Below are 113642 nucleotides of genomic sequence, written 5' to 3'. Positions count from 1 at the left end.
CGTCAAAGGTGGGACTTACTGCAGAAGACACAATATTCAGATGTAGACAGCGGTCCTTGTACCACATTTACAACAATACAGTGAATGATCTGAAGAGGGGCTGTCTGGAGCTCAAAAGCTTGTCTCTTTAACCAAGAGACGTTGCTCCAATAAAAGATCTTACCTCACCCACTTTGGCTTTCTTAGTCCTCTATTTATTTTTGATATGTGTGACCAGAGCCTGTTCTAAGGTTCCTCTATAATAAGTGGTCCTGTAGCATTTTAGAGACTAACTCACTTATTAGATCATGAGCTGTCATGGGTAAGACCCCCTACAGGAGGGCTGCTTGTTATTTGTGAAGCTATAGATTAAATGGCTACCCCTCTGAGAGCTATATCACTCAGGTATACTCGAACACTGCAATGGGGAAACATGGCCCCTCAGACCACCCTCATGCATCCCCAGTGTTCCAGAGTTTGTCTCTCTCACCAGCAGTTGCTCCAGTGAAAGATATTACCTCACCCACCTTGCCTCACTGTTGTTTTTTGGCCCTGTAGAGCTGTGTGGCCCCTCCTCCTAAAAGCTGCAGTCCACTTCCCTTTCAATTCAAAGAGTGGCATTCATGAACATTATTACTTACTGTGGACCCTGTGTCTCCATTATTTCATTGCCACCAAGAGCCTCATCCTGCTCTTTGAAGCCTGTGACAAAACTCCCATTGACATACTGGGAAAAGGCTTTTCTGTAATGCTCTTTTGGAGTAGCTGGTCATATGCTTATAAGCATGAGTGCCCAGCCAGGCTTCCAGCGTTAACAGTAAATGAGACATTTCAGCTTTGCTCTAACTGAGGTCTAGAACTCACTGTATTATCATCATCTTCAGGCTCAGTTGGTTCTATTATCTGTGGTGGCTTCTGGGGAAAGATAGCAGACATATTAAACTGCAAATCTTTGTTCCTCCAGAGTGAGGTCACTGAAACCTTTAAGTACCCACACAACTCTTGAACAAGAGCTTCTGCATTACTCTTTCCTTCCTGATTTGTTGAGCGAATGATCAAATCCCCCACTTCATCCCGTTTCTGCATCCTACTGCAAAATCTTTTTTGTAAGTGGCATCCCTGGGAGGTCTTAGATAGAATTCTGTAGGTTAACATCTATAAAAATAACACAATCAAACTCAGAGGGGTAGCCAAGTTAATCCATATCTTCAAAAAAAAAAAAAAAGGAAGTCCCATGGCATTTTACAGACTAACAGATATTTTGGAGCATAAGCTTTCATGGGCAAAGACCCACATCTAACGAAGCGGGTCTTTGCCCATGAAAGCTTTTGCTCCAAAATGTCTGTTAGTCTGTAAGGTGCCACGGGACTTCTTGGGTTTTTTTTGTTTTTTGGGGTTTTTTAACAATCAAACTCAGACCCTGTTAAATAAGAACACAATTCATTCAACCACTGAATATCTGCACACATTCCTGGGTGATCAAAATGCCCATTTGCATACTCTAAGCACCCTGTGATCTTCAGAACCCGTCTGTGCCAACTGGCAATGGGATTACAAGAATATCCTGAGACGTACATTCTGATTCACCAAAGACTATTATGTCAAGTCTTAAATGAGAGCCAAGGATATCCTGGTTGTTTACATTGTTGTGAAATGTGCATACAGTTACTATCTAAGGAGTTGTGTAGGTATATTGAGAATATGTTCCTAAAGTCTGTATGTAGTAAGGCACAGTTGACAAACCTCTTTCATATGATGAAAACCTATTTTCTCACCTATTTCAATGAAATTAATGGGAGGGTTGTGAAATCAACAGGGACGCAGCACACCAGAGAATAAGCTAAGAGGGTGAGTGGGTCATCTTAGAGAACATGAAAGGGCACGTAAGACGGCCTTGTACCCTGCACCTAGCAAGTAACTGGGCGGTGCAACAACATTCATGGAAACAGAATCACAGCCTGCCATGACTAGAAATGCCAAAAGGGCATTTGGATGAGGTACATTTTTTTTGCCAGGTTAGCCTGTTGGATACAGTCTCTAGAAATCATGTTATAAGTATACATGATTTATGTAGCCCTTTTGCTTCCCTTATCCGTTCCCATTGTCTCTTGTATCTTGAACCTTGATAAGAACTTCTTGTTGTTTTTACTATAAATATATCATAGTGCTGTGGTACTCAAGGAGCTCGTCCTGAGACAAATCGTTCAAACTGATGTGCACACAGTTTCCTTGGTGAGAGCAGACCTGGTGTCAGACAGAGTTCCCACCCTGTCCAGAAAAATTTTCTTATGTGCTCCAGTGTGGAGGTGATGTGTGACGTATCACCTTCCTACAGGTGCACATAACAAAATTCATGTTGTTGGACTGGGGCCAAGGGTTCCGAGTGTGGGAGGGGCTGAGGGCTGGGGCAGAGGTTTGGGGTGCAATGGCTCTGGCAGGGGGTACAGGCTCCGGGGTGCAGTTGGGCATGAGGCATTTACAATGCAGGAGTGGGGCTCCAAGTTTGGGAAGGGGCAATTGGCTGAGGGTTGATGTGCAGGTGCGGGTACAGGCTCTGGACTAGGGTGTGGTGTTTGGAGTGGGGCTGGGGATGAGGGCTTTAGGACACAAGAGGATGCTCAGGGCTGGCAGGGTCTCAAGGTGGGACAGGGATTTGGGACTGGAGGTTACCTGTGTGCTTTTCTGCTGAGGATGGCGAGAAGGGGCCCGTTTTCCCCAGCTTGGTGCTAGGGTCAGCAGGGAGTGAGCCCCTCCCACTGTCCCCAGAAGCTCAGTGCTGGGGCTGGTGGGGAGGGGCTCTTTCCCGCCACCTGTGGCAGCTTCAGGATTTCAGGCAAGAGATTGCTCCTTGCTGCAGATTTAAGCCCCTACGTGGGGCTTAATGGGAAGCCGTGTGGCTGCACAACTGAGGGGGAACTTTGGTGCTAGTGCAAGTATTTGGTGAAGAATGGGCTGGACACTATTGGGGAACACTTCAAAGGGGCTTGGGGTGCATCTCTAACCTGCAGGGCAAAGTAAGCCACATTGTTTGGATGCCAGGGATTTGACACCTGCTTAAGCACAAGTAATTCTACTGGCTGCTGGAAGAATAATAAGGTGATTGAGTCCTCAGTACACACATCTCCTAGAGCTGGAAGGGACCTTAGGAGGTCATCTAGTCTAGTCCCCTGCCCTCTTGGCAGGACCAAGCACCATCCCTAGCATCTATTTGCCCCAGTCCCTAAATGACCTCAAAGATTGAACTCACAACCCTGGTTTAGCAGGGCACTGCTCAAACCACTGAGCTATCCCTTTCAACTTTTACTACAGCTTGCTTCCTTGTACCTTCCAATGACCTTTTGGGTCTCTGGGCACCATATTCTCTCCGCAATGCACCATTTGGACCAGCTTGATCAGATAAATTTCTCTATATCAGGCATACATTCTTTCTAGTGATATCGCAGGAAAAGATATGACTAACTTGGAACCCACAACATTCCTAGAGAGTTACTAGACATCCTCCCCAGCACTTCCACTGAGTTGTAAAACAGGGTCTTTACCTGAGGGCAGTCTCCAATGAAACCTATCAGGTGAGATGGTAAAAAGGGCCTTTTTGACTTGCATTCCTAGATTCTACAGTGACACTGTTATTATCACCCAGTGGTACCCCCCACAGTTAGCTAAAATGTCAGCATTCTGCCCAGTGTAAAATTTCAGCTAGCTTGACTATAAGAGAGCATCTTTCAGTACAATGGACTCCATGGCATTCTGCTTCCTCCATGACTTTTGCCTGCAAGCCAATAATTTTTTAATTCTTTCACCTGCACACAAAATTACAGGTGTTGTCTGCTGAGCTGAATACAGAGCTTCCTCTGTATAACCTTAGGCTCATCACTTAAGTTTTCTGTGCCTCAGTTTTTCCATCTATAATATGAAGATGTTTGACCTGTTTCCAGGGTGTTGAAGACTGATTGTTTTTGTAAAAGGCTTTGAAAATGTGAAAGTGAAATGTACGCACCACTGTGTAGTGTGATTGACTCCAGAGTCAACATTCAACACATTAATTGACCAATAAGAAATGCTGGAATTTTGCTGAAGTCTACCACATTTGAGTGTCAGCTTTCAATGAACTCTAGTACCTCATGGCTAGTGGCCAGTGTGAACACAAGAGGCCTTCCTCTTCCTGGAAGCTGAATTCCAAAACAGCTCACAACTTGCGTGCAACTGATTTGTATGTAGTTCCATTAAAAGAGTTCAAGGAATTACAAAGTCCGTATTGTGTGACTATTTTCTCTGCCCATCGGGTGTTTTGACAATAGGGGAATAATGGCTAATGACATATGAAATTAAATAATGAGTCAAAAGCTTTGTCAAACTGTTCTATCACTCCTTCTCTTTCTATAAAACTGTCTTACAAAGTTTCCTTCTCAGTGACTATTCTGTAACTGTATATGTTTTTTCTGAAAGTTTCATAACGGGTATTTCTAGCTTCCTACTTCAGTTTATTTCCTGCATCAAGTTGTCCATCATTTCACTGCTGGAAAACTGTCTCTCTCAAACATCTTGATCATCAATCGGTACAGTCACAAATCCAAGGTCAGTGCCACCCCATGCCATACCATGGCCACTTGGAATTTCATAACAGTGAGGACTTCACTCAGATCTGCCACATGCAAAAGCACAGAGAGTTCCTACTTCCTGAGCTAAAGGAGCCTCTCCCCATGGATTTCACCAGTTGCACCAGCCTGGGCAAACGCAGGGGCTGTGGGCAGGAGGATGGCCACAAATAATCAAAGCAGGCTGAGGCACTTCCCTGGTTCCAGCCCTCTGCAGGCCAGGGTGGCAATAAAGTGTGGAGAAACCTCCTCAGCGCCCACTTGCTATCCCCCCCCCCCCAGCCTCCTCCTTCTCTCCTGGCCTTGCAGCCTCCCCCATCAGCTCCCTCCATTGGCCTCCTCTCTCATACCACTCCCTCAAACCTCCCTGGACCCCGCCCCTTCTCCCCCTCTGGCTCCCCGGGGAAGGAAGCACATGCTGAGAGCCCGTCCCTCCCTCCAGCCAGCCAGGCCCAGGCGCCTCTCACCTGCCACCTCCCTCCACCCCCGCAGCAGCCTCTTCTGGTTCCCATAGCAACTACCTCCTAACTCGTCCCGCCCTCCAGCCCCCGACTTCATTCATACCCAAGCAGCCCCACCTCCTCCTTTGTCACGTGACCAGGGCCCCCAGCGGCGTCCCCCACCCGGGCTTCCCGGGCCGCTTCCGGGTGGGTGCGGGGATCCTCCGCGCCGGTCCTGAGGCGGCCGCCAATATGGCGGCGCGCAGAGCCAGCAGTGCCTGAGGCCGGCTCCCGGCCTTTCCCCGGCCCGGCCATGGAGAGCGAGGAGGAGCAGCACATGACGACGCTGCTGTGCATGGGCTTCTCGGACGCGGCCGCCATCCGCAGGGCCCTGCGCCTGGCCAAGAATGACATCAACGAGGCCGTGGCGCTGCTCACCAACGAGCGGCCCGGCCTCCACTACGGCGGCTACGAGCCCATGGACAGCGGGCAGGGCCAGCCGGGGCAGGGCGGGCACGGCTCGCCGGCGGGCGGGCCGGGCTCCCGAGGAGGGGACAGCGGCGACGGCGGCGGCGGGAGCGGCGGCTTCGACCCACCTCCCGCGTACCATGAGGTGGTGGAGAGCGAGGTGAGGCGCGCGGGGTACGCGGCCCCTCACAGCTGCCCGCCGCGGGGAGCTGTCAGGCGGGGCCGCGCTGCGCAGCACCTAACGTAACGGGCCGGCCGGCTGATTCCCCGTGGGAAGGGGCCCCGCCCCGCCCCGCGCCGCCCCGCCCCGGGTGCCCGGCCTGGGACCCAAGGGTAGCTGGTCTCTTTCCACTCCTGCCTTGGCGTGGGGCCGCGGGGCAGCCGCTCTTTCTGCTCCCTGAGGGGCTGGCAGAAACTAGCCTGAGGCAATATGGTCGCCCCCAAAATGGAGCAGCTCTGCCCCGGCATGTGGTGTCAGTTTCAGCTGTCGGCGCAGTATCGCTTCCCCATGCCCGGCCAAGCCGTGCCCTGGAGTTCTCCTCCGGTGGGGTGCTTAGTGGAGAAAATGCGCCCTATTGATTCCGGTTTCTAGAAACTGGAGGGCTTGCCATTCACTGAGCTTCTTAGGAATGCAGTGTGATGTGGCTCAGCCAGGATTTTTTTCTTTGCCTCGTTGCATCAGCCAGGTGGCTGTGCACCTAAAGTGCTCAGTACTACTACTACTATGGCTGTTACTTATTATTTGGTTAAAAGAAGAAGAAAGTGATGTACCTGGCACAAAAAAAGTTGGGTTTATTACTGGGTGCTAAGCTAATACTGATAAAAGCAGTTGACATAAGAGTAAATGCTATTTTTAAAAGTGCCACAACTGAGATAAAAATGCCTTAAAATATTGACGTCCAAACTTTATACATTTATCTATATTTTAGAGTAGATTTGTGATAAAGACGTAAAAAAGTATTGTCTCTTCACACCTTTCCCTCTTCCTACTCTTTTGCTTTTTCTCTTCTCTCATCACTCTGTTGTCAGTAATGCCAGCTTCACATGCAAACATCTTCATGTCTCCTTTGCTACCTCACTTGTGTAGATGCCATCTCTGACCTTATCTTTGAAACCATTGCCCTTCGTTCCCTCAAATTTGGCTTCAAAACTCACCTTGTCCATGATGCTTTTTGGAAGGTGGATGAACGTAGAGAGATTGCTGGTGGTTACATGCATTCTTAAATGTTGCTGTTATATATGTGTATAAACAGCTACATATGTGCAAGCTGTTCTGCTTCACATAGGGCCTGATCCTGCAGATCTTAGGCATGTGAATAGTCCTTTTGAATTCAGTGGGTTAAATCGTCAGCAGATGAACTGTGAGGTACACTGGTAGATGATCTAGCCCAAGGGGTTATCTTACATGGATGACTTTAATGATGTGAAGATGTCTGCAGTATCAGAACCATGTAATGTTTGAATCAGCAAAGTTACAATGGATAAATCACAAACTTTTTTCTAGACTCTGCCTTGGAGGGACTGGTTAATAGTGGTATGATCCCTACATGTGTGATCTGTTGTCAGTAAGTTGTGTAGAGCAGCAAAAAGGCATAGTTAAGATGTTTAATTTCAAATAAATTTGCACAGTTACCCATAGGATAAGGTACTTCTTCAAGATGATGCTTGAGGGGACACCTTCTGTGGACAGGTTAAAAGTTTTATCTATGGTTAGAAATTAAATCTAAGATTATACTACACCTCTGAAAGGATAGAGGGGAAAATTCCTTTGTGGGTGTTTTGACATATGTACAGTGAACTTCATTTCCCTTTTATAGTAAAATATTTTCCTTTTAGTGGTAGCCTTATGGAAAAACAACACAATGTGACAGTTTGCAGAGGATGCAAGAGCATTTGGGAATATAGTTTCAGCAGTAGAATCTGCACAGATGTAAGGGTTCTTCCACCATGATAGATTTGATTACAAGACTGAGAACCTGATTTTTTTGTAGTATGAAGGAATTATTCACAAGACTAGCTTGAGGAACAAATTTTATTTTATTTATTTATTTTGCACTGTTACAGTTCTTGACTAATTCCAGTTTTTCCTCTTTAAGATATGAGCTGTGACCTGCTATTGTGGTTTTTTTTCTTTTTAAATTGTGACCTGAAGTGTTCTTGCATATACTTATATTAGGAGATTATTAAAATTGATTCACTCAGAAGCAGACCTTTAATATACACAGTTAACGAAAGGAGTGTGGGCCACTACATAGTGTTTGTTTGCAACAGCACAGGTTCTTTCTCTCACTAATGCCAGTTTATTATAAGCTAATACATTTTAAAATCCAGTTTTCATTTTACTTTTTTATATTTCTCATCTTGGACAATGAAAATCACTTTCATGTTCTTATTGCTGCAGTGTTCATGTTCAAACCCTGCAAGGGAATTTGTTGTGGGATTCAGGTTATGTTTTATAACAGCTTGTTTTTACAAAATAAAAAATTTGAGCACATCTTCCCCCCCCCCCATACTAATTTTAGGTGCCCCCTTTGTGCCTCAGATGAGTTGTGTCTGGGATACTTCTGGTAAGATTTTAAATAAGGTGTTCTTTTGAAAATCCATTAAACCTGCCAGAGAAATATTTCCGCAGTATTGGAACATTCCTAGAAACACCTATAAATTACACTTTTTGTGATTACTGGAGTTGCATATTAAGTAACTCATATTCAGTTTTTGATAAATAAGCAAGGTGATAGAATTTAGAAAATTCATATAATTCACTTGTGGATTATGATGCGTACCATTATGATGAATTATATTCTTGTGGAATACCCTACCCTGAGCTACTAAAAAGTTTGTTCAGCTATCATCCACTCCATTTATCTTTGAAACATGTCCTTACAGCCTATTGCTTGCTGTGTTATTTGCCTGTATGGACAAGAGTGTATTTAAAATTTAAGGCTTTTTAAAAAAAATTGATTGTGGGAGACTTTTCTGAGCTTTTAATTCCCCTTATTCTAGTGTGTTCTTTGGAGTCCCTTTTTTTGGGCTTGAGGCTTGCAGTGCATCTGTGTCTTGGTGGGGTCTGGGGTTGCAGGGTCTCCTCTGTTTGGAATTTATGGTAGCAATTAGGTAAAGCCACTTTTGAAAGACATGTTAAATCCTTTTTTATTTCAGAAGGTGTTTTTAGTATGATGCTCTTCTGTCATCAAGGTTTATTCTCTTGAGTTACGAATTATAAACTTTTATTCAATGACAAAAATGCCCAAGCTGTGTGTAAATAGCTATGCACATTAGTAAATGTGGTATAATTAATAATATCACTTGGGGTAGCCGTGTTAGTCTGTATCTGCAAAAACAAGAAGTCCTGTGGCACCTTTTAGGTTAACAGCTATTTTGGAGCACGAGCTTTCATGGGCAAAGACCTGCTTTGTCAGATGCATGAGTGGGGATTCCAGAGGCGGGTCTAAATGTACAGGCTCATGAGAAGGAGGGAGTCCCAGTCAAGAGGAAGGTCAGAGCTGACAGGGTCAATTCAGTCAGGGATGTGGCCGTTTAAGCATTGTGGAGGGTTTCAGTGAACAAAGCCCAAGAGTGTGCTCACCTTAAATGAATGGGTTAGACATTTATTTGGAGAGAAGAACTAAGGAACATTGTCATCCCTTGACAGTAGAGAGGATTATGGTTGTTACATCCTCCACTAAAATGATCAAAATAATTTTGCTATGAAGGCAGAAATTGATCTTAAAGGGAGAATTTGGTGCTTGCTCTGTTTATGTTCTGGTTATTGAGAGGAGAACTTAGAGGCCCAGGAGTTCATTATATAAATTAAACCCAGTGTTGTGACAGAGTAGGTACTTTGTGTGCTTTACCCATATTGGTTGACCATAACTGTTCTGTAATATTGCGTTAGTTTCATTTCCTAACTTTACAGTTAAAGTGAATCTGAAATCTTCTTAGTTTGTTTCAGGGGTTTTTTTAGTAGCGAGTGAGCACACCAGGAATATTTCTAATATGTGAACAGTTCACATACGAGAGGGGTTACTGCATTTTTCAGCTACTAATCTAATTATCAGCGATGGCAAGAAAACAAACTTTCAAGCTATTTTCTGATTTTTTTTTTTTTTTTTTTTTTTCCCTTGTTCCAGTCCTAAATCAGCATCATTGCAGACCAAGCTTTCGTCAGGATGAAGACATATACCTATTTTTGTAAATCTGATCATTAGCGTTTTCATGGTTCAGGTTGACCTGCCACATCAACCAACACTGTTTAAGACAACTAGAATTGCATTCAGAACTAGTGAACATTTTGTGGAACTGGTCCCAGACCAGTGGCCTTGAAATATAGTTTTAATTACTGAATAATGAACTTGAACAGTAGACAAGAGACTTCAGTACAGTCTGAGTCCTCTGTTTTGCTTCTGTTTTTCTGCCCATCCTCTTCTTCTGGAACTTTTTCCTGTCCCATTGGATATGTAGTAATGAGAGGTACAGAAGAGGACATAGATTTGAAGTTTCTTATTGCTAGCTGCTGATCTTACTGAACAAACCTGACTGGTGGTGGTGATCAAGCACTGTCCACTCCCTCTAACAGGGCTTCTGTTCTAACTTGTGGTGCTTGTGCAGTTAGGTGTAAATCTATATTCCCCATGCCCAGATTGTTGGCTGCACTGGAGCCCGTGCCCTGTAAATTATTTCCCTCCTACAGACCATCTGCAGCAACTCTAGAAACAGGTTTGCTGCTCCTTTTCTCCTCCCTCTTATCTTCTCCCCTGGCACTTGCATTGAATGTTGAGCTGGGCAGAGCTGAAGTCTCTGCCAACTGCTGACTTCAGGGGTACTGCAAAATGGGATCCTCCAGTTTGAGTATACAGAGCAGCCATCCGAATTCATGAGACTGGGCAACCCTTGAGATAGGAGAGCTAATATAAAGTCATAAGAACAGCCGTACTGGGTCAGACCAAAGGTTCATCTAGTCCAGTATCTTGTCTTCTGACAATGGCTAATGCTAGATGCCACAGAGGGAGTGAACAGAACAGGTAATCATTGAGTGAGCCATCTCCTGTCATCCATTTTCAGCCTCTGAGAAACTGAGATTAGGGACACCATTCCTACCTATTCTAGCTAATAAGTATTGCTAGACCTCATCTCCATGAATTTATCTAGGTGTTTTTTTTTAACCCTGTTAAAGTCCTGGTCCTCACAGCATCCTCTGACAAGGAGTTCCACAGGTTGACTCTGTGCTGTGTGAAGACGAATTTGCCTTTCTTTGTTTTAAACCTGCTAACTGTTCATTTCATTTGGTGACCCCTAGTTCTTATGGGGAACAAGTAAATAACTTTTCCTTATTCACTTTCTCTCCATTGGTCATGATTTTATAGGTATCTATCATATTCTCCCTCTCATCTCCACTTTTCTTAGCTGAAAATTCTTTTTAATCTTTCTTCATATGGCACCCATTCCATTCCCCTAATATTTTTGTTGCCCTTTTCTGAACCTTTTTGAATGCCAATATATCTTTTTTGAGAGGAGGTGACCACATCTGTGGGCAGTATTCAAGATGTGGATGTACCCTGGATATTTATAGAAGCAGTACGGTATTCTTCACGTTTTTTTTTCTCTGTCCATTTTTAATGATTCCAAACATTCTGTTTGCTTTTTTGACTGCTGCTGCACATTGCATGGATGTTTTCAGAGCACTATCCATGGTGATTCCAAAATCTCTTGAGTGGTTATAGCTAAATTAGTCCCCATCATTTTGTATTTATAGGTGGGATTATTTTTTCCAGTGTGCATTACTTTGCATTTAACAGCACTAAATTTCATATGATGTTTTGTGAGATCCTTTTGAAGCTCTTAACAGTCCGCTTTGTTCTTAACTATCTTGAGCAGTTTAACATCAGCAGATTTTGCTACCTCACTGTTTACACTTCCTACAAATCATTTATAAATATGTTGAACAGGATTGGTCCCAGTACAGACCTTTGTGGGAGACCACTATTTACCACTCTCCATTCTGAAAACTACCTGTTCCTACCCTTTGTTTTCTGTCCTGAAATGTATGAGCTATGAAAAGACATCAAGTTTTCTGTTTAGCAGGTACTTCTGGCATATAAAGCTGTTGAAAAATCACTGAACACACGAGTTCTAGTAATATTATTCAGCGTACATCTGCATATTTCTGCCGTTTCTGTTGAACTTCATGCTCACATTTTAAGAGGTGCCAGAAAATGTGCATGATAGAGTAAATGATAGTGCTGCTCTTTCTATTAAATCTTTTTCTACATTATCACTTACGTAAGTGGCACACAGTGCAGGAGTGCCATGCTTCTTATCTATGGGATATTTCAATACAGATCATTAGCTTGCAGATAGAATTTACATTTTACTATTGCTTGTTTTTTCCCTAAACAGAACTGTGATTGTCTAGAAAATTACATTAGATCAGTGTGTTTGTCTTATAAAAGTTAGCATTTTCTGTAATACAAAAGGGTAGAGCTTTGGGAATGCTATAGAACAGGCCTTAATCATGGTGTGAAAACATCCAGTAGCCCAGTGGTTCTCTGTTGGAGTACACATATTCCTGAGGGTACACAGAAGTCCTCCAGAGGATATTCAGCTCATCTAGTTTATTATTTCTTAATCTAGGGGTTGCAGGTTTAGGGGGTCAAAAGTGCAGGGCCAGCACCAGGGGCTTGGCAAGTAGAACAGTTGGACCCCATAGAGCTAAGTTACATGCTTCAACCCTACCACCAGTGCAGTCAAGCTTCGGACAAGGCTCACGAGTGAGTACAAGACTCATGTATCACTCTGAAATGTAAATACAATTTTTATATTCCAGTTGATTTGTAAGTATATGGTAAAAACGAGAGTGTGCAGCAATTTTTTAATATGTCTGATTTTGTAAGCAAGTACTTTTTAAGTAGCATGAAACTAGAGGTACATGACAAATCAGGCACTGAAAAGTGTACAGTAGTCTGGAAAGACTGAGAGCCACTGCACTACTGCTGAGCCATCCTGACACAGTAAATAGATTGTGTATGTCATGCTTGAGAAAACAGCAAAAAATTATAAATTCCTCTTTATCTGTAGACTGAAAGTTGAAGTCTTGATTTAAACTGAACTAACTCTTAACTAAATTTTATTGCAAATGGATTTGACATAATTATTAATTATAGGCAGTCTTGTTGGCATCATCATACCCATCTCACCAAAAAAAAGTCTAAATTCAGAGGTGCAAAAAAAATTTTTTTTTGAAAGTCTTCTAAAACATGATTAAGTAACACAGTAGGGTTTCAGTTGCTTCAAAAGGTCCTGCATGTATAAGGCGAATTGCTTTTGGGCCAGCTCTAAGTCAAGATTAAGCCTGTTAAAATAACAAAAATTGAATGCGTATCATTTATTTCAACCAGCATATGTGCTTATTTGGAAGGCATCTAGAATTCTTTCCACCACATTCTTTGACAAAAGTTGTTTTTTAAATTAATCTGTTTTCGTGAGGAGTATGAAGTGTTCACTCATACTGACTGTTATGGAAGCTGTTGCATGTACTTGAAACAAGGCTGTGAATGAATGATAAAGATGAACTTCCATTTCTTGTAACAGTAAATTGACACTATCTCGCTACAGAGTGGTATCAACGAGTAAAATATATACTTTGCTGTCATGAGATTGACTTACGCGTATTTTCGCTTGGAGGGAAGAAAGCAAGATAAGAAGTATTCTTGCCAAACATTCTACCTTAAATTTTAACACTCACTGGGCCATGTAGGAAAAATTCTTCTCCTTTATGGACCAGTATTGAGTGTATATAGTATGACAAAGCCTCTCCAATGAAAAATCGCATCATACTTAAAAGCAGAAGTACAATATCTTTTTCAGTTTGCTTGATTTGGCTCCTGTTGAATGTTCAGGATTCTGCTAGACCAAACTTTTTGGCATCACCCCGCCCCCCCTTTTGATTTTTGAGAAAACCACGCCGACTCACCTCTTCTTCACAACCATCCCAACCCCCTTTTAACAACAAATTCAATTCATAATTTAAAATAAACACAAATTGATATAAAAATGTTATTTAAAATTTAAAAATAAACACACACTTTTTTTCTTGGCCCCTTGTGGGTGCTTGGTGCAGCACCAGCTGCTGGAGCCCTTGCCAGCCACCAGAGCAGCCTGTGCCAGCTACCTGCCCAAGACCTGTGCTGCCAGAGCCACCCGCCTGAGCCACCAAGCCCCTCGCCACAGATGCCAGCTTCCCACTGGCTGACCACGTGAGCCCTGTGCTGCTGGGGCCAGCCATCTACCAGCTGCCACAGTCCAGTTGCCCAAGCCCCATGCTGCTGGGGCCAGCCAGCCGCTCGAGCCCCTCCACTTCCACAAACCCAGGCGCCACCAACTGCCGCTCTTACCCCACCCTCATCCCTGTCACCAGAGCTAGGCACCTCCAGCCCCCCATCTAACACCATCCTTCTCCCCCTCCCCTGTTGCCCCTCTCCCCCCAGCCCACACTCACTCACCTTTTCAGGAGGTAGCTAGCTCCATGTGGGTCTTCGCCAGCTGTCTGCTTTTTATAGCAGTTGCTCTGGGTCACCCATGTAAAATGGCAAGGTCTGAGAGCCCGAAGCAAAGACCAATTCTTTCTTCAGGTGTGGGGGAATGATGTGGGGGTCTGGGTTGCCTCATACCCCCCGCCCCCATGTGCTAGACCAGCTTCCCTTCATTCTTTACTACTGTTGCAAAGTGATGAAGTGTGGGAGGGAAGGGCTGAAAATGGAGCAGACCCACCAGTGTGCAGAGACCAGGTGCAGGGATTCTGCAGCTAAGAACAGGAAAGTTTTGGTAGGCAAGGCAGGCGAATGCTAGAAGCATGAGCAGAGAGCCCCCAAATTCTGCGTGCTACAATAAGAAACCGTGACCAGTGTTAAACTCCTGGAGTGTATTAGCAGCCATGCAGATTATAAGGGTTATAGTCTCTCTCTTGGTATTGTTGCTCCTTTAAATGGTTTCTGACAGTCATCTTTGAGACCTTCTTGTTAAAAGTATGACTAAAGATATTGTATGTCTCCTAATTATCCTTGACTCACTTTCAATATGCCCTCTCTTCTTGAATTTGTGAAGTCTGAGGTTTTGTTCTGCTTTATACCATTTTGTACAAGGATAGTCGTATTACCAGACTCATCCAAGCTAGTTTTTAAGGGTAGTTTTATGTTCTACGTGGAATTCCATCATTCTACCAAGATTCATCCTATGCTCTACTTCATGGAAAAGAGGCTTTTTAAGGAGAATGAGCCAGTAACCTTTGTGAATGCTGTACTAGAAACAGTTTTTCACTAGCTTTTCTGCATGCATCTCAGAACTGAGTTGCAGTAATAAGAGCGGGGAGAGTAGTTTCAGAGCTTACTTTTAAAGTGACTCTGGATTTATGGATTCTGTTCCTGACTCTGCCACAGATTTACTATGTGACTTGGGGCATAATTCTTTCCTGTAGTTTCCCTTTGTAAAATGTGAATAACAGTACATGACCACCTTATTGCACTTGAGCATTTCCATCTGATGAAGTGGATTTGCCCATGAAAGCTCATGACATAGTACATTTTTTAGTCTCTGAGATGCCCCAGGACTACTGCTTGTTTTGAGCATTAAAACATTTAAAGTGTTTTGACAGTCTTCCATAGAGGGAGCTGTATGCTTGCAAAGAATAATTGTATTGTTGTGTGCAATAAATCTTAGTCTTTAAACAAATGTGTTAAATTTAACCCCATGGTCTTTCAGTAAATTTCAGACAGTCCTGTGCCTTGTAAACACCAATTTTGATTTATAAAACATGAAGATCTTTACATGTTATTCTGAAGGTTTTTTACAATCAGAATTGGCCTTATAAGATAAGCAATTAAATAAAGCTTTGTGATGGATGCTGTTGTTAAATTTCTGCCTAGTGACATGGCAGCTATCATGTGGCATTGAAATTTTAATACATTTCCAGTTCTTTTGTACTTGTATTTCTAAAGACTACTGAGCCAGGTAGGGGACACTTTTCTCTGCTATGACTATTTAAAATTTTTAGTGCTTCTTTCAAAAATAACTTGATGTGCATTTCTCTATTTATGAACCTTGACAGGCCAAAAAAAAGAAAAGATAGGAGTACTGGGTAGGAATTAGACTCCGTTGCTAACACTGTATTAAATTCTAGCTTTGTATTTCAAAGGACTTGCAAATCCCTTGACATGCAATCTGTAGTGTACTGAAGTAGTTTTCACATAAAAATTAATGACATCATTATTTGACTGACTTGGGACATGTTATAAGGGTGATGTTTGCAGTCAGTGGACGTAGGAGGTCAGTTTTCTTTGTATATAAGAAGCTTCTCAGCTGGGCCGGAACTCTCTTTTGATATAACGTTTTCTGGCTGCATTTTTTGATCATCTTCCCAGCCTAAAGTGCTATTCTGGAGCAGCTGTTTAATAAGGAAGTGAAATACTAAAGGAAAATGAGGATAAAAACAAATTGCCAGTGTTAGAAGTTAATTCCAGTAGATCATTTGGCATGCTTTTGGGTTAACAAACAGTAGCTCTTTGTAGGAGGAGGGCTGGGAGGGCGAGGGAGTTGCTTTTCTCTTTTCTAACCCTTATTTTCAGCAGCACTTTAGTATGTTAAATTTGCCACAGGAATTGTTTTCAATACACACGTTTCTGCCGCACTATGAGCCAAATTCAGAGGAGTCTGAGGTACTGTGAATTTACCTTGCTGCTTCAGCTCCTTCACTTGCCTTATTTACAGAAATGGAGATTCCTTTGTACTTGCGCATGTTTAACCAATATGCCGTGTCCACCTCCTTACTTATTTAGTTTAAGGGAGCATAGCCTGATGTAGGCTGCAGGCTGTGGGGTAGGAGAAAAAGAATGATGTGACAAAGAGGTGGGGGCAGCTCACAGAAGGGCGTCTGAAGAAGAGTTAAAGTAATCCCCTAGTTCCCTGCTGTCTAAGTTTTGCCCTTAGACTTCTTTTGTGCTCCCAAATTAGTATGCATATTCTCTGTGGTGTCTGTAGATCTACTAATATTAGGGTACTTTGGACACTAAACATATAACAGCTGGGAATACTGAATGGTAACATTGCACCATTGCCCTAGAAACCAGGAATTACAGTTCCTGCAAGTAGTCTTATAAAATCTTAATTAAATTTAATATCTTGACTGGCTTTGGACTAAGAGGATTTCCTCTTATAAAGTGTATTTAGCAATTCAGTATCCATGCAGTGTACTGGTTTTGTTCATGTAGCTTGCAGTTTTGAGTGAAGGAAATGGGAAATCGAAGACACACCTATCTAGCTAATTATTAATAGTTATAAGGGATTGCAACAAAGAAGGTTAAGACCGCTGATAGTTTGGTAATGCCAGTCTGAAGCAGGCTCAGAGTGTGAGTCTTGCCCTGAATGTGTAAGCCAAGTTAGAGGTTTGATAGGAGCATGTGTAAAGAATCCCATTTAGCTTCGGTTAGATCGAGCTGACCTTAGGACTTGCTTATCTCTTGTGACCTGAAAAGCAATATTACAGTAAACCCTTGATTTAACAGACAAATGGGCTGGGGGAGGTGTGTGTGTCCAGTAATGTCGAAGGTCCCTTGTATCTGAATGGTTATACTGTATAATGATACACTGACCTTCCCAGCCCATCACTCACTCTCGTTCTCTGCCTCCCCTTCCCTTCACCCCTTCTACCCCATTCTTCCCTTCATATCTCCATCTTCCTCTCCCAATTACCAGGAGACAAACTGAATCCTGGTCTTGCTCCTTCCACCTCCTGCCTCAATCAGCGCTGCGGTGCCTCCAGCCCCCGGCTCTGAGCAGCCTGTGAGAACATAGAGCATGGCCAACCCCCAGCCTGCCAGAGGACAGCAGGGTCCATCACCGTGGCACTGAGCAACAGCCATTGCAGACAGCAGTCGCCAGGTGCTGACATACTCCACGCACACGAGGCTGGGGGAGGAGAACTCCTGCACCCCACCACACCCCTCCTCCCCCCCGCTTCTCTGGCCTCAGTGGCCTCCCCAGCCCTGGTGACCTCAGCAGCTCTGCTAGCTGATCCAACCCCAGTGGTGCCTCTGAATCTCTGGCATTTATTTGGGTGGGGGATGTGGGCCAGACAGCGTTCATTATTTCTGAAGTCCATTATATCAGGGTCCATTAAATTGAGGATTTACAGTACATCCTCATACTAAATTTTAATTGCTTTCCGTATTATGCTGCAATCCACACATGCATTTATGTGAAATAGCACAAATCTGAGCTAAACGAACAGGCTTTTTGTAGAAATTGGGTAAATGATCCAAATGTTTAAGTAGTCTAGGACTTTTTTGCTATCATTTTGTTAGCAGAACACCAGAAAGGTAGAAGCTTCCTGACTTTGCAAGTCGTAGCACTCCATAATTTTCATACATGAAGTGGTATCTTCCTATTTTACAAAGATTTATTAGCAAAATGATGTAGTGACTTCTTGCTAAAACTTACTCCAGTCATAGAACACTAGGACTGGAAAGGACCTCGAGAGATCGAGTCCAATACCCTGCCCTCGCAGCAGGACCAAGCACTGTCTAGACCATCCATGATAGATGTCTGCCTAACCTGCTCCAGTGATGGAGATTCCACAGCTTCTTTAGGCAATTTGTTCCAGTGTTTAACCACCCCTGCAGGAATTTTTTTCCTAATGTCCAACCTAAACTTCCCTTGCTGCAGTTTAAACCCATAGCTCTCTGTCCTGTCCTCGGAGGCGAAGGAGAAAAATTTTTCTCTGTCCTCCTTGTAAACCCTCTTTTAGGTACTTGAAAACCGCTACCATGTCCTCCTCTAACCACATATATAAGAAAAGTTTATTTAAATGTGGTGAAGTAGTATCAACTATTAAATCTAGATTGCAGTCAAAATAAAGGTGCCCTGTGTTGTGGCATGTATTTATTATTACTAACTGATAAAACTTCATGCATCAACATGGGCCTCTCTGTCACTAATTGCACTTAAGTTTTGCATAGTTTTTAGTTTTGATTCTCAAGTGCTTAGAAACAGATGTCAAGGTGCTATGATCAGTGTGGATTAGATGAATTTTGATAATGTTGAAAGCAGACCATTGGGAGCCAAAAAATCTTTGATTCTGTTCCCAGATCTGCGAGTGATTTGGGGGAAATCACCCATCCACTCTGCATCAGGGCATCCAGCTGTTTATAAAATGAATAGAATGTGAACATTCCATTGCACTTGATAAGGTAGACAGTGTTTTATGGTTTCAAATCACTCTATAAAATGCCAAGTGACTGGTGGTCTATTGATCTTTTTTTTTTTTTCTTTTTTAAATTCAGCTCTCAGCACGTTCTGTATAAAAGTTCCTAGACAAAGTCCATCTTCCTTTTTAAAGATGGATTTGTAAGTCTTAACCTGACTTCAAAACATACACACAGACTTGAAATTAAATGCTACCTTTTAAATGTGAAAATTCCTCTGGACAGCTAATTAGAAGAGGACTGCTGTGTCTTGATTTCGCTTTTCAGTCTTAGTCTATATCTAGACTGGGGGGTTTTGTCTACAAAACCCATGGAGCATTCAGATTCCCGAGGGTGTTCTGTGGACAGTAAGTCAACAATACAGCACTTTTATCAACAGCTGTACTTTATTTGCCACAAGAGAGAACTCTTCTGACAGAGATCTGTCGACAAAAAGCCAGTATGGATGTTCTGGGTGCCCTTCTGTCAACAGGGCTTCCGGCACACCAAGCAACCCTGTCTGCTGTGCTTCCAGTTGGCCATTTTACCGATTAGAGCAGCTGGGCAGTCTAGCCACTCTTTCGACCTACTTTGGAGGTGTGGACACGTTCTGTTGACAGAATTTTTGTCGCAAGATATCTTCCAACCTGAACTTCTGTTGACAAATTGCTCTAGTTTAGACCTAGCCTTAGGTTGACCAACATGAACCATAATGGGTCAGAGAGCAGAGATGAATGCTCCCTCTTTTTATGGGTGTCTGATGTAGTGCTTTATGCTGCCTTTTATCTCAGCATCTTGAAACATTTTGCAAATATTCATGAGTCCTGCCTCAGCACACTCCCGGTTTCCCTCTATTTGCGGGAGCTGGGAAACTGAGCCATGCTGTTGCGCAGGTCAGTTTCCTGGCTTCCGGAAGTGGTGGGCAGCTGGGAGCCAGGCACAGCAGAGCTGGTCAGTTTCTTGGCTCCCAAAAGCTGAGGGGAGCTGGGAGCCAGGCTGCCACGTGGTTCCCAGCTCCCCGCTACTCACAAATTCAACTTGCACTATTGCATGAAATGCATAAATGGAAATCGTGTAAGTCGGGGGTCTACTGTGTTGCCTTTGTATTGATGAAGAAACCTAAGAATCAGAACCAGGAAGCTTTAACTTTCTCATTGTCACTGAGCCATGCCTATGGAACAGCTGGAAGCAGTTTTCACGTTTTCTTGATCATGAGTGATTCCCTTCTGTCACATCTGATTCCCCACCCTAGCACTTCCAGTAATGGTTACTGCTAGCTGAATAAAACACTGCTAGACCCTCTCTCTGCAGTACCCAGAGCAGAAAAGTTTTCTTTATTTCAGTTCTCCCTAAAATCAACCAGTAGTTGCCACCACCAAGTTTCTCTAAGAAACTGAGGAGCCACTTGGTCAAAATCCTTTACAATAAAAGATTAAGAATGAACTGTTTGAACTTGAAACTCTCATCGATAATCAGGCATCCATGCAAGATCCCACAAAACGAGACTTTACCCATACTAGACAAGAAATCTATAAAATACACATCCACTCCCTACAAAAAAGAGAGGACAATAGACTATCTACATTACTTCGTACCTCAGGATACTACAACAACCACAGCTCAACAAACAATATTAACTTTTCCAGCTACAAACTCAGCCCAGCAGAAGTCTCTCTCTTATCCTGGAGTCTTTCTTTCTGCCCCACTTCCTCCACAAACTTAATATAATTCTATGGTGACCTTGAAGCTGCCTTTTGCCATCTACAGCTAAAGGAATTCTTCCAACACACCTGTGAACATAAGTCTGACTTGCTTGACCACACCCCCCACCAACACCAAAAGAAGAATTTTATGTAGACGCCCCCTGATGGCCACAGTGAAAGTCAGGATTTCTACATTCAGTGCTTCCACGAGTGTGCACAGACTCGCATTATACTCAAACAACACCAAATGAGACAATCTCAGCTGTGCTGAACGCTATGCTGCCCAGAGTCTTAAAAATAACCCAGACTTTGTAATCAAACCAGCTGACAAAGGGGGTACTGCTGTCATGAATAACTCAGACTATGAACAGGAGGCAGCCAGACAACTCTCCAACATTACATTTGACAGACCTCTCTCCTCTGATCCCATTTTGGAATTCCAAAATAAACTACACCATCTACTTAAGGAACTACCTCTTCTACTCAGGACCTTGTTCACTCAGACACATCATCTGAGCCCTGACCTGGATTATTCAATTTACTTCCCAAAATCCACAAACCTGTAAACTCAGGACACCCTATCATTTTGGGTATTGCACCCTTACTACTGAACTATGCAGCTATGTGGACTCCCTCCTCAAACCCTATACCACCAACACTTCCAGCTATCTCTGAGACACCACTGACTTCCTGAGGAAATGACAAAACAGCGGAAAACTTCCTGAGAGAACCATCCTTGCTACCATGGATGTAGAGGCTCTGTACACTAATATTCCACATTGAAGATGGATAAAAAGTGATCAGGAATACCATCCCTGACACTACTACAGCTAATCTGGTGTCTGACCTATGTAACTTTGCTCTTGCCCACAATTATTTCCAATTTGGGAACAATTTATACCTCCAGATTAGTGGCACTGCTATGGGCACCCGCATGGTCCCACAATATGCTAATATGTTTGTCTGACTTGGAATGATTCTTCAGCTCTTGTCTCCTGTTACTCCTCCTTTACCTATGATACATGGATGACATCTTTATGATTTGGACCCATGGTAAAGAGACTCTAGAAGAATTCCACAGAGACTTTAACAATCTGCACCCCACCATCAACTTATGCCTTGACTGCTCCACATGAGACATTTCCTGGACACTACAGTTCAAATCACCGTTAGCTTGATCAATACCACTTTACTGAAAACCCACTGACCTCTACCCTTACCTGCACGCTTCTAGCTTCCATGCTGCACACACGACACGATCTATTGTTTACAGTCAAGCGCTCAGATATAGTTGCATGTGGTCTGATTTTGCTGATGGAGATCAAAAACTATATACAAGATCTCTACCAAACATTCATAAACCTGAATTACCCACTGGGAGAAGTTTTTTAAAAAAGATGGGGCCAGATGAATACGCAGAAACCAACTACTCCAAGATAGGCCCCAAAATGCTAATAACAGGACACCACTTGTCATTACCTACAGCCCCCCAACTCAAACCACTGCAACGCATCATTAAAGACATACAACTGATCCTAAATCATGGTGCCACACTCCAGAAGGCCCTAGGTGACAGGCCTGTTCTTTTCTATACACAACCTCCCAGCCTTATGAGGATTCTCACTAGTAACCATAGGCTGTACCACAATAATACTAATCCTGGAACTTTTCCTTGCAACAAACACCGTTACCCACTTTGTGCAATATATATTCTGGAGATACCATCACTGGACCTAACCACATTAGTTACAGAATCACGGGCACATTCTCCTGTTCCTCAACTAACATCATATGTGCCAAAAATGCCCACACACCATGTGTATAGGACAGACTGCAAACACTCTTTGACAAAGAACGGACATCAGAAATATCCAAATGTGGTGGGGGGAGGGTCGGGGGAAACATGAATTGAAGCAGAACCAGGATTTTCCCCTGGATTAGATTCTTGGTTATGTGAGAGAACAAAAAGAACAAATAACCAACTCAGGCGTAATTTCCAACCCCGCCCCCCCGCCAAAAATAAAATAAAATGAAAACAATACACCTTACGTGACTTTACTTTTCTCTACTCTCACATTCTGATGAGCCCAGGGGATCTGTTCTGGAAGAGCTCCTTTTTTCCCTGCCTTTGTCCCTGGAGAGATCCCAGTCTCTTCTCTGTCATTTGTTTTTGTTTTGCTCTTAAACAAAAGAGATGCTGTGGTGATTGTTTTAGGGGTGAATTTTTCTGCTACCTCCTATTTGCTCTTTTCCACTTTCCCCCAAACTCCCTCTCTGAGGGCAGGTTACCATATCCCATTCCTAGTTCTCCAGGTAAGTTGAGGCTTTCCTTTGCAGCTCCCATTCATAACACCTTCACATTATAAAAACCAGAGATTTCTTTGGAGGGACTATTCAGACTTTCGGGTTGACTAGCTTGTATTTATCCCAAATTCTGTCCCCACCCCCAAGTTGGTTACTGAAAGAAATGTGACTCGTTTGTTTTTATATTATAATTTAAGTCTTAAAGTAAAATAACTGATTAATTTTAAGTTGCTATTAATATTAATTACACTAAGAATAAAGTGTTCCATTTGTTAAATCCAAATTAAATTAACAAATCGAATCTTAAATTAATCTTTGTATACGATTAGTGTTAAATTATCCATTTAATAACAAAATTATTTCATACTTTTAAACTCTAAGGGGGAGCCAAGGAAGGTGGCTGTTCGTCTGATTATAAATTACCAGAGAAGTTTGCCAAAGTTACTTGAACCTATTCTTGGGTCTTAGGAAACAGAGTAACATTGAGCCACTGTCTTAAACTTTTGAACCGCAAGCTTGAAGCCAGTTGAAGCTTCCTTTTAGGGCTTGTCTGCACAGTAAGTTACTGCATAAGACTGGATGTGACTGCAGCTCACCAGCTTGCTGTGTAGCAGTGTTCCATGTGGACACAGCAACACCATAGGATGTTACTGAGCAGCATTCTGTATAGACTCACACCATGCAGCAACTTGCTATGCAGACAAGCTCTTCATGTGGTAGCCCCTTTCTTCTGCAGTACATGTTGTTTATAATAACGAATGTTGCTCCAGAATCTGTATGAGCAGAAATTTAACTTCTTAATCACTAGAAATTACCGCTGACAGTGTCACGGTTTCTAAATGCAGAACACCCTTTTAATTATGACTTTCAGATAACAGTGGGGGCTATTTAAATCTGGGCATCTTCTTTCTGACTTTCTGGTTTGGTTTTTGGGTGCTCATGTGCATATGCAGAGCCATACTTTTGGGATACTACTAATAAAAAAAAAATAAAAAGCTGGCAGATATCCCATGTCATTAAAATAAATACAGAAAAACGACAAAGATACAGATGGGGAAATTTCTGAGGCAACTTGTCCTGTAAACTCTGCATTGGGGGTGGGGGGAGAGAGAGAGAGGAGTCCTCCAGGAATACTCAGTCATGTCTGAGGTCTCCATCCATTGTCTGTATAGTCAGATTCTTTTCTTTCTTTTTTTAAGTTTTAGTTGAATTTGAATTTAGTATCCCATGATGATACTTACAAGACGTAGCGGTGTATTTGTAGGGGAGTTAGTGTTTTTTCAGGTGTGTTGTAAGATACAAAATTGATTCCTTTGTAGTAAAAACTATTTGAAAAAGACAATAGCGGGTGTGATGTTTTACTATTAAGTGAAAATTGGCTTTGACTTGCAAATGCAGAGACGACTTCCTAAAGACTGGCATAGGCTAGACAATTCTTATAAAGTTGCTCTTTTGTCTTGAACACTAAAATTACTAATTGCTAACTTTTTGAGGCACAGCTTTAACTGAAGAAAAACTCAGCTATCTTTTCTCCAATCAAAGGACTGTAACAAGGGATGCTTTCCCTTTTCCTAAGTGATGGCTTAGGTTATTAAGCTAACCTTCTCGTCACCCATTTATCATCACCATTTCCTTATGTAAATGGAATTCCATGCCCTGTATTGTCAATGCAGGCAAGTGCCTGATGCCCTCAGTTATACAGTGGATTGCTCTTGGAATTGTATTTAACATCTCCTCTCTCACTTCCTTAGTGGTACCTGCTGAAGTGGTCACCTTCTGTTGTACAGTTTTCCATCTCTCTCACAGGGGTGGGTAACTTTTTTCTCTGACACAGGAAAAAGTCAATTGCAAGCCATTCACCTGCCCAAAGGGGTGTGGAGCTTAGGGCTTCCTTGTAGCAGGACTACAGCCCTATGAGAGGAGAGTGGTTTGGAGGGTTCTGCAGGCAGGATTGAAATTAGGTAGTGGCCAAGATGCAGCCCTTGAGATGTCTCAAGGGTAGGAAGCATGAAAGGTTGGAACTGCTTAAGAATAAGTGACATACAATGGTCACCTGATGTCCACTGTGGGCAATAGCAGTGTAATGTCAGTACCAATTTTAGAATTAGGACTGGTCCACCCCTGAAGCTTAGGACAACCTAGCTAAGTTGTTCAAGGTGTTTCACACTCCTGAGTGACACAGTTAAGCTGGCCTAAGACCTAATACAGACACTGCTAGAGCAAAGGAAAAATTTTTCCATTGACCTAGCTGCTGCTACTTGGGAAAGTGGATTTCCTCCCATTACATAACAGCTCCTTTCATCACTCTAGTAGGTGTCTGCAGTTTTGCTGCTGTGTTAAGGTTATATTGGCATAGCATTTGTACTGCAGAAATACCATTAACCTCTCCTAAAACTGCCAAAAGAAAGCAGACTGATGCCTGTAGTGGATTTGTTTTTTAAACACTGGTGCTTATCCATTAAGAAATGGACTGAGTCCACAACTCACTTCACATAAACCCCGTTGCTGAAAGATCGCTTTCAGTCACTACAAGCGCTGGGCAGGAGATAGATCTAGGTGTCAGTGGCACATGGCTGCAGAATCTGCCTGAGTCATGTTTCTTTTTTTTAACTGGAGTAGTAATCACCATAACTTGTACTAGTGAAAGGAGATGACTCATTGTAATGAATGTAAAATTTTTTTTTTTTTTTTTTTTTTCTGGTCTACCTGAATCAAGTTGTGTGGTTTCAGTCCATTTCCTAGTGGATAGGTGGCTGTTGTAGTATCCTATTAGTAGTACTGGAAGAGGCCAATCTTAAACTGGTGTGGAGGTTCCATTGTACCACTCACATCATGTATTTTAGAGCACCGGCTCTTCTTTCCAGATGACTGTACCTCTTGCCAGAGTTTGTGTCTTGCCTACACCGAGTTTTACCTTATGTAAAAACTTCTTGCTTAAAAAAATCAGATGTGATAGATACGCTATTACTGAAAAGGCCTTAGTTTCTCATTTTTACCATACAAATACTGTATTTCTGTTTCAGTTTTTGGTATAAGTGGGCAAACTTGCTGACCCTTTGAGCTGTGTATAGCAATCATCAGAGATGCAGCCCTGAGACATCTCCCCCTATACTCTCTTGCTCTCTGAATTTGCTGGCTTGGCTCGGTCACATGGTGCTGTCATGCCACCTTCCTACATGACAACTGCTGGGGCTGCAAATCTGGGAGGTGCAGCAAAAAGCTGGGAACTGCGACAGAGCTGCTGGTTTTAGAATCATAGAACACTAGGGGCTTGTCTGCACTTGCCCCCAACTTTGAAAGGGGCATGTTAATTAGGGCAACGTGAATATGCTGCACTTCATTAGGCTAATTCTCCCACACGGCAACTTCAAAGCTTCAAACTTCGAAGTGCTGGCATGCATGTAGCCATGGGCACTTCAAAGTGCCCGTGTTACTTCGAAGTCCCTTTACTCCTTTGAAGTTGCCGCGTGGGGAGAATTAGCGTAATGAAGTACTGCATATTCACCACAGCATGTCAGTAGTAATCGCCTGTCACCCTGATTGACATGTCCCCTTTTGAAGTTGGAGACACGTGTAGACCCAGCCTAGAACTGGAAGGGACCTCAAGAGGTCATCGAATCCATTTTCCTGCTCTCTTGGCAGGGCCAGTCACCTTCTAGGATTCCCTACAGGTGTCTGTCTAACCTGCTGTTAAGTATCTCCTTTGATGGAGATTCCACAACCTCCCTATGCAATTTATTCCAGTGTTTAACCACCCTGGCAGTTAGGAAGTTTTTCCTAATGTCTAATCTAAACCTCCCTTGCTGCAATTTTTCCTCCCTCCTCCTTTTAACCCTCTTTGAGGTACTTGAAAACCACTATGTCCCTTCTAAGTCTTCTCTCTTCTAAACTAAACAAGCCCAGTTCTTTCAGTTTTCCCTGGTAGCTCATGTTTTGCTGCTGCCTCTCTCTGTGCTGCTAATGCAGCACCCCCAGCTCCTTGCCATAGCCTTTCCACAGGGAGGTGTGTCAGAGGATAAGGGGTATATGCCTGGGAGGGGAGGTGTGACTCAAGCTGCTGGGTGGGGAGGCAGATCTTTTAATGGTGCCCTTGCTATCGGTAGGCATTGGTTATCTGTGGCAGAAATTCCTAGATCTACTGCCTTGCTGCAGGATATAAGCCTGTTCCCCCTCTCCTCCCTCATCACCCCTTAGGTCTGTCAGGCAGTGAATGGGGGTGGGGTGTCAGGGGTTTCATGAGCTGCATATTGGGAAAGAACTGTGTACAGCTCACCAGCTACAGCTACGGCCTCCCTGGTATAGTATAAACAAGTCATTGTGTGAAATGGTTTGTGTCTACACGAATACTTTTTCTGTGGCCTGTAGTAAAACTAGGTAGATTAGATGAATTGACATGCCCCCTGGAAGACCTCTGTGTACATTAGGAGTACGTGCATTCCTATGTTAGAACCCTGTTTTAGATTATTCATATTGTCTCATCTCCAGTCTCTTTGTTCAGTTAATGGTACATCTACATTGGAACTAGAAGGTGTAATCTCTGGCTCAAGTAAATACATTCATGTTACATCTGATTTACTTGCATGCGTGCGTTCACAAAAAGGCAGTGTTTCAGCTATGGGGCAGGCTTGCTGCTTCCATTACGTGAGGAAAATGGGATTGTGTTCAGAGTGGCTAATCCATCTCTGCACTCATACTACTGCAGGCATATTTCTGTTTTAAACATATAAGTTCTGTTGGAGTTAGCATGGGTATGTTTAGTTGAGCTGAAAATTACATCTTCCACTTCATACCTACCCTTATACGTTCAGACTCCACTGACCTAAAACATTTATTAATCCTTTTATTCCCACCCCATCCTCCATGCCCAGCCAAAAAAAAGTAATTGCACACACAAATGACATAGGAGTACATTTACTATGTTGGATCAGCCAGTTCCAGCAGCAGTGCACAACAACTGTTGCTTCAAAGGAAGTACAAATTCTATAGTTGCTTGCCAACCAAATGTCAGAGGGGTAGCCATGTTAGTCTGGATCTGTAGCAGCAACGAAGGGTCCTGTGGCACCTTATAGACTAACAGAAAAGTTTAGAGCATGAGATTTCGTGAGTTAACTCACTTCTTCAGATGCTGTTCTTCACATCTGAAGAAGTGAGTTAACTCACGAAAGCTCATGCTCTAAACTTTTCTGTTAGTCTATAAGGTGCCACAGGACCCTTCGTTGCTGCCAACCAAATAGTGCTTTTCACAAGCTAGGCTGTGGGGGGGTTGAACTGCTTCCTATCTGTTGACAAGCTTATGCCCTGAAGTTTTGGACTGAATTACTCTTCTGCAGGCACAAATATTAATAGTCTTGGTATCCAGATTTGTTCTGTTTTACTTCAACTACTGTGTCCCAAGGACACCTGCAATAGTGAATACCATGAGTAATTTATGTTATGAGTTTTTGTTTCTAAACTTGTTGCTCTTGAATCCCAGTTATAATTAAGGGTGACTTTTAAAACTGGTCAAATCCTCTATATATAGGAAATATGACAAGTAGGAGCTCTATTGCTTGCTCAAATAGACTGAATTTTTCACCACTTCTTCCCGGGTTCTGTTTTCTTTGGATTCCTTTTTTGTTCTTTTCACTTCCCTGCGACTGTGTTACTTACACGTGAATGTTTTGTCCTTGTCCTTTCTATCCACTTATTGCCCAGGTAATTCTGTTTAAAAAACAAAATAAAAAAATTGAACACTTTTTAAAAAAAAATTGGCAAATTTTGTTTCAGTGAGTAAATGTGGAGGCTACAGCATTGTAGTTGCTGCATGAAGGTGGGAGATCACCCTGTAGCCCCTTCCCCAAGACAAGGACTTACAAGTGAGGCTGTGCCCGCTTCTGACATAGCAGAAGGGCTTGGCCTGCCCCAGAAACATCCCCGGGTGCTTTCATGTTCAGCACACCAAATGTGGGTCAGGAGGCAGGCAGGCTTAAGCCAGCAGGATTCAAGCCTAGAGACGCTTAATGTGGGGGATTTAGATGTGGAATAAGAAGGTTCTGTGTGGGGTAGACTAGATGTGAGTGGCATATTTGGGGATCTGGATGCATGGGGACTCATTGGGGTATTCTGGGTACAGGGGCAATGGAAGTCTGCTGGCGGGGGGTCCAGGTGAGGGTGGCTGGGGTCAGCAGAAAAGAGCTGGATGTGGTGTGATGGGCCTCAGTGAGAGGATGACATGGGAGCTGTGGGAATGGGGCTTGGAGGGTGACTTGATCGGGGAGGTCCAGCTGCTGCTGCCACCAAGAGGATGCTTCAAGTCAGGCTCTGGTTTCCCGGTTTCTTCTCTTCCCCATCCCATCCTCCTGCCCTATCGCACCTTTCCTACTGCTGCTTCCCTCCCATCCTATCCCCTGCCCATGTTTCCACCACTCCACCTGTCACACCTAGCACTAACTGTTGTACAGAAGACAGGATGGCTTCCAGCAGACAAGTGATGCACTGCCAGCAGTAGGACCCATAAGGCAGTGTGTGAGTAGCACCGTCCTTCAGCTGGGCCCCTCTGCACTCCGAGAAATAGGAAGGTGTTGGCATGTGTTCCTGTGTCAAGGGGTAGTGAGTTGAAACTTCAAATTCTGCCCTCCAAACATATTTGCAACTCCTTCTGAAATCAGTGGAACTTGTATATGCTAATAATGGGCAGGATTTTGTCTTAAAGGAGTTGATCATAATCATTTAAAAATTCCTTTTTCACTTACACCTCTTCTTATTCACAGAAAAATGATGAAAATGGGAACTGCTCTGGAGAAGGTATTGAATTTCCTACAACTAATTTGTACGAACTAGAGAGCAGAGTCTTAACAGATCATTGGTCCATACCATATAAGCGAGAAGAGTCCCTGGGCAAGTGCTTAATTGCATCTACCTACCTAGCAAGACTTGGTAAGTTCTGTTTCTGATTTTTTGTAAGAGCACTTACAAATTCTGTAGAAAAGTGTAGACAGAAGATATGCTCTGGAAAACTGTATCTTTTATACTTATTAACAGTAACCAGTGCTACTCAAAAATATTGTACCCCTTCGAGAGCTGTCAACAATCTGCTGCTGTCAGCTCATACTAGTTGTGCAAAGAGGATTTGAATTAGGTTTTTCTTGCTCACATGTTCTTGGTTTAAAGATTGTAAATAATTTTGTGTGTAGAATGGGGTGTTAGTTATTTTTAGTAAACAGCTGTATTAATTTGCTTGGGCATGTATTATTATTGACTTGCTGTCTGAGCTCAATCTATATTTAGCTGTACAGTAGATTATTTGGCTAGGCTGTCCTAGTGGAAATACTCCCATTGCGATAGCATAGGCATGGGTTGATTCCTGTCTGGTCAACAAGTTGTCAGGGCCTGAGGGTGCTGTGAAGGCAACGTGTTCATGGTATACGTGAACTTGCTTTCCACTATGCCCTCCGATGAACTAAAAGGTTGCTTAGCCATGTGGTTGCATTGGTGGAAGACATTAGTGTGTGTTTAGAAACAAAACAAAACAAAACAGCTGAGTGTACTCAAGGCTGTATGTGAGCTTATGTTTGGTGGTGGATGAGCAGGGAAAGAATGATTTTATGCAAGTATCAGAACATAAGCTGTGTTGTTGAAAGGAGAAATATTTACAGTGACAAAATTCTGTTAACACCATGTTAGCTGTACAAGATGGACTGTTTGGAAACTAAACTGCCCCTAATTTCTGAAAGGCCAGAGATTTTGTTTTCTTTGCTCTCCGGTCCCTTTTTGTGGAAGATGTACAGCTTGAGTAATTTAATCCCAGTAGGTTGTGTTGCAAACTCCTTATTTGATGAGCTCATCTTTTGTGACCTCAGTAGCATGACTTTGGGATCTAGTGCCCATGAGGCTGTAGGTAACCAACCAGAGGTAATTATAATTGTATACCCTCTCTGCTTTCTGAAAAGGTCTTTCTGATTCTGATGAGAATTGCAAAAGATTCATGGACAGATGTATGCCTGAAGCATTTAAAAAGGTAAGGCGATAAAAAGTGCACAAACCCAACTTAGGTGTTTTTGGAGTCCATTCATGAAATGTATGTTTGTGTTCCATTCTGATGTATGCCTGAGATATTATGGTGACTGGGGCCATATGAATTTTTCAGTACAATGGAATGCTTGTAGCCCAATCCTGCATTTGTGCAGAGCTGCATTGAAATCCTTCATATGGATGCATCCCAACATCTATCTGGAGTTAGATGCAGAATCAGGGCCTTAACTGGTATATGTTAATACAGTGTTTTGAAGGTCTAAAGATATTGGGATGCATTATTTTTAGTATTAATGACCAGTCTTCCTCTCTTGTTCTAGTATAATCATTTTGTCCAACAGATCTGGAGAGTTGGGCTTGACTCAGCTCCTTTCTCCATTACCCTACACAATTAGATCCCTAATTCTTGCCACTTCTGTCTCTTGTAGCTTAGCCAAAGTTTGTCCCTTTCTGTGCTTACTGTCAAAACTCTCTTCCATGCTTTGATTTCTTGCAGACTACTGTAAACTCCTACACTCAGCAGTTCTCAATATTCATTCTAGTTTTTCTCCGTATCCTACGACCTAACTTTGTTCCTTGTTTATCACTCTGACTATATCAGGCTATTGCACTAAAAATACCTTTACTGGCTTCATATCTCCTTCCACATCAGTCTCGATCTTTGTCCTTCCTTTCAAAGCTATGAACAACTCTGCCCTGCTCCTGTCTCGGTACTGGTTGCCTGACATTTTATTTGGACCCTGTCCTCCACTAATTCTTGCTCCAAGCCAATCTCTTCCCTGCTCCACTGATGATATCCAGGGCTTACCCTAAGCAGTCCCTACTCTGAGAATTTTCTTGCTTATCTTTCATGCTTTACAACTTCTCACCCCATCTCAAATCCTTCCTCACAAACCATCTCTTTCAATCATCCTTCCAAACAATGATTTTTCTAAGCTCACTTCAAATAGTAGTTAAAAATAGCAAATCCAAATACTAAGGTATATCAAACCTCATGAGCAGCTCCATTACCTCAGTTTTATTAGTTTGTCTTCATACCATTGCCCCTTTTTCCTTTACACAACATGATCACAACAATGAAGAAAGTGGTAAAGTTTGATAGTACCCAGACAGCCTTACCCTGCTACACGCACATCTGTGGTCTAAGCTGGGGAGATACCTTTGAAACTAACAGGTATTTTTGGGAATTAAGAATAATTTATATATATAATTTTCTAAAGATACATCAGTTATTAAATCCTATCATTTCCAGGAGAAATTTATAATTCAGGTAGAAGGTTTTTAAGAAAATAAAATCATATTAGTAGTGGCTTGGAGTCCTGGTCTGTGCTTTTTTAAGCACTGGTTCTTTCTACCCATTTAGTTTACATCCTGATAGGTGGGGTGAGGGAGGGGAGAGGAGAAATGAGCAGGTAGCTGAAAGATTTAATTTGTTTAATGTGTTCTGCTAGGTTACATTTACTCAAATATTTATAGGCCACTTACGAAGCTTAATGCACGTAGCTTATTAAAAAAATCTTAAAAAATAAATTAGTCTTTTATAACTGCAAAGAGCAAAGCTTAGTAATTGAAATGCAACTATTTCACACACAGCTGGTTAAGTTTATCTAATTTCTCTTTGTTGGTTTTAAAAACCTAGTGTAGGAACTTCTAACCATGTAGTTCTGTTATCAGTTTAGCCTAACATGGCAATTTAAGGTTGCACTCCCAATTCATTAAAAATATTCTTTACGTATCTTTCACTTCAATAGTGCATTCAAAACTTTTCCAAGCTTGTAGTGATTTTGATAATGTACCCTTTTTCTAATTAAGAAGTTTTTAAATGGTGAAATTATAAATACCATTGTTGCTTTTCTTTCCTTGCTGCTGTCTAAGGAATATAATAAATATTTATACTAGAGTACTACTACCAAGTCTTGTTAGAGTAAACTGTTGTTCTGAAAATAAGAATCAGTGCCAGAGATTGATGCATCTTTCTCATTTTGGTAGCTGCTGACGTCAAGTGCTGTTCACAAATGGGGTACTGAAATCCATGAGGGAATCTACAACATGTTGATGCTGCTAGTAGATCTGGTCGCAGAAAGAGTAAAACAAGACCCAATTCCTGTTGGCCTTCTGGGTGTGCTTACTATGGTATTGTATCTATATCATGCAATCTCACAATATGTTGTATCCAAGGAGACATTTGACTCACTTGGAAAGAGAACAGAAGTTATAGATCAAACTAATGCATATTAAATTCTATTAATATGAAAGTCTGTAGAAATCAGTTCTTAAAAATTGTAGATTGCTTTTTTACAATCTTCAGGAAAGCTCTTGTCACTTTTAAGATTTCTGTTGCTGTTTACATTTGTCATGAACTCAAATTGTGCTCACAATATTAAAAAGTGAATGGGTGTTTTTACGTGTCAGTTTTTGGGTGTCCATCTTAAACACCCAACAACAAATCATCCTTCTTTAAGTTATTTCAAGTTTAGCATTCAAGTTTAGTCAGTTTTGACAAAGCTTTGCTTGTACCGGTTGAAACTCCCTTGTCCTGCACCCTTGGGACCTGACCGGTGCTGGACTAGAGAATTTGCCAGACAATGGGAGGTCACTATATTCTAGTATATTACCAACACTTCCATTGCTTACTGGGCTCTTAAAACATTTAGTGGTAATGTGCAGCTAAATAACGGTACAGAACACTGAGAGCCAGGATTGACTCTAAACAAACTTCGAGACCTCGGGGAAACTTGGTCACGCCCATGGTAAGTGGTTATCCAGCTAACTAAAATCATGTCAAATTACAGAGTTTGCTGGATAAGAGTTCCAGATGAGAGAGGTTCAACCTGTAGCTCTGCTCAAAAGAAGCTATGTTGTCAAAAGAATGACCATGGTCCTGAGAGGCAGGAACGTCTGTCTTTTAATCCCTGCTCTTACAGTGGTGTTGTCACATGCAAATGGCTTTAACCTCTGTCTGTTCTCCCTCTCTCTCAAAACGAAAATCAATAAAGGAATTTCTACCTGCCTCACAGGATTGTTGGAGATTGTAATACTATATATGTTAAGTACTTAGTATCATTAAATGGATTGCTATCCATGCTAAACTGTTAATTTTTCTTTCACTTGGAAAAAAATAGCTAGGTTCAAGAACTGTTCAGCTATTGAAGTCAAGTATTAAAAAGATCTGTCTCTGAGACTCACAAATAAGACATGTTTGTGTTTTTTACGTATTTGTTTGTTTCAAGGCTTTTAACCCTGACAATGAATACCATTTCAAAAATCGAATGAAGGTATGCCAGAGAAGCTGGGCAGACGTCTTTGGAGAAGGAAATCTGTATGCGCTCTCACCCATCTCCACTTTCCAGAAGGTGATCGTATATATTTTCAAGTTTATTTTATACATCAGATATGCTTTATGAGTATAAAAAGTTTAGGCAATGTATGAAAATGCATATGTGGGATAACGGAAGTGAATCTTAATGTTTTTTTATAAGCGCCTTTTTGAATACTAAACTTGGTGGTTCTTGAGAAGTGCATTCTCTGTGTTTGTGACAATGTCCTTCCAGAGGGACTGGTTTTGAAAGCTGGTGTCCATTCCTCTCTAAATCTACCCTTAATACGATTAGTTCAGTAATAAACAAACAAACAACCATCTAAAATCTCTAGCTTTTGCTATATAAAATGATATAGTTACTTTCATCCAGATGCTCATGTGCTAGTGTCCATGTCACAAAACCACCTTCTTTATTAACTCTCTCATTAGCAGTCTGAGTAGACAGTCCAAACCTGATCAACTCTCCATGTTCATTCAGTCTCTCCCACCTGAAGGTAGATCCTTCAGATCATGGTGGTGGCACTCTGAGATGCATTTTGAGTCTTGCATTGCTAATGTGGTTGCTGTACCCATTGTGTTTGGATGAATAAGGTTTTAGTCTGTGGTTGTAATACTGTTGCTAAAAAGAGAGTTCATGGATTGTGAAAGTAAACTTAGCCAAAATTCAAGGAAAGTTCTTCGGTAGTATTGCATACTGCTGATAACTTGTTCTTATGGCTGTGTGCCAGTCATTAAACACATAGCTTAATGTTGCCACAATTCATGATTAGGGATCAAGGGTGTTGTTCATAAAAGGATGATACTGAAAAGAGCTACCCAAAGCTCTAACTACACTAAGTAAAGGAGTAGAACAAATGTATTAATATATTTGAATTTGTAGCGCATACATGAAGCTAATTATCCCAAAAGCTAAGTTCAGCACTCTGCCTTTCACATATTGTTTTAAAATATGTTGCCAATTAACTTTTTGTTTAAATTGTCTAGGAACCTCATGGGTGGCTGGTGGATCTTGTAAACAGGGTAGGTAAAACTAAACTCAGAACTGCTGTTGATAGAATATTGGTATCTGTTACTTTAATTCCTTACTTTCCAAAGTGGTTCTTCATAGTCCTGTTTGCTCTACACAGTTGTCATCCTAGTCAGTTTTATGCTTTTAAGCCCTCCCAACACAGATGGTAATGTCTTTGCCAAGGCAGTCATGCTGGGTTACTCCCCTTTTGTTCATCTTTGCACTTCTCATTAGTATCCTTCGGTTCAGGAAGACCAGAAGTCACCTCAGAGGCTGCAAACAGCTGCTAGGGAATGCCCTAGAGATGTGACCTGCTTGCTGTCCCTCTGCTTGTCCCCTGGGGGATCTTCTAGCCTTCTTTCCCTTGCTCTTCTTTCATAAGAGGGACAGTCGCAAGCTTGCTTTTGAAGCCAAGACTCCCGTGGAACAATATGTTGCGTTTCCCCAGTCACCCATCAGATAGGCATGAAAGCAGAAGTCTTAAACTTAAAATTGCACTGTGAAAGATAATTGTTGATATCTCAAGCAACTTGTCTTGAATTCATATTTCAGAGATGATCATTGGAGAACAAAGCTTTATGCACTCCAAGTGTAAATGTGATTTGCTTTAATTGCATTTAAAAGGCAGTCTGTAATTCATTACCTTGCTATTGCTTTTTCGCAGTTTGCTGAGTTGGGTGGATTTTCAGCAATTCAGTCTAAACTCCGTTCAGAAGATATTGAACTTGGGGTAAGTTAATCTGCTGTTGATGCCTCTTTCTTTATAAGTTAATATTCTATAGCAAGGGATACTGATAATTTGATGCAAAGAACTTTCTTCAGTACTGAAGCAGTGCTCAAAAAAGAATACTGGGGGATTTCTTTGGTATTGTGACTTAATGGAGATGAGGAAATTTTATTTGAGATGAGACTTAAGAGTTTGTCTCTTCAGAGAGTTGACACACTACAACCTGGGATGTGCATCTACAGCTTACTAGTTTGCTGCATCCTAACTAGCTAGGTGTACCCTATTACTGTGCTCTTAAAAGTTCTGGAACACATTATGGTCATCTTTTGCTTGAATCAAAACTAAGTCTTTGGTAACTTGTTGCCATAGATTCCATGAATCAACCCAGATGAGTGTAATTATGAGCACTGGCATTCTGAATTAATTATGATTTGTGTATTTATGTTCAGCAGCCCAGTGTTAAGTGGGTGTAAATTGTTACATAGTTTAACATTCATCCCTGAAGCAGCTGCATTGTAACTTGAGGGGAAATTGTTCACATGTGTAAATTATTTTTTAAAGAAGTTGTTTTGTTTGTCTTTTTACCAATGGAAGAAAATACAATCATAATTTATGAAGTTTGCAGATGAGCCAAACGTTGGGAGGAATATAAATAATGAAGAGGGCATGTCACTAATGTGATCTGGATCACTACATAAACTGGGTGCAAGCAAGTAAAGTTTTAATATAACTAAACATAAATGAATACATCCAAAAAGAAAAAATGTAGACTATAATTACTCAGTGGGGAAGAAGCGACTCTGAAAAGGACTTGAGAATCATGGTGGAGAATCAGCTGAACATGGACGCGCAGTGCCATGCTGTGGCCAAAAGAGCTAATCTCAAGTTGGAGTAGAAGTTATTTTTGCTAGGTTCCAAAGCTACTGGAAAGCTGTGTCTAGTTCTGATGTCCAGAATTCAAGAAGGATGTTAAATATCATAACTGGAGAGGCTTGAGAGAAGAGCCATGATAATGGCTAAGGATTAGAAAAAATGCCTTATACTGACAAACCCAAGATGATGAATCTAATCACAGTCACAAAAAGAAAGTTAAGGATTCACTTGGTAACAGTGTGAGTACTTAAATGAGGCATAGATACTTAATAATTATATCTAGTTCAGCAGACAAAAGTATAATGTGGCTTTTTTTTCCTGCAAGTTGAAGCTGGACAAATTCAGGGTGTATAAATTTTTAATAGTAAGATTAGTCATTGGGTCATTTTAGCAAGGGTTATGGATGATTCTCCATCACTGGCAATTTTTAAATCAAAATTGGATCTTTTTCTAAAAAAGATCTTCTAAGAATTACCTTGGGAAGGTTCTACGACCTGTGTTACAGAAGAGATCAGACCAGATGATTACAACGGGCCTTTCTAATCTGGAGATCTATGCACATTATTCTTAATATGTTAATTTTTGCATCAAAATTTCACATGTTTACTGACTGCATAAATCATATGGGATCTTAGGTTCACAAAGCTTAATGATTGGTGTTGAATGTAATCTAGAAGACTTGTGTATGACAGATTTCAAATCTAAGTTATGTTTGAGGACCAGAGTACTGAGAGGAGGCACATTATTTCAAACTTACTTAGTAAAGTAACGTCTTCATCATCAGCAATTGAACTACAAATTTGGAGAATGCTACTCCTTTTTAGTGGGTTGACTTCTTATTAAGGGGAGGTAAATAGTTTTAAACAAATGACAGAAGGAGAGTGTATGTTTAGATTGCTATCAGTTCTCTCATAACTTACTAGTAACACCTTAAGAAGGTGAATTTTTGACTTGGGATACTTAAAGTTTGTTAGATAAGTCAGTATCTCAGTAAAACTAAGTCATTGCCTCTTTGGAGGAAATTAATCTGGGTACATCATGATAGCGAGTGAATTTCCTTCACTCTACTTGAAAATTTGTAAAACTTGGAAGCCTTGGATCTCAAGATTTATAGTCATTCCATATGTGAATTAAAATCCTTGTGTGACTGTTCTGCATAAGGAACACTCTTCAGCATTAGGTCCTAGATAGAAATCTACTCTCTTGAAGTTATGTGGCAGATAGTGTTACAGGATGCATGAAGAAGGTGGATTTTGTATTTGGAAAAGAGCTGCTCTTTTGTGGCTTTCCGCCAGGGAATGCACATTCTTATTTACGGAGCTGCAGAGTGAACCATCAGAACATTTATTCTCTCTTTCATCTGGCTCAAAACAGACCATTAACACTCTAATAACTGAACTATAAAATGACCAAAACCATTGGAAGTTGGAAAGGTCCTTTTTGTTCGCAAGCAAAGTATGCAATACTTGCTGCGTGCTGGATGTTCTAATTTGTTCCTTGGGCTGTGTTGAGATTGTGACAAATCGAAGTCCCTTCAGTGCTGAAACAAAATTGGAAGCAGTGGAAGGATAATTAGGAGGTATGATACATGCAGCTTGTAAACGTTCACCTATGTGCTAAAGAATTTAATCATCAGTCCTGAAGGGATTACTATGTCTGTGCCTAAATATCTGCTATCTTTCTTCCAGGCAGTCTCCTCATTAGTTCAGCCATTGGGGGTTTGCGCGGAGTATCTCAACTGTCCTGTAGTTCAGGTAAAACTCCTTTTTTATGAGTTACATGCAGATGGTAGGGGAAAAAACCTTTTGAAACCCACTTCTATGTTGTTCTCAAGTTTATTAATTTTCTTGTGTTAAAATGGATATCTAAAAATGACATCCAGACGGCGACATTATTGGTACTTAAGTTTGACATAAGAATCATAAGTTAACATGGAAAACCGAATTACTTTGTCACTAATTTAATGTCAAAGTGATGGCTAATTTTAAAACTTCAATATATCTAGTTTAAGGTGTGGGGTACTCATTTTGCATAGGCTACTGTTGGTTTGAGGGGCATATCTTGTGAATGCATCTAAAATTAGTATTTGCCCACAAAAGGATGTGGGGTTAAGGAAATCAGTTGTCTTTCATAACTTATGGCTAATAGCCAATGTGTTCAGATGTCAGTTTTTGAAAACTGTAGAAGCTTTCTCAACATACTTCCTCCACAAATCAGGGCTGGGGTGGGGCAGTGCTGTGCACATTAGAGAAGCTTCTGCATGTTACAGTGGAGTGGAGCTATCCAGGACAAAGAGACCGTATGTGCCATTTGTTCCTCAAGAGAATAGAGATTTTCAAAATCATTTGTAAACCTCAGCCTAACATCTCGGTTTACACAGTGTGAACATTCATATTCATTTGCTACTGATGTTAATCCTGAGCTTCCTGATCGTCATGCGTGTAAATCAGAAACAACTCCATTGCACTCATTTGAACTATCCCAGGGTAAAACAGGCATGACAAGAATCTGCCCCAATGTGTGCCTTGTACTTCAGACTCCTAGCTTTGTGAATGAGACCTAGTGTGGGTCTGTGAGCATGAGCTAGAAAATAAATTGCTAGAGAAACATCTATGATCTACAAACCCTTGGGGAAGTTGAGGCAGATATCGCAACCCCATGCTGTATCTGTAGAGACATTTAATTCAATTTAAGAACAACTTATATATGATTTGTAATCTCCATTGGGAAGAGCTACCAAAGCTCCTGCAGGATCTAAAAACAATGAGTGTGGTTAAGGTGAGTCACTGAGACTGAACAATCAGGAGAGGTTCCTGCAAAGAAATGGCATTTGAAATGGTAAGGTTGGATTTAAACTGGTTTGGGGACTTCTTTCTAATCCAAAAAGTGGTGGGTCCCAGTTCTCGTGAAATGGATGGAAAGACTGTGGCTTGCCAGTATCCTTAAGACTTGTGAGTGGTTCCTAGTATGTTACGTTTAAATTTATGTATTGTTTTTGTTTTTTCTGTAACGTGTTCACCTTTAAGAATAAATGTGCTTCCAAAGTATGAGCTGTTTGGGAACTTGAAGCTGCTGGTAATACACTGTTCACAGCCTTCTGAAAGAAAGCAACATATAGGTGCTATCCATTAGGCAGACTGGCTTCCTGGGAGTATTGCAATATAACATAAGAGCTGTGTAACTTTAAAACTCCCTGGTCAGAATGGAGTGGCACAAGTGCCCCTGTTCAGAAACAAGAGGTGACTGGAGGCATAGGACTTCAATGGCCGCTCCTGGAGTGAACCATGGAGATGGGGAGGTTATAGGTACAATTATTCTGAAATCGTGACATATGTATTCAAGGCTTCAGCACTAAGATGAAAAAAAGGTGAAGAGATGAAAAGTGTGTACTCAGTTTCTTTAAAGGGGGAAGGAAACCACTAGATGTCAGGTTGACTTCATTGTACATACAGATAGCTAGTGTCATGTGATGAAAAGATTAGCTCTCTTTACCAGATACCTCCTAGGCTGCTGTTAATTTATCTGAAAAAAATAGCTTCTTTCTTTTCATTATTTCATTCTCAGTTGTACCAGTGGCTGGTTTGTTGATATTTGCAGTAGCTTATGTATTCAAGTAAAATGTGACATCAGGTTGTTTTGACCTTTTTAGAGAGAGAAACTATTTCATTTCATTTTACTGCAACCAAATCTTCCAAGTAACTTGACTCTCTCTGTAGAACACAAAATAATTTTCTGTATTTTCTCCAAATCTCTAGCCCATGTTGGATCCAGTCATTCATAAAATGATTAAATATGTACAGAATGTGGAAGAGAAGGATCTAAAAGACAAGGTAAACATTCTGATTACATCAAATGTACATGTAGAAATTACTACAAATGCCTAAAGTGCTGTCTCGTAACTTGAGAACCAATTACACTAGTTTCTGTATGGAAAGAATCACTTGAGTTAAATTTAGACTGAGAATGTTTGTAACAGAAGACTGTGCTAGTGTGTAGGCTGTGGTCACCTGGACCCACTTTACAGTTTTAGATCATCCTGTCTAAAAAGACTGGTCCATCATAGTTACGCAACTTGTTTCCCAGGGTCCAGTCGTGCAAGGTGCTGAATACCTTCTATTCTAGTTGACTTTATTTAAGGTGCTTAGTACTGTTCAGCATTAGGCCCTCTAGTCTAAATTTTTAAAGGTGTTTAGGCATTCGACTGAGTTTTGCAATGCCTAATTGACTTAGGTATCTAGGTCTTGTGCTAAAAGACTTTCTCCTAAATCAGTTAGGTGGAGCAGTGTCTAACTATATGTAAAAATCTGAGTCCTATGTGGCTGCTTTGCTGTTTACAGATAAATATTTTGTTTCTAAAAGTTTCTTTATCAGGAGATATTGTGTGATTTCATCATCATGTGACACTTTGTGTTCTGCATTGTACTGAGTTTGTGATCTGTTGCTAATGAGAGCCATGTAATGTTTTGTCTTAAGATCATTTTAGGTTATGTTTACACAACAGTTTGACCAGTAAAACTTTTCTTGGCCAAGCGTCTGAAAAAATACACCTTTGACTACAGTTTTCCTGATTGGAAAAGTAACTGCTTGAACAGCACTTTGTTGGTGGGAAATGTCTTGCATCAACAAAGCTACTGTTCCTTGTTTGGAATGGTTTTATCTTCTTAGAGGAGAGATCCTCTCCCCACTGACGGAGAGCAGCTACGCTGTGTACATTGCAGTGCCATGCTTGAAGTGCATAACTGTGCTTCTTTTAGGTGCCCATTAGTGTTCCCAGTGTCATATCGTGGTGATATGTTGGAAATGTCACTGTTCATGCACTTAAAGAATGGCAATAGGTGCAAAATATGTATAACCCGAGAGGCACTGAGAGCACATGCAAGGCAGAGTGAAGTCTCTGATCTACAACCTGGGCTGGGGGGCCAGCTAGCCTTTATCTCATGTGTTGGGGCACAGAGCTTTAGCCCTTATGGTTCAATCCTGTCTGTCAGTGTTACATATGTAAAGTACAAATTAGAACATTTTAGCACATTTAGCTTTCAACAGAAGTTTCTTCTTTACTCCTCAAGCTTTGTCTTCACAGTGATTCTTTCCAGTAGTGTGAGTAATGTTTCTCTGTATGTTCACAGAAATACTTTGTATTGTGAATTGTTAATCAAGCAACCTTTCCAGGTCATCGTTATTACCCTTTGGGTGTCTCGTATCCAAATCTAAAACATGACTGAACTTGTGCTTAAAAATAAAATGTCTAAAAAACTGTACAGTCATTACTAAATATTTATTTTTAACAGAGGCTAGTTAGTATTCCCGAACTCCTGTCTGCTATAAAGCTACTGTGTATGCGCTTCCAACCTGACCTGGTAACTGTGGTGGATGACCTACGATTGGACATTCTGTTGCGCATGCTAAAATCTCCCCACTTCAGTGCAAAAATGAATTCCCTCAAAGAAGTAAGTTTGAATTTTTGTTTGCATATGACAGGCTTCTCTTGCTGTACCAAAAATAGTGTCTGAAAGGCAAGGGGGCAGAATGGTTCTAAATAACGTATTTGGCCTTAGGAAAGCCTTAGTTCCAAGTAAAGACAAAGGGAGTCAGTCTGACAAGAATTATTTTGCAAATTAGCAGTGGATGCAAGGGTTGTGGTTTCCTCGGAAAGAGGCCAAGTCATATTGGCCTCTCTAAGGACTATTATTTCAGCTACATTTGTGAGCAGTAGTCTCTGCCACATAGCAAGATAAATCTTAAATGTATACCAAAGGCTGTGCTGAGCTAGCAAAAGCTTTGTTCCTCATGTGGAACTGCATTAAAAAGACACATTCTAAATTCAGCCTCACCAGCTTGTCACTTGAGTACATCATTCAGTTCTTTCTTCCAAAGCAGGTATATTTTAATACTATCCCAAGAACTTTTTAAACACACCAAATTAAAGGTATTTGAAGGCTTTCTTGGCTCATTTCGTACTTCTGGGATATATTTAACCTTTGTCAATTGTGATTTGAGTTACTGATTTGAAATGTGTTTGTCATCAATCTTGAGTCATTGGTCTTGGGTACATGATCATAAGTGTATCGCATTCCTTGTGAAATTATATAAATGCAGCATCTTGGGTTTCATCCAAAACTTGTACTCTGGCCACCTCTGTCACTAGAGTGAGCTGAAGTGTAATATTTTACTGCTGGAAATAGAGAACAAATCTGGTGCCACAAAAAGAACTTCTGCAAGAATAAAATTCTAAAGAAATTTGTTGTGCAGAAGGGCTCTCCTGTCTGTGACAGAATGGGGTTAGGAAATTTGTATAATGATAATGGTACCCAGCAGGCTTTTCTCTTCTTAATAACTGGCCTTTGAGAGTACAGTGTTAAAGTCCTCTGGTGCTTATGCAATTGGCTTTGTGTGCCTGGGGGGCGGGAGGGAGTGTGAGAGTATGTGATCAATGTACAGAACTCAGCAACAGTTTTCACTTTCTGTGGTTCATAGGTAACCAAATTAATAGAAGACAGCACTGTCTCCAAATCTGTAAAGAATGCAATAGATACAGACCGATTATTAAACTGGCTAGTAGAAAATTCTGTTCTATCAATTGCACTCGAAGGTAAGCATTTTTATCAATTTTCATATTGTGACCCCCTAAAGAAATGTTGTTGTTTATAGGCTTCAAGGGATGGTCAAATGGACTTCTTAAAATTGTTTTCTGTTAGCACACTCTTTATAAAGAGGTACCCTGGGTTTTTCTACAGTGTTTTGACAATTTAGAAGGGTTCTGAAAATACCACCACTAAGCATATTGAAGGACCCATCCTTTTTTGTCTGCTGCTGTCTTTCAGCTGCACCTTCAGCTTTCCTGGCATTATTAGTTACCATTTGCTGAATTGGGGAGGATGTGAGGTTTTTTCAAAGCACTGAAACTGACTAGATGCAATATATTGTCAACTATATAATGAAAACAAGCTAAACAAAGAAATGATACATATTTTTTTCTTTTAGTAATCTTAAGAATTACCTGTAATAATAAATATAGAATTTTCAGATAGAAATAGGACTTTTCAAGTTGACCCTCTTGCTTTAAAATAAAGTATCAAGTTTCTTGCTACGACTTATGTTGTTCACTTTTGTGATATTCAAAAATTTTAGCTGAGCTATTTTGTTCTATTTAGGTAATATAGACCAAGCACAGTACTGTGACCGCATAAAGGGAATTATTGAACTGCTGGGCAGCAAATTGTCTTTGGATGAGCTCACTAAAATCTGGAGAATACAGGTAAACTTAAGTGGCTTGGGGGGGCAGGGTGTGTAGGAAGAGTACCCTGCATTTGAAACTAGGTGTTTGTAGGTGAAAGACTTCGATTTTTAACTGAATTTGTGGTTGGGAACACGTATAGTTAAAGGAAGCCTTACTCTCATAGCGGAAGACTTCATACCCACTAAATTTTCCTGCCTGTCCATCTCTTCCCTCTATTTCGTGTCCCAAGGCCTTTCTAGATAGGCGTTGTATGCCATTGCTTTGGTGTGAATGGTGTGTGAGGACCTTCAGTACTAGAATACTTGTTAATATCTGGATATGAATTCTTAGTAGGAAGCAGTAACATGATTGATTTCTCCAGGTTACAATAGCTGAAGAATCTACATTTGCTATTTAGCAAACAAGTTCTATTCAAAATTCCCAGTGTACAGTGTAAAGAAGCTGGTGTCAATAGCTTGTCTGGTGAATTCACTACAGCATGTTCAGATGAGCACTATGTAATTGGTCTGTTTTCACATCCTGTGCAGGGTAGTATTCATGTGACATTTCCTGTGTTTTCAATGACCTGGGAGGTGGTGGCACAACAGTTTCTCAGTGTGTATAAATGGAGAGAGTGGGTTGCACCAAGAAGCAAGAGCTAGTGCTGCAGTTCAGCTGTGGGTTTCATTTGTTGTCATGCTTGTCTTTATTACTTCATGGACATTTGGCAGGATGACTGGGATGTACGGAACACCTGGAAGAAGCCTGGTGTTGAGGAAGGGATGGAAGCATAGCAAACGAGGTTAGGGTTTTGGGTCTAGAGAGGCACATACAAGAAGATGCCTAGAGAAGGGAGGCAGATACAGAGGAATGGTCAAAGCTTCCTAGGCTCATTCTGTGCTTCTAAGCAATGCAGTGAGTTTCAACTCAGGAGTCATGGATACTGCCACAATTGAAGTCAGTGGAGGTACTTCAGCTGCAGCTCCCCCACTGTAAATGGGACTGAGCAGTTGACAAGTTATTTTCTGAGAGAACCTTTGATTCTGGATTTTACTTCTACCACTGTTGCCAACCCCAGAACCTGGATCTGGTAACTTTCTGGTTACTCTGCAAAGCCCGCTTCATCTCTCATGCATTACTGGGTAACATAAGCTGATGACTGGGGTGGGAGAAGATTTTAAGTAAAGTTTCTTATCGATATGGCTGGTGAGTGTTTGCAGGCTATGTGAGATTCAGGGATTCTGAGAAATTTCCCCAGGATGGAATCCCAGTAGTTTCAGTGGTGCTTTCTGATACCTGCACCTACAGAATCTTAATGTTCACAAACAGAAAAAAAAATCTGTATATGCACATAACTTCCGTGAATGGCTCTGGAAAATGGATGTTGCTATGGATAGAGTACCTCTGCCATTGGGGTGTGTGTGGTGGTGCCAGGCAATTGCAGATAACCTTTAAACAGGCAGATACTAAGGCTGAAGCATTTCCCTGTAATTTTAGACTGAACATTTTGACAAGCAGTCAACTGACAGCTGTAAATGCAGTGGATTTATAAATATTATGGTTCTTCATTTTTCTTCTGTGGGTTCCACCATCCTACTTTAGTTGAGACAATCAAAATTCTGCAATGGTGGCCAATAGGATGTGGAAATCCTGCAAGTACTTGTGTTGGCCTATCTTTTCCTATTTCTTAAAATGGTTAAACACTGAAATGGAAAATACTTCCAAAAGAGGAGTGAACAGTTAATATAAGGTCATCTGCCCCTGGCATACAGTATCCACCCAGAATATTTGCAGTTAACATAGCACTTCTAATAGGTACAAATGGTTTCCTTTTGGACAACATTAAAACCACCTTTGAGGGTTTGGTAGATTTGGAGAATACTGTCCCAACTTGTTCCAGAATAATTATCTAAAGATCTACTTTCCTGAGATATGATCATACTCATTTATATCTATTGTTACTCAGACATCTGTAGGCTTTACATGATATAATGTGTACAGTAAAATCAGTCTTAATTTTCTCCTCCTTTTGGTTCTTGCAAAGAACTAGCTTTTGTGTCTCTCATTTCCTCCCCCCTTATTTAGTCAGGACAATCATCTACTGTGATTGAAAACATACATACTATTATTGCTGCAGCTGCTGTGAAATTCAGCTCCGATCAACTTAATCATCTGTTTATTCTTATTCAGAAGGTAAGTCTTTATCTGACTTTAAATTTCTTACTAAAAGAGGGATGTTTTTGCAATATGTAGTCTACAAATGTGTTTGAAAATAAATTTGTATTTACTTTTCTTTCAGAAGTTTAAATTGAGTTTTAAATTACTTATCTCCCATTGTGCTGTTGATTTTTAATTTTTTTTTAACTTTGGTGTTAACCATGTAATGTGTTCTTAGTGCTATAGCATGTTCAGGAAAGATTTGATTATTTCCTCTAATCGCTAGTGATAAGTTTTTTAGAACAGTGTTTGGTGCTGGTGAAACAGATTTCACATCTAATCAAGCTGGTCATGGCATGTGTTGAAACTGTCGCTTACATTAATTAGTGGAATTGCAGTAAAACAGATGGAATCAGTTACATTAAACTTTGCATTTTGATGGCATATTTGCTGCTGTAATAGAGATTTTTTTTTGCCCTGCAGAGCTGGGAGACCGAGAGTGACAGAGTGCGACAAAAACTGTTGAGCCTGATAGGACGTATTGGTCGGGAAGCACGAGTTGAGACAACCACTGGAAAGGCATGGAAAAATAAAATCCTCCATTCGTAAGATAAAGAATAGAGTTGCAGCTCTTTTGTAAATACTAGTATCCCTGACTATTTATGCTGTTCTTGAAGGTCCTAGAGGTGCTTTGGGAACTGGCTCATCTTCCAACATTACCTTGTAGTCTAATTCAGCAAGCCTTGGAGGAACATCTGACAATCCTTAGTGATGCATATGCAGTAAAGGAAGCGATCAAAAGGAGCTACATCATCAAATGCATTGAAGATATTAAGAGGGTTTGTTTCTCGTAAAATTACTTTCTCCCCACCCCTCATAATGGCATAGTATCTAAAAAGAGTGGCTCAGGCAACATAAACAGCTTCTTTCAAATGACTTGGTATTTGACATATGTCGTATTTGTAAGTTCATACCTTGAAAGAGTTTGGTGGGGAGACTTTAAGACTTTGTGAGCCAAATTGTTTTCCATAAGACTTATCACAAGTCTCCTATCTTCATTTCAAACACATTTGCAGGCCCAGGAGTGATTAGTTTTGGAGGAAACTTGGTTGGCTCATGGTTAGACTTTTTGGGGGAATTATTATCAATATATGTCAGTATTTTGACTGTGTCCCTTTCATATCAAATATTACAGCCTTTTCTTTGAAAGAGTAAATCATATTTTCTGGTTTGTCTGTTAGACAAGTCTCAAAATACAAATTGGCTTTTAAAGCCCAGTAATGTCCTTTGTTTAAAGAAATAGGCATGAAAACTGTCTTCTGGTATGTAAGAACCTGTTTTTCAACTGAAACTGCTAAGATGTCTCCTGGGTGGTATCATGCTGTTGCGAGGAGAGGTTTTCCTCTTTTAGGCGTGCCTGAATGCATCTGGCCTTGTTCCATAGTCCAAAATGTGGCATTAAAAGAGGGAGCTTGTTGTTATTTCAGTTGTACTCTCTCATGCTTAACTACACTTAGAAAGTTAAGTCTATCCAACATCATCCACAAGGGCTTTTTAACAGATATTGAGGTGCTAAGGTACTTTGCCTTCTTGTCAAACTTGAAAGAACATAAATCCTCCAAAGGGCTCAGTCCTACAAAGTGCTCAGTGCACCTGACAGATGAAGGTAGTGGCAGGATGAAATCCTAGGTTCTCTTGCAAAACTATCAGAGGGCCCCTTGTTGTTCCTAAAATATCTCATTGAGTGAACAACTGATTTCCCCAGCCATGCCCTTCCTCAGTTTTCTGGTGTAATTGTGAAAACTGAGACCAGCAACGGATGGGAACCAAGGACTCTAGATTTATGAAGGAAAACAATTATCTTGAAGCTGGGTCATGGATGTTAATAAGTGGGCTTCTAGTATTCTTACAAGAAACAATTACAAGATTGTTCAGCCTGCCATGAGTGTAATAATGTTAACTTTTTATTGCTAGTCATCCCAACATCATAATCCCCAGTTTGTGTGGGTGGTACCAGCTTTGCGTCAGCTCCATGAAATCACACGTTCGTTTATTAAACAAACATACCAAAAGCAAGATAAGGTAAGGCACTTGCAGAAATATTTTGGAAGCACAGTTACATCCCTCAATCTTCTGCTTTTATGACAAAGTTGAGGTTTAAAATATCCATTAATTTACGGCATCATTTGAATTGAGGCTTTTTAATGTATAGGTAGTAATTTAACAATTTAATTTTAAAATTGTAATTCCTTAATACTCTGTGCTGTCCACTGTATGCAGATAGCTGCATCAAAAGAGATAAGTTTGAATTGGCTCACTTTATCATCTTTCTGGCTATGGTCTGAAGAAGTGGGTCTGTCCCACGAAAGCTCACCTAATAAACTATGTTGCTAGTCTTTAAAGTGCTACTTGACTGCTTTCTGTTTTGATATCTTTCTGTGCTATAAACTATAAGTGATCCTGACTGACAAATTTGAGGTAAATGTTTTTTGTTGACTTTTGACTGAAGTAATAAAATCAATTACAACCATTAGAAAATAGAACTAAATGGCTCCAATGTACTACCAAGTTGTGCTTTGCATTGTTTTGAGTTGGAAACTTTGGCTTTTCAGTTGCCTTATGTGATGGTTTGTAAATGGATGGGGGAGGATGCAGGTGAACTTTCAGGACTCCCTGGTGACGGTTTTGATAGTGCTTACAAAAGCCTAATTCCCTTTAAAAAGGCAAAATCTCTACTTATGCCTGTTGTGTTGCTGTGTTTCTTACACTGTCTTTCTCAATATTTCTGCCAAGAGCATTATTCAAGACTTGAAGAAAAATTTTGAGATAGTGAAGTTGGTGACAGGAAGTCTAATAGCATGTCATCGATTGGCTGCATCTGTAGCAGGTCCTGGTGGACTAGTTGGAACAACGTTAGTGGACGGCCGATATACTTACCGGGAGGTACTAAACACTGCTTTCTATTGTTGGTTTCTAGACAATTTCAAATGGAACTGTTATCAATCACCAAAAGGCCATAATCAGCTGAAGCATGGAAGAGTGGATAACATAAAAATATTTGATAGTTAATATATAGATGCAGTGTACATGATGCATTTTCTCCCTCCAAAAACTGCATTGTGTTTTGTAATTTGAAATAGGTAATAAAGCTCAATATAATTCTATCTTTTAACTTTCCTTGGGGTGGTAGCCTCTATGACAAATGGGCTACGTCTACACTAGCCAAAAACTTCGAAATGGCCATGGAAATGGCCGTTTTGAAGTTTACTAATGAAGTGCTGAAATACATATTCAGCGCCTTATTAGCACGCGGGCGGCCGCGGCACTTCGAAATTGACGCGGCTTGCCACCATGCGGCTCATCCAGACTGGGCTCCTTTTCGAAAGGACCCCAGCAACTTTGAAATCCCCTTATTCCTATGAGCAGATAGGAATAAGGGGATTTTGAAGTTGCTGGGGTCCTTTCAAAAAGGAGCCCTGTCTGGATGAGCCATGTCAATTTCAAAGTGCCACGGCCGCCCACATGCTAATGAGGTGCTGAATATGTATTTCAGCGCTTCATTAGTAAACTTCGAAATGGCCATTTCGAAGTTTTTGGCTAGTGTAGACACGGCCATGGTGGCATATTTTAAATGGCCGAATCTCGTACAGCCTACTTAAAAACTCAGTTTTTTTTAACTAGTAAAGAGATTCATGAATCTCCATACACCGCTTACAGCACAGTATTTGTTGCATCTTTGATCTCTTCTTTTATGACAGGTAGCGACTTGGGCTAGTTACTGCTATGGGCAGGGGTCAGCAACCTGTGGCTCTGGAGCCTCATGCAGCTCTTTAAGGAGTCATTTGCGGCTCCTGATGCTGATTCCTTTGCATCTCTGGATGCCATAATGCAACTAGCAGCAAAGGCTGCTTTTGCTTGAGAGCACTCTGCAGGGAGCCAGGCATAGACAGCCCCTTTCCCCTGCCCGGACTGCAGGATGATAGGAGAAGGGGTAGCGAAAGGAGAGGTCAAGGGGCAGCACACATGGGCCCCGGACTCAGGTAGTGCCAAGCTGGGAAACCAAGAGAATAGGCTGATGCAGGGGGGGGCAGGGGGAACAACACTCAGGACTGGCAGAAGCAGGGGAAGTGCTGGCAGAGAGGGCCTGAGGGAGCAGCATAGAGTGACCACATTGCCCTATGGCAAATGTGGGACACCAGCCTCCAGGGTGGGAGAATCTGGGGGCTGCTGTCCCATGTCAGGGCTCCTTGGCAAGGGGGGCTCCGACCACATGGTGAGGCACCGGAGGTGGGGGCTCTGCAGCCTTCCGATGAGAGGGAGTAAAGGATGGGTCGCACCACAAGCTCCTAGCTGGGGGTGGGGGTACTGATGATAGCAGCTCTGCAGCCTCCTTGCGGGCAGGGAATGTTGCAGCTGCCATGTGGCAGGGATCCCTGGCAGCAAAGGCTGCCGCACTGGGGAACGGGGTAGCTGCCCCACAGTGGAGCTTCTGCACCACAGGAACTGCTTCCCCAAGACACAGGATGCCGAGGAATGAGGCAGCCACTCTGTGGTGGAGTTCACCTGCAGAGGGGCTGCCACCATGGTGTGCTAGGGAATGAGGCAACTCCCCCACAGTGGAGCTCCCCTGCCGCAGGAGCTGCTGCCCCAAGCCACGGGGCACCAGAGTACTGGACATCTGCCTGCAGTGGAGGCTGCTGCCCCGAGACACCGGGTACCAGGGAACAGGAGCCTGGCAAAATATGGGACAATTTGCCCATTTTCTTAAAGTTGGGATGCCTGTGAGACAGCTTAAATAAGGGAATGTCCCAGTGAAAACAGGATGTCTGGTCACCCTGCTGTAGCAGCTCCCCCTGCTAGGGTGTGTGCATGACATGCCCCTTTCCTGTGCATGACTGGCAGCTGGGCAGGGGCTGGGGAGTACACAGTGAGCAGGCCAGGGGCTGCAGCTGCTGGGGGGTGGGGTGAGTACAGGCCCCCAATTGCCCACCTTCCCTGGCACAGGCAGAGAGGAGAGCTCTGGAGCTGCTGCTGCTGCAGCAGGAATGTGGTTGCTTTCTCCACCTCGCCTGACCCTCTACTTTCCCTTTCCCTCAGTAGCCCCACCATGGTCCCTCACTTCCTCTTCGTATGGGGGAGAGGAGGGAGGCGCTATGGCCCCTCTGTGGCACATGGCTTGTAAGTGAGAGACTGCAGCCAGAGCATGCTGTGCTGGGGGGCAGCTGTGGCAAGGGGGAGGTGGAAGAAGGGGGTGTGATATCGTGGGATGTAGCTGTGGCATGAGTGGGTAAGGTGGCTGTGAGCCTGGGGGTGCTCCCTGGGGGTGGGGCAGTTGTTCATGAGGGTGTGGTGACTTGGGGGGAGGATGGTCTTGGATTCACATGCATTGCAGCTCTTGAAGTATTGATTTTGTAACTGAATTTGGATAAATGGCTTTTCTAACTATTATTTTACAGACCTCTGACAATGGGGATCCAGAGCAACCTGAGTGTTTTCTGAAAAGATGCCTGAAAAAAGGGTCTTTTGTTTAAAATGGTGAAAATTAGAAATTGTAATTACAGGTCCAGTATTTTATGCACATGGATTTCATTGCAGGATCAGTCAGATTTGTATTCTTGGCACTTTGCAAAATTGTGTGTTTAAAAAAAAAAACAAAACGAAAATATGTATTTCTAATTTTGTTCTCTTTTGGAAAGATAATACTGAGGGTTTTTTTGTTTGTGTTTTGTTTTTGTTTTGTTGTATTCCCTTTCCAGTACTTAGAAGCACATTTAAAATTTCTGGCATTTTTTCTGCAAGAAGCCACCCTCTATTTGAGTTGGAATCGTGCCAGGGAAATCTGGGAATGTCTTGTGACAGGTCAAGATGTTTGTGAGTTAGATCGAGAGGTAAGAAGCCCAAGAGATCAGCATCTAGGAGTGGGAATGGAATTTAATATTAAGCTCGCAACAAATGCATTTGTAGAAAATAGTATCTTCAGATACCTTACAAAGTGCTAATGCATTAGGTTCTGTTATTGCAAAGACAGTATAGGTAAATGGATCAATAGCTATCATGTGTTTAACAATAAATGGCACATTGCCGTGAACGTTTAAGGCTTATTTAGTGAAAGGAAATGTTGATCAGGAGACTAGATGAAGGCTCTCTATTCTTCAAAAAGTGGTATTGGAGCTGTAACTTCTATCTGAATAGCACTAGTAAAAGACTGGCAACCACAGACCAGGCCAGCCCTGGTGCTTAGGCACTAAGGGCCACATGATGGCTTCACTCCCTGCCCTGAGCCTTCCACCCTCATCTTTCCTGCTGTGCTCCCCCCACCTTGCTCTGAACTCCCCTGCCTCCAGCCTCCTGTCCTGATGCTTGTACTCTGCCTCTTGCCCTCAGCTCTTCCATGCTCCCACCATTGTCTTCATCGCCACCATATCTACACACACCACCTCGCAGCCTTCTGTCCGGAGCCACCACTCTCCTCTGCACTCCATCTTACACTTGTTTTTTTAGTTAATGTCCCATCACAACTCTTTGTTGGGGAAGAGAGTGGAGCTGAGGAGTTAAGATGGGTCAGTACCTGTACGAAACTTGTTACTTTCACTCCTGCGTGGTACACGTAATGCGGCACTGCAGGGTTGTGTAATGTGTAAGAACCTGAGCCCTGGTGTAGAATCGGAACCTTCTGCTCCAGAAGAAAGTCTACTCGTATCTGAGTTATGCTGACGTACAGTACAGTTATGCTGCGTCCCATAGCAATGCACTTCAGGTGACTATAGGCTGCTGAATGTTTTAACAAAAGGGTTTTTTGTGCGCTCCTGACTAGTGTCTGACGTAATTTGAAAAAGCAGGGTCAAAACACTAAAGTCTTTTGATCTTCAAAATATGGACCCTACACTTATATAACCATTCTCATTCACAGATGTGCTTTGAATGGTTTACAAAAGGACAACATGATCTGGAGAGTGACATACAACAGCAGCTCTTCAAAGAGAAAATTCTCAAATTAGAGTCATATGAAATTACTATGAATGGTATGAAAACAGTTTTGGTTACCACGTCTTAAGAGTAAATATGTACCAGACTACTTTGATAGTTGCTTTTTAATAAAACATTAGTTTTTCAGACCTGTGAAGAGCTGTAACAACTAACCTAGTAAGAGGCCTTTTCGTTAGTCTACTTTTTACTTGTTATTGAGTGTCATTTTATTCTTTTTTCTTGGTTTAATAAAAACAGGAATTTATTCTAAATAAAATCTTTTTCATGATTTTTACCTACAGGTTTTAGTTTATTTAAGACTTTCTTTGAGAATGTTAACCTATGTGATCATCGACTAAAACGACAAGGAACTCAGCTGGTAAGTGGGGTTTATTTTTAGTCTTGCTAACAATACATGAGATCTGGAGAAGAGCCTTTTTAACACTTGTATTTAAAACTATAGTCATATTTATACTTAAATGCCTCGGGTCTATTTTGGTACTTTCATTATAAATTCTTGCTTTTCAGAGGGTTTTATGTTGAAAAATTAAGGGTGGGATTTTTATTAATGACCGAGCCATTGAATGCTTAAAGTTGGTGTAAAAGATCTCAGGTCAATTGAAACTTGAAAGACCAGTCCCAATTTTCCTTTGCATTGTTAACTAGTAAATGGAATTTCAAAGTAATATGCAACTTGTTTTGCTTAGCTATAGAGAAAAAAAATCTATTGAACCTTTGTTATTTCTGAAAATTTTTACAGGAGATGTTTAGTAAATTTAAATTGTGATTCATAACTGTTGCGATCCAACACCGCTTTCTAAAATAAAATTGTGGCATCATATTCTTGCACTATGCCTCTGGATCTGCTCATTATTAGGGGCTGTTTAATTTACTTCAGGCTTACCTATGATGGCCATAAGCCTGTTGTGAAGATTTACAAGAACGAGTGCGTGACCAGTATATGACACTTAATGATATTTTTAACATATGATTTGTTGCTCTTTGACATATCTGTGTGACATAAATTACATTCTGTAGGATTGTTGAACTCCTAAAATGATCTTTTGGATTATTCTTTGTTCCATTGTTTGGTTGAGATTTTTCCCTCAGTAGTCATTTATGTACATGTAGATGAAGTGAGGCAGACTTAAAATTTCCACTGATTATTTAGATATGAAATTATTTTAGTTCATATTATAAATATTTTGTGGAGCTGACAACACAGAAAATTACATCTTCTAAGGCTTTAGCCAAAAGTTACTTTTCCAGTAAATAAACACCATTGTGATTTTTATGATTAAACATGCTTATAATATATAACAGTCAGATTTATCTGTCTTTTCCTTTGAACAGAATGTGGAAAAATTGGAGTTAATAGGAATGGATTTTATTTGGAAAATAGCAATGGAATCGCCTGATGAAGAAATTGCTAATGAAGCCATACAGTTGATCATAAATTACAGCTATATTAATCTAAATCCTAGATTGAAGAAGGTATGTATAGTCTGTTACAAAGAAAAATTTACTCAAGTGTGCAGAGGTTTATACTTTGGAGATTATGTATATTACAATTAATTTTGATTCCATACGTGGTAAATTTATTACTGAACATTTTATTCTCATGAAATTGTTTAAAGTGCTAATGTATCTATCCTTCATACCATCAGGATTCAGTGTCACTACACAAGAAATTCATTGCTGATTGTTACGCAAGATTAGAGGTAAGAGGCAGACTTAAATTTGTTTGTTCTTAAAGCCCTTCAGTGTTACTTTATTGCAGAATTGAAGGGAAATATTTTGCAGTATGTTACAAAAACTCACTTTTTAAAAACTAGAGAAAGCTATGCTAGGCGCTCTCTCACAGTACTACTCATCTTAAATTGAAGCTTTCTAGAGGAAAGTTCACAAACTTCTGCATTTTAGCTGAAGATGTTTGAACTTCAAATGACAGTGCAAATTATACTTGTGAAGATTAGAATATTGAATTGTGATGAAGATGCTTGTTAGTTTTTTTTAAATTTGGAAAACAACCTTGAGGGCTTAAGGAAGATTTTTTTTTTTATCCTCGGACACTATTTCTATAAAGTAATGGATGTACAAAAGCAACAGAGTGTACTTAAACTTTGTAACCTTTGCTGTTGCCTAAATAGGAAGACCTTTAATTGTTTTCATATAATTTCATCACTCCAGAATAAGCAATACAATATAAATGCTCTTTTGCGCCGGTGAATCTTACATTTTAGGCAGCCAGTTCAGCACTTGGTGGTCCAACATTAACACACGCTGTTACAAGAGCTACAAAAATGCTTACAGCAACTGCTATGCCAACCGTAGCAACATCAGTACAGTCTCCCTACAGGTAAGTCTAGGTTTAAGAGGGTAGAAATACATTTCTGCACTCAGCACTGACATTTATAGGGGAAGTAGCTGGGCAATAGTGTGTGTGAGGGGGAGACTAAATGCTCCTGTTGAATACAATCTCACATTTTGTATTCCAGATTTTCTACAACGTATGATTGATATTTTTTGTAGTTGTGCAAGGTAAATTGTAGGCCAGCAACACATTCTAGTGACCATTACTCTGCATGCTAGATACAGTCAACTGAGCTTCTGTAGCTTAAAAACCAATGCTCTGCTGCATTGTATTTCTGGCTCACGGAGTCGTCAACCATGGAATATTCAGAATCTCCTCTGAACAGCCCTTTACATCTCCTCATACAAAATAGGTTGCTCAGTTGTTTCCTTTCTATACTGAGTTATATACAAGGCAAAGAGCTGAGAACATTAAAGGCTGTCAGTAGGGAGAGAACATAAGAGAATGGAATATGTTTGGACAGACTTAACTGGAGATCAGAATATAATAATATCACATGTATGTTTTGAGTCTCAAGGTTGCAGTCTCAAAGGATTACTACCATCACTGTTCCTTGTGGACAGTATCTCTTAGGTTTCAGAACCCAGTAACTGTATGTTTGTAGGAGACTGGTCATTATTTTCACTATCCATCTCCTTTTCTGACCAGGAATATACAAATAATATTGGACACTATGTCAAGGTTTGCTTAAAAACATCATTTAGGTGTTCGCTTTAATAGCCACACACAAAAATAGTGCTGTGTGTGAACCAAGCCCTGTTGTTTGGACAGGTGAGAGGGTGATTACTCTGCACTGTGTAGCAAGTTTCCTTCATAATGGAACTTTTTTTTGGAACTAGCATAAAGTCAACATCATGAACGTATATTTGCAAACCCAATTTTTTTGCCTTCCTTTTTGTAATATTTCTGGCCCTAAGAGTAAGTTTACAGACACTTGCACTGTAGGTTTTCATATTTATATTAAAATGTATGAGATTTCAGAAGAGGGTTTTATTTAAGGATGCCAATGTAAGAAATGAGACTGAAGGTCTAAATGTTGAAGTCCTCTAAACAACTAAGATGATTGTTGCTTACAAGCCATCAGGTTTGTGGAGTAGGAGATATGGGAGAAGAGTTTTGACTTGAGGGGTCTGATGAATTTCTAAATGTATGTGTTGTAATATCTGGGCACAGGGATGGGTTCTTTAGGCGCACACAGTGTACATACCCAGATTTAATACGACTTATAAAGTTTAATTTAACTTTCACTCTGCTTTGCCAATGTGTCTCCATCTACCTACACCACCTCAGAGTGAGAGTCGTATTTAGTCTCAGACTCACTCCTTGCCTTGTGCTGTTAGTTGTTGATAGTCTTTTTTTTGTGATTGGACTAAAACTACTCACCTCATACGTTCTTAAAATTTTGGATGCAATCTTTAGGTCAACTAAACTTGTGATAATTGAAAGACTACTACTTCTGGCAGAACGCTATGTGATAACTATAGAGGTAAGAGTTTCTTGTTACTTAATCTTCATGTCTGTTCTCATAACCAGACAAAAATTTGGGTGGTAACTTAATATTTTTAATACCACTGTGCATTGTACAGGCCCATATGCCATATAATCACTTACTATTTAATATTTTGAAAATGTTTCTGTTCTTCCAGAATTGTTTACGCTGATCTGTTTTATTCTTTCTGAAGGATCTTTACTCTGTTCCTCGTACTATTCTACCTCATGGTGCATCTTTCCATGGACATCTTTTAACGCTTAATGTTACATATGAATCTACCAAAGATATCTTTACTGTAGAGGTATGTTTACCCAAGTTATGTATGCCATGTTGTATTGGCCTTACTTGTTTGTGAAAACATAGCAATAAATGTGTCATGTTATGTAAGTAAAACATGACCTTGAGTAATATAATGCACACTGGTTTGAAAACTACATCCTCCTGAAAGTTTTGTGTACATGTTTAAATTTATAGTAACAATGATTTGTGGAAAGAAAATAATTTCTTATAGTGCTTGGTGTAATCCAGGTGTTCTCCAACTTCATTGAACCATGACTTCCTTCTGACAACAAAAATTAGTAGATGACCCCAGGTTAGAGGACTGAAGACAGAGCCCCATTGTTCTGCAGTGAGAGGAGCAAAATCCAAGATCTTCAGCCCCAAATGGTGGAACTGTAACTTGAGCCCCACCACCAAGGGCAGATGTCTGCAGGCTTTGACGCTGGCCCTGGGCATTAGGGCTCGGGCTTTGGCCCTTGGCCCTGAACAGTGTTCCCTGTAAGCTGAGCACTTGGGCAGCCAATTGTAAAAGATCCATATGCTGCCCATCTGCTTAGTAGAGTACCCACAGTCAGTGTATGTTTATACTGGTTGTGTACATTCACTCATGCCTCAGTGCACATAAAATTTATTCCAGACTTGGATGGAAAAAATTAAAGGGAACATTGCCCCACGCCTTAGCAATTTTCACACCAGCCTTGGTGACTCCATTAAAATAGGGTCATGTCCCACTGAAGAGTTCTGACCTACAGTTTGAAAACCACCAGTATAATCGCTTTCACTTTTCCCCTGTATGGTTAGTCTCTCTGGCTGAAAAGAGAAGAGGACCATAAAAACACTTAACCATTAACAAAATGGTTAAAAAAATCAGGCCATTGTTTCTAAACAGCTTCCATCAAACTAGTCTTATTTTATTTTTCAGGCTCATAGCAATGAAACTGTAGGAAGCGTCAGGTGGAAAATAGCAAAGCTGCTGAATTCTCCTGTGGATAACATACAAATATTTGCAAATGATAGCCTGGTATGTTGTTAGCTACTTTTTGTCTTGTGAGTTTGAATTATTCCTTTCCCCAGAACTAAGCATTAAATACTTCATTACAGCTAACGGTAAATAAAGATCAGAAGCTTCTCCACCAGCTGGGCTTCTCTGATGAACAGGTACTTACAGTAAAAACGTCAGGAAGTGGAACCCCCTCGGGGAGCTCTGCTGATTCCTCAACCAGCTCCAGCAACAGTAGTGGTGTCTTTAGTTCCTCTTATGTGATGGAACAGGTACGGCAAAATAGGCTGAAATCTGCTTTTACAGTGTACCCTTTCATGAGCAAATCAAAGTAGGCGTGAAGCTGTAGTTCTTCACTTCCAGAGATTTGATTTCAAATTCTGCTATGTATCAGAACAGAAATGGGAGAGTTTGGTTAGCATCTGTTTGTAGTACAAAAATCAACACACAACGCCAGACTTGTCTCAGATGGCTTAGGATTGGAATAGCTGGACAGGTCAAGCTGGTTGCTGGTTTGACATATCCAGAGAATGAACTAGTGGGGCAATTTCAGTCAATGAAAACCTTTGGCAGAGCTGCATGCAATGGCTATATACTGTGTGGATGCATTAAGCTTTGTTCAGACCATTAAATACACGTTTTCTTTGTTTTAAAGAAACTGCTGAGACTATAGCATTTGATTTCAAACAAGTAATTAAAAAGGCATCAGCTTTTGTAAGCCAACTTAAATTAACTGGATTTAAAAGCTGCATTCAGTCTCAGGTGCACTGTTTGCTATGTAGTGTCTCTTGTTAAATATTAATATTGTGCATTTGACTTTAAGCTCACCTGGTGATTTGTGGGCATTAATTATAACACAAAGTGGGTGTGGGTTTTTTTGTTTTGTTTTTTTTTTTAAATCCCTACACCAGTGCAGCTCAGGTTTGTTAAACTAAAAATCTGGGAGAGGATCAAGCTAACTATACAGCTCTGCCGTTGTTCTCCAATTCACAATTGATAGGTGGCCTCAAAGGTGTCTTTTATATGGCAGATGTAACACTGTGCAGGTGGGGGGGGGGTGTCTCTCTCTCGGGTTTGAAAGTATTTGAGACATTCTCTGGGTCCTTTGCTTCAACAGAGAATCCCACAAAATAGTTTGGGAGGGGGAAGGGGAGCAGAAATACTTTTGTAATTGTGTGTTTAATCCTCAGGAGAAATCGCTCCCTGGAGTAGTGATGGCTCTTGTGTGTAATGTTTTTGACATGCTTTACCAGCTTGCTAACCTAGAGGAGCCAAGGTAAACAAGCTAGTTATTAAACAATGGCAATACACTGTTGTTGAAACTCCAATTAACTGTATTAATATTGTTAACAATTTTTGTGGACTCTTTGTCCAGTAACGAAGCTGAGTGAATCCTATCTCATGTAGAATAATGGCTTTGAACTTTCCAGGATAACTTTACGTGTACGGAAGCTTCTGTTGTTGATTCCTACAGATCCAGCTATTCAGGAAGCACTTGATCAACTAGACTCATTAGGAAGAAAGGTATGGTTTAAAACCACATAAAGTCCTTGTCTCTCCGGAAGGCTAAAGAGAGGCGTGCAACGTTGGGATTTGCAATATTTGGTTGGGCGTTTATTTGTGTTTTCAAGCTATGTAAAACTTGTAAGGGTAGAGTAATCCTATCTTGAGGTTTTAATGCTTTGTTTATAGGTGACTGGGGGAGATGGAGGGATGTTCTTAATGGGACTATAAAAGATTCAGTTCCAAGGCCAGTGACATTCTAAAAGTGCAGGTTTATATTTGTGCTTATTCCCCTCAGAAAACACTGCTGTCAGAATCAAGTTCTCAGTCTTCGAAATCCCCATCCTTGTCCTCAAAGCATCAGCACCAGCCCAGTGCTAGTTCGATACTGGAAAGTCTCTTTAGATCTTTCGCTCCTGGCATGTCCACCTTTAGAGTGCTGTACAATTTAGAGGTAAGAAACCCCTTTATCACTGTGTGCCTCTGTTTTCTAATATTGCAACTAAAGCAATGGGTAAAGTTTGTGAACTCTTGCCAAAAAAAAAAAAACAAAACCTCTTCCGCTGCTGGAAATTTCATCAGCTGAACTATGATGAATCCATTATGCAAAACAGGTGAGCAAGTAGAACGTTATGTAAGATAGTAGTGAAAGGTCCAAAAGAGCTTGGTGCCTGAAGAAAACATTTTCACTTAACAAGATGGCTTTTATTTACTGGTTATTTCAGTGGATTGTGTTAACTAGAAAGGTTGATAGAACTGTAACCCTCCAAAGCCCCAGTTAAGCCTGAAGAAGCATTTCACATGTGAGCCAAGATTTTTTTTTATAGTACACAAGCTATTTATCAGTATGTCAGGCACTGGTTTAAAATATTGTTTGACGCTCTGTGGGTTAGAGGTTTCACAGCTTTATCTTTGAATTACTGAAAGAACAGGAAATGCTCAATCTTAGGGTAAAACTGCCTGGGATATTGGATGCCATTTCTGAGATACTATAGTTCTTGTGTAAGGCAGTTAAGAAACATGTATACCTACATGCATTTCAGGTACTGAGCTCCAAGTTGATGCCAACGGCAGATGATGAAATGGCAAGAAATTGTGCCAAGTCTTTCTGTGAAAACTTTCTGAGAGCAGGAGGCTTGAGGTTAGACCTTAATTTTTTCCCATAACACTAACTTTCTTACTATTGATAATTTTATAGTTTCTATTATAGTTTCTCACTCTCTGCTTATAATATAGCACCCTTGCATATGTGTTCAGTTTTTGCCATTTGTCTGTATGAAAACTAAAATGAATTGGTTCCCGTGCATAAGGAACTACTTGCATATGTAATTGTTTCACTAGTATGTCTGAACAGCCACTCTCTATTTACAGTGTGCGGTGTATAATGTACATAGTGTTTAAATCTGAATCAAAGCTAGTTCATTTGCCTTCTTTTTTTCTATTACTGTAGTTAGTGTTTGGGTGATAAATAAATGGTCTCACGTCCATTCAAGTACATAGGTATACATATTATCCACCATCCCTAGCTGACACTCATTGGAGTTATGAGAAGTGTTAAAAGGGACCAAGAATAGGGCAGGTCAATTGATCATCCTTCTTAGTTACCGTTTGAACCTCTCTAATCCAGCACTTTATGGTCCAGCATGATTTTTGTTAGCTAGATGTCCATTTATCATAGGTCTGGCCAAGTTCCCATAAAGTTTGTTTACAGCCACCGCTCCTGGCTCTGTGTTCTGTGCTGTTATTTAGCTGTAATTTACCCCTAAATGTCTTCTAAGAGCTCTGTAAACAGTGGAAGTGTTGGTAATGCTGCTAGGCAACATTGACCTCCCATTGTTTAGCCAGTTCTCTGGTTTCAGTGCCAGACTAGAGAGGTTCAATCTTAATAAAGCTTGTTCCTCTTAGTGAGAGTGGAGGCACAGCAGGCACTGAGGAAAAACTTGCAGAGCTGCTGCCTGTCCTGTACTTATTGAGTGAAACTATTTTGCTCTTATAGCAGTTTTCACCTATAAATCTGTGAAGCCCTCTGTAATGAGGGGAAAATAAATATCTCAGTCACCAGAGGTATTAGTCTTGTGCTTCTGTTGCTACTAAATCACTGAGAAAGGGGGAAAAATCTGAAACTCATGACCAATAGTCTTCTTATTAGACTGCCTTTGTAAAATAGTCTCTTATTTTTAAGTTTGGTGGTGAATGTGATGCAGAGAGACTCCATCCCATCAGAAGTGGACTACGAAACAAGACAGGGAGTCTATTCCATCTGCCTGCAACTTGCAAGGTACGAGGTTGCCTTTCTTTGGGTAGAAGGCCATGAGTAACGCTGCTTGCATTTTTTTAGTGGTTGGCCTGTTATATTTTGATATACCAGTGAAACACTAAAACTCTGATCACCCAGTTTTCATAAGCAAGCCTGAGCCTCTTCTTTGTATTTAGGTTCTTACTTGTTGGCCAAACGCTGCCTACCTTACTAGATGAGGATATCATTAAAGATGGGGTAGAAGCACTGTCCTCACGCCCATTCCGTAATGTGAGCCGGCAAGCTAGCAGGCAGATGTCCATTTGTGGAACACCTGAGAAGTCCTCCTATCGACAGTTGTCAGTTTCTGACAGGTCTTCCATTAGGGTGGAAGAAATCATACCTGCAGCCCGGGTTGCAATACAAGTAAGTGAAGGTTTGGCAGTGTTGAATATGTAGCAGTGTGTGCTCTAGAGTAAAGAGTGAAGCTTTTTCTTAGTTTGTGCAGTTTAACATAAATTGAGCTGTGAAATTGGTTCTTCATGCACAGGTCTCATCACAAAGCTTAGGAGGTCCTCTTCCACAACTCTGAGTTTTATTTTTAACTATCTTTCTCTGAAAGATCTATAGCTTACTAACATAGTAAACCAGTAGGTTGGCTAGTCACATTACTTTGCCTGCGGTATATGAAGATACTCAATTGTAATATTGTGCTTTGTTTGTTTGTTTGTTTGGTTGGTTTTTTTTAATATTTGTCACACTGTGCCATCTGCCCAGGAAAGAGGTGAATTATTTGATTTTTATTGTAGAGTCACAGAAAGCACAGAATCTGAGCAACAGCTTGGGAGAACTGCATCTAAAATCATGTTCTTGAGCATCAAGAATCAGAATTTCGTAGTAATTGGTCTGTTGGGAGTGGCCACATATTAAGACACACTGCTATATAAGGAATAACTTGATTTGTTAGCTTTGTCTATGAGTAGCTGTCATAGGGCAGTGTGCCATTAACCTGGATTCCTCTTTGCAAACAGTCTTCATGGGGGATTTATGGGAAGTTCAACACCAAATGCTTATTTCCAAAGTAAATATAACTGAACAAGTTCCACAAGTTCATTTTCCTGTTGTCAAATTTCAAGAGCCTGCACAGACTATGACTCAATAGCGGGGCTTTTCCACCTTTGTTTCTGCTCGTCCTCCACTTCAGCATGCTATAAAAACTCCACCATCCACAGGGATCATCATTTGGTTTTCTGCCTATAAAAGCCAGCGCTGGTGTTAAGGCATAGCAAGCAGGACAGTTGCCCAGGCCCCATGACACAGGGATCATCTCTCCCCCTCTGAGTTACATTGCTCAGGCTTGTACTTCAACCCTGGGACTTTGTTTTTCTGCCTTAGGCCCCAGTGAATCTAATGTTACTCTATTTGGCAGATTCCCTGAAACTTGCTTGCAGCCTCTGGGGCCTCCAGCCTTGTGTTTTGAGAGCCACTGATCTATATGTAACATAATGTACTAATATGTATAAGGTCTTAAATTAAGGTTCAGTTGTTGCTTTCCTACCAAGGTCAAGTTAGCGTGCTTAGCTCTAGATGGCAGGAAGGGAGTCTCTCTTTAGTGATTCTTCTTTCTGTTTCAAGGACAGTATTGGCTGGTTTTCAAGAAGCCATATTATCCTCGCTTTTATATGAGCAAAAAATCCTTATGCCATGTACCCAAGAAACAAAATAATGGAAAGACCTTGTAATTTCTCCTTTCCTTATGAGAAAAGAGGCTATTTGTTCTTTTCCTTTAGACGATGGAGGTAAACGATTTCACATCCACTGTGGCTTGCTTCATGCGACTTTCTTGGGCTGCTGCAGCAGGACGACTTGACCTAGTGGGGAGCAGCCAACCAATAAAAGAAAGTAACACTTTGTTTCCTGCTGGAATTCGAAATAGACTGAGCAGCTCGGGTATGTCTAAACAAAATGCTCTCAACTTACCCCAGTTGTGTAAGATTACTAGAATTCTTAGAGGATGAACTCCTGAATTGCTACTTACATTTATAGTGCTTGCCATGCACTTACCAGTACTTTTTAGAGGAGAAATGTTGATCACAAAAGCTTTAAGACCCACAACTGATGTATTACTTTTGTTGTTTCTAATCTCGCACAGGAAGCAACTGTAGTTCAGGAAGTGAAGGAGAGCCAACAGCACTCCATGCTGGAATCTGTGTGAGGCAGCAGTCTGTATCCACCAAAGATGCTTTGATTGCTGGAGAGGCCTTGTCTCTGCTAGTTACGTGCCTACAGTTACGCAGTCAGCAGTTGGGTACGGCATAAATGCTGATTAAGTCATACTTTTAGTATAATGTAATTAGTGTAGAGTCAACTTTTGAGAACAGAATTGTGCTTTCCTCCTTACTGAATGTTGCTCTTACTGAAGTTTCAATTTGCAGTCACAATTTAATTTTAAAAAACGAAAAAAGAGCTTGTAGTCTGCTGGTTTTCTTTGCAAGGTTTAATGTTAGGTGCCCTGTGGATATTTCTATAAATGTACTAAGGTATTTGGGGCATGTAATTCCACTTTAGGTCTAGTGCTTTTTGGGATGATGAAGTGCATTGTTTGAGGGATATCTATAATGTGAGCAAATGAAACTGAAATGTTTGGTATTGTTTACTGTAGTGATAAATTACCACTAGTGTTTTGCTAGTGTAAACATGCTTCATAACTTTTTGGCTGCTGCTATTATTATTTATTACAGATTAATAAGTTTTATGCTGAAGTCTCCCCAGCACTCATTTCTGAAATAAGCACTAGTAGTGCAATAAATGTAGTTTACAACTGGCGCAAGGGTTATATTTCTAGGCTTTGATTCAGCAAGGTACTGGTAACAGTGGAATTGCTTATGTGCTCAGGTTCCTTGCCAAATCGTGCCTTTAAGTAAGCTTGCCCAAAATATAATTCATTCATGTTAGCATCAAAATAGTCTTGCTTTGAAGTAAGTATTTCTGCTGATGTTACAGTTTGCCTCGCTGTAAATTCAAACATTGGACAAGTAATTCAGTTCAGTAGCGCTTGCACATTTACATAAGAGGATGAAAACTTTATTGGGGAGAAAAAAGAAACTGTCTTGTTTTTTATATTCACAATCCACAGTCTGTAGAAGGGGAAAAAATCAAGGTGTAAAATTATTTTTCCCTCCTCTTATATTCGTGGTTTCTGTTGGAAAGATACCCATTTGTTGTAATGGTACTTATTTTTAACTTTATTTCTATTTTTAACAAGTTCCTCTGGCAAAAAATAATGACTGTGATTGTTTCATTTGTAGGATCATTCTACAGCTTGCCTTGTGTTGCTGATTTCATCATTGACATCTTGCTTGGATCACCAAGTGCTGAGGTTAGTGGCTGTAATTAAGATTTCTAAGTTATTCACTAAGGCCCCACTGCAATATAGCAGCTTGATCACATTACTGGTCTCAGAGAAATATTAATTTTAGCACTTTCAGTATCAGATTAACATCTGTATATTACTCGGACATCACTGACTGCAGTATTAATCCCTGTCTCAGTTAAAAATTACACCTTTTTATAGTACTGTCATACTTTGAGTATAATCTTGATTTGTTAGCTTTGTCCATGACTAGCTGTCATAGGGCAGTGTTCCATTAACCTGGATTCCTCTTGCAGACAGTCTTCATGGGCGATTTATGGCAAGTTCAACACCAAGTGCTTTATTTCCAAAGTAAATATAACTGAACAAGTTTTACACAACTCAGCTTTCTTACTCTTTCCTCCTGTCCCCCGCAAATGTGATGTGGGGGGGTCACCTACCTGAGAGAGCTTGGTTTCTCTGGCTTTTCTTCCAACCCGCTCTTCTTGGCTCTTTTCTAGTTGTCCTCCACTGATGAATTGAGCCTCCTGGTTAATTGGCTAACTGGTTAAGGATGGAACAGTTCTCTCCCCAATTTTCCTATGTGGGGATGTTTACCCAACACTCCAAGTCTGCCCATGCTCTGTCACACCCATGTTAGATGGAAGTTAAGATTCCACTGACGAAGTTGAATAAAATAACACCATTTGGTGGAAGATCTGAAAGCTAACCCTATCGCCCTTCCAGTCAGGCCTGAGAATTTCGCAGGTGTCTGTTTGTTTTTCATTTTCCAGCAAAAGAGGTTTGGAGAAGCACATAAATCCTTAGGTGCTCACCCAAACCTCTGAAACATACAGCTAAATGCAAAAGCCCCCAAAGCATTAGTTTTTCTGTATGACTGCGAGCAAGCTCTCAGAAATTTGGGTGTTCTGAAAGTTAAGGTTACACCAATCACATTAATTTGGACACATAAAACATGCTGTATATTTTGATATGTAGTTTTTTGCATTTTTCCTGGTCTGCTTTCTGTTTGTGTTACTTTTTCTTCAATATATTGAAAAACGTACAGCATATCCACTCTGGTCCAGTGAACATTGCAAGAACAAACATAAAAATTTTGGGGTTTCTTGGTATTTTGGATGCTTGATCTTGCAATCTTAACGTTGTATTGATACTATTTTTATTATTAAATTTGCTTGATTACCTTAAGGAATAAGAGGTGGGTAAATGGTATATAGCTATTGCCTCACCCACCAATTAGAATGCCGTCACCTTTTGAGGTGTGACTCAATTCAGAGCAAGCGTATAATTAAGAGGAGTTTATAGATACAGTATGCTTACTCCATTTGGAATTTGGCCACCATCCCTATCTATGAATTGTGCCATAGAATCTTTAAGACTATAAAGCTATGGGTACACTATAGTTGCTATTTTGGGATACAAATGGTGTATCTGGAAATAGCAACCCCGCAGCCAAACACCAAGCTCAAAATAGAACTATTTCGAGCGCAGTATTTCAGCTCCGGTACGCCTTGCTGTGTGAGGGGTAGCAGAAACTTTGAAATAGCTGCTTATTTTCAGTGTTGACACTGTGTGGACGGCACCAACTTCAAAATAAGTTAACTCAAAATAAACTGTGCAACATGCATTGTGCAGATTGCATAGGTTATTGCGAGTTATGACTACAGTGGAGCCATAGCTCAAGTGATTAGGACTTTGCTTTATCACCTCAGCCAAAAGAAGGCATCTTAATAATGCTCACGTGGCTTAGTAGTGACTGGGAAGGAAGAATGCGCCTGATAAAATTGCCAGCATTGCTTCTACAGCACTTGCTGCCTGTTTTTAAAGGTGTCTCATTCTAGTATTGATTCACGTCCAGTGCTGCTTAACATGAGATGTGAAAGGATTACATAGGCTATGGTATGCTTTGTAGTGACTCCCCTGCAGGGATTGAAACAGAGACCTGTGGGTTTGAAAACACAAATCTCTGCTGCCAGAAGCAATTAGTTAAGAGGCTGTGGTAAATCTGTAGACAACTTGACATGGTGTTGCCACTTGGTAGTTCCCACAGTCTGCTATGGATTTCCTAATTCTAATTTACATTTTGGTTATAGATTGGAATCAAAATGGGCATATCTCAGGGAACATGAAATGTAAAGTATTTAAAATGCTTCTGTTTCAGATTCGTCGTGTTGCCTGTGACCAATTATATACCCTTAGTCAGACAGACACATCAGCTCACCCAGATGTACAAAAACCAAACCAGTTTCTCTTAAGTGTCATTCTCACTGCCCAGCTGCCTCTTTGGTCACCAACCAGCATCATGAGAGGAATCAACCAGAGGCAAGTTACGTGCATGTTTGTTCGGAAAGGAACATTAGCAAGTTTTAGAAAAAAGGCTTAAGGATGTTTTGGGGATTTTCAAAATTTTTGAATTCCAGAGTAAGTAGATGTAACCTTAAGTCAACTACACCTTTTAAACAAGTTAAACTTCACTGTCTACAGAAGACCATGAACATTAGAGTCCGATTCATTTGTACATTTGCCTTCAGACCTTGGGTGCAGCCCTAGGTGCGTGGAGGTCCCACTGTGTGCTTTTGACCATCTAAGATTTAATGGCAAGAAATTTGATTCACGAAAGTCCAGACTGAATGCTAAATAAAGATGTTTGCTTCTTTAGATGTGAAGTTTAGACCCATCAATTGACATAGACCTCACACGTTCCATCCCAGGCCATTATATTTTAATTAGACTGTAGATATCAATTCCATTGACTTTCCTGAAAAAATACTTTACTTGTGAAATAGAATTCAACATTAATTTTGTAATGCAAATTGTATGTCCACCATGGTAAAGAAAAAATAACTAAGAAGTTGACACATCTTATCCTCTTTGTCAACTTTATGTAATCATTTTAAGCTGTGTTTACATGGCCCCTCCCTTTTGGAAGGGGCATGCAAATATGGCTAATTGGAAATGCAAATGAGGCACAGATTTAAATATTGCCTGCCTCATTTGCATATTTCCCACATGATCTGGCTTCTGGAAGAGCCATTTCTGGAAGCCAAAGTACCCTTGTGCATGGAGTTCCTTTGAAAGGAAACCCACCCTTTTGAAAGCACCCTTCTTCAAAGTAATCCTGTCTACACTGCTTTGGTTCCAGAAATGGCTCTTCCAGAAGCCAGATAACATGGGAATATGCAAATGAGGTGTGCGATATTTAAATCCATGACTCTCTTGCATTTCTGATGAGCTGCATTTGCATGCCCCTTCTGAAAGAGGGGGGCCTGTGTAGACACAGCTCTAATGTGTACTTTTGTGTGATGAGAAGGAAAAAATAGAGTAATCAGTCCAAATTTCAATAAGTCTCTTCTATGAAGTAATCTGCTTAGAAGCTACAGAGATGTGCATGTGGAAGTATAAATATGTAGATCTATAACAATCGTCTGATTGGTTGTATGAATGGAACATGACTAAGCAAATGTTCTAAGGTCTAGACTTTGCGTAAAAATCCTTTTCCCATTAGTAATTACTTATCTTTGTTCTAGACTTTTATCCCAGTGTACGGAGTATTTTGACCTGAGGTGCCAGTTATTAGACGACCTCACTTGTAAGTATGTGTTACTGGTTGGAATGAGAACTCTGATATGATGTTTATATAGCAATCAGACGTGTTCTGGGCACTTAGATATGTAAGTCTCTGCCCATGAGAGCTAATCATCTAACTAGACAAGACATTAAGAAATCAGGGGAATGGAGGCAACACAAGCTTTTATGTTTGTGTTTTTAAAAAAAAAAAATGGCTTACCCATCTCAACCTATGTTGGCATTACCCTTGCTCAGTACTCACTCTTATTTGATCTATGTGTAGGTTTTAATTTTTATTTTCAAGTCAAGGTTCTCTTCATTTCTTGCCTGTTGCTTCTTATATCCCTCCCCCACCTTGTCATTTAGTAACCTTGGATGCCTCCCTGTCTGGCCTGGTTTTCAGAGGTAGTGAGCACCTGTGTCCCTCAATGCCTTCAGTTGAGGTGTCTGTGACTTTACATGCTTAATTCTGGACATACGCATTTAAAAATTCTCATCTTAAAGTCAAGCTTCTTATTTTGCCCTTTTCTATGCATGGTGGTTACCTGTAGCTGTACGGATATGAGCATTTTCCCTCTATGGTGTGCTAAACTTCTTTTGGCCAATTTGCAGTGAACATCAATAAGTTGATAGTGAGCTGGAGTTTCAAGAACTTTTTAATAAGCTACGTAACTAAATGCCTGTTCCATATCCATTGTTAATGATGAAAGCTGGGAAACTCTTGGGGTTGTCTATAGGTATTTAAGGTCTTTGTCTGTAACTTGCTTGTTCTCTGTTTATTCCATAGCATCTGAAATGGAGCAGTTGAAGATCAGCCCAGCTGTCATGTTAGAAGATGAGATCACTTGGCTAGATAACTTTGAACCCAACCGCACAGCTGAGTGTGAGACCAGTGAAGCTGACAATATCTTATTAGCAGGGCACCTGAGACTCATTAAGACTCTTCTTTCACTGTGTGGGGCAGAAAAGGAAATGCTGGGTAAGTATCCTTTTGTGTGCCAAAGCTCTCGATCCTTTTTGAATTTGATCTCTATCACTTGATGTCTGGCTTTGTTTAATAGTGGGGTTTTAGGCTATATACACTTATGAAGGTACATAGGGTACAGGCACCACACCACAGTGAATGGCAGCCTGTACCCACACTTGTCATTATTTGTTAACGTGCCTCAGTGAAAGGGTCTGGCAAGTGAAAACTGTCAGAGCCTTTCTGTGCAGCAGGATGATAGACTGCTAAAAATAGCAATGTGAAAACTGCTTGAGTACGTAGGGAATATGTGCATGGTGTATAACCTAAGGGTTTGATCATTTAGGGCACTTTACTTCTTCACTACTGCTTATACCCAATGCTAGGTGGACATGCAGTGTTTATAGCCTACAGTGGTATGTGTAGGTTTACAAAGCCATTTTGTACCAGGAGCAGTAGTGAGGGACTACAAGGAAAAACTTACTTGAGTTAGTAACCATGTTCCGCATGGCAGTTTGGAGTACGCTTGGGGATTGTAGCAAATTAAGATAATTTTTTCTCTGGCATCAGTCTGGAGGAAATTTTATAAGAGAATAACAATATTGTGGCTGCATATAGGTTTGCTCCTGCTTCACCACAGCTGCAGCATCATAGGAATTCTCAGCATGCTTTCCTTTGTTACTAGGGTTTGGTTTGAAAACTCAGTAATGAAGAAAAAAGGGTAGTTCGTGTGGTTTGCTGAAAGGCTAGAATGGTGCCCTTCTAAATAGGTGACTTCTTGATATGGGCAGTCTTCATAGTAATAAGGTTGATATTTAGATGTGGATTTGCTTTTTTACAGGTTCATCTTTGATTAAACCGTTACTCGATGATTTCCTCTTCCGAGCATCTAGGATTATCCTGACTAGCAATTCTCCAGCTGGCAGTGCTGCAATCAGTCAGCAAGACTTTCATCCAAAGTAAAGACAATACATTTGCATTTGTTCACATTTGTAGAAATTCTTGTGCAGCTAGATCACAGGCTGGAACTATAAGCCAGAGGGTTAGTACAGTGAGTCTACATTCAGGCCATATCTTTGAGTACTTTAATAATCGTCTGCTTTTGCATTTGATAAAGGACTATGCCAAAATTTGCCAATTGCTGTGTGCGTTTTAAAATCCCATATATCATTAAATCCCATAGGATTTGCCCATCAGGCCCTTAAACACTTTCACATACAGCAGAGAACTGTAGCCAGTGGGCATGGTATCTTGGTCTAGAGGTAGTGGGAAATCCTCTAGGCTGAAGAATATTCATCACTATGGGGATATGGCTAAATACCACACACATTAGAAGTTAACTTCCACAGCACTTTACAAATACTCCTTTCAAAAGAGTCAGTTTCTGTGAAAATTAACTCTGAGCAATACATCTTCATCCTGAGCTAGTTATTTGTGGTCAACAATAGCAACAAAGTAGAAGAAAAACTTTAGTGGGCTTCCCTGTTCCCACCATCTGTCATTACCCTACTGGGGTTGTCTGCTTGGTACTTATAGATTTGCAGGTCTCCAGGCCTGAAGACTCAGGTTCATGGGGCTCACACACAAGTGCTAAAAGAAACTATTTAGATTAGACGTTGCAGCTCAGGGTTTGAAGCCTAGTAGCACAACAGTTGAATTCCTGTGTGACTCTGTAGAGACAGGCTCTGAGACTTGCTGCCTCAGGCTTCTGTTGCCATGTAGAGGCCTGTAGGAGAAATAGCTAAGGGTTTTTGTGTGTGAGGAGTCTCATTTTGCAGGTGCTTCAAATAACAGATTAATTTGGACTCGCATACAGTGTGGAGATGGCACAGAAAGTGGCACAGCAGAGCAACCTGTACTTGGTGCATTTGGTGCTAAGCAGGAGGTGCTGTATTGTGCACAGTTGGAGCAGTCTGACTACATATAGCTTAATTTGTAGCCGAGATTTACAATAGTGAAGTGGTGGAGGTCACAAACGCATGGACTGTTGTGTAGGGATGCAAGGTAGATGAAAAGGGACATCACATTATGGCTAATTGGGGCTGGGACAAGGTGGTGAGGGTTTTTTTTCTTTGTTTTGTGGGTAGTTTTTGTATCATGGCTGTTTGGAAACCAAGTAACAACGGGACATTCTGAAATGGGCTCTTTTTTCTTTGAGGCCCCCTCAACATGCTGGAAAAACTTCAAGGTACCGTGAGGGGGTGGGGTGTAACTCCAGGCCAGAGGTAGGACCCTGAGACATAAGCATAGCTTGACTTCTGTTTTGGGATAGGCAGGGAGCGAAAGGGCTGGCAAGGCAAGGGGCAGCTCTGCACAGCAGGGTCCAGGGTGGGAGTGCTACCTCCACCCAACTCACCTCACTTGTCTGGGGCTGTGTGCCAGTGGCTACTTCCCAGGGACACTGAAGGGGCCCAGAGCTGCCTAGGCAGATCTGATTGGCTGCATGACCAGTCAAAGGAGGCCAGAAGCTGAGGAGCAGCCACAACCCTAGGCACTTGCAACACATGGGGGAATGCCGTGGGTGTCCATCTCATGGTACCAACAACCAGTGAAGCAGCTTCCTGCACTGCCTGGCTCTGGCTTCCCATCAGAGTCTGGCTGAGGGACAGGCGGGTGGCTGAGGTAGAAGAGGAATTGGGGATGGAGCTGCCCCCAAGATTACCCCACTGCAGTTGTAGCTGGGGGGCAACACCCATGTGCCCCCTCAACTCTGCCCTTATGCTGAGCATGGGATTTCAGCCCCACCCTGCCCTGGGTTCATCCCCACCCAGGTAGTGGCATGCCTGGGCACAGGGCTTCAGCACCGTACCACTCCTAGGCTTCAGTGCAACCAGGGGTACTGGGAGCTCAGGGCGTCAGTGTCCAGCCCACATGGGTAGGGGCAACAGGACTTGGAGGTTGACCCATGCAGCACTCTTGGCTTCCCACAATCATGGTTTTGGGTTTGGGGCACTGAATTTCAGTGACGGGACTTGCAGACCCAGTGGAGAACTGTTCTGAAAGACTGTGGGCTGTAGACTGATTTTTTTTCTTAGAGCTTTTGAGAGCACATTCCCGAAGATGGAGAACGTTGCAGAGGAAGCAAGTTATTTTCAAGTTCTGATCGGTTAGTAAGAGCATCACATCAGCCTGGTCTTGTCCAGGGTCTGTTTCAGACAGCTTGTGTGTTCAGCGAGGTATGGATCTCAACCCTGAGAAGACTGGGAGATAGTGCTGTGTGATCTAGAGGAGCTGGAGAGTTGTGTGTCTGAATAATGCTAGCATATTCTCTCACCAGCTCGCTCAACATCATTAAAAGGTTAAATAATATGGGCTAAGTGTGGACTGTGGAGGTGAGGGAAATGAAAAGAGTTGCCTATAGTGATTCTCTAGGTTCAGTCTTAAGTATGTGAGCCCTTAACTACTCTTCCATTTTCCTGATGCCTCCTGGGTGGTAGGCTGGAGTATTTGTAGATACATGAGTGTGAAATGCCACCAAGGGGCCAGCCTGATGAGTAGGGTTTCATTTTCATTGCCAATGGATGGGAGAGGATCCACGAGAGCAAAACAGCCTGTCTCTGTACCAAACCTTAGCTTGAACCCCATGTGCCAGGTAACCTGGTATGGGAACAGCTCTTAAGTAGTGCAAAAGACTGGGGACTTTTTTGATCGCTTCTTGATTCCCTTGCTTAGGAAGGGAAAGCTAGGTAAGAGATAGTAATGAGCTAATAGTTGCACTACAGCAAGTGTTAGGAGATGTTGACCCTTTCTGATAAGGGGGTCCAAGATGGTGTCTGTTACCATTCAAGCATTAGTCATGGGCAGTGACCCTAATTGCCACCAGTGCTTCCATAATTGCTGTGAAGTTGACAAATAATTCAAAGAACTCATTGCTTCTGGCTCCCCGTGTGCTCAGCTAAGACTAAAAATAGAGGGCTGTGTAGCCTTGAACTTAGCTTCCCCAGTAACTGAAGCAGAAATAGCATCTTCCAAAAATTGCTTGCTGATGTTTGTGTCGTCTAATTCTTTAATCTGCAATAGTCACTTGATTTTTTTTTTTTGCAATGTTACATATTTTGGTTTACTTGTCCCATCATTCCATCTTTGGAGCACTTACACACCTTGGGACCACTTACTGCAATGAATCTTAAGCCTTGGAAATGGACTAGTTCTTTCTTGGGTATCCTCCGATGAGAGCAAGTTTCACGTGTAGGAAAAAATTATCTCATTCAACAAAATGAGTAGCATTCCCTGATGTAGGTCTATGGAATACAACTCTAACAGCAGTTGTGAATCAGGCTGTTGAAGGGGGTCACTAACCATCATTTGAATGTTTTTGTTTTTGTTTTTGTTTTTTGTTTTTCTTTGGTAATTATAAGTGGGTTATGTAGTCCTAACAAGATTTGTTAGAATTTAAAACTAGGGAGTGTGACTAGATACTAAATGGATCCCACATGTGGTTTTCTTTAGGTGCAGCACAGTGGATAGCCGATTAGCAGCCTATGAAGTACTAGTGATGTTGGCTGACAGCTCACCTTCCAATCTTCAGCTTGTTACAAAAGAGCTGCTTTCTATGCACCATCAGCCTGACCCTGCACTTACCAAGGAGTTTGATGTAAGAAAGATGTCTTGACGCAATCTAAATTCTTCAGTGTGATTAAAATACTGTATTAGATACTTACGTATTCCAACCACAAATATTACAGGGCATTCATTTTAAAGTGATGATAATCAGATCTGAATTAATGCATATCTTTCTCAAGAGCAAGCACACTTTTGAGTCTTGCACAATCACCTTCATAAAATTATTGCCTAAAAATTCCTGGCTGGTTTGATTTTAAAAGCTACACAACTTTGTAGGCTGTCTTTAGGCATCTTATATTCAATATTGTCTGTACAGCCAAATACAACAATTTGTGTGCATTGCTCTCACAAATTTGACCCAGATCTCAGTGAAATGTATAAAAATGCTGTTTAACAGTTTTCATTCCTTTTCAGAACTGCCTTTAATGGTAGTAAGTGATTGAATACAGGCTGTTGCAGTCTGTACTTTCTATAATGTACTAATACAGAGATGTCGATTTTCTCTTTAGTATCTTCCACCTGTGGATAGTCGATCCACCTCAGGATTTGTGGGACTAAAGAATGGTGGTGCCACTTGTTACATGAATGCAGTCTTCCAGCAGCTATACATGCAGCCAGGTCTCCCTGAGGTACATTTAACTTCTTACAAATGCCTTCTGCTAGCCCGTACTTACTTTTTTACTGTAAATCAGAGCTGAGTACAGACAAGGGGTTTCAGTCAAATATTGCCAAGCACTGGAAAACTAGTCAAATTATCCTACAAATGTTCACTTAGTTCTGCTGTAAATTAATTCAAGTCCCAAAACTGATTCCAGCTCGTAGTGTGTGAAGGATGCTGAAAGGTTCAGGATGTGCAACTTCTTAACTTAAATGATGGGTTATGTCAAAATCATTTTTCAAGGATTTTTAAGCATTTATTGTTTAGCTCTGCAAGTTTTATCTGAAATACAAGTATTTATTCACAGATTCAGTTTTGCTTTCTAGAAACACTTGTTGGCTTGTTTGAACATGCAGTAGTAACCAAATTACTAATTCTAAGTTCTTGAGTGATATTTTTGCAAATAAGTTGTTACAGTTGGTTATTTTCCCCCAAGGCATTGCTTTCGATTGATGATGATATGGACAATCCAGATGACAGTGTGTTCTATCAAGTTCAATCACTCTTTGGCCATTTGATGGAAAGCAAATTGCAGTACTATGTACCAGAGAACTTTTGGAAGGTATCTTTTTTTTTTTTTTTTTTTTTTTTTTTTGTTCAGCCTATATAATTTTCCTAATTAGTTTATATGTGGTACTTGGATTGCAACATGATGGAAAAATGTCAATATTTATGACCTTACTTGTAATTAAACATCTCTCTTATACTTTTTACAGTACATAGAAGCCATACACTTGTAAATTTCACTTTTTACAGTGGTGACTATATGAAACGCATAATCTTTTTGATCTTTATAGATCTTCAAGATGTGGAATAAGGAACTTTATGTTCGAGAGCAACAAGATGCTTATGAATTCTTTACTAGTCTTATAGATCAAATGGATGAATACCTCAAGGTAGAACTGTGCATGGGTTTGTTGTATTTTGGTAGGATTTTTGTCCCTGCATCTTTGGAAAGTAAAAGACTGTGTAGTTCTCAACATTTTTAGGAAAGTGCACCAAAATCTTACTAATATTTCACGTAGTACAGAAGTTTAAAATCAACTTTGTTTTTGCCCTGCCAGACATCCAACTTGCTTTTTAGATGGACTTTGTGTGGCACCATGGTTCTGATAGAATCTGAGAAGTTCATAGCTTTTGGCTTTTGCACATTAAATCTGCTAAACTGATTTCTTGGTGTAATTTGCTTGTTGTGTCCCAGATTCTGGGCAAAATAGCTTTGATTTCATACGTTTGATAAGTAAATATAATTCCTGTCAGTCTGAATTTTTCTGATGAAGCTTGTGATCCCCACCATTTAAATCCCTGGTAATGCAATTTTAGGTCAAGGCCCCACGTGATTCATAGTATAAATGTCATATCTTAGGCTAAGTTCATCATATAACAATTGTGGTGATTTAATATTGTATTTTGGAGGGAAAATTGTTCCCAATCTAATCTCCAGGATGTCATCATTTTGTGGGGAAAGAGAGAGAAGTGTCATTCATAGTGACTACAAGTGCGTTTTTAGAAGGCAGAAAATTAAACTGTTGTATTGCTATGAAAACAGGTGCATTTGGTATTTAAATTACATAGCTGATTCAGTGAGGGTGATCAAATCATGCCTGTCTTTTGGATTCAGTGATGTGAGGAACATGTGCATTGTCTGAGACTAGGACTGAATATTTTGTTTCCATTCATTCTGGTTAGTGATAGAATAGGGAGCAAAGTTAAGGTGTCTTTGGGTGACCTTAGCAGTTTACTTTATATTATGGAGGGCTAAGAATTCCAATATTCTCTGTGTTCCCCTCAAGTTAATGACATCTGCATCTTTAACTTTTATTAAGATGGAAATGTTTGGCTTGGGAATTTTCTTTTGGCTAAGAATTGCTCAGTGAGATCAGCTCCTGTAGCACTTGCAACTTATGCATGCAGGTTGCATTGCTCTCCCACACCCAAAGCAAGGCCCTTTATCTTTCTCTCTCAAAGTATGGCTTCACGCCTCCCACTCACTCAGTTACTCCCTTTACTTTGAGGGGTGGTACTTAAATCAGTCTTGAAGAGCAGTTTCTAGTCTACTCATCTAATTTCATAGTAGCCAAAATGTGTCAGGCCTCCATAAACCAACTCCCCCTGTCTGGATGTTGGGAGCTGTCAGCTACATCTGCAGTGGGGCCATAATATATTCAGGAACTACTTGAGTTCCTTCCACAACTTGCCTTCTGCCTATCTTACCCCCTCCACTAGGCCCAAAAAGCACCACAATTTATCAGAGACCTCCATTCTTTGTCCAACTATCTAGGTCATTACATTTGAGGAAACCTAAAAAAATCGGGTTGATTTCAGGTTTATTTAACTTTAAAACTTCGCTTTCCAAATGCCTGTTCCTATTATCCTTAAGCTTTCCTGAAAAATTCTAATGTGGAATAAAATCACACATGCTGCATTTTAAATGAATTGATTTAGCTCTACCAAAATTAAGATGTGGTGGGAGAGTGATGAAATGGGGATTAAAATAGAAGACAATCATTCATTTTAATTTTAGACAGATTTGCTTTTCAAATTTTTGAGGGCATTCATCTGGGTGATATAATTTTTGCTTTTGTACTTTGCAACCGTAACACATTAGCATAGGGGTTTTATGTAATAAATTAAAATGGAACTAAATTAGGATGCTTGTTCTTTGTACATTCCATAAATATCTAGCTGATACTTCAACTTTGTCTTCAACAGAAAATAGGACGAGACCAAATATTTAAGAATACTTTCCAGGGCATCTACTCAGATCAGAAGATATGTAAGGATTGTCCTCACAGGTGGGTAACCAAGCTGTGTGAGGCATCATTACATCATGGTGTTTGCATCTGTCAGTACAGTTGCTATATGTTGATTAACGTGGGAAGAGGAATAAACTTTTAACTCTTGTAATCTTACTCTTGCAAATCCCTTTAATGTGCACTGATCATTTGCCCTGTAAAAGTACTCTCCCTAGCCTGTGTCCTACTGGCTCAGAATTCAGAAAGGCTTTTCCTTCTTGTTTAAAACTGTTCACATAATATTAATATATGACCAAAGTTTGGAGCATTCTCTGTTAGTGGTATAATGCCACATGATGTGTCTCAACTTCAAAAAGTAGCACATAATGATACTTTTGTAAACAGTGGGACTGAAATGCTTCCAGCGCCTTGTCCTATTATAGGAGAAATCTTGCATTCCCAAGCTAATATTCTAAAGCTTTCCTAATTCCTTATTGATCATCACAACTTTTTCTAATTACTGGCTCCAAAACAGAAATGGAAAGTGAGAGCAGGAACCTTGTAACTAGCTGTTGGCCACTTAGAACAGATCAAACAAAAAATAATTCCAAGTCACAGTTCTCTTGTGAAGCCTGGTAGGAGAGAGAAAATCTTAATCAGCAGCTGAAATCTCAAGAAAAGTGAAGGAAGTTCTGAACAAACATTGTAGTTGCTTTCGGAGTTGATTCTCTTTTAATGATTAACAAGCAGTCCTGTAGCACTTTAGTGTGTTAACAATTATTAGGTCATGAGCTTTTCTGAGTAAAAACAACAAGTAGTCATGGGGCACCTTACAGACTAACAGATGTTTTGGAGCATAAGCTTTCGTGGGCAAAGACCTGCTTTGTCAGATGCATCTGATAAAGCGGGTCTTTGCCCACAAAAGCTTATGCTCGAAAATATCTGTTAGTCTGAAAGGTGCCACAGGACCTCTTGTTGTTTTTGAAGATACAGACGAACATGGCTACCTCTCTGATACTTTCTTGAGTAAGACTCACTTCTTCAGATGATCCTCTCTTAATGAGTTACAGTTCCCATAAATGGTTATTTTATCTTTATGAAACTGATCAGCAGATAAGTAATTATGTTCATTTAGATGAAGCTGGGAATATATCTCCTATTTCTTGATTTCAATTCTTTGCTCTAACAATTTGAAGATTCTGTCTAGGAGGTCATAGCTAATGTTTCTTTATTCTCTAATATATTAATGTTTTTCCTTTCTTGAATCTAGGTATGAGCGCGAGGAAGCCTTCATGGCACTCAATCTAGGAGTCACTTCATGTCAAAGTCTGGAAATTTCATTGGATCAGTTCGTTAGAGGAGAAGTTCTTGAGGGAAGTAATGCATACTACTGTGAGAAATGCAAAGAAAAGGTATTTTACTTCTGTGAGGAGAGATTAAAACATGTTATGACATAGGCTGTGTCTACACTGTGCAGCTTACAGTGGTACAGCTGTGCCACAAAAGCCTTGCCTCCATAAGACATGCAGTGCAGTTGTTCTTAGTTGCCAAAGGTGAGCTCTCCTGATGACAGACTTAAACCACTCCTGATGAGGGTAGTAGCTGTGGCTTCAGGAGAGACTCTCCCACTAACAAAGCACTGTCCACTGTGATGCTTTTTGTCATTAATGCTCTTGTTGGTCTGGGGTCAGGGATGTGGTTTTTTTTCACACACCTGACCAACAAAAGTTTTAGGGACCTAAGTGAAGTGTAAATATAACCTTACTATTTCATTGTTTTGTACATGGATGTAGAAAGAGAGATTCCATCTGGTGTACAAGGGAACAGTAGTTTTCATTTGTGATCACAAGATGAAATCCAGATCTATAGCCTGATTAAACATAAAGTTCTGTCCCTTATGGCTTAAGTTTTGTATATCATGAACACTCAGATGAGCAACTGGATGGTAGAGGATGCTTTTTCTAAAGATGTAAATAATCCACTTTGTTTGGATTCTGTGCACATAGCTCATCTTGTGTGTGTGCACGTAACGTTGTCCTCGCACATTGTGTGCAATTGGAATGTTATACTTTTAAAAATCATTTAGTGAGACAGAATTGTGCAACAATTTATAACGGGTATCTAGCCAGAGGTAATTTTCTTCTCTCTTTAAGAGAACTACAGTGAAGCGCACATGCATTAAAGCTCTGCCCAGCGTTTTGGTGATCCACCTAATGAGATTTGGATTTGATTGGGAGAGTGGCCGTTCCATAAAATATGATGAACAAATAAGGGTAAGAAAACTGCTCTGTATTCTCTCCCGCCCCAATGGTTTTTCTTTAATTCCCATTTTTTCCTTCATCCTCTTCCTCGCAACAAAGGTTCTTTCAGAGACCATCATATAGTTGTCATCTTAGCAGTGATTAACGTCTGAATGTAGCTCCCTGTGGAGCCTTTGAGGGTCTGGGTCTGTCATCTCCACTTTATTTCCAAGTCCTTGATGGCCTGGAAAGCCAAAAGCAAAATTCTGCCTTTTAAAGAAATGTTACCTGACGTTTACATTGTGCAGACTGAAGCTCAGCGCTTTCGTAAGGTATTTCTAGTGTATATGGCATTGAGTAATTCTTTATACTGCTAGACTAAGCCGGTAACATACCAGATGGTGTGTTAGTTTAATCCGAGATGTTTGCTTTCAAACAGTTCCCCTGGATGCTGAACATGGAACCTTATACTGTGTCGGGAATGGCTCGCCAGGATTCCTCTTCTGAAGTTGGTGACAATGGGAGAAATACAGATCAAGGAGGTGGAGGATCCCCTCGAAAAAAAGTTGCCCCTACTGAAAACTACGAGCTTGTTGGTGTGATTGTGCACAGTGGTCAAGCCCATGCAGGGCACTATTATTCCTTTATAAAGGACAGGAGGTAATGAATGACAAGAATCACGCTTCAGTGCGTTAGGACCAGAGCAGCTGACTCTGAAGATGACTTGTTTTAAAAGGAACGTCCCGGGTTCTTTGTTAAATGTAGTGAGTCCTTTAAAGTGATGAACAGAGACAGGACAGGCATTGAAAACAAGCATCTCTGGAAAAAGGTTAAAATCTAGTGTGAACCATGGTCTAATCCTGTAATTATCCCAGCTAATGTTACTGGGTGTGCCTACTCTGAATCTGGGCATAATCTGCCCAGCCTGAGTAGGCAGGCTTATGCTAGTGAGCTAAAAGTAGCTATGTCAACATGACTTTGACATTACAGCTGGGTGCTCAAGTCTGAGTGGGAGGCTTGACAGCCTGATCTCCAGCCCAGGTAGCAGTAAAGCTATTATAATGTACTAAGCTGAGTTCTGCCATCACAAGGTTGTCTAACCAAGCTGGAAGGCTCTTTCCCAGATGTAGTATAGACATACCCATTAAGATCCCATGCAGGCTTGCAAGATTGGGGCTGTTTATATCTCAGTTTAAGATGACTTATTTCATGCTTTCTTATTCAACCGATTTTCTTTTTACAACTTTAACAACTGTTTTGTCCTTCACCATCAGAGCAGATCCAGTCTCATGAGTTTCATTGTTGGAGAATTTATATATTAGTTTAAGGCACTCCAAGCTATTTTGTAACTTCTTCTCTGTCTGTGTTTGACTATAGGGGATGTGGAAAAGGAAAATGGTATAAATTCAATGACACCATTGTGGAAGAATTTGAATTAACTGATGAAACCTTGGAATATGAATGTTTTGGAGGCGAATATAGACCAAAAGTATATGATCAGTGTAAGTATAAATAGAGGCTTAATGAATAGTGGGTTTGTTTCATACTAATTCAATGCAGAGCTAGAATTAAGTAAATTTTATCCAAACCTGTCAACACTTGAACTCAGAATGACTAGAATTAGAATGCCTTCAGTTACATTTTGACTACGAAACCTTCCTGAGCAATTTTTCTCTCCATATTACTGAGGAATGCTTTCACTGAGAATAATACTGATTGACCCTATGTCCTTGTAGCCCCATCCCTTTTGTGCTCACTTCCATGCAAATAGATTAGGAGTAAAATGGTGAATATTGCTTTATATAGCTTACCTTTTGCATTAATTAATTGTTTACCGGTATTTCCCCGGTAGGGATTATAAAGCTAATTATGCCTTCAAAGACTGACTTAAACCTTATTTTTCCTTAAAGCTAACCCTTATCCCGATGTACGTCGGCGGTACTGGAATGCCTACATGCTGTTTTATCAGAGAGTCTCTGATCAGAACTCTCCAGTCTTACCAAAGAAAAGTCGAGTCAGCGTTGTACGTCAAGAAGCTGAGGATCTCTCACTGTAAGTTTTTTCCTTCTATTGTAAGCATTTTGTGATATCTAGATATCATAGACAATCCTAAGAATAAAATAATTTCTGTGCCCAAAAAGAGCAGGCAGCATGCTCCATCTTTTTGAGACACGTATTGAGTGTTCTTTTATTGCTTCCATGAATAACTTTCATGCTCCTGCCACTGTTATAATGCAAGGTGTAACACTGACTCAAACAGCCTCCAAAATATATGTAGATAAGGATAAAAGCACCTTTACTAAGATGTCATTTTTCTCTTGATGTATTGAAAAATGCCTGGCAACATTATCTCCAGGTTCAGTTGTCCGCATTAAACTTGTCTGTCTTTTAGCTCTGCTCCATCTTCTCCAGAAATTTCACCCCAGTCATCACCTCGACCCCATAGACCCAGCAGTGACCGTCTCTCCATCTTGACTAAGCTCGTCAGAAAAGGAGAGAAGAAGGGACTCTTTGTGGAGAAAATGCCTGTACGAATATATCAGGTAGAGAATTCCAAAATACTGACTGAATGCTGCTCATGTCAATTTATGCTTAGGCATGGCAGAGGAGATGCACTGGTATGAAGCTGAACCTTCTGTTGTAAACAAAACTAGATTAAAAGTGGAAAGTGTTTCAAAACTGTTCTGATTCGTTCCTGTAGCTGTCAATCCCATGGTAAGAACTAATAGTACATCACTGTACTTTTGCACCATATAATTGAAAAACATCCATGGACAGATTCCCTGCCTTGAAGAGTGTTTAGTTTCAAACAATCTAAACAAACATAAAAGTTACTGTAGAGTGAGGAGGTTGTGCAAAGCTGGTTGAGAACAGAAGGGATGGAGCACTTGCAGTGAGTTTGAAATAAAAATAGAGAATGTGTTTGGCAGGTAAAAGGGAATTCTATCTAGCTGTTCGCACTTTGCTTAAAAAACAAGAACCGTGAAGGTGAGAAAAAAGGAAGAAACCAAAAGGAAGAGAGAGCCAAGATGTGATACATAGGTGTTACCTCTGCCTGTTCAGGACATTGAAGTTGGTGTAGTAAGAATGAAAGCCAATGCAGGAAGAATTAGCGATGTAGTTTAAGCATGGGAAGTACAGGAGAATTTACAGCACAATATGACATTTAAATATGTAGTCACAGAAAACAATTTTGTTTTAATCTTATAAGCAACATCTACACTAGCAAGTTCTGTCAAAATATTTTTCCAAAGAAGGGGCTATTTAGAAATATCCAGTGGAGCATCTACGCACACACAGCTTTCTTTTGAAATTAAATCAAAAGAACGTGGCTCTCCTTTCAAAAGCACTCTTCCACTCCTGTTTCAGGAAGGAAAGGTGCTCCCTTCCACAAACTGCTTTTGAAAGAAAACGTGTGTAGATGCTTCCCGAGTGCTTTTTTCGAAAGAGTAGTCCTCGTGGCGCCTGATTGTTTTGTTTTGTGTTTTTTTTGTTTTGTTTTTTTTTTTAAACAAAACCTGGCCCATTCTTTTGAAAGAATTGGGGCTCTGTGGACCGTCTCTTTTGAAAGGGCATATCACTCTTTTGATCCACTTTTCTGTGTGTGGAGGCATTCTTTTGAAAGAAGCTCTGTCGGAAGAGATCTTCTGGGAGGACTTCTTTTGAAAGGTTGCTGTAGTGTAGATGTATCTATAGTGAGGCATCTAGTGAAACATGCTTGAGTCTTTTGCTGGGTGAGTGAGTAAATTATTCTTTCAGTGTGGTTCATATGACGTTTTGGATAAAAATAATTGCCTTTATGGAAAACAAAACAGCATCAAAGGAAGGGAAGCAGTCCTTGTAATGCATGAGGTAATTGATGTCTCTTCCAATTTGCAAATTTCTCCCAGAATAAATGTGGACAGAGTTGGCAGCAGGGTTTGTTTCAAGGAAAAGTTCCAGGATTAGTATTACTGTGGTGTAGCCTGGGATTGCTGGTGTGAGAATATTTCTTAGATTAGGAAGCTGTGGACAGGAAAGGACAGGCCTGTCGCCTAGGGCCTTCTGGAGTGTAGGGTCATGATCCAGAATAGGTTGTGGGTTTTTAATGATGCGTTGCAGGGGTTTGAATTGGTCTGTTGTTGATCTTCTGGGGCCTATCTTGAAGTAGTTGGTTTCGGGGTATTGTAGATGCTTACATGCCTCCAGCTTCCATCCAGCACACATCACATGATCCATCATTTCTAGTCAAGCCCCTAGATACAATCACATCTGCTCTGATCCTGCTGACAGCAATCGAAAACTTCAAGACCTCTATCAAGCATTTATAAACTTTTTTACCCACTAAGAGAAGTAAAAAACCAAAATTGATAAGACCAGACAAATACCCAGAAACCAGCTACTTCAAGGTAGGCCCCAGAAGATCAATAACGGAATGCCACTTGTCATCACCTATAGACTACACCACAGTAATACTAATCCTGGAACTTTTCCTTGCAACAAACCCCGCTGCCAACTTCATCCACGTATTTAGTCTGGGGATACCCTCACTGGACCTAACTATGTTAGTTACAAGATCAAAGGCACGTTTTCGTGCACTTCCAGCAACATTATATATGACATTATGTGCCAGCAATGCCCTGCCACTGTGTACATTGGACAGACTGGGCAAAACTTTCACCAAAGAATAAATGGACACAGAGCAGACATCAAGAAACTCAATACACATAAGCCGATCAGTGAACACTTCAGTGGAGTGGGCCATTGTGTTAAAGACCTGAGAATTTGTGTCCTAGAGTACAGAGAATTTAAAAACAGATCACAGTGAGAAATTTGTGAATTGGAGTTCGTATTCAAATTTGGCATATATTAACATGTGGTATTAACAGAGACATCAGTTACCTCATGCATTACAAGTACGGCTTCCCTTCCTTTGATGCTCATAATTATCTCAGGCAGAACACTTAACATCCCCCCATCCTCCTCCTTTGATCCTATGTATGTGATTTCTCAGTTCTGTTGCAATTTTTTTGGATGCTCTGTACTTATACATGTCAGTCTGTATTGGAAATGAGATTGATGTGATGAAGTGTGTCTGTTCCATGAAAGCTGATCACCAGATAAAGCATTTTATTAGTCTTTAAAATGCTACATTTCTGCTGTTTTTTGTTTTGTTGGAATACAGACTAACATAGCTACCTTTCTGTTGCCTTTATGGAAGACTCTCAGTACTAACTTCCCCAAAGTAATACAAAGACTTCAGAACACAAACAAGTTTTGATTCCAAGTTTTGACACCAAACATTCCAGATCCTTCAGGAGTAGGTAGGGTTGGGATGTTAGTGTCCACTGTTACCTTGGAGTATGTAATGGTTTGTTGCCTTCCATAATTAACCAATAACCTCTTCCTCCACAGATGGTGAGAGATGAAAATCTGAAATTTATGAAGAATAGAGATGTCTACAGTAGTGACTATTTCAGTTTTGTTCTGTCATTAGCTTCTCTGAATGCTGTAAGTAGCAGGATATTAACCCTTGGGTGCTGTAATATTGGAAGGGGGAGCCTACAGAAGGCTGTTTGGGACCCAGTCAGAAGAAAAGCAACTGGGTGGATTAGTGGAATTTAGCATCTCCAGTTTCCCAGTGACAGTGTCTAGTTAAAAACTGGTGCTGTGTTCCTATTCCTGGTCATTGAAACAGTTGTCACTGGGTTGCAATAAAGTGTACACGAATATACAATTTTTTAAATTCATAAATGTAAATCATAATAGGGATGCAAGTTGCTAAGCTCTGGCTAGTTCCCTCTCTACATGAAGGGTGGATCACAGTAGGCTTGTCTACACTAGCTCCCTACTTAGAAGGGAGCATGGTAAGTAGGGTGTTGGGAGTTTATTAATGAAGTGCTGCAGTGCATATGCAGCACTTCATTAAGCAAATTCCCCCCCCGCGGAAACTTGGAAGTGCTGGCTCACGTGTAGCCGCAGCTCACCAGCCAGCACTTCAAAGTCCCGTTGCCCACCCCTCAAAATTTTGAGGGGTGGGCACTTGGAAGTACTGACGGGTGAGCCGCAGCTACATGTGAGCTGGCACTTCAAAGCTTAACACTTTGAAGTTGCCGCGGGAGGGAATTTGCTTAATGAAGTGCTGCATGTGCACCGCAGCACTTCATTAATAAACTCAACACCCTACTTACCATCCTCCCTTCAAAGTAGGGAGCTAGTGTAGACAAGCCCAGTTTATATTAACCACCTTCATATAATTCTTTTTCCAGTTCTTCGAAGTTTTGTGTTAAACAAGGCTTTCAGCTTTGAAAGGACATTATTTACAAGCCTGCAAGCTTTGGTATATGCTGTCTCTAGAGTTCGTACAGTCCTTCCTACTCGCAGTAATGGAGCAGTAAACAGAGCAGCATCTTGGGTTTGGTGGCGTCTTCAGCAAGTCCACATTTTAACACAGGTTTAGCTGTAGTTTTAGATGGCTCTTGTGTTCTGAGCTGAGGAGTCTTTGTATTGGTGTAAGTAAAATGTGGAGCCTGCCAATGTGCCTCCAAGTCCAGCAGAACTTTTAAAGAATATTTTGCTGTCTAATGATTCCTGTTTATATTTATAAAGAAAGTGGCACTGCTGGACTGGAGTGAATGTCTTATTTCTTTCAGACTAAGCTAAAGCACCCGTATTACCCCTGTATGGCCAAGGTGAGCTTACAGCTAGCAATCCAGTTCCTATTCCAGACCTATCTACGAACAAAGAAAAAGCTCAGGTAAGATTCATATTCACGTTGTATGGGCATATCTGATGAGATCTGCTGGCTTGTAAATCCTGTTACTTTTTGAAACATTGTGTTTGAACTCCTTGATTCCACAAATCCTTGTTGATATTCACCAGTACAACAGTACTGTTCTGCTGTGGTATTCCAAATACAAATGGAATTTACCCAACACAAGAAAATCCAGAGAACACTTGACAACCTGTTTCTTCTGCAGTTCTCTTTCTGTGGGTGTCATTTGTAAAATCATTGTGGGGGGATAGAAAAGACCATAAAGGTTTTTTAAATACAAGTAAAATGATCAGAGATTTTTTTTGTGTGTGTTCTGAATTGAAAAATAAGGACTCCAAATCCTGGTATATTTTGTGCACACTAGTAAATTCCTAAATTTTAAATACATATTTTTCTGAATACTGTAGCGTTTATAAAGTTAGAATGTTTGAATCTCAGTGCAGGAATGCCTAGACTGAATTTGAGAGCAAAATATTTGAGCCCTGATATTTTTTCCCTCGGTGTTTCACTGTTTTGTCTCGTGCTATCCACAATGTCTTCCATTCAAATCCAGATGTGGAGTTTTTACACACTGTTGATGGTTCGAACAGAGAGAGGTTCTGAGTTACTATGTCTAAATTGCTAAGGTATGTGTTTCAGTTCAGGAAACAATAACTCCCCAGAAAAAGGAGCCAAACCACTCCCCTTTGATTACCCAGTTGTGTCCTGCTGTCCTGAAAGTTGCACAGTTGAACTACCTCAGACAGATCTTAATTATCACAGTCAGTTGTGAAATTCTGCTGTTTTACTGATCCTGCTGTCTCTGCTTTTTAAAGGGTTGATACAGAAGAATGGATTGCCACCATCGATGCACTGCTTTCTAAAAGCTTTGATGCTTGTCAGTGGCTAGTTGAATATTTGGTTGGATCGGAGGGACGAGAGCTAGTAAAGTAGGTGCAAATATCCTATTTTACGTCAATATAAATAACATTTCAGAAAGATGTGGTTTGTCCAATACTAATAAAAGAAGAGCTGTTCAGTATCTTCCATATTCCTTAATCACATGTTTTGTAATAGAATTTGTCATTCAGTTGTGTGAATTTTGTTTTTATGAAGCCAATAAACGTCTTTCTTGGCGGTCACTTGATAACAAATAGGACTTCATGTCGCCTTCCTATTTGAGTCTGTTGATGGCTGATCCGCCCGATTTATGAAGCCACAGGCCTTATTACAGAAGAGGCAGGTATTGGTAGCTGTCAAAGGGGTACGGGGCAGTTTTTGCTGCTCTTTTCTTGTCTGTACTGTGGCAGGACCTCTCAAATTGTGCCACTCCCCCACAGATTACCACTGTCCACCAGAGACTATCCGGGCCAAGTTCTCCAAGCATTGACACAGATGCTGCACTTTCTCATGTGTGTCTTCAGCATGTCCTTGTATTGCTTCCTTTGGCCCCCCAGCGCTCCTCCATCTTTCCTTCAACTCGGAAAACAATCTGTTTTGGGAGACGCTGATCAGATATACGAACCACATGACCAGTCCAAAATATGTAATATCCATATAAGTGGAGAAACAAATATTTAATATAGTTTTAGTGGTTGCTTTGAAATGGGTCTTGAGAAGTTTATGTAGCTCTCACTTTTTTGCATTACAAGAAGAGATAAGAAAACACTTTTTTGACATGTATTTAACAAGATGGTTTGGAGGTGTTCTCAATTTTTTCTCTCAGAAGGTTGTAAAAGCTGGAACATATTCTTTGAATCAGTTTATCCACCCACTGACTCCTCTATAGTGAAGTCCCTAAATAAGCCAATGTCTCATTTTAAAAAAAAAAAAAAAAAAGAGTGCCAGTTAGGTGTCATTTCAGAATGCCTTTCACTAAGAATTCTTAAATTTTTTTTCAGTTCTCGCCTTTCTACAAAGCAGTTGTTTTACAAATGCTTTTCAGCCTAGTTTGTCTTATTTAGAAGAATTTGCGTGAAATCCTCCTTGCAGATTGTTGGGTTTATCTTCTACTCTTCCAAGGTTTCAGTGGGGATTTGCACAGCAATGCTATTGAGTTTAATAAATCCAGGCCCTTGCTGGTGTCTGTTACAGTTTAAAAGATTGGAGAGCTCAAAACTTAATACTGGCTTGTTTTAGGATTACAAGAAAATATTGTTTTGCATCCGAGGCCCTTTTAACTTGTTTGCACGTATTCCAGCGTATTAGCCTCATAATCTAAGTTTTAAACATTTTCTTAAATACTTAGGTGATAAATTATAATTACTAACTCTTCAGCTGTCATATTGTGTTTCCTTGTATCACCTGATCGTTGCAGTGTATTTCTAGCTAACTAGCAATAATAATCATTACTCACGGCAAGGAAATTCAAGATTGGTATTCCTTCTTTAACTTTAGTTGTATGAGAATCTCTCACTTTCAATGGTGTATTGTTTTTCTGTATCAGACTCAGTAGTGTTTAAGCTGAGTTTTCTGAATTATCTGCATACTTCAGGGTATTTTGGATTTCATATTAGGAAGTAAGTTTGCCGGTTCTTGTTCCAGTGTACCTATTGTGTAACATAAAATGGAAAATATTGTGGAGGAGATGAAAAGATAGTTATTCTGTTATGAAATTGTTTCTTATATTACCATTTTTTCATTGCTAGAGAAGATTGAATGGCAGTTGTGACTTGTATAAGATCTTCTTTTGGCCAAGGCCCTTTGGGCAGGGAAAGTTGATGTTTCTGTACAGATGTGTGTAATGAATTGTACTTTGGCTTGGTCTTTTAAAGTGACTAAATGAAGTGTCATGGCTTTTAAAAAAAATATTGGAAATTGTCCTAGTAGCAAGCAGGAGCACAAGCCTCAGCTCTTATGCTTTTACATAGCGAATGCCAAACTACAACATGAAATAGTTGTGTGGATGCACCAAATATTTGATCCCAAGCTCCCTTCAGCTGTGTTGTTTATTTCGCAGGACTTTCCTGCTAGAATGCAGTGTGAGAGAGGTGCGAGTTGCTGCAGCCACCATTCTTGAAAAAACTCTTGATGGTGCCTTGCTTTATCAGGATAAGGTCAGTAATATTTCATTATGAACTAGTGTGTTGATTTTTGTAATATTATAGCTGTCACTGGTGCCAGAAAATACCATGCATCTTTGTTAATGAACAAAACAGAAAGCTTAATAACCTCATCCTGCATAGTTCTTCAGTTCTTGATTCTCTTCATGCTCATTTCTTCTAGTCACAATAATGCAGTGTACACCAGTCTTGGAGTCCGAAGTTGCTATAATGAATGTCTGGTACACATAGTGTTATCTCTGCCCTCAATCAGTGTATACATAAATAGCAGTTACGTTTGCTGGAAAATTTACAGGCACCTTAATTTTAAGGGCTCAAGCTTAGTTAAAACACATTTCCTGTAAAAGTATATGCAACATTCAGGTCTGTTGTCTCAAAGTTGAAGCTGACCCCCAGGACATTTTTCCAATACATTGTTTGGAAAATATTCTTTGTCATGTTTTGATTTATTCTCTTTTGATAATATCAGGACTGATTCACAAATTCAGACTCTGAGTTACCTACAACTGCTTTTCCTTCCTTATCTGATCTCTGAAATCTGTGACATCAGCACAGTATCCTGGAGTGAATATAGAGCCAATGGTGATGAAAGGATTAGCTTTGGGTGAGAGTGTCTTAAGTCAGCTTTTAGACTGAGTTTATGCTTATGTGCAGTTGTCCCTACTAATACCACAAGAAAATGTGAAACAAGGAGTAGTTTCTAAAGTGTTTTTGGAGGTGGAGCAGGGGAATTTAGGCCAATTCTCATGCAATTTTCCTTGCATGGCCCAAAATATTGGGAAAATATGATCACTGTTCTGTGCTGTTGTCTTATTTCCATGTGTTGCCAGTGGACTTTAATTTAAATCTTAATTACCAGACTACTGTTGGCAGTTGGAATTAATGTCCTCATTTTGTATGTTGACTCTTTCAATCACTACTTCTGCATATTGGATTAAAATAATTCTGTCATGGGGAGGAAGACATTCCTACTCCTTCAGTCACTGTTTAGCAAGTTGCCTGTAAGGAATGTCTGCTAAATGGCCCAGTGAGACAAAGCTGGCCAAATTCCATGTCCCTGAGCAAGTTCTGCTGAATGTTGATACTTCGTGTTCGTTTTCCTAATGAACATAGTAATGCTGTATGAAAAGGGAGTTTTGATCATGCTTCCTTCTGGTTTTGATTTTCTCATTACAGTAAGCCCATCTGAATATAACTAGCCATTTACCTTGATATAGGGGCGTTAAATGATTTTTACAGTAGACAATTTTACATTTTGACAGTTAAAAAGTCTACATCAGTTAATGGAGGTGCTACTTGCTCTGTTGGACAAAGATGTTCCTGAGAACTGTAAAAACTGTGCACAGTACTTTTTCCTATTCAACAACTTCGTACAAAAGGTAACTAAATGAAACAATAGCATCTCATTTTTTTAATGTGAAAGGTCATGAGAAAGGGATCTGGTTGGTTATTGATATTTTATAAACTAAGAAAACAGTGGTAAGGAGACCTTTCCAGATTCAAATGAATAAAAGACCTATCTTTGTAAAGTACACGGCTTTTGAAAACTAGATTGGGGGAAAAAAATAGAAATACAAGCAATGTAGAGATGTTAAACTCTGGTTACTTCTAAATGCAATAATTTCAAGAAATGGGCTGAAAGGTTTCCAGTGGAAAGCTGCATAGCTGACAGGATGGTGCTGCACATCACAGCATGGTTTCTAATTGTTTTAAAGCTACTTAAAGTGGATTTCATATAGTATCCCTTTTTTGTGCTCTAGCTATGAAGGTGTAACTTATAGTGTTTCCCTCATATTGGGAACTTAGAATAGATTGCCGCAAATTACTTTGGCTCCTATAAAAATAACCATGTCTGTACAGGAATATAACTTTGTATTCTGTCTTTTGACAGCAGGGTATAAGGGCTAGCGATCTTCTTCTCAGACATTCTGCTTTGAGGCATATGATCCATTTTCTGCTTGGCCCCAACCGGCAAAATAACCAGGTAATAGCTAAATGGTATATATGTTGTGTGTGCTTAGGTTCAGCTGTTCCCGTATTTTCTATGAATCAGAAGACAGACTTTTCACGAGGTTTGAAATGGAGTATTCCTCTGACCGTTTTTCCTTTAGATATGTGCTTAAACTTCACCTGTGTCTGTGTGAATTGATATTTCATAGCTGTGTTGATTTGAGAGGGTTTTTATTATATGTAGTATAGCAAGTTTTTACTGCTTCCAGAGGAGAAAAATGTATAGATTGTGAAAACAAAAAAGCAGTCCTCTAGCACTTTAAAGACTAACAAAATGATTTATTAGGTGATGAGCTTTCATGGGACAGACCCACTTCTATAGATTGTGGGCTACTTTGAATGAGATACTGCTGATATAAGAAGGGAGTAATGTGTGTTTTCCTCCATGCTTTAACAAACAGAACCGCAGGTGGAGTTCAGCACAAGCCCGGGAGTTTGGATTCCTTCACAATACTGTGGCACTTCTTGTTTTGCACTCTGACGTCTCCTCACAGAGGAATGTGGGTAAGAGTTACCTTCTAGTTTTTGTATGGCACTTTGCTGGTGTATCTTCCAGTTGTGGATGGAACTAATTTTGTCATCAGTGAGGACATCAGATAGTCATGAATGTTGAAGGCAATAATGTGTGTGCTGTAAAGTTGAACCCATGTGTTTTTCATTTGTGAACATGAAAAGATAGTAAGGTACCAAGCTGAACTAAAAGTATGGCTAGCGCTCTAAGAATGTGTGAATGTCGTATTTCTAGCATCCTTGTCATCTAAATGTTCCAAAGAGTTTTACCAATGTGAGTGAATTAAACCATGTCAACCTAGTTGGGATAGTTGACCAGACACTACCAGCTTTTAATGTTCTACTTTGTTTGGATTTTCCATATCCGTTCCAACGGCATACTACTGATGCAGTAAAGTTACATGAGTATATAAGCAACCAGCCTCCTGCAGGTGGAGAAACACTGCTAGTAAAACTCTGTGAAAGGGATAGAGAAAAGCTGGGTCCTCAATGCTCAAGTGGGACATCAGATTTCCTATCCTTCATTCAAATTGTTTGAGTGCTGTACAGGGCTGTAAATTGGCAAACAGCGATGAGGTTTTAAAGCACTAGAAAGGTGCCAAGCACTGATGCAATACTTGAATGTGGTGTTAGTGATAGAGGTGCCCTAAGTTAGTGTGTGTAAATTTGTTTGCTGTGGCCTTTTAACACTGTCAGCATCCTAGCAACACCTTAATATAATAAATGGTTCATTTTTTTGTGTTCAAGTAATTTTTTTTTATTTTGGTGATGCTTATCATGTGCTACAGCATCTAAGATATAAGTTCTTCAAATTATTTGCTCCTGAGAGGTTACAGTAAACCCAACATTGTCATGGAAACAGTAGTGTTGTGGGGTTTTTTTTGTTTTTTAAAGTGCAGGATAGTGTTAGATCCCTGGATTGTGTGTTCCGTTTTTCTTTTAGCTCCTGGTCTCTTTAAACAGCGTCCACCTCTTAGCATCACTGCCTCAGGTCCACTTCTGGCCCTACATGAAGAAGTGGAAGCCTTGTTGTTCCTGTCTGAAGGGAAGCCTTATTTACTAGAGGTAGCTGTTATGCTAAATGTCTCCATGTTTTGTGTGTTTTAAAAGCTGATGTTACAGTGGTTCTTTGAAATACTGCATTTGATATACAAAACAAACACTTTAGCCTAGGAATACACATTTGAGTGTCACCTCAGTCTTTTTACACTGGTAAATTTCAATTGCATAGTTCATAACTGGGTTGCAAGTCAAATTTGGGAATGCTATCATGGGTGAGCTATCCTGGCTGCAGTATGTTAAGAAGCAAAATTACATCTCTCCTGAAGGATGCAAAAAAATCCCATTTAAAAACTTGACCCTGCTTTTAAGAGTAACTATCTTTTCATTAGGTGATGCATGCATTACGGGAGCTAACTGGATCATTGTCAGTTCTCATTGAGATGGTGGTTTACTGCTGCTTTTGTAATGAGCACTTTTCCTTCACCGTGCTACATTTCATCAAGGTACAAAACTGATTGAAAGTTGATTTGCAGATATGGTCTATTCCAGGCTTTGAGTGTGGGGTTGTATTTCAGGGCCTTTAAATATTTGGGGATCTTAAATTGTCTCTACAGCTCTTTGGAATTTTCTTTTGGTGTTGAATAAATAATTAGGTTTGAATAAATTTAAGTTTTTGTAAACTACAAAACAAGGAAGGTTAAATGGTATATTTTTGGAATTATTTTTAATATTGTCTTTTGTAATTAATCACATCAAATTTATGTAGGTATGTATTCTAGTATCTGATGAATTTTGTATTGTAACATACAGAGCCAACTGGAAACTGCCCCTCCTCATGAACTGAAGAACACATTCCAGTTACTTCATGAGATACTAGTAAGTGAAGAGTAAAAACTTGTGTATGAAGCACTGTCCAAACAGGCTGAATTACATGTAAATACCTAATTCCAGGAAGGCATTACTGTTGTGCTTGCAGTTCTTACACCTTTTGTAATCATTCCCCCTTTCAGATAAGGGTGTCAGTCTGTTGCATGCTGTTTTTATTTAATCAGTATTGCAATAATCAGTGAAATGCACCAGGGTGGGGTTTTTTTTTATTATTTTAGTTAATTTTATTTTGGACCTGAAGAAAAAATTTGGTTCATGATTCTAAGGAACGATAGCGGGGAAAACAGCACCATAATTATGATGGATTTCAAGAAAGCGACTTTAGCAAATTTGTCAGGAGGGTCGGGGGGTGTTGGTAGGTAAATTCCTATGGGAGGTAAGTCCAAAGGGAAAAAACATTTGAGACGACGTTATTAAGGGTACAAGAGCAAAGTGTCTGACTACCTGGAAGAAGTGGAGGTATGGCAAGAGAACATCCTGACTTAACCATAAGCTCTTCAATGATCTGAAAAGCAAAGAAGTGTCCTACAAAGAGTGGAAAGTAGGTCAGGTTGTAAAGGGTGAATATAAACAAATAGGACAAGTATGTAGGGACAAAACTGGAAAGGCCAAGGCACATAATAAGATTCCATTAGTTAGAGACAAAGGGTAAAAAGAAAGCAGTCTACAAATAACGAAGAAAGAGGAAGACCAATGATGGGAAAGGCCTGTTGTTCAGTGGATGGGGGAATAGTTTAAAAAAAAAAAAAAAATGGAAATGGCAGCACGCTAAGTGATTTTTCTTTTGTTTTTTCACCAAAAAGTTTACCAGAAATTGACATCTAACTTATTGAATGCTTGTGAAAATGAAGCAGAATCAAAAGATAAAATAGAGAAAACAAGTTTAAAAAAAAAAAAAAAGACCAAGACAAGTTACATGTCTTCGAGTCACCAGTGCCTGGTGAAATATGACAGAGGGTACTCAATGAGCTGAGCTGCTAGCAATTATCTTTGAAACATCATAAATGACAGGAGACATTCCAGAGGACTGGAAAAGGGCAAATGTAGCGTTAACCTATAAAAAGCATGCAAGGAATTAGATAATGAAGCAAATAATTAAGCAGTCAGTTTGCAAACATCAGGATAAAAAGGTGGTAAGCAGCCATCAGCATGGATTTGTCTGGAACAAATCATGTCAAACTAACCTCATTGCTGTTGTGGACAGGGTACAAACTTTGTGGATGGGGGAGGTGGGGAGCTGCAGATATATCTTGATTTTATTAAAGCTTTTGAATCTGCTTTGAGTGACCTCAACTAGGGAAATGCAACCTGGATAGAGCTATTATAAGATGGGTGTATAACTGGGAGGAGTGATCAGTGATTCACAGTCAAACGTGGAGAACATAACAAATAGGGTCCCGCAGGCATCAGTTCTGGGTCTAGTGCTGTTCAGTATCTTTGTCAGTGGTTTAGATAATGGCTTAGAGAGAACACTTATGAAATTTGCAGACTGTGCCAATCTGGGAGGGTTTGCAAGTACTTTGGAGGATAGGATTAAAATTCAAAGTTACCTGAATTAACTGGAAAAATGGTTTGACGTAGATAGGATGAAATTCAATAAAGACAAATGCAAACTATTCCACTTGAGAGAACAATCACGAGTACACATACAATATGGGAAATGATCACCTAGGAAGGGCTCTGGGGTCATAGTGGATCACAAGCTAAATCTGAGTTAACAGTGTAGCACTGTTGTAAATGGGTGGGGGGAAGTAACAAAAATCACATCATTCTGGGATGTATTAGCATGAGTGTTGTAAACAGGACTTAATCTTCCACTCTACTCCACGCTGAGGCCTCAGCTGAAGTATTGTGTGCAGTTCTGCGTACCCATGTTTTAGGAAAGATATAGAAAAATTGGAGACAGTCCGGAGAATGATTTAAGGGTCTAGAAAGCAAGATCTGTGAGAAAAGACTGAAAAAAATCGTTTTGTGTAGTCTGGAAAAGAGAAGACTAAGAGGGGCCATGGTAACTGTTTTTAAATACAAAGGGAGGAAGGTGAAGAATTGTTCTTAGCATCTGAGGATAGGTCAAGCGGCAATGGGCTTAAATTGCAACATGGGTGGTTTGGGTTGGACATCAGTAAAAAGATTCCTAGCTGTTAGGGTGGTTAATCACTGGGATAAATTCCCGAAGGAGGTTGTGCAATCTCCATCACTGGAGGTTTTTTAAGAGCAGGTTAGACAACACTGATCAGGGATGGTCTACAAAATGTTTAGGCTTGTCATGCATGCAGGGGCCTGGAATAGTTGACCTCCTGAGGCCCCATCCAGTCCTGTGATTTACACAACACTAAGTTCTACCAACTTTTTTTTTTCTTCACAGGTCATTGAAGACCCTTTACAAGTAGAGAGGGTCAAATTTGCATTTGAGACTGAAAATGGATTGCTAGGCAAGTAGGCCTATTGTGTGAAATATTATGGTGCTTTCCTTTGACAAATGTCCAGATACCCTGTTGGTTTTTATACCTTGCTTTACAGAACTTCTTTGTGGAATTGATTTCCTGTGTTATCCAAAAGCCATGGTGATAGATGGGAGGAAATGGACTCTTCTTCCTCCCAAACACAACAAATCCATTGAGCCAAGAGAGGGCTGGAGCTCACATACATCTAGAGAGGCCAAGAGCTCAAATTCAGATCCGGCCCAAACTCAGGGAAGGTGCAAACACAACTATACAGTATTATCAGAAAGTTTCTCTCCCCAGCTCAAGACAAGGTGGAAAAGCGGTTAGTATATAGGAAGCAACCTATATACTAATAACATTTTGGCCTGAAAAAGATGTGGGAAAAAAACCATGAAGTATATGGAAGAGAAGGGAATTTCAGGTTGCTGCTTGACTTTCAACATAGTTGCAAAACAGACTCCTTGTGAAAGGATCCTGTCTCCTTACACCTCTTAGTATTTGTGCTACCTTCTCCACTCTTCGTCCCTTATAAGTGTGGTGACCCTGGTTCTGATAAAATAATCTTACTGTGGACTGATCCATATCTCCTGCCTCAACTTGTAATCAGGCCTTAAGACCTCGTGATGCTCTGATCCTGCTGAATCAGAGGGCTGGTGTTCAAATTCATGCTCTCTGTGGCTAAATTTTTTCCCCCCTTCTACCTCAAGAGCAAAGGTTCTCTCCCAGAAGCTTCTCTGACCTCGAAGGTAAAGCTTGGAAGGGGGACAAGGGAAGTAGCCCTCACATTCACACAGAATAAAAGTAGAACCTTCTCTTACTGTGTGACTGACACACACACACATTCTCTCTCTCTCTCTCCCTCCCTCCCCTCGCCCCCCCCGGGTTGTTGTCTAATGTGTCCTGTCCCCGTCCAAACATGGTATTACCAAGAACTCTCGCCAGGCCTTTCCCTACCCCCAAAGGACTGCTCTGCCGCAGCACTTTGGGACACTGGTGGGGAGGATGTCCATCACCACTGTGGGCTTTGTAAGTAGGCTTCTTCGAGTGTCCCTGTGGGTGCTCCACAATAGGTGTCGGGCTTGCCCGGCGCCGCAGATTGGAAATCTTCCAGCAGTTTCTCCTGGATCGTGCATGCACCGGTGCGCACGGCTCCCTTGCGTGTCCCCAGCCACATGCGCGCTCCGGTCCCCGCCAGTTCCTTCTCAACCGCCATCGGCTGCAGACGGAATCCGCTCAGGCTACGGCCAGAGTCAGATTAGACAGTGTTTCTACGTGTAAATTGTTTTTTGTTTGTTTTTTGTTTGTTTGTTTGTTTTTTTTAAAAAGGAGGACAAAGAGAACACCAAAAAAAAAATAAATATAAATATATACACACACACACACACACACACACACACACACACACACACACACACACACACACACACACACACACACACACACACACACACACACACACACACACAAAAAAAAGAGAGAGAGAGAGGAGCGGAGAAGAAGGGTGGACATGAAGGCCAGTAGGCCGCCCGCTGCCCTGCAGGCCGGTGTCCGCAATTCGGAGAAACAGGCACGGATTAGGTGCTAAGGACCCTATTAACAGTAAAAGACTCACCGCGATGGCTTCTTCAGGCTTTAAAAAGTGTGAGTCCTGCCGTGAAGCTATGCCGGCCTCCGATGGGCATAGTGAATGCATCCGATGCCTGGGGGAAATCACGTTACCCAGAAGTGTTCCCACTGTGCTAAGCTCACAGCCAGGGCCAGGAAAGACAGAGAAATGCGTCTTAAAATGCTCTTGTTTGATAAGGCCCTCCGGCTAGACGTGCCGGAGAGGCAATCAGAAGGGCCCTCTGGGTTCCACAAGAGGAAGGCAGCTTCTCTGACCCCCCTCGGTGCAAAAACGGAGGAATGTCTCCCCAGCTCAATCCCTGCCAGCAGTTTCAGCGAGCAGGACGGGCGGAGCACACAGCCCCCAGCCGCATACTCAGGCATGCGGCACCGCAGCAGTGCATGTGGCAGAGGCTGAGCCTCCGATTACAAAACAGCCGGCACATGTGGCGCCTAGAGCGTCAGCCAGGCAAGCACCGGAACCGGCGGCAGCGACCCCCGCGGCACCAACGGTGCAGGGCCAACAGGCACGGAGCCTGCAGGCACTGGAGGATGTTATCCGCGCAGCACCGCAGCTGAGCGGGCCAAGCGCGGCGCCAACAGCGGGGCCGAGATCCCCAGCGCGGGAGGGGAAAGGCAAAAGCAAAAGCCGGGCACCGCAGCCCTTCTCCAGACAGGGCTGTGCTGCTGCTAACAACAAGCCCTCCCCCTGTGCTGCACATGCTGCCCAGAAGGCCTGGGTCTCCACCGGCCTATCCAGAACCTCCTTCTCCGTTCCTCCAACCAATGTCACCATGGCTTGGGCCACCTTCACCCTTTCTGGGATTGGATCCACTGGAGTACTATCACAAACCAGTGTCACCGCTATCTGTGTCATTGCGGAGGTCTCGCTCTCCCAAACATCGGGGGTACACACCCCGAGAGTGGTCCAGGTCTCCGTCCCCGGACCCGTGCCTGTGCTGCCATGGTCGTTCTTATCATGCTGGACACAGACACCCCAGGCCTACACCCAGGGGCAGGTCCCCCCCGGCTGTCCAATACCCCCGTGGGCACTCCCATTCGGGGATGGAAACTCAGTTATCTCAAGGGGAGTTAAATTTAGAACCCCGAGACTTTCCTTCGCAATCCTCCAGCGAGCAGGTGTACCATCGGCCGCAGGAACCTGAGAGTTCGAGGGAGGTGTACCCTAGTGGTTCCTCCTCATCCTCCCCAGATGAGGCCATGGCCCCCGGGGATGTCGCTCCCCCGGGTGACCTTAAACGGTTTCAGGAGCTGTTTAAAAGGGTGGCTTTCACGCAAGGCATTCAAACAGCAGAAGTGCAGGAGAAACATCACAAACTCCTGAAAAATTTGAGACCCCCGGCTTCATCCAAAATGGCTATCCCGCTGGACGAAGCCATTATGGAGTCAGCCACTACCATATGGCAGACTCCGGCCTCCGTTCCGCCTATGAACAAGAGAGCGGATAAGAAGTACTTCATCCCGGCAAAGGGCATGGAGTTCCTCTTCAGTCACCCACAACCGAAATCGTTGGTGGTCGAATCGTCCCAGCAGAGGTCAAAGACTTCTCAGTACAAATCGGGGGGATCGGACAAAGATGCCAAGAAGCTAGAACTGTTCGGCAGGAAGGTATATTCCTCTTCCACCCTGCTATTGAGAGTGGCAAATTATGCGGCACACCTAGCAAACCATAACTTTGATAATTACTCCAGGCTTACTTCTCTCATGGATTCACTTCCGGAAGATAAGAAGCCGGTGTTAAAGGCAATTGTGCAAGAGGGCTATGCAGCTTCGAGGACGGGAGTCCAGATCGCCCTGGATGTGGCAGATACGGCGGCACGCTCAACGGCTACAGCAGTGGTCATGCGTAGGGAATCCTGGCTCTAGACATCGGGCATCCTGAGGGATCTACAGGCGAAGATCGTGGATCTTCCCTTTGACACGCAAAAGTTATTTGCGGACTCAACCGACTCGGTCCTCCACTCCAGTAAGGACTCGAGAGCCACACTTAGAACCCTGGGTATTTATACCCCTCCATGTAGGAAGAAAAAATATTACCCCCAGCAAAGACGCTACCCGTACCAACCACAGCGTGCGCAGTATCAACAGGGCTACGACCAAGGGCAACATCAACAGCAGCAACAGTACAGAACTCCCAGGCGACGTTCCCAACAAAGTCGTACACCTTCGGGACAGGCCCAAAGGCAACAAGTTTGACGGGCATGTCGAGGGCTGCACTATCACTACCATCGTGCAATGCCACTCTCATCTCATGTTCCATCATCACCTCAGACCGTTTCACTCCCAATGGCAAAAGATCACCGCAGATAAATGGGTGCTGGAGATCATAGCCACGGGTTACGCCATCCCCTTCCAGTCGCTCCCACTGATGAAGCCTCCCTCCAGGCCTCACCTCCGGGACGCTACCCACGAGGTGAGGCTCAAACAGGAGGTGGACCACCTTATGTTCATAGGGGCAGTGGAAAGAGTGCCGGAACAATTCCAGGGGAAAGGGTTTTATTCACGCTACTTCCTCACAGAGAAGAAAACAGGAGGCTGGAGGCCCATCTTAGATCTTTGGGGCCTCAACCGCTACTTTGCGCAAGCAACGTTTTCGGATGATTACAGTCGCCTCCATACTCACGGCACTGGACGATGGAGATTGGTTTGCAGCCCTCGACTTACAAGATGCTTGCTTTCATATAACAATCCACCTGGCACACAGGCGCTTCCTCCGCTTCATGGTCGGCAAGGAACACTTCCAGTACAGGGTTCTTCCGTTCAGCCTCTCCTCGGCCCCCAGAGTCTTTACCAAAACCTTGGCAGTGGTGTCAGCCTACCTGCACAGACAGTGGGTATTCATGTTTCCATACCAGGATGACTGCCTATTGAAAGGGGCCTCGAAGGCAGAGGTCCTATGCATGATACGTGTCACAGCGGACACTTTTTCTTCGCTGGGCCTAGTCATCAACCTTGCGAAGTCAAAGACAGACCCCACACAGGACATAGAGTTTATACGTGCCCCTATGAACTCTATCACAGCAAGGGTGTACCTACCCAACGCCTGCTTTCGCGCCATTGGTTCGCTGGTGCAAGTCATCGCATACAGCCCCACGGTGCCGGTCTTAACGTGCTTACAGCTGCTGGGCCATATGGCGGCAGCAACATTTGTGGTGCAGAATGCCAGATTGCACATGCGAAGCCTGCAGCATTGGCTGGTGAGCGTCTACAAACCGGCATCCCACACTGTTCACAGGGTGGTGTCGCCCACAACAGAGGTGCGCAGATCCCTGGCGTGGTGGGTAAACCCCAAGAACTTGCTAGCAGGGGTGCCCTTTCACCAACCACAAATTTCTATTTTTCTGACTACCGACGCCTCCCACATGGGATGGGGAGCACACATCGGCGACAAGGTGACGCAAGGGCTATGGTCCCCTGCGGAACAGTCACTGCACATAAATATACTGGAGCTCAGAGCAGTGTTCAACGCCTGCAAGCATTTCCGAGACCACATATATGGCAAAGTAGTTGGGATCAATACAGACACTACCTCCACTATGTTTTACATAAATCGACAAGGAGGAGCCCGATCCTGTGCCCTATGTGCGGAAGCAGTCCGACTGTGGAACTGGTGCGTCGCCAACAACATAATGTTGAAAGCCTTGTACTTGCCGGGCGCTCACAATGTGAAAGCAGATCAGCTGAGCAGGCGCTTCGCACTCATGCACGAATGGCAGATCCGCCCCGATCTGCTACGACCGATCTTTCATACATGGGGGTTTCCCCAGATCGATCTGTTTGCCACCCAGCACAACAAGAAGTATCCCCAGTACTGCTCCAGGGCAGGAGTGGGGCGGGGGTCCCTGGGGGACGCATTCATGATTCCATGGAAGGGCCCCCTACTTTACGCGTTCCCCCCCACAGCGCTTATCCACAAGGTCTTGCAGAAAGCCAGAAGGGAAAGAGCTCGCATGATACTAGTAGTCCCAGCGTGGGATCAGCAGCAAAGGTTTCCCTTGCTTCTGCGCATGTCGGACCACCCACCGCTCCCTCTACCGGTGGCGCCGGACCTACTCACGCAGGCCCAGGGGTCCATTGTGCACCCGAACCCTCAGAGTCTGTGCCTACAAGCATGGCTAATCCATGGCTCAGCTCCTTAGAAAGTACATGCATGGAGGGAGTACAACAAGTCCTGGAAAGTAGCCGAAGGACCTCCACCAGGAAGACTTATAAGCAGAAATGGACTTGATTCACAGCCTGGTGTTCCGCCAAGCAGTTAGCTCGCCTTGACGTTCCTAAACCGATAATACTTGAATACTTATTGGACCTCAAGAGGGGCGGACTTTCCTTATCCTCGCTCAAAGTCCACCTCGCCGCTATATCAGCTTTTCAGCATACGGAGGAGGGGCCCACGGTATTTGCCCATCCTATCGTTACCAGGTTCTTGAAGGGGTTGGTAAATCTGTACCCCCTCGGATACCGCTTCCGCCATCGTGGAACCTGGACTTGGTGCTCAGCACGCTCACGGGTCCACCTTTTGAACCATTAGCCACAGTTCCCCTACGTCTCCTTACCATAAAAACAACCTCCCTCCGTGCAATTATGTCAGCTCGCAGGGTGAGTGAGCTCGCAGCAGTTATGGCAACGCCGCCCTGCACAGTATTCTCAAAGGAGGCAGTAACCTTACGGCTGCACCCAGCCTTTGTTCCAAAAGTTTCTTCAGAGTTCCATCTTAATGAACCAATAGTTTTACCCTCGTTTTACCTGAAGCCTCACAACTCCAGCAAGGAGGCACGCCTGCATCTCCTGGATGTGAGGAGGGCGTTGGCCTTCTACGTAGACAGAACTAAGTCCTTCCGGAAAACGGATAGACTCCTAGTCTCTCTCGCTCCCAGGTCAAAAGGAGAAGGTCTCTCTTCACAGAGAATCTCAAAGCACATTGTGTCCTGTATAAAAATGTGCTACGAGCTTCGAAAGACTCCTTTTGCTGGCCCCACCCAGGGCTCACTCCACCAGGGCGGTGGCGGCGTCAACAGCCTTCTTCAAGGGCATCGCGTTGAAGGACATCTGTAGAGCGGCGACCTGGTCATCCTATGACACCTTTGCCAAGCATTATGCCCTACATCGGGTATTCCAAGAGGATACCCGCCTCTCGACAGCAGTCCTTTTGGGGGCAAGCTGCACATAAACCGATTACCCACCTCCTTTCTTGGGTTACTGCTGGGTAGTCACCTATTGTGGAGCACCCACGGGGACACTCGATGAAGAAAGAGAAGTTACTCACCGTAGTAACGATGGTTCTTCGAGATGTGTCCCCGTGGGTGCTCCACTACCCGCCCATCCTCCCTGCTTCGGATCTCTGTCTAGTGTCTTTCAGGAGCATCCGAGGCGGTTGGTCAAGGAACTGGTGGGGACCAGATCGAGCACATGGCCGGGGACGCACAAGGGAGCGGCGCGCGCCGGCACAAGCGCAATCCAGGAGAAACTGCTGGAAGATTTCCGTTCTGCGGTGTCGGGCAGCCCGACACCTATTGTGGAGCACCCACAGGGACACATCTCGAAGAACCATCGTTACTACGGTGAGTAACTTCTTTCTCCAAGGGTGGTGCACCCTTTTCTGTCTGGATGTCTACGAAGATTTGTTCCAGGATCTTGTTCCTGAACAGGTGTAGTGCTGTTTGCATATCATTCCCCCTCATGGTGTCTTTCATGCTTCATTTGTCAGCTGTTGCTGTCCTTGGCCACATGGATAAGATCCTACTATTGGTATGAGGATAAGTAAGTTAAACCTGGAATTCCTGCAAAATGTTTGGCTACTTCACAGGTTTCGTCACTGTGCTGTCTGCTATTATGGAGACCACAGAGTCCTATGAAAAACAGCCTTTGAGTAACAAGGTTTGCTTCTGGCAGGTCATGGAATTCTTCCTTGCAACCTCTGTTTAGGATACATTATTTAAATCAAATTGATTTAGATGATCAGTTAAGCCACCATTGAAACATACTAATATCTAACTAAATATAGTCTTTACACTAATTTGGCTATTTCTTTAATGAGCCAAGGGGATATGCTATATCAATATACAAATACATATACATATATTTATATTTAAGCAATTACAGTGCTTAACATACATTTATTCAGTGTGTTACTTTTTACATTACTGTGTTAGAAAATGTTGACTAATTTCTTATGTACTTGAGTCTTTAACTCAGAATTTTTGTCAAACTGTTTAGATGAAAATTGGACTTCAGGTGATTAGCCAAAAAAAAAAAAATTATAAAATGATTTAGTAGTTAAGCTTGTTTTTCTCGTACATCCAGCACATAAATAAAACTAAGTATCAACTATGTTTTGCATTTAATGCATTTATGTAATGCATGTTTTGCATTAAAACCAACTGATTATACAGTGGAAGTTATGGGGTGGTTAGTGAATTGAACTGACTATTCTGGTCTTTGTAGCTCCACTTCCTCACGCCTAGTTTTTATTTAGGAATTGTAAGAGAAATGCAAACGTTTCTGCTTTTGCTACTCCCAATTGGAGCCTTAACTCTGAATGAACTAGTCGTTGAGCAGAACTGAACCAGCTTGAAAAAGCTTCAGTGAAAAAGATATATCTGAATCTACAACTGGCTGATAAAATCTGATTTAGCACTTCAACAAACTCTGTTTCAGTAACTGTACCACTTCAGTGGTTTTTAATGTAAATTATTTTAATTATAGCAAGTTAATCCTGAAGGTGGGTTATCAGAACTTCAAACAATTATTTTAAATAAGAAAAATGTATTTAACTCAGTCTTTTTTTTTTTTTTAAATTAAAAATTACTTTTTTCAATCCACCATGATTATGTTGTTTGTAGGATGCAAAGACAAACTTCCCAACTTAGGAAAAGTGATTTGTAATGGCTTATTGTATTCTTGTTCATCGTCCTTTTAGGGGGTTTCTGCATGATGAGTTTTGTTTTCATTTATGTATCGGGGAGTTAGTCCTTGTTTTCCCCTTGCTTTGCAAGTTTTAGCTCAAGTTGGAAGTTGGTTAGCTGAGCCGTTTCATATCGACTTTGATGGTTGATTTGCCTCCAAGTAGGTAGAATCATGTAAAGATCTATAGTAGATTAGATAAGAGGAAGATAACATGAACGGAGGTTTACAGCTTATTTGTAAACTGCTGTATGAAATCCAGGTAGAGTGCATAAAATTGCCTGCAGTTTTACTTTGATCTAGTTTAAACAAAGATGGCTCAGATAAAATATAAGACTCTTCAGCAGAATTAGTAGAGTTAGACATTTATAAAACATTCATGCCTGTCACTTTGCTGTAGCCCCATATTGTCAGTCCAATTTGTATCTGTTTTGTATTACAAAATTGTACATGAATGTTTTCAATACTTCTGTTTCTCATTCCAGCCTTGATGCACCATAGTAACCATGTGGACAGCAGTCGTTGCTATCAGTGTGTCAAGTTTCTTGTTATTCTCGCACAGAAGTAAGTAATGGTAAAAGTGAAAAGTCCATGGAGGACCGTCCATTGTAAATTCTCAGCTTGCTGCAAACTGCTGTGTTGCTAATAGGAATGCTGTTACCTGCACCTTCATTACCCCTAGGCTTGGGTTACTATAATAGAGCTGACTTGAATACAGCTCAAAGTCTACTAGTGAGTTTTCCGTGTCTCTTGACAATGTAATGCTAGATTCCCTAGGGATGATTTGAAGTGTTTTGGGGGAAGGCTAGAAATGGAGGGGGGGGTCGTTTTACCTAATAGCAGCTAAGTTGGATTTGTCCTTCTGCAGCTGATTATACCAACCTCTAAAGCCAAAGTGGAACAGCTTCATTGTGTAGTGTTTTAGGCATTTGTCATTTCCTGTGTTAGAAATGAAAGTCTCTGGCAGATTAATAAAAGGAGGGATTTCAAAATGTTTGGGGTTTTAAGGGTTTAAAAATATATGCTCTTGATTCACCTTTAACTTGCAATTAGTTTCCATTCTGAAATGGATTATATGATGTAAATTTCACTCAACATTATTTGTGTATATGTAATACGTATATTTTACTATCACTAATTTTATTGTATGGATAGAGAAGACAATGATTGACTTGGTAGTTGTAATTAGTGCAAGGGATGAGCAGTCTCTGAATTCCAGATTATCTATAAGGACTGCCTTCCTTGTGGATATTAATTACACTCTCAATTTCCAAGGTGCCCTGCTGCTAAAGATTATTTCAAGGAAAATTCACATCATTGGAGTTGGGCTGTACAGTGGCTACAGAAGAAGGTAAAATGCTTGGGCAAAACTGTGGCAAGACTGTCATCTCTTTCTTGTTAAATTTCTAGCCAGACCTCCATTATAAATTAATCTGGGTGAATTTTTTTGATCAATACCTTATTGGTGGGGGAAAAAATGCAGTTTGAGTTGATCCCAGACTATTCGCCAATTTACCTTGGAAGTGTAGGTTGAGAGATTTTTTCACAGTCAGATTCAGAAAACCTGTTTTGCATCTATATCCCACCTTTTTATTACTCCTGTAGGTCCTGGGAGGTAAGAGGCTCAGATTTAATCCCTTCTCTGGAACAGGGCTTGAACTTAGATCTCCTGCTTCCCAGGCAGGCAGCCTAACCACCAGGCTCTAGGCTACTGTGAGGTGGTTTGTGCTCTCTCTCATGTTGTAGGTTTCTCTGTGGTATAGATACATAATATTTATTTGGTTAGGGTGGTTACCTGTACAACAGGCCATAGTGTGTTCTGTTGTCAGTCTCCATAACTCCACTTTGGCCCAGTGAATATTTATAGATTTATACAGTGTGAAAGAGAGAAACTGCGTTGCCAGATGAGAGTTCTGGATTAGAGAGGTTCAACCTGTAGTAATATTATGTAGTTGAATGGATATACTTGAAAAAGTCCCTAGTTCCCAATATTTCCTAGATAATGTGAGCCAGACAATGCTTGTCCAGTACTCAAACACTTGAAAAATTGGAAGCACAGCAGAACCAGTCCATGTTCTACTTCTGCAGCCAGAAGTAGGCCTTGATCTGCCTTTGAGTATTACATGGTCTATCCCAGGATCCCAGACACTCCAGCTGCAAAAACCTCCATCTTTCTCCCTGACATCTTTTACAAGACAAGTGTGTTGCTAATGCAAAAACTGTACTAAACTGAAAATGTGTTAACAGGCATAACATTAAATTTGTTAGAAAACAGAACAGAGGTTACTTTACAGACATTGTTCATTTTGAGTGTGGGGCCTTTTAATGTTTTGGGGATGCTGATGTGGAGTCTCCAGTCTGCTGCACTGGTATGCTGCAGACTTGTGGCCCATCCAGCTGTGGAAGATACAAGCAAGGCCTTAGGCATGTAATGCGTTTCTGCTGCTGAATGTTAATTTTCATTTGGCTTTCATTTAGATGTCTGAACACTACTGGGCTCCACAGAGTAATGTATCCAATGAAACATCCACTGCAAAAACCTTCCAGCGCACTATTTCAGCACAGGTATTGCCATATCACAGGAGGCAGTGACTGCTTCAGCCCCTCTCTGAGGCCAAATCTACACTTGCACGTTCTTTCAGAAAATCAGGACTTTTTCAAAAGGACACAGAGCATCCACACACACAGTGCGCTCTTTTGATCTGAAATTGAAAGAATGTGGCTCTTCTTCTGGAGGCCCTCTTCTGCTCCCAGATCAGAAAGAGCGCCTCCTTTTGAAAGCTTCTTTTTCGGGAGCGGAGAGGCATGTGTTGATGCCACATGGGGCCCCCCTTTTTTGAAAGAGCAGTCCTCACAGCACTAGATTTTTTTCAGTCCCTGGCTCATTCTTTCGAAAGAGCAGCGCCTGTGTGGACGCTCTCGCTACTGAAAGAGTGGATTGATCTTTTGATCCGCTTATTTTGTGTGTGGATGTGTTCTTTCAAAAGATCTACCAAAAATCATCTTTTGGAAGTTCGCTGTAGCAGAGACATAGCCTGAGACCTTTTTTGCATCTGGCTACAGGCAAGCCGTCTTAAGATTCAACTTTCAAGAGTGCATTTCAGTGCCTGAGTGCTTTGGTCATCCTTCAGTGAATCCATTACGGGTGATGCCTTTCTGGTTTGGCACCCTCGGGACTAATCTGTCCTGAACCAGGGAATTCACCAGATCATGGTAGGTCAGTGCCAGCCCCTCTACAGCCACTGGCTGCAGGGGTCTGTTCCAGTAGTGGCAGAGGGACTGGCATTGACAAACCAGGTAGTGAGGGAGTGCTTGGGGGAAGCAGTTGAGAGATTGTGGAGCCCCATAACCAGGAGCCAGGAGTGCTGCCCTGCCACAGGTGGCAGCAGAAGGGCCATCATTGACCAGGTGAGGAGGCAAGGTGGCTGCGGAGCCCTGTTGCCAGGGGCCAGGAGTACACTAAGCCCTATAGCTGCCAGGCTGCATGCCTGATCATGGGGCTCTGCAACCACTCAGCCTCTTCCTTCACATGTTCACACCATCAGTCCTTCTCCCTGCCTTCCTGAGCTTGAGAACTGCAAGTGAGCTATTTGCGGAAGCCCTGAGAGAGTGGGGGAGGAGTTGCTGAGCACAAGGTCCCACGCTTTTCCCCATGCACACTCCAGCGTGGGAACATCCCGGATGCAGGACACAGATGACATAATTCAGGAATGAAAGGGGCATAAAACCTCTTCAACATCTAACCTGGATTTCCATTCCATCTTAGGACACACTGGCATATGCCACAGCTCTGTTGAATGAGAAAGATCAATCTGGAAGCAGTAACGGATCAGAGAGTAGTCCAGCCAATGAGAATGGAGACAGGTATCTACAACAGGTAAAAAATAATCATAATAATAATCCTGTCTCATGTTAAGAATTCATGATTTGATGAAAGCAGTGGGCTTCAAACCAAGAACTCCTAGTACTGCACACTTTATCTAATGACTGGATTTTAAAAACAGATTCAGACAGAATAACCCTGACTGCAATCAGGGAGCTGACATTTCACTGTATACCATTTAAAGAACAAGGCGTGTACTACCATCATTATTTTTGTGTGTTGAAAGGGCTCTGAGTCTCCCATGATGATTGGTGAGCCTAAAAGTGACCTTGATGATGTTGACCCATAGAGGATATCTGCGAACTCAAGAGCAAGAGCTAAACTGAAATATTTAATGCCTGGCACCTTTTTGAAACTGGAGTCCCATCGCTTACCTTCCGAAGAGCCTGGAGAGAGAATGCTTTATAAGAATCGGTGGCAACCCTGAAGGCTTTTGTTTCCTTCAGAGTTCAACGCATTCTTCATCTGCGAAGGTTTAGGAACTTTAGTGCTGCAAAGAACTCCTGCAGTAGCTAGTATGATTGTTCAGACAGGATAAAAGTTTTTGTCAAGAAGATTTTATTAAATACAAAAAAAAGCTAGTGGTTGAAATTTTTATTATGTGAACATTAAATGAGTGAATGTAAAACTGTTGCTTTTTCTGTGATGCTGCAAAAAAAAAAATTTTTTTGGTTTTATACAGAAAAAAAATCAGTCTGCCTTTAGCTATGGAGGGCAATTTTTTTAATCTTTCTGGTAATATTGGATAGGAATCTTCAAGATTATGTAAAGATATGTGATGGCTTACATTGTAAAATATTAGTTTAAGAATCAGTTTACAAAAGGACCTTTCTATTTAATATGTCTCCTCGCTGACTTGTATAGCGCCTGACAGAGGGCTGGAAAGGTTGTGATTCCTTATAGAATGACTTTGACGCACGAACTCTGGGATTGGTGAGCTTTTTCTGATAACCTTCTAATGTCAAATTGGGGAGAGCAATAAAAAAGCTTTTTCTCTGATAACACAGGTGTGTATGAAATGAGAAGCAGATTAAAAAAAATTAATTTTTAAAAAGAAAAAAAGCACTTTACAATTGAATTGTTACAGTTGAACTCCATTAAATCATCTTTTTAAGACCTGGAGACATATTGAATAAAGTGTAGTCTTAGTAATGTGATCTGCAATCATTTGCTAAAATGCTCTGAAGTCACTGAGAAAGTTGGTATTGGTTGTATATGATGAATTCCTTGAATGAGTTTGGGACATTGTTGTGTGGGTTTTATAATAGTTTTAATGCAGGGAAAGAATGATTTGGCTTTGTATTTTCACTTGACCAGGCAACAGTTAAACACCACAGCTAGGTTTATTTGCTCATAAATAACTGGAAGCCAGTTGGACTACGTGGGCAGAGTGTTTGTTGTTTTCCGTGTTGAATGCAATTCAGTAATTTCTAATAGTTCAGGATACTAGGGTTTTTTGTGCCAATGGAGTTTTCATGTTTGTACATTTTTGCATTTTCAGTTTGTCACATTGTCTGCACTGCTTTTGCCTTTATTTATGGATTCTGCCTTACTTTAAAAAAAAATGCACACAAATGGGGGAAATCTTTAAGGAGTGCCTGCGTACCTCCAAAACGGATAAATTTGCCAAGTCAAAGGCACAACCAGCCAAAAAGTGCCTTTTTTTCTTTTCACTTTTATGTGCTGTTTTCAAAACAAGAACTGGCAGATGGCTTTTCACTGTTGTGCACTAATCTTGGAATTAACCCATCACTTCATTGTTGAAAGTAACCATCCAATATTATTTCAGCTGTACAGCTCTAACTTATTGCAGGTTAGTGAACCAGTGTCAGACTGCATGTTCAAAATAAGGATGGCATTGTAGTGGGTATTTTTTCAAAACAATGTCATCCTTGAAACATGGCAGAGTTAGTATATTTTATAAATGTCTGATAACATGGGAAATTTTAAATGTGATGTTTTAAATTAACTTTGAATAAATAACTCATTTCTCACTGACACCTCTTTCCCCACCTTACCTGTTCCTTTCTAACAAGTCATAAATCATCTTCGGAAGAGGCAATATACAGTGGTGATGTCAGTGTTGTTCCTAGAGGCCAGTGTCAATTGCCACTTCCAATCCCTATTATTTCCTATGGAAACGCTGCCTGCTGTTACTGCAGGCCAAAGTAGCATCACTTGTGAAACTGCACCAAAATGGCACAAACCACCACTGTATATTCCAGATCCGTACAAACTTCCTGGTTCTGCCCATGCTCGCACAGAGCCAGTGGCTATAATTTTCAGTAAGACAATACTTCAGTTTCCAACTGCTGTCATTTGAACCTGCTGAAGATTTTTTTGAAAATATAGTTTGACAAAACTAGCTTTTCTGTGTAAATTGTGATGTGTTCTATGTTGTAATTTTTACTGCCAATCTTTTGGGTGAAAATGTTTTTATACATCCTACAGATACATTCAGTAGGGGAGCAGCCATAGCATGCCTATGTGCTGTCTGGAATGCATTTGTCCAGCTAATGTCTAGACATTGGCACTAGAAGACATAATAGGCAGTCCTGATAAACCGTCTTGAGAATCCTGGTCAATGGAATAAAGTTATTCCTTTCACAGAAAACTAGTGTAATCTTTAGGTGTTCATGAAGCTGTGCTGTTTTGTTAAGCCTCTTGCCCTGAAATCTTTCATAGCCAATCATTCAGGTAATGAGCTACAGATTATTATGCTGACATACTTTTGACAGCCCTTACATGTTAACATACTTTGAGACAGGACTTTCCTAGCATTTTGTTGCACACCTTTATAGCATGGCTTTCTGCAAGCACGGTAATAGATTTTAATATCGATATCCACTCTGCTTTCTTCCAGCAGAATAAAGTCACTTGATTAGACTGCCTAAAGTCTTAGAATATTTCGCTTGTCACCTAGCAGGTAGTTAGCTGTAGTTGCCAGAGGGCCAGACTCAAGCCATAACTTTTGTTTGTCCGTGATTCATAAAACAGTGGGATTAGATTCCCAGTTATGCTGGTTCAGAGGAAGAATTTCTATGAAAAGCAGGAAACGAAACAATGTTGTACTTGTTGTATGCACTCAGTCTTCCTCTTTGTGTAAAAAGTTGACGTGATAGCTACAGATATGTAAGTCACAACTCTTCACTTCTTAAAGAAAGCTCTTCCTGGCAGGTGTCTGCTTCCTGCATCCTGTGGATGACTGTTCTAATCAGCAAAGTAAAAGCAAAGCACCTCTGCACTGTTGAGAAGCTATTAATCTTCACACTTGATCAAGACTGCCGTTTTGCATCGTTAATTATTAGGAGGCCAAACCTTTGAGACTATACACTAGTATGAAATATACTGATGCTGTACTAGTTGACCATCTGGATCTCCAAGCAAGTTATTACACCACGCGTCTCATGGGCCTAAGCATCGAGAAGTGTCTTCTCCCTGCTTCACCAAATGGAAAGATGCACTGTGCTATCAACCATGAAACAGCAGTCACCAAGCTGGAAGATGTGTGAGGGCTCCGAAGTGCCTTTGCATGCTTCAGAGTACTATAAAATACTAATTTGCCATGGGTAATGCTGCGGTTGGCAGTTATGCAGCTAAAGGGAGAGCTGTCTCTGTGGTACTAGTTGTTTTGCTGCTCAGGCAGAGTGGTGGTTTACTGCTCTGCCTGCCTGCCTGCCTGTTCAGGAAATTGAATTTTGATCTCCTTAAGGAAGCCATGGAATGTTCTGATTAGCACAACAAAGTGTACATACTTCTTCCGTGCTCTCTTTTCTGAGCTTTAGTAAATCTGTGTGCTCTTTTGGGAGCAATGCCCCAGGGGTAGTTTAAGTTGACATGAAAAGGTTTTGTATTTTTTCTTCAGTTTTAGATGTCCAGAGCTCAAAATACAGCAGCCTGCTTATAAAAAATACTGCTCACCCTTGAATCTTTGCAGAGTTCAGGAACAGAACTGACATAGGTGTGTGTTGCCCAGGGGTTAATCTTGTACTCAGATTGGTATCTGTAAAAACACTGAGTAAGTGCTGGAAACATCTTCAGTTGTAATTAATCCATCGCAGTGCTTTTGATCTTCTTAATGTTGATCACATGACAATGCTCAGATGGGTTATTTGCAGTTTAGTCAAGCAAATTAACCCCCCCCCCCCCCCCGCCATTTTTTTTTTTTTTTTTTTGCAGAAGAATCCTTGCTTTTAATGTCTGTATGATAAAGCACCTTCCCAGGGACTTGCTTCCTTGGGAATAAGTCTTTCTGTACTGTGTTCACACTTGGCATAAGAGACTTGGTGTTCTTAAGGACAGCCCAGGCTTTAGACACAATGTGCTATCATTAGCCCATTTAGACTAGTCAAACAAATGTTTCACCTTAGATGAAATTGAACCTTAATAGCACCATCTTCAGCTTAATTCTTATTTCCTGAGGGGTTGGGTTGAGGGATTTGTTCCTTGTTTAGGATTCAGAGGTAAGAGAATATTTTGATCAGGAACTCCAAAGGGCAGACGCCAGGTGTCTGACTCTGTCAAGCTACTATCTTTTCTCTCCCCCTGCATTGCACATACTTCAAGTAGAAGTCAGAGAAGCTACCTTTCCTATCCCGTGCCTAC

At 41.3% G+C, this 113642-nt stretch overlaps 1 protein-coding gene across 2 annotated transcripts; it reads left to right on the top strand.

The window, feature by feature from the left end:
• The first annotated feature begins 5221 nt into the window (after positions 1-5221).
• Positions 5222-111651, top strand: USP24 (ubiquitin specific peptidase 24). Of its 2 annotated transcripts, none has more exons than XM_075003525.1 (67): positions 5222-5642; positions 29468-29633; positions 30647-30714; positions 32718-32861; positions 33959-34081; positions 35032-35067; positions 35721-35786; positions 38345-38410; positions 40412-40486; positions 41945-42103; positions 43131-43245; positions 43808-43911; positions 45958-46065; positions 46513-46608; positions 46707-46868; positions 48004-48111; positions 48823-48972; positions 51786-51917; positions 52940-53051; positions 53298-53374; positions 54349-54489; positions 54663-54716; positions 55239-55354; positions 56789-56855; positions 57052-57162; positions 58063-58161; positions 58242-58412; positions 59331-59416; positions 59571-59664; positions 59942-60097; positions 60687-60784; positions 61826-61921; positions 62077-62305; positions 63670-63829; positions 64032-64187; positions 65188-65258; positions 67414-67574; positions 68780-68841; positions 69607-69798; positions 70625-70742; positions 74233-74377; positions 74856-74975; positions 75441-75566; positions 75802-75900; positions 77717-77799; positions 79010-79151; positions 79893-80012; positions 80419-80639; positions 81357-81481; positions 81890-82031; positions 82372-82522; positions 85374-85469; positions 86612-86715; positions 87549-87662; positions 89672-89768; positions 91037-91153; positions 91669-91758; positions 92186-92288; positions 93238-93359; positions 93686-93799; positions 94107-94172; positions 96550-96616; positions 105640-105718; positions 106430-106505; positions 107633-107719; positions 108921-109031; positions 109264-111651. In XM_075003525.1, the coding sequence occupies exons 1-67, from the start codon at positions 5328-5330 to the stop codon at positions 109324-109326; spliced, it is 7800 nt and encodes a 2599-aa protein (XP_074859626.1). In that variant the 5' UTR covers positions 5222-5327; the 3' UTR covers positions 109327-111651. The 2 variants fall into 2 exon arrangements, with proteins under 2 accessions (XP_074859626.1, XP_074859625.1); XM_075003524.1 differs by having other exon boundaries at positions 91666-91758.
• Positions 111652-113642: the final 1991 nt, after the last annotated feature.

This window comes from Carettochelys insculpta, chromosome 9 (genome assembly GCF_033958435.1).
Source record: "Carettochelys insculpta isolate YL-2023 chromosome 9, ASM3395843v1, whole genome shotgun sequence".
NCBI classification, from domain to species: domain Eukaryota; kingdom Metazoa; phylum Chordata; order Testudines; family Carettochelyidae; genus Carettochelys; species Carettochelys insculpta.
Note: the sequence above shows the minus strand (reverse complement) of the source record. Positions and strands in the feature narration are given on the sequence as shown.

Coding starts and splice junctions, on each gene's coding strand:
- USP24 (XM_075003524.1), top strand. CDS start 5,328: ATGGAGAGCGAGGAGGAGCAGCACATGACGACGCTGCTGTGCATGGGC. Junction 59,665..59,941: donor TAGACTCATTAGGAAGAAAG/GTATGGTTTAAA, acceptor TATTCCCCTCAG/AAAACACTGCTGTCAGAATC. Junction 60,098..60,686: donor GAGTGCTGTACAATTTAGAG/GTAAGAAACCCC, acceptor CATGCATTTCAG/GTACTGAGCTCCAAGTTGAT.